The sequence below is a fragment of the Coregonus clupeaformis genome, chromosome 10 (genome assembly GCF_020615455.1).
Source record: "Coregonus clupeaformis isolate EN_2021a chromosome 10, ASM2061545v1, whole genome shotgun sequence".
Classification (NCBI taxonomy): domain Eukaryota; kingdom Metazoa; phylum Chordata; class Actinopteri; order Salmoniformes; family Salmonidae; genus Coregonus; species Coregonus clupeaformis.
The window spans coordinates 17,728,182-17,872,360 of record NC_059201.1 but is presented as its reverse complement, the minus strand read 5'-3'; the positions used below and the strand labels follow the sequence as shown (position 1 = coordinate 17,872,360).

At 43.1% G+C, this 144,179-nt stretch overlaps 3 protein-coding genes and 1 pseudogene across 5 annotated transcripts; 3 read left to right on the top strand and 1 right to left on the bottom strand.

Annotated features, from left to right (window-relative positions):
* Positions 1-9,652: 9,652 nt before the first annotated feature.
* On the top strand, positions 9,653-16,273 carry tatdn2 (TatD DNase domain containing 2). Of its 2 annotated transcripts, none has more exons than XM_041888212.2 (7): positions 9,653-9,727; positions 10,445-10,802; positions 10,987-11,421; positions 11,588-12,703; positions 12,811-12,938; positions 15,051-15,234; positions 15,382-16,273. In XM_041888212.2, exons 2-7 carry the CDS (start codon positions 10,455-10,457, stop codon positions 15,520-15,522), a joined length of 2,352 nt encoding a protein of 783 aa, XP_041744146.2. In that variant the 5' UTR covers positions 9,653-9,727; positions 10,445-10,454; the 3' UTR covers positions 15,523-16,273. The 2 variants fall into 2 exon arrangements, with proteins under 2 accessions (XP_041744146.2, XP_045079188.1); XM_045223253.1 differs by having other exon boundaries at positions 15,402-15,529.
* Positions 16,274-17,669: 1,396 nt separating this feature from the next.
* Positions 17,670-21,019, bottom strand: ghrl (ghrelin/obestatin prepropeptide). The gene is made up of 5 exons (XM_041888213.2): positions 21,000-21,019; positions 20,674-20,827; positions 20,434-20,529; positions 20,075-20,186; positions 17,670-17,797 (listed from the first exon to the last, which is right to left on the bottom strand). The coding sequence occupies exons 2-5, from the start codon at positions 20,785-20,787 to the stop codon at positions 17,793-17,795; spliced, it is 327 nt and encodes a 108-aa protein (XP_041744147.1). The 5' UTR covers positions 20,788-20,827; positions 21,000-21,019; the 3' UTR covers positions 17,670-17,792.
* Positions 21,020-21,894: 875 nt separating this feature from the next.
* LOC121575927 lies at positions 21,895-25,624 on the top strand (annotated as a pseudogene).
* A 43,290-nt stretch (positions 25,625-68,914) lies between these two features.
* LOC121575242 (FYVE, RhoGEF and PH domain-containing protein 5) lies at positions 68,915-143,457 on the top strand. 2 transcript variants are annotated; one of them, XM_045222865.1, is made up of 21 exons: positions 68,915-69,147; positions 78,183-80,943; positions 93,271-93,427; positions 93,513-93,571; positions 93,751-93,781; positions 98,766-98,917; positions 99,560-99,716; positions 106,198-106,285; positions 110,780-110,830; positions 122,821-122,879; positions 123,169-123,240; positions 123,665-123,733; positions 132,010-132,093; positions 132,361-132,440; positions 132,828-132,924; positions 133,148-133,285; positions 133,455-133,557; positions 133,726-133,865; positions 134,234-134,332; positions 142,871-143,025; positions 143,269-143,457. In XM_045222865.1, the coding sequence occupies exons 1-21, from the start codon at positions 69,093-69,095 to the stop codon at positions 143,303-143,305; spliced, it is 4,644 nt and encodes a 1,547-aa protein (XP_045078800.1). In that variant the 5' UTR covers positions 68,915-69,092; the 3' UTR covers positions 143,306-143,457. The 2 variants fall into 2 exon arrangements, with proteins under 2 accessions (XP_045078800.1, XP_041744145.2); XM_041888211.2 differs by having other exon boundaries at positions 106,195-106,285.
* The last annotated feature ends 722 nt before the right edge of the window (positions 143,458-144,179 follow it).

Genomic DNA, 144,179 nt, shown 5'->3' with positions numbered 1-144,179 from the left:
AGGGTTAGAGGCAGAGGCTTGAAATTCAGAGTGGTAGAAAGTGGCTTTGGCAGCGGAAACAGAGGAAGAGAATGTAGAGAGGAGGGAGTGAAAAGATGACATGTCCGCAGGGTGTCTAGTTTTCCTCCATTTCCGCTCGGCTGCCCGGAGCCCTATTCTGTGAGCTCACAATGAGTCGTCAAGCCACGGAGCAGGAGGGGAGGACCGAGCCGGCCGGGAGGATAGGGGACATAGAGAGTCAAAAGATGCAGAAAGGGGGGAGAGGAGGGTTGAGGAGGCAGAATCAGGAGAACGGAGGGAGAAGGATTTAGCAGAGGGAAGAGATGATAGGATGGAAGAGGAGAGAGTAGCGGGAGAGAGAGAGCAAAGGTTGCGACGGCACATTACCATCTGAGTAGGGGCAGAGTGAGTAGTGTTGGAGGAGAGCGAGAGAGAAAAGGATACAAAGTAGTGGTCGGAGACTTGGAGGGGAGTTGCAGTTAGTAGAAGAACAGCATCTAGTAAAGATGAGGTCAAGCGTATTGCCTGCCTTGTGAGTAGGGGGGGACGGTGAGAGGGTGAGGTCAAAAGAGGAAAGGAGTTGAAAGAAGGAGGCAGAGAGAAATGAGTCAAAGTCAAACGTAGGGAGGTTAAAGTCACCCAGAACTGTGAGGGGTGAGCCATCCTCAGGAAAGGAATATTTACATTAACAAACAAAACAGAAATACCTTATTTACATAAGTATTCAGACACTTTGCTATGAGACTTGAAATTGAGCACAGGTGCATCCTGTTTCCATTGATCATCCTTGAGATGTTTCTACAACTTGATTGGAGTCCACCTGTGGTAAATTCAGTGTATGTCAGAGCAAAAACCAAGCCATGATGTTTAAGAAATTGTCCGTAGAGCTCCGAGACAGGATTGTGTCAAGGCACAGATCTGGGGAAGGGTACCAAAACAATTCTGCAGCATTGAAGGTCCCCAAGAACACAGTGGCCTCCATCATTCTTAAATGGAAGAAGTTTGGAACTACCAAGACACTTCCTAGAGCTGGCCGCCCGTCGAAACTGAGCAATCGGGGGAGAAGGGCCTTGGTCAGGGAGGTGACCAAGAACTCGATGGTCACTCTGACAGAGCTCCAGAGTTCCTATGTGGAGATGGGAGATCCTTCCAGAAGAACAACCATCTCTGCAGCACTTCACCAATCAGGACTTTATGGTAGAGTGGCCAGATGGAAGCCACTTCTCAGTAAAAGGCACATGACTGCCCGTTTGGAGTTTGCCAAAAGGCACCTAAAGGACTCTCAGACCATGAGAAACAAGATTTTCTGGTCTGATGAAACCAAGATTGAACTCTTTGTCCTGAATGCCAAGCGTCACGTCTGGAGGAAACCTGGCACCATCACTACGGTGAAGCATGGTGGTGGCAGCATATAATGCTGTGGGGATGTTTTTCAGCAGCAGGGACTAGGAGACTAGTCAGGATCGAGGGAAAGATGAACGGGGCAAAGTACAGAGAGAACCTTGATGAAAACCTGCTCCAGAGCGCTCAGGACCTCAGACTGGGGCGAAGGTTCACATTCCAACAGGACAACTAGCCTAAGCACACAGCCTAGACAATGCAGGAGTGGCTTCGGGACAAGTTTCTGAATGTCCTTCAGTGGCCCAGCCAGAGCCCGGACTTGAACCCGATAGAACATCTCTAGAGAGACCTGAAAATAGCTGTGCAGTGACGCTCCCCATCCAACCTAACAGAGCTTGAGAGGATCTGCAGAGAAGAATGGGAGAAACTCCCCAAATACAGGTGTGCCAACCTTTAAAGTCATACCCAAGAAGACTCGAGGCTGTAATCGCTGCCAAAGGTGCTACAACAAAGTACTGAGTAAAGGGTCTGAATACTTATGTAATTGTGACGTTTCAGTTTAAAATTTGTATTACATTTGCAAAATATTTCAAATAAACTGTTTTTGCTTAGTCATTATGGGGTATTGTGTTTAGATTGATGAGGGAAAATAACAATTTAATCCATTTTAGAATAAGGCTGTAACATAACAAAATGTGGAAAAAGTCAAGGAGTCTGAATACTTTCCAAATGCTTTCCAAATGCACTGTGAGGGAAAAAAGTATTTGATCCCCTGCTGATTTTGTACGTTTGCCCACTAACAAAGACATGATCAGTCTATAATTTTAATGATAGGTTTATTTGAACAGTGAGAGACAGAATGACAACAAAAAAATCCAGAAAAATGCATGTCAAAAATGTTATAAATTGATTTGCATTTTAATGAGGGAAATAAGTATTTGAGCCCTCTGCAAAACATGACTTAGTACTTGGTGGCAAAACCCTTGTTGGCAATCACAGAAGTCAGACGTTTCTTGTAGTTGGCCACCAGGTTTGCACACATCTCAGGAAGGATTTTGTCCCACTCCTCTTTGCAGATCTTCTCCAAGTCATTAAGGTTTCGAGCCTGACATTTGGCAACTCGAACCTTCAGCTCCCTCCACAGATTTTCTATGGGATTAAGGTCTGGAGACTGGCTAGGCCACTCCAGGACCTTAATGTGCTTCTTCTTGAGCCACTCCTTTGTTGTCTTGGCCGTATGTTTTGGGTCATTGTCATGCTGGAATACCCATCCACGACCCATTTTCAATGCCCTGGCTGAGGGAAGGAGGTTCTCACCCAAGATTTGATGGTACATGGCCCCGTCCATCGTCCCTTTGATGCGGTGAAGTTGTACTGTCCCCTTAGCAGACAAACACCCCCAAAGCATCATGTTTCCACCTCCATGTTTGACGGTGGGGATGGTGTTCTTGGGGTCATAGGCAGCATTCGTCCTCCTCCAAACACGGCGAGTTGAGTTGATGCCAAAGAGCTCGATTTTGGTCTCATCTGACCACAACACTTTCATCCAGTTCTCCTCTGAATCATTCAGATGTTCATTGGCAAACTTCAGATGGGCCTGTATATGTGCTTTCTTGAGCAGGGGGACCTTGCGGGCACTGCAGGATTTCAGTCCTTCACGGCGTAGTGTGTTACCAATTGTTTTCTTGGTGACTATGGTCCCAGCTGCCTTGAGATCATTGACAAGATTCTCATGTGTAGTTCTGGGCTGATTCCTCACCGTTCTCATGATCATTGCAACTCCACGAGGTGAGATCTTGCATGGAGCCCCAGGCCGAGGGAGATTAACAGTTATTTTGTGTTTCTTCCATTTGCAAATAATCGCACCAACTGTTGTCACCTCACCAAGCTGCTTGGCGATGGTCTTGTAGCCCATTCCAGCCTTGTGTAGGTCTACAATCTTGTCCCTGACATCCTTGAAGAGCTCTTTGGTCTTGGCCATGGTGGAGAGTTTGGAATCTGATTGATTGCGTCTGTGGACAGGTGTCTTTTATACAGGTAACAAACTGAGATTAGGAGCACTCCCTTTAAGAGTGTGCTCCTAATCTCAGCTCGTTACCTGTATAAAAGACACCTGGGAGCCAGAAATCTTTTTGATTGAGAGGGGGTCAAATACTTATTTCCCTCATTAAAATGCAAATCAATTTATAACATTTTTGACATGCGTTTTTCTGGATGTTATTGTTGTTATTCTGTCTCTCACTGTTCAAATAAACCTATCATTAAAATTATAGACTGATCATTTCTTTGTCAGTGGGCAAATGTACAAAATCAGCAGGGGATCAAATACTTTTTTCCCTCACTGTAAGTATCAAATTCAAATTCCTTATATTAAGCAAACAAGACAAATAAAAATAAGAAATAATAATATTGTCACATGCGCCGAATACAACAGGTGTAGACCTTACTGTGAAATGCTTACTTACAAGCCCTTAAACAATGCAGTTCAAGAAATATTATTTATTATTTACTAAATTAAAAAAAGTAAAAAAATAAAATAAAGTAACACAATAAAATAACAATAACGAGGCTACAGTTGGGAAAACAAGTATTTAGTCAGCCACCAATTGTGCAAGTTCTCCCACTTAAAAAGATGAGAGAGGCCTGTAATTTTCATCATAGGTACACGTCAACTATGACAGACAAAATGAGAAAAAAAATCCAGAAAATCACATTGTAGGATTTTTAATGAATTTATTTGCAAATTATGGTGGAAAATAAGTATTTGGTCAATAACAAAAGTTTCTCAATACTTTGTTATATACCCTTTGTTGGCAATGACACAGGTCAAACGTTTTCTGTAAGTCCTCACAAGGTTTTCACACACTGTTGCTGGTATTTTGGCCCATTCCTCCATGCAGATCTGTTTTGGGGCTGTCGCTGGGCAACACAGACTTTCAACTCCCTCCAAAGATTTTCTATGGGGTTGAGATCTGGAGACTGGCTAGGCCACTCCAGGACCTTGAAATGCTTCTTACGAAGCCACTCCTTCCTTGCCCGGGCGGTGTGTTTGGGATCATTGTCATGCTGAAAGACCCAGCCACGTTTCATCTTCAATGCCCTTGCTGATGGAAGGAGGTTTCACTCAAAATCTCACGATACATGGCCCCATTCATTCTTTCCTTTACACGGATCAGTCGTCCTGGTCCCTTTGCAGAAAAACAGCCCCAAAGCATGATGTTTCCACCCCCATGCTTCACAGTAGGTATGGTGTTCTTTGGATGCAACTCAGCATTCTTTATCCTCCAAACACGACGAGTTGAGTTTTTACCAAAAAGTTATATTTTGGTTTCATCTGACCATATTACATTCTCCCAATCCTCTTCTGGATCATCCAAATGCACTCTAGCAAACTTCAGACGGGCCTGGACATGTACTGGCTTAAGCAGAGGGACACGTCTGCACTGCAGGATTTGAGTCCCTGGCGGCGTAGTGTGTTACTGATGGTAGGCTTTGTTACTTTGGTCCCAGCTTCTGCAGGTCATTCACTAGGTCCCCCCGTGTGGTTCTGGGATTTTTGCTCACCGTTCTTGTGATCATTTTGACCCCACGGGGTGAGATCTTGCGTGGAGCCCCAGATCGAGGGAGATTATCAGTGGTCTTGTATGTCTTCCATTTCCTAATAATTGCTCCCACAGTTGATTTCTTCAAACCAAGCTGCTTACCTATTGCAGATTCAGTCTTCCCAGCCTGGTGCAGGTCTACAATTTTGTTTCTGGTGTCCTTTGACAGCTCTTTGGTCTTGGCCATAGTGGAGTTTGGAGTGTGACTGTTTGAGGTTGTGGACAGGTGTCTTTTATACTGATAACAAGTTCAAACAGGTGCCATTAATACAGGTAACGAGTGGAGGACAGAGGAGCCTCTTAAAGAAGAAGTTACAGGTCTGTGAGAGCCAGAAATCTTGCTTGTTTGTAGGTGACCAAATACTTATTTTCCACCATAATTTGCAAATAAATTCATTAAAAATCCTACAATGTGATTTTCTGGATTTTTTTTCTCAATTTGTCTGTCATAGTTGACGTGTACCTATGATGAAAATTACAGGCCTCTCTCATCTTTTTAGGTGGGAGAACTTGCACAATTGGTGGCTGACTAAATACTTTTTTCCCCCACTGTATGTACAGGGGGTACCGGTACCGATTCAATGTGCGGGGGTACAGGTTAGTTGAGGTAATTTGTACATGTAGGTAGGGGTAAAGGTAGGGGTAAAGTGACTATGTTTTATTTATTTATTATTATTACTATGTATAGATAATAAACAGCGAGTAGCAGCAGTGTAAAAACAAAGGGGGGGTGTCAATGCAAATAGTCCTGGTGGCCATTTGATTAATTGTTCAGCAGTCTTATGGCTTGGGGATAGAAGCTGTTAAGGAGCCTTTTGGACCTAGACTTGGTGCTCCGGTACCGCTTTCCATGCGGTAGCAGAGAGAACATTCTATGACTTGGGTGACTGGAGTCTTCGACAATTTTTTGGGCCTTCCTCTGACACCGCCTAGTATATAGGTTTTGGATGGCAGAAAGCTTGGCCCCAGTGATGTACTGGGCCGTACGCACTATCCTCTGTGGCGCCTTACGGTCAGATGCCGAGCAGTTGCCATAACAGGCGGTGATGCAACCGGTCAGGATGCTCTCGATGGTGCAGCTGTAGAACTTTTTGAGGATCTGGGGACCCATGCCAAATCTTTTCAGTCTCCTGAGGGTGAAAAGGTGTTGTCGTGCCCTCTTCACGACTGTCTTGGTGTGTTTGGACCATGATAGTTTGTCGGTGATGTGAACACCAAGGAACTTGAAACGCTCTACCCACTCCACTACAGCCCTGTCGATGTGAATGGGGTCGTGTTCGGCCCTCCTTTTCCTGTGGTCCACCATCAGCTCCTTGGTCTTGCTCACGTTGAGGGAGAGGTTGTTGTCCTGGCACATCGTTGTCGGTGATCAGGCCTACCACTGTTGTGTTGTCAGCAAACTTAATGATGGTGTTGGAGTCGTGCTTGGCCACGCAGTCGTGGGTGAACAGGGAGTACAGGAGGGGACTAAGCACGTACCCCTGAGGGGCCCCCGTGTTGAGGATCAGCGTGGCAGATGTGTTGTTGCCTACCCTTACCACCTGGGGGCGGCCCGTCAGGAAGTCCAGGATCCAGTTGCAGAGGGAGGTGTTTAGTCCCAGGGTCCTTAGCATAGTGATGAGCTTTGTGGGCACTATGGTGTTGAACGCTGAGCTGTAGTCAATGAACAACATTCTCACATAGTTGTTCCTTTTCTCCAGGTGGGAAAGGGCAGCGTGGAGTGCGATTGAGATGGCATCATCTGTGGATCTGTTGGGGCGGTATGCGAAATGGAGTGGGTCTAGGGTTTCCGGGATGATGCTGTTGATGTGAGCCATGACCAGCCTTTCAAAGCACTTCTTGGCTACCGACGTGAGTGGTACGGGGCGGTAGTCATTTAGGCAGGTTACCTTCGCTTTCTTGGGCACAGGGACTACGGTGATCTACTTGAAACATGTAGGTATTACAGACTCGGTCAGGGAGAGGTTGAAAATGTCAGTGAAGACACTTGCCAGTTGGTCCGCGCATGCTCTGTGTACACGTCCTGGTAATCCGTCTGGCCCCGTGGCCTGTGAATGTTGGCCTGTTTAAAGGTCTTGCACACATCGGCTACGAAGAGCTTGATCACAGAGTCATCCAGAACCGCTGGTGCTCTCATGCATGCTTCAGTGTTGCTTGCCTCGAAGCGAGCATAAAAGGCATTTAGCTCGTCTGGTAGGCTCGTGTCACTGGGCAGCTCGCGGCTGGGTTTCCCTTTGTAGGCCGTAATAGTTTGCAAGCCCTGCCACATCTGACGAGCGTCAGAGCCGGTGTAGTAGGATTCAATCTTAGTGCTGTATTGACGCTTTGCCTGTTTGATGGTTTGTTTGAGGGCATAGCGAGATTTCTTATAAGCGTCCAGATTATTGTCCCACTCTAGCCTTTAGCTCAGTGCGGATGTTGCCTGTAATCCATGGCTTCTGGTTGGGATATGTACCCACGGTCACTAAGGGGACGACGTCGTCGATGCACTTATTGATGAAGCCGGTGACTGAGGTGGTATACTCCTCAATGCCATTGGATGAATCCCGGAACATATTCCAGTCTGTGCTAGCAAAACAGTCCTGTAGCATAGCATCTGCGTCATCTGACCACTTCCGTATTGAGCGAGTCACTGGTACTTCCTGCTTTAGTTTTTGCTCTTAAGCAGGAATCAGGAGGATAGAGTTATGGTCAGATTTGCCAAATGGAGGGTGAGGGAGAGCTTTGTATGCGTCTCTGTGTGTGGAGTAAAGGTGGTCTATAGTTTTTTTTCCTCTGGTTGCACATGTGACATGCTGGTAGAAATTAGGTCAAACGGATTTAAGTTTGCCTGCATTAAAGTCCCTGGCCACTAGGAGCGCCACTTCTGGATAAGCATTTTCTTGTTTGCTTATGGCCTTATACAGCTCGTTGAGTGCGGTCTTAGTGCCAGCATCGGTTTGTGGTGGTAAATAGACGGCTACGAAAAATATAGATGAAAACTGTCTTGGTAGATAGTGTGGTCCACAGCTTATCATGAGGTACTCTACCTCAGGCGAGCAATACCTCGAGACTTCCTTAATATTAGACATTGCGAACCAGCTGTTATTGATAAATAGACACACACCCCCACCCCTCGTCTTACCAGACGTAGCGGCTCTGTCCTGCCGATGCACGGAAAACCCAGCCAGCTGTATATTATCTGATTCGTCGTTCAGCCACGACTCGGTGAAACTTAAGATATTACAGTTTTTAATGCCCCGTTGGTAGGATAGTCTCCACCGGAGATCATCCAGTTTATGCTCCAGAGATTGTGTGAATTTGACCATTTTCCTGTCCTGCTAAGCATTCAAAATGTAACGTGTACTTTTGGGTGTCAGGAAAAATGTATGGAGTAAAAAGCACATATTTTCTTTAGGAATGTAGTGAAGTAAAAGTAAAAGTAGTTAAAAGTACAGATACCCCCAGAAACTACTTAAGTTGTACTTTAAAGTATTTTTACCAAAGTACTTTACACCACTGCTGTGCTCATACATTTTATTTTCTCTGTCAGTACTTTTAAATACTATTACTGACCAAGTATGAATTATGCACTCTGATGTGTGAATGAAACAGTGTTTGTAAATGAGAAATTATTAATAATATTAAAGGACTTATAAAGTAGATTCTGTTATTGTACGGTTTATTGAGTTTCCCCAGAAATCCTATTCTGAAACTGTCACTCACTATACATGACGTTGCCAAGATTGTTAACTTCCAAGTACCATTTGTTCAGGTTTCATTCCCATTTATCAACCGTTATGAGAGAGTTGAATTATACATACTCATTGTAACCAATTTATCTTGTCAATCATAAAATATAGGCAATAGCTAAGTATCTCGCCTATGGACGATCTGTTGGATATGTTTGTTCCATCAAGACATCTTGAGCTTACCTTATCTGACCTGAATATTGGCTTAATTGGCTTAATTGTATTGGGTCTCTTGTAAAATTATTGTAGAACACCACTACTGATGACTGATACAAAGTCAAAGGGGAGAGGATTGGGGGACAGTAGTAATTGCAGGAATAGAAAAACATATTTATTCTTATGCAACAGTAACTTAATCAATTATGAGAGGTTAAGAGGGTCAACATAGCTAAGCCTGTTTGTATTGATAATTGTTTTACTAGAATTCAGTCAAATGTAATATTTGAGCTGTGTGGTGGGTGGGTGGGGTCTCTAGATTGTCCAATTAACCTAGACAATTAGATGGATAGCATACATAGCTATACCTTTAACAATTGTTATACCTGGTACCAACCAGACTGACAACATAGTGGGCTAAGATATTATCATTTATTGACTCCTACAACCTACATTAGACTGTTACAACCATGCCTAATTTAATCTGTGCAAAGAATATTCATGCATTTATTCATTCATCCGAGTAGTAACAACACTGCCATCAAGTGGAGTTTTGCAAAATGGCAGGGATTGAAGATTCCATATGAACTCGTAAATTGACAGATCTAGGATCAGTTTACACTTCCTGAAAAAATTAGGAAAAGACGCAAGATCTGACCTTAGATCAGTTTGTAGGGTCAATCATCCTACTCCACATTGTGCCCTTGATTTTGGGGTTCCTTGAATAATATTTGCTTGACATTACATTTTTCTCACCACCAAAAGACCCCAACCAATGAATCAATCGCAAATGTCCCTTTGACGTCAAATCAGTCACGTGGATTTGCTCATCAGTGCGCACGTGGCTGTTTTACAGTTAGCTAGCTGCTTACTCTGTCATCGGAATTCTAATAGAAGGTAAAGTTGTTAAACTAGCTAGCTATATAGTCTCCGATTGAATTGCATTTCGAATAAATGTTTTGTTAATATTTGATCAGATGTTATATTAGGTAATGGCCCATTTTGATGATGATAAAGTGATGTGATCCAAGCTAACATATTAAGCTAGTTAGGTATCTAGGTAGGTAACATTAGCTAGCTAGCTAGGTTAGGTAGCAACTGAGTAACGCATGGTAGCCGAACCCTGCAATTTACATGTCAGACCGAGTTTACTAGCCACGGTATCCAGACCAGATAAGTGGCATTGACATGTGAGAAGGAAACCCAGGTTGATTTGTTAAGGTTAGTTAGTTAGCTAGCTAGCTAACAAACCTGGCTGCAGTCGAACACTTCACATCTTAAAACAGAACGGAAACTTTGTTATCCATCTTTTTTACCTCTGTGACTTCACTAGGGAGAAAGGATGCCTCTGTGCTCACCCACTTGGAAAGAAAAATGGAGAACAAAGTTTCAGGTCTGTTTCTACAGAAAAGAACAGGTTTCGTTTGGAAGAAACAGCTCTGCAGGTTAAAACTTAACTTTAACGCATTGTTGTCCAAATTGTGATGTGTCTATGATACATTGCGAAGATACAAATCACTGAACCTCATGCTTGTTCTGAAGACAATTTGAAGGTATTGTTTGACTTTAGTGACTAATAATGCAGACACCTCTTTTGCTTGTATTTTTGACTAGGGTGTCTGACATGGACAGCAACAACGGAAAGAAGGTGAAGTTTGACTGGCTACAGACAACACTCGGCTCGCCTACAAAGTTCCGCAAGAGCAATGGTGGCACACCCAAGCCCACCCACTGGAGTGTGTCGCCCAGTGATGTTTTGACTTCCCCTGATCTGAACGTGTCGACAGGGTCGGCTGGCCTGGGAGAGCTGGAGGACATCTGCCTAGACACACCCAAGAGAAAGGAGGTCACCTCGCCAGACGACCCCAGTGGGATCAAACCCAGCGGGAGCGACCTCTTCACAGGCAAAATCAAAGGGCTCAGGAAGCTCTCCAGAAAATGTCTGAAAGATCTCACTCCCTCCGAGTCCAAGGTAAATCATGACTGTGGACTCTGCTAAGCAGTTCAGTGCACGGACCATTTCTCTGTTCTAGTTCTCCCAAATGTCCTCTTTCTTTGCCTCCTCTCCTACATGAACGCAGATGGCCAGTGTTACATGTCATTTACTGGTGTTTGCTTCCATTGGATACATCTTTGTCAATTTTGTTTTTCCTTAGGCAGTACTCATCGACACAACATCCCAGTCAGAAAACCGTGTCTCCTTACCTACTCCTTCAGCGTGTGGTCTGAAGAGGAAAGACCGGACTCCACAGGAGGGGTCGAAGGCCATCTACCTGAAGGCTTTGACCGCCGCAATCAGGGGAGGAGGAGAGAAGCAGTCCCCGGCCAAAGTGACCGCCAAGAAAAGCCCTTCTCTCGCCAAGAAGAAGTCCACAAAAAAGAAGCAGTCTTTGGACACGGCCAATGACGACATGCTCAGATTGGAACCAGACGACTGCGCTGCTCTCGATTTGGACTGCTGCTCAGCCCAGTCAGAGAGCGAGTCAGAGGACATGGCTCCTGTCGAGGGCATAGAGTACTATTTCCGCCCAATGGTGTTTGTGGAAACAGGGACACAGGATGAGAACGCTGGTCTCAAAAAAGACACAAGGGTGAGTCACAGGAAAGAAGGTTCCAAAGATTGGTTAGCAGGAATTTACATGTTTAGTATGGATAATTGGTTGTGGGGGTTCAATTAAGATGAATATTTTGTTCCTGATCTCTATTGAATAATATAGTCTGTCTCCTATCTCCCTATTCTCTCCTTTTACATCTCAGAGTGTGGTGCTGAAAGGGGATGACTCCCCTGATTGGTCAGATGTTGAGGACCCTGTGGTGGTGGAGACCTTCTCCCAGGAGGAGTCTCCATCGCATTCCACTGCCAAGGTGGAGCCCAAGAGAGAGGTCGGCAGCAGTGACTCCTCCTTACCTGCTCTGGACTACGTTCCTAACTCTCTACCTTACTTCATGAAGCCTCAAACATACCCCTCAGACACCTGGAAACTCAACTTTCCTGCTGTGAATGCTCAGAGTGGTAGCATTACAACGCCCTCTCTCACCTCCCCCTCTACAAACGGACTGAATGGTGCTGTTCAGCCACCCAGTGAGAGCCCAGCTCAGCCCTTCCCTCAGTCATGGAGGACGGTGTTAATTTCCTCCAAGCAAATCCCCCCAGAGAAGCCAAACAGTGCACAGCTGCCTCTCCCCGGGACACCCAGGACTGGCATGGGGGGCATTGGAGCCCCGCGTGCCCCCAGCAGTGTGTCCTCCTCCCCGGACCCATTTGCTCTGTGGCAACCTGCAATACTCTCCAGCAATGCTTCGCCTGCTACACACAAAATCCACCCCCTGTTCTCCAGCCCCTATCGCCCCTGTGAACAGACCTCCCAAAGGTACTCTGACGGCGGCCCCTCCTTGCCCTTTCCCCCCTCCTCCCCCTCCAGGTGCTATGAAAACATCACCTCCACCAGGACAATGTCAGTGGGGGTGGAGCCTATCTGGACATGTAACCCCTCCCAGCGGAGGGCCAGCCAACATGGCTTCGTGGACACCCACTGCCACTTGGACATGCTGTGGGGCAAGCTGGGCTTCCGGGGCACCTTTGCCCGCTTCCGCAGCCTGCACCAGAGCAGCTTCCCGACGGATTTTCACGGCTGCATCGCCGACTTCTGCAACCCTCGGATCATGGTGCGGGAGGTGCTGTGGGAGGGGCTGCTGGCGGAGGAGCTGGTCTGGGGGGCGTTCGGGTGCCACCCCCACTTCGCCAAGGAGTACTCTGAGGTCCACGAGCGCAGCATTCTAATGGCCATGCGACACCCGAAAGCTATAGCCTTCGGAGAGATTGGCCTGGACTACTCCCACAAGAACTCCACCAACACATCCAAGCAGAAAGAGGTACGGTCAGGGCTTCATTTTCCCCCTTATTCAACTGACCCATTGAAGTAGTTAATAAGCTGCTGCTTGGTTGAGGTAGTGATGGTGTTGTTTGGCACCCCCTGTAGGTGTTTGAACGTCAGCTGAAATTGGCTGTGGCTATGAACAAGCCTCTGGTGATCCACTGCAGGGACGCAGACGATGACCTGCTGCTGATCATGAAGAAGTGTGTGCCCCGGGACTATAAAATCCACAGGTCAGTGTCTGCATGTGTGTGTGTGTCTCAGTGATACTGTTCATGGGAAATTCCACAGTAACAGAATTACAATTTGACTCAGTTTTTTCACTTTAAAATGTATGCCAAACAAAAACCATTGATTTCAAAGTTGAACAATCCATACTCTATAGACGGGTTAGCATCACGAAAACGATGCGCACGCTTCAATGGGGCAGAAGTCTGCGTGTTGTTGTGATTCTGGATGGCCAGATAGCTAGCAACAATGACAAGAAGCTGCCATGTGGGGAATTGTAGGGTGCTCGTTTCAGCTTGTTTTCTTGTTCTTGATACCATGTCTTGTTGTGACTGATGTCATGTCTATGCTAATATGGCAAAAATTCACTAGCTAGCTAACCAACAACTGTAACGATGTATTTGAGAGACAACAAGTGCTCATTGTGCAAATGTATTTATGTTTTCAATAAACATTGGAGACTAAATATAGTTTACATGTTGTCAACAATCTAAGCCAACCCCGTCTGTTTTGCCCCATAGTTGCACACGCGTCGGTTTTGTTGCTAAACAACCAACCCGTCTATGCACAAGGACTGCTTTGAACAACTTCCACAGAAAAATTTACAAAAACGAATTTAGTGGAAGAACTTTGCAAACAGAATTATGGTAAAATCTCCCTCAGGTTTGTATGCGACCACATTTTCCAAAAAATATCTGCTCCGAATTAAGATTCCAAGATGTCTGCAGAAAGAATGCGGTGTCAGCTATGACTTACTGTAATTCAAAAACAGAAGTGAAGTGGATTTACACCCAGTAACAGAATTACATAATGGGTCCCTGATCTGTACTACACAGAAAAGCATAAATATGCATATGAATGTCATTGTCCATGTTTCACAAGTTTGGACATCACAGTAGAGTGGAGTATAGTTCAGTAGAGTACATTACAATATACTGTACTCTACTTTCCTTTACTGTAATGTATTGGATTGTACTCTACTGTGCTCTCACTGTACTGTGCTATCCAAACTTGTGAAACATATCTATGATAGGTTCGGATTTGGTCCAGTCCGCTCCATCTGTGGACGTTAACATCAACGCCAGAGTGGACTGACCAAATTTCAACTACTTTTCAACGTCCATGGACGTCCGGTGTCGGTCAGTGCTCAGGGGGTGAGCTGCTGGTTACAGTAAATTGAAAAAGAGGGGGCTCATTGGTAGGTGTCGGTAAGAGCTGGGAGAGGTGACATTATCTGGAGAGTGAGAAAGGCGGGGAGATGGAGTGGTTGTCCAGACTCAGGCTGTTTTAACACTTGGTTTGACCACCAGATGAAAGAGAAAGAAAACAGTTATCAGCTGAACATAAGTGTGACAGTGGAAGGGAGGAGAGTAGCATGTGACCCAACTGTGGGTTGTGACTTATGATTTCCTGTTGTAGCCAATTCAGTTGCTGTAATTCCATTACTGATGTTTTGGTAATTCCGTTACTAATTTTGTAACAGAATGACGAGTTTTAATCACATAATAATTCATAAGAAAAATTGATATCAGTAAAATCACTATAACTAATTGGTACGTCTACCATTACTTTTATTTTCTTTTACTTTTATTATCTTCACTCCTCATGAGGGAGAGAAATTAGAAAAGATCTTAAAGGGATTCTCCAGTACTTTTGTATACTTTTTAGCCAGTAGTTCTGAAAGTAGCGCCCACGAGCCAAAGGTGGTCCCCGAAAAAAAACATGTGCACCATGTCATTGCTCTCTTTCTCGCTCTGTGTGTGATTTTTGCTAGCTGTCACTCAAATGGCGAGGGGCTGGAACTCAAATTGCTAGGGGGTTGGCCCACGTGGGTGGAAATGTAGGGGAAATGGCGCAACACAGCTTCCAGAAAACATTCGCTTTCAATCTAGGGATTTCATGGCTAATTGAGGTAAGTCAGTAATTCTGCTAATAGATTATGCATGTATGAACTACACATTGAAACATTCAGCCTAAAGCGGGAGGTTTAAAAACAAATACTTACTAGTCGCCAAACTACCGGAGTATGTCTTTAAAGATATGTGGGTTTTTGGTGACAGAATTACAAGGCACAAGGCAATGTTTCTTAAACTTACATTTGTCTTTCTTTTCCACAGACACTGTTTCACCAACAGTTACCCGGTGATCGAGCCCTTCCTGAAGGAGTTTCCCAACCTGTGTGTGGGCTTCACGGCCCTCATCACCTACCCCAGGGCACACAAGGCCCGTGACGCCATCCGCAAGATCCCCCTCGACCGCATCCTCCTGGAGACAGACGCACCCTATTTCCTGCCCCGACAGGTACACACAAACAACACACGACAACACAACACACATTTGGGAGGGTGGTTCGATGGGCACCGATTCACAAGCTAGAGGTATACAGATGAAAGTTGAAGGTTGACAGTGCATGTATGTAAATCGTTTCTGTTCTCTGTGTAACGGTAGGTTAGTAAAGATGTCTGTAGGTTTGCCCACCCAGGCATGGGTATTCACACGCTGCGTGAGATCAGCCTTCTGAAGGGAGAGAGCATCACCACGGTGCTCACCACGATCCGACGCAACACCACCCAGCTATACGGCATATGACCATGGCGACAGGGAAGGTCACCACGGAGGCCATGACTACCACCCTTGTAGCCATGGAAAGTTCAAGGTGTAGCTGTGATGGCGTAGTGACCTGACACGCACTCGGTCTCCTCAAACATAGGTAGCCTCATGGAGGAGAGAATAAGTGTTATTGAAGGTTCACATAAAATAATCAATAATAGTAATTCAAAATATATAGAATAAATCAACTGTATTTTTTCCAAGCTGGTTTTGTTCGCAGCCTGTGGCATTTAATGTCTAGAAATATATTTTTGCTTGTTAACACATTGCCGAAAAATGTATATAATAAAAAGGATATAGTTGTCAAGCTTTGTTTTAGCTGGCCCCAAGCCCCTGCATAGTTTTAGGAGTTAAGTCTGAAACCGAGGCTAGCTCAGTTTGAGCTTCACTCTGTTCTAAAAGATCCCAATGGTTTCACTATGATCTCACCCTGAACATAAGGCTACATATGCATCAACTGGAATCCAGATCTTTTTTTAATTTGATTTTTTACATATATTTTTTATTAGATTTGACGGATGCTTTAATTGGTTTCATTTTGGTGTTTGTAATCATTTGACTCTACCTTTTTGTTCTGCATTTCTTTTCCTCTTGTCTGCATGTTGTTTTGCTGACTTGTGATATGGCTTGGTTTTGATGCAGTCGATGTAGATGCCTTCCTTCCCTTCCAGGTTCCTTCCTCACTATCAAAGGATGTTATGTACTCATTAAAAAGCTTCCTTTTACTTTCTCCTGATTTTTGTGTGAATTGATACATGAGCACTTTGGTCCTTTGAATACAGCTCTTTCTCTCACGCGCCCCTCATTAAACTCTTCTCCTAAGAACATGGAGTCTGCTGCATTAGGCCAATTTACTCTCAGCTGGTAAATACCTATATATGAGGATGCTGGTGTACTCAGTGGTTGGTAATGGTAGGACAAGTATTAACCTTTTTTTTTTTAAGGTTAATACTTTACTGTTTGAAGTTCTACCTTATTTCCAGTCTGTTTTTATTTGTAGTTCGATGGGAAGGAACTGTGTATGCTTCAAGTCTGATACACAGTAAGGAAAGATGTTGAGTGTGTAAAGGGGTTGCAGGGGTTTGTATAGACTAGAGGGAAACTGAGTAGAATGTCCATATAGGGCCTTGTCTTATACAGATTTCTGTAATGTTTTGTATGGGGGGGGAACCAGGCTGAACATCTCTGGTGTTAGGGAGAAATAAGGTTGATTTATCTTCAAGATTTAATAGAGACAGGAAGTGGCTGAGTGACCGGTCCATTAGCCACTTCCTGTGAGCACGCAGAGCTGTATTAAGAGAGTTTAGCTTCAGCACTTCCATTTGAGAATGATTGACAGGAGCACCCAGTGACACATCCAGAGACACTACCATCATACCAGATCAAGGTGGAAAAGCGCCTAGGACAATGGGTTCAATGTGTGAATGGTACCTAAATGCCTCTACTGAACCCAGAGAAACCCATTACTCATGATTTGGAGTTATTCATTCCCACACACATCTCCCATGAAGCTGTTTTGTGGTGTTCTATATAGTTCCGGGTATGCGGGTACACTCTTGTAGGAAGGGCTGGCTTATATATGTGCACTTGCCGAACCCCTTCCAGGTGAACAAGCTGTGCCTGGAGTTAGAGAGAACACTTGAGAGGCGAGGCCTTCTAATACAACCCAATAAAACACAAATGTGGCCCACATGGTGCACTGCCAGAGGTGCCCTAGTTCCCCAGGTCTGAGTAGCAGCCTCTTCAGCTGACCTAAAACAACAGGATATTAAACAAGACACAAAGAGAAGAGAGTTCTTTCGTTCACTGAATACATGGTCATAATATAGCATGTTTCACAGGGTTATGTCAAGCGCCATATTCACTGCACTGTGTCTGTAATCTGACCAGAACAAATGAGTTCTACTTGCAGTAAACTCAGCTGAGGGGACTTATTTCTGGCAGATGTAGTGAGATCGATGGGCTGTTTCATATTCTCTTGGCCCTCAAATTCAGAATGTTTTGCCATGGGGAGCCGTGACCTAAAAAAGTCTGGTTACTAGAGAACTCTTTGAAGATAAGGATGAGAGATCTGTTCAAAGAAAGACCCAAAATAACCCAGGGAGTAATGAAGCAGTGTTATTTTATTCATCTTTTATAATTCAAACGATGTTCACACAGTAAATCTGGTATAAGACAAATAGAGAAAAGAAAGTTGGAGAACAGGAAATGGAAGGTTCTTCGTATTCTGTGTCTATGCCAAGTTGTGATCATTCTGAAACACAAAAACATGATTTTAAACAGTGCTGCTCTGGAACATTTAATGCACTCTGCTGTCTGTCTGGTGGTTTAGATATGACAGACGACTGTTCTTTGGCTCCAAATATGGTTCGTTCCAAATATGTGCTAATAAGTTGTTATAGCCACCGTCATGAACAGGCAGTTACTCTTTATCCAGTGGCGACCTGTCATTCAGGGCAGGTGGGGCTCTTAGCAAAAAATGTTTTTAATGTTTTATTTTTGTTGTTGCCTGTTTTGCATGTTATTTTGGCATTAATACGTGTCACATATCAGTTTGCAAACAATGTTTAAAAAATAATCATTGAGTTAATTGTTTCTTTTTTGCTTTCTTGAGTAAGGCAGCTCCAAAATGCAGGTGTTTCAGCCTAGCTCAGTGCTTTCTGTGGTGGTGATGGGGCAGCCAGCGGAAAATACGAAGGGGTTGGTAAGGTTCTCTATTTGCGCCGTGATTGTCTCAGTGTTCTGTCACTCATGGGGACACTACGTCACTGCAAAATCTACAGGGAGAGCTCGAAAATGTAAGCCCTTTGGGTCTTGCCATAGTTTTACATTAGAAGTGCCCATCCAAGAAGGCTCAAGGTCATTGGCAACAGATATAATTACATAAAATCACATATCTACTGTAGCTTTGATTGGACTGATCATGTCAACATCATACTTTCAAAATCTTAGCTAGCAAGCTATACAAGCAGTCATCATCATGAATCAAGTCGACAATCTACTGGCAAATCCTTTTCAATCCTTGTCATAGGAAGATAAATGATAGATAAAACGTATCTTTGCGCATCAGCCATAGGACATTAACATTACACAACAAGTTGGAAATAGCAAATTCAACAATGAGTGGTTTGGAAAGAATCAGTGGCTAACTGCAAGCGTTGCAAAGCAATCACTGGCCTGCTATTCAGTGGAGAGGGTGTGTGGTCCAAGTCTGGGTTTAAGGGTCTCTTTTCCAAGCTTAAAAGGATAAACATTCACATGCAACACCATGGGCCAGAAAAGGTTCAATAAATTGGCCATGCTGTCAATCCAGCATGACTTCTGCCGCGTTCAAAACAACTGGAAACTCGGAAACAGGGTTAATCTCAGACTTCAGTGAGTTCAAGACAACTGAGAACAAGCTCCTAGACTCGGAAAATACGTTTTGAACGGTCATCCAACTCTGAATTCCAAGTCGGGATTTGGGAACTCTGGCCTCTTTCTAGAGCTCCGACCTGAAGAGCACTGACGTCATGATTCAACCTTATTTTTCCCCCGAGTTCCCAGTTGTCTTGAAAGCACCATAAATCCAGAGAATGCCAGACTTTGATGACAAAGTTTGATGACTAAATTTGCCCACAAGAACGACCACCACGCCGCCTTCCTGTTCAAGTGAGCACAGCACAACAATTTGAGTCCAAAAATGTATTGTATGCTGCTGCATAAATGATGTAATATGCCAGGGAGATATGTATACTGTAGCTAAGAAGTAATATTACATGTTTGTTGTGTAGTAAGCTGTTAGTAGCCCATGTGCCTCACCCTAATAATCTGGTCCCTTTCCTCATAACTTAGCCTACTGTTCTGACTTGGTGGTGCACAGCCTATAGTCTGTTTAAGGGAAATGTCATCCTCAAATATTGTAATAGCTTTCATTGTCTGCTTATATGCACCCTTTATTTATCCTATGGTTCTGACTTGGTGTACAGGGAGAATACTGTAAGAATGGCCCATGTTCTGAATTATGTCGCTGTACATTTAGAAAGTGCTGAACAAATAGTTAGATTGACTACATCCGTTTTAGCTCGCTGATTAATGTCTTAATCGAAATTACGGATTACCTCTTATCTGCTCATCGTTCCCTTATACAATAGTATGTACATCTCAATTGTCAGTAGAAACCACATTTGTTTAAGCAAGTCAGCCAAATCAGCTGTTTTTTAAAAGGCAGTAAATGAGGCTGAATTAACTGTTTCGCTGCCAGACAATGCTCTGCTGATAGCCAGGTGTAGCAGTGGTAAGGTGTTGGGACTGCTGTTGGGACTCTGCTGTTGGGACAGCTTTATGTAGGCCCTATCAGTTTGTGGGCACTGTTTGTCACCGTTATACTGCAATTAATGTATTGTTTAGTGTTGTGTAAGGGCTTTGCTGGTATGCATGAAAAATGTTTTTGTAGTTTGCCCCACCAGGATTTACAGGCTAAAATCGCCACCGTCTCTATCCAACTCGAGTAGTAGTACTGTATGTAAGGTCAAATGTCAGAGCAGGGCACCTGCAGTGGCAGTATCTCCCAGGACGTCCTGTAGGATCTTCTGCAGCACGGCACCATACTCCTGGAACTCCTCCTCACTCATGGTGATGCCCATCTCAAAAGGAGCCTTGATCTGAGGACAGGCAGAGCTGATCAGTATCCAAATTAAACCTAGCCCTTATCCCTTGGCACGTTATGTAGTTTTGAAAGCAACAGATAGGGATAAGCAAAATGTTAATAAAGCCATTTTAGACACTGATAGGCTGAGTGGATGGTAGGGGCATTGGGTTGATTTGGAATTCAGCAGCAGTGTTGGATTTGTAGAGCTATTTTTAAGAGGTAAATCCGTGTGCATCAGCAACCTTCTTTGTGTCACTCACCGCAATGTGTTTGTCTTCCTGGCGAAGGGGACCCTCAAACAGCTTGGCAAAGCTCTCAGTGTCTCGCCGACCAACTCGAGGGGGCTTCCCTTTACCCTGCAGGGCCGTGACAGTGAGTAACACACTACCTTATTCACACATTTACTATAACATTACTCACACACGCACACACACACATTTTTCACACAATTCATTAACCTTACACACAAACACACGTCTGCTACACTTTACCTGTCTTACCTGTGGTTTCTGGGAGGGGCTGAGGAAGCTGGAGCCTGCACTGACTGACTTGGCCCACAGAGCCAGAGTACACAGCATCAGCATCATGAGACCTGTGTTTCTCTTCAGTAGCATGATGGATGGCTGTTTAAGCTTCGTAGAGAGAACTCACCAACTACAAAATAACAACATTTTTAAAGCACTGTATATTGTGATGCGTTTACCCAAAGCATTCCTATGGCACAATGTGACATACATTTAACTTGTGTATAAATTAATCGAGATACCAAACCCAAATATAATCTCCTCTGATATCTTATTTATTGAAAACGAATTGTTATACTCACCAGATATACCTTGGACATTGATATGGTTGGACTATGGTCTCTTTTCACCTTATATACCCATTCTGATGTTTACCTCTGAGACATTTGGAATCCAAACACATATTTGCTTCCATGTTTGCACATTAAAGCAAATACAGTCATAGTTGATGGAACTGGGAATAGATTGTTCAAATGAATAGATTGTTCAAATGTTTGAATAGATAAAATAACAAGAATAGCACAGTTGCAACCTGGTAACAGAAATGTTCTTGCTGATTATCACCTTTAATCATAGTATTATGATGACACCACACTGTCATGTGGGTTTTTGACCCTTTTAGAATGTGTACCCATACCTGAGCAACTGTTTGCTGGTCCATCAACAGAAACATTCTGTATATCCTGAGTCTACAATAGACGTATTCACTGTCCTATGTACTGAAATATGCCAAGAACACATTATCTCAACGTTCAGTTGTTCCATTCTTTGTCAGCTATAATTGGCAGAATGTTGTGCTTCATTATAAGCATCGAAATTGTATATTTCTGGTTATAAGATCTTTAAAAAAAATGTATATTTAACTCTGCATTGTTGGAAAAGGACCAGTGGGTAAGCATTTCACTGTTAGTCTACGCCTGTTGTTTATGAAGCATGTGACAAATAAAATTTGATTTGATACCTGAGACATAGTAAATGAACTATCTCTGTCTATACTTGCAGTCTGATATACATATACATATATAACATAACTGCATGTTCAAGAGCCTAAATCCATGATGTGATTAACCAAAAACAAATTATGACAACATTGAAAGCGTCAATAATAAATAAATAAATAAGACTGACACCGCTAGGTGGCAGTCCTGAGTCTACTTAGCTAGCTACTCCTAAATTATCACGTGATCCAAACAACATGGTTGCTTCGAAGTTGTGGATTGTTTGCCTTTCACTAGCTAGCTGACTTTGAGCTAATATATCGAAATCTAACAACCATGGATAAAAAGAAAAAGCAATTTGCTGTGACTGCTTCATCGGTGAGTTGTTTAGAATAATTCATATTGTCCAATTTTCGGTCAGCAGTGTGTGAACCATAGCTAGCTGGTTAGATAACGCCGGTAACATAGCTAGCCTAGCCAGCACGCCAACACATAGCAAGCTAGGATACTGTACGATACTCTTTTCTCTGAAGCTGGTTGAGCTCAAAGCTGAACTCTACAGAAGACAAGAGCAATTCCAACATGAAAAATTGGTGCAAGATGCTGGGACTAGTGCCAAATACCCCCAAATCAAGGTATGTATTGAACTTTGTACAGGACAGAGACATGTAATCAACCTACTTCGCCTCCAAAACGTTCATTGGGTTTTTGTCCCTTTGTAGAAATCTAATGTATGGATCAAACAGAATGGGGGTGTTTCAGCGCGGCCACAGAAAGATGTGGAACAGGTGGCAGAGGAAGAGAACAACCTTGACAAGGTAAAGTGAGTACAAAGTGATGTACTACACACTGACATCATATTTACTACACCATCACTGCCTTCTATTAGAGCTCATTGCTGTTTACCATTTCTCTCTTTGCCCACAGGCGCAAGCTAGAAGAGAAGGCTAAACTGTATGAGCAGATGACCAAAGGAGACTTTCCTGGTATAGTGTTGTCATTTGTTACACTGGTCAAGAAATGCTGTCATATGCTGTAGTTAAGGTTGACATGTGAAGGCCCTGCATATGCCTTTTGAATTTCTCGCATTGGAATTACTGTCCTCTTTTCCATTGTGTCAGATGAGGAGACAGAGGGACTTTTCCTGGTGGATTTCACCATGAAGATTATTGACAAGAGGAGAGAGAATCATGCCTGAGGATAGAGAGAGCTCTTCCCCCAACCCACCCCCTGAGAACCCAGGCGAGGAATGGTAATGTCTGCACAGCAAGAAGCCCCAAACTATTGTATATCTCATCTATAGCAGAGACAGAGTATTGGACTGTAGATGCCATTGAGTGGTCGAGGGTTAGGAATTGAAGAAGCCGTTGTCTGATTCCTCCTTAGGGTGGATTATGTGGATGCTTTGGGACAATCTCGGAAATGAATGAAGAAAGACCTACCAGTGTTCAAGAAAATGGACCAAGACTTTCAGGGAAAAGGGTATATTTAACTCTGATCAAACATGGAAGTGAATGTACGTTTGTTCGTAGATGTTAGTGACAATACTGTTCTGAGCTTTTTTTAATTTGTATGTTTGTGCTTGTGTTTGTGTACACAGACGTGACCCGGCTGAGAAGGACCTACTGTCAGAGGACATGCGTAGAGAGCTCAAGAGGTGGGAGAGGGAGGAGGAGGAGGCCATGAACAGGCCTGTGGGACTAATCCACTATGAGGACATCAGGGAGCAAGGTTGGCATGGCACTGGTTTCATAGATACAGTAAAGTACTTATCAAACTGTATTTACTGTACTTTTTTAACCAAACCCTGAGAGGTGTGTTCTCTGTGGATTGACTTGTCTCTTCTCTGATCTCTCGCTCTCTTCCTCCATCTCTCACTCTGCTACTTTTCCTCCCCGTTCTCTCTCTGTCTGTCCACGTCAGAGGCCCGTGAGCTGGGTGTGGGCTACTTTGCATTTTCTCAGGACCAGGAGCAGCGCAGGAAACGGAAAGAGACTCTGGACATGCTCAGAGACCAGGTGAGTTGCTCTCAGCCTCCGCAACCCCTGAGATTAGGACCTTCTTATATTACTTATCTATTCATTTAAATGACTGAGTTTGAAGCAGATTGTTGATGTTAATTCCAGTTTTTAATTTGATATTTTTTCTCGCTCCTTTTCTCACTCCCTCTCTTTCTCTCAGACGACAGACCAGTGCAGTAAGAGGGAGCAGCTGAAGGAGAAGAGGAAGGATCTGCTGAATGCTTGGCTGGCCAAGGTGAGGCAAAGGAAGATGAAGAAGACTAAGTTGGACAGAACAGAGGACGACCAGGGAGCTGGACACAACCAAGGTTAGAGGATCTCCCACAATAATACAGCATCAGGGACAATGATAGCTGATCAAACTATATTGTATGGCTATGACTGTATTCTTCAACAGACACATGCATACATACACGATAACATACGCACTATACACACGCGTACACATGGATTTTGTGTTGTAGATATGTGGTAGTGGAGTAGGGGCCTGAGGGCACACACTTAGTGTTTTGTGAAATCTGTTATAAATGTATTTTAATGTTTTTAAAATGTTATAACTGCCTTAATTTTGCTGGACCACAGGAAGAGTAGCTGCTGCCTTGTCAGCAGCTAATGGGGATCCATAATAAATACAAATACTGCTCTATGTATATACTTTGGACTGTAGTGAATGCTGTTGTAAGTGTTGTCTCTTATATTACTTCCCTCAGAAGAGGAGGAGGACCTGATTGGGCCCCTGCCCCCATCGGATGAAGCCCCTGTGGAGGCCCCTGCAGTGAAGAAGGTGGTGGAGATCCAAGAGAGGAGAGACACCAAGCCAGAAGTACCCCACATCAGAGAGTGGGACAGGGGCAAAGGTAAACACTACTTCTTGTTTGTGGCTGACACGATTGGCATGGGTCTTTTTAGAATGAATGGGGATCATTGATGAATCACTGCCACCACACTGGCACAACATGTATAACATGGCAAAGTAGAGCAGGAAAGATCCAGGTGTAACCAAGGACTGCTTGCTGCATTCAAGGCCTGTCAGATCATCTCTGGTCATTTCCTCCAGTGGGACACTGAAGAGTGGTATGCTTCCAGGAGGGTTAGGTCATTAACTATCTTCTTTTTCCAATATGACACTTTCCTTTCCTAGTGGACTTTTTTGGACGAGTCGGCGGCGGGATGATAGGGAGTCAGAGTTCGCTCCTCTCTCTGTGTACTTCAGCGACGATAAGAGACAGGGCTACTGGAAATGGGCCAAACGGGAGCAAGACAAACCCAAAATGGTCTTCAAGTGGTCAGAGGGGCAGGGTGGAGGGCACAAGGAGCCACCCCAGGCCAAGCCCAAAAGTAGTCCTTTACCCCCAGTCAGGTACCCCTGTACCCTCTCAACCCACACCATCCCCTGGTCAGACCCAAAAGGCACCTGCACCTCCAGCCCCTCAGTGCCCCCCTCAACCCCCACTTCAGTACCCCCCCTCCCAACAGCCCCAACCCCAATACACACCACCCCCACCAACACACCCTCAGTTTGCTTCCACATTTCACTCCCAATTTGAACCTCCACCCTTTCACCCCCAGTATCTTCCTCCACCTCAACTTCAGTATGCAGCCCCACCTCACTACCCACCCCAGTACCCCCCTCAATACCCACCTCAGTATCCCCCCAGACCCAAATTCAGCCCCAGTGCCCCCCTCAGCCTCAGACCCAGCCCCCCTCCCAGAGCCTGGATGACATGCTGTCCTTCTACAAGAACTCTGCTTGATACTCACAGACCAGAATCACACAGGTAACACATACATCTGTATTAAACTAACCCAAACACACAAACAACGTCGATGTGTATTAGACTATAGTGACATTACCATGATCTTTAAACCCCTCAGAGGGCACCAAAGAGAAGGACCCATTTTCGTAATTTCATCTTTGATATAAAACTTTACTTTGATCTGTGATTAAAGGTTAGCATTTTGATTTGACATTGTGTTGTCGTTTTTGATTGCTCTATTGTCCTTAACTAGATATGGTTGTGTAATGGATCGATGCATGACTGAATCAGTCCATAGTTAGCTTAGTTTAGACTGGTGATCTTGTTCATGTGTGGTGATTGTGTGTTTTGAGTGACCGGACAATACAGAGGATCAGCTATGATGTAATAGGTCCTCTGTAGCTCAATTGGTAGAGCATGGCGCTTGTATCGTCAGGGTAGTGGGTTCGATCCCCGGGACCACCCATACGTAAAAATGTATGCACACATGACTGTAAGTCTATTTGGATAAAAGTGTCTGCTAAATGGCATATTATTATTATTTATTTTATTTTAAAGTGTCATTGCACGCTGATGATTCATGTTTTCTTTTAAATCCACAACTTGAATCCCTCCACTGCCACATAGAGGATCTAGATACATTTTCTAACCTCTCTGGATTACAACCAAATTATGATAAATGTACTATATTACGTATTGGATCACTAAAAAATTCAATTTTTACATTACCATGTAGTTTACCAATAACATGGTCTGATGGGGATGTGGATATACTTGGAAAACATATCCCAAATGAAATAAATGATCTCACTCCAATATATTTTAATAGAAAGTTAGCAAAAATAGATAAGATCTTGCTACCATGGAAAGGTAAATACCTGTCAATTTGTGGAAAAATCACCCTGATTAACTCTTTAGTATTATCCCAGTTTACCTATTTGCGTATGGTCTTGCCTACGCCTAGCGAACAGTTGTTTAAATTATATGAGAATAAAAAATATTCCATTTTATTTGGAATGCCAAGCCAGACAAAATGAAATGGGCCTATTTATATAATGAATATGAATTCGGAGGACAGAAACGATTAATTATTAAAGCATTAGACCTATCACTAAAAGCTTCAGTCATACAAAAGTTACACTTAAATCCGAACTGATTCTCTAACAAATTAGTAAGATTCTCACCCAATGTTCAAGAATGGCCTTTTTCCCTTTATTCAGATTACAACCTCTCACTTTCAGTTATTTGAAAAGGAAATCTTCTCCCAAATATAATTATTTCTAAAACAAGCCATAGGAAGTTGGTTGCAATTTCAATTTAATCCTCCAGAAACGACAGAACAAATAATGCAACAAATATTGTGGTTAAATTCAAATATACTAATTGATAAAAAACCTTCTTTTTTTTATGTTTAAAAAAGGTATAATCTTCGTAAATTATATCATAGGTAGGACTGGTGGAGTTATGTCGCACATGCAACTAACAAAAACATATGGAAATGTATGCTCTACCCAAAATTACAACCAAATAATTGCAGATTATTACCGCAAAAATGGAAGAGGAAAGTGGAAGGGGGAAAAAGTAAGGAACTTGTCTGTCGGGCCTGCATTAAAGAACATAATTGGTTAAAGAAAATTGTGATAAATAAAAAAGTATACCAGTTTCATTTCAGGACCAAAGGATTGACAGCCGTCCCATATAGATTGCAAAATAGTTGGGAAGAGATTTTTGACGTACCAATTCCATGGCATAGTGTTTATGAACTGATACGCAAAATGACGCCGGATTCAAAACTTAGAATTTTTCAACTGAAATTATTATATAACATTCTTGCTACCAATAGAATGCTATTTATATGGGGGATACAATCTTCCCAGCTCTGCAGATTTTGCTGCGAAGAGACAGAATCATTAGATAATTTGTTTTGGTTCTGTCCATTTGTAGCTTGTTTTTGGACACAGGTCCAGGAATGGCTAAAGGATTGCAATATTTACCTGGAGCTAACCTTGCAGATAGCACTACTGGGTGATCTGAAAAGTCATAGTCAATCGATCAATAATATAAAAATAATTTTAGCAAAAATGTTTATTTTCAATTTACAATCTGTAGAAACAATGAGAATAGAAGGGTTCAGAACTTTTGTAAAACATCACAGTACAGTTGAAAAATATATGGCAAATAGAAATCCAATATGGATGGTGTTAAGAGAAAGATGGGAGGTGTTGAATGGAGGTGAACGATGGGGACTAATAACAACAACAAGATAACTAATGTAAAGCATACGGTGTCCATAATAAGTATATAGGTTATAGGTTGAGAGCTTTTGTGAAAGAGCACAGATGTGGCAAATAGAAGCAAACCGGATGAACATCATGAAAATGATCAGAGAAGGTTGAGGGTAGAGGAAGTTCAGGAGTAAAAACAAACTAAATATAATTATTATTAGTATGTATAAGCTGGAAGTAGAGGCCTAAGCATTGTTGTTCACTAGTTTACTCCAATTAGGGAAGGGGTGGTGGGGTTGGGAAACATATATATATATATATATATATATATATATATATATATATTTTTTTTTAAAGGATGTATGTATTTATATGTATGTGTGTGTGTATATATATATACACAGTTGAAGTCGGAAGTTTACATACACCTTAGCCAAATACATTTCAACTCAGTTTTTCACAATTCCTGACATTTAATCCTAGTAAAAATTCCCTGTCTTAGGTCAGTTAGGATCACCACTTTATTTTAAGAATGTGAAATGTCAGAATAATAGTAGAGAGTGATTTATTTCAGCTTTTATTTCTTTCATCACATTCCCAGTGGGTCAGTAGTTACACACTCAATTAGTATTTGGTAGCATTGCCTTTAAATTGTTTAACTTGGGTCAAACGTTTCGGGTAGCCTTCCACAAGCTTCCCACAATAATTTGGGTGAATTTTGGCCCATTCCTCCTGACAGAGCTGGTGTAACGGAGTCAGGTTTGTAGGCCTCCTTGCTCGCACATGCTTTTTCAGTTCTGTCCACACATTTTCTATAGGATTGAGGTCAGGGCTTTGTGATGGCCACTCCAATACCTTGACCTTGTTGTCCTTAAGCCATTTTGCCACAACTTTGGAAGTATGCTTGGTGTCATTGTCCATTTGGAAGACCCATTTGCGACCAAGCTTTAACTTCCTGACTGATGTCTTGAGATGTTGCTTCAATATATCCACATAATTTTCCTTCCTCATGATGTGGTAGAAATATTTGGCTAATAATTAATCAACTCAAAAATATCTCTCAAGACACCAGAGCTTGTGAATCCAAGAATTAGACTTTATTGCATAACAAAGCCGAGCTTGCTCCATGGAACAACTGTCTCTCTCTGGCTTAGAGATCTCTTATATACACACAAATGAACAAACATGCGTACATTCCTAACTTATTTTAGTTCTGCACCACCCTTCTTTTTCAACGTCCAGCTGTCACACAATGTCCACTCCAAAAGGTCATGAATGCTTTTTTCTATATGAAGCCTCTCATTCTATCATTCTATTGGCTGCGTGGCTTAGGCCCCTTCTTAAAAAAGAACTAATGTAATGCACACTGTTGAGAGCCTCTGTGAAAGAACACATGCATTCATTTAAAACACAGCATATACTACATGTCTATATTCCTTATTTAAGCATGTATCTGGATTATAAAATATCAAACATGTTTATTATATTTTACCTTTGGCATCTCCCTAAATGTACCTTAATGATACATAAAATAATAACATATAATCCCCCCTATGGGACATTCCAACAATGTCCCAACAATACAAAGATTAATTGTAAAAATGAATATAAGCATGTGCATTTCCTTATTTCTAACCTTGCCATATGTGGCTACATTTTACGTACATATATTTAAACCAATATATCTTCCTCATTACTTGACCCATCCTGATGAGGACCCATAGCCCAGTCAGGTATTGATTACAAGTCTAGAAGGTTTTCCTCTAAATTAACCTCCACATTTTCCTGTTGGGCTTTGTAACCATGGCAAGCCCATCCACCCCCAGGAACAACTCCATACAAACATTCAGAATTCCCAAATGGACAATCCATTGGTCCTCCCTTAACGTTTACAAAATGTCCCATATTCATTTACATACTGTCCTGGAGCTCCCTGAACTGGATGTATTTCTTTATAAACAATGCTCCCCACTTTTGTTTAGTTATAGCCTTTCCCATATATGTGTTAGTATCCTATCACATCAACATATGCAACTTTGTCTTAACAATAATATCTAGGACATGTTTAAGAATGGTGTCAATATCTTTAGCTTACATAACCTTTTTCACCCATATCACAAGTATTATAACAATCAAAATAATCAATATCCATATCTAATCAAGTAATTGCCATGTCAACATCACTAAGCATTAATATTAATAAGTTATTCAGATCAATCAGTCCACTTATAATTTATAATCATAATCAAATTAATTACCCAAAACAACTTTAGAATGACAATTCTTAATTAGTCACCTTTGTTCCATCATTCAAAGTTAACTCTCACCTTGGCACATATTGACACTGGCCGAATGTATATTTATATTATAATAATTCTAGCATTAACTTCCTCATAACGAGAATTACAACAGATCAGTACCTAAATGCATTGTCCAAATTACTATACATTTAGTAGTGTATAATACCTCCTTAATCAACATACTACCTCAACTAACACTCCCTTCCTCTACCGGCACTCAATCTTCTGGCGTATTCATTATGTTCTTCAGATAGCTTCATAGTTAATCTTGGATTACCCATAGCAATGTCCCAATTCCAATGTCACACCTGAACCGCCACACCTCCACCATCATCCTGTTTTGTCCATGTGCAAACCAGTATACTCAAACTAGGAAGAACGTTGCATTTGCATAGACCTCTTTCCTCACATTCTTGAAAGAAAAGGCACAAAAGAGAAGGCAATTGATTGCTTTGATTTGATGCTGGATTCAGGTCTCCTGGCAGAGGTGGGTCAGACAGGAACGTCTTCAACGCCTTTGTTGTTCCTCTTCAGCCGAGTAGAGGATTTTTGGTTTTTATTGAGGTTTACACCGTTCTGGGCCAAATGATCTCTGCAATGCATTACGACACCATCCGTAGTAACCTCAGGAAAGGACCGATCATAACAGTTCAGTTGAGTTAATTTCCAATCCAAAACATCCCTATTAACACTGTCTACATGACAAATCATTATGTTTCACATTCTCCCTTGAATTCTCCCAAATTATATAACCCAATTGTTTTATTGTAACATTCCTATATTTTTGCTCATACTCTATTTGACATTACTCTGGTGTTTCCCTTTCCTTGTTCCTATTCTAACAATTGCTTACACTTCTCTCCTCATCCTGGTTGATCATAAAATTGTTTATATTTAGGATTTCCTAAATATTACAAACATTCTGCTGGCCAATATGGTCTTTCCGAGTTCCTTATATGACAAAAGTTGTAGTTGAATCATAACACAGTCCTAGTAACTGTGAAGATGTTGAACTACTGTTAATTCTTTAAACGGAGATGTGGTGCATATTAGACTATTTTCTTTATTTAATTGTAATATAATATATTGTACTCATCTATATCAATCATTGTTTAACGGCTCCTTTAATTCCCTTTCTTCTGTATTTGGTATAGCTCTAACATATACAGGGTTTAATGCACTTTCCCAAGGAATAACTACTCCAATAACACTTCCCCCTGGAAATCTAATACCAAATACTACATCAAATTGTTTATCTAAGTCTTGGACTGTTCTCCTTATGTCTATGATTCACCTGTCTCTTTCTTTCATTATCTTAAGGTCACACTACCCCATGTGACTTCCCCATACTCTTTTTGCTGGTTTCTCACACACCAATAATATTTTAACCCTTGTATTTTAATAGTGATCCCTTCTATGTCTTTTCCTTCTGCTCTTTATTATTATCAGTACTCCATTACCCTTATTCTCAGGTAACTAGTCAAGTGTAGAGAAATCAATGATAAGGATATCTGGTGCGTCTTGGAAGTCTGGAATCTCTCGGTGGTCTGGAATCTCTCAGCGATCTGGAAGGTCCTTAAAGTCTCTTAATCATCAGTTCCCTCACTCTGGTACAATGGTTAAGATGATACCCGATACTCCCCTCTATCCGTACCATTGTTGGTATAACCTGGACAACGATGTGTATGGTCACTTCAGTTGTTAACCTTCTCCCGTCACTAGGGTCTCCGGATCAGCCAGAGTCCCTCTCAATCTATCGACATCGGTCTGTGAAAAGTGTCCTTCAATCAGCCTACCCATAGGGAAGCTCAGAGTTACTGCTGCAAAGACACAAGCACAGACACACACAAAAGACAACAATGCTACCCAATGGCTGAGGTTGGAACACTCCTATAGTGGGAAACATGAATCTTAGTATCTGTCTCCACCACTTTTACCATTATTAAGGTAGCCAACAACACCTGGTACAGGCCCCTCCACATAGGGTCTTTCCCGCTCTTTCTTCTGTAGTCTTTTGCCATCACATAGTCTCCAGGGCACAGAAAATACTCAGATTATCCTGCTCAGTTGGGCAGAGTTATCTTCACCCATGAAAAGAATATCTTAAGAACATTGTTAGGTTAGGTGAGACACAGTATGCTACTCATGTCCTCTCATCCGTCAAGAGAAGCCTTGAGATTATGAAGCACACCTGCTTCCAGCTTGTTGTAGTCCACTTATCTCATAGACAGACCACCTCTACACCATGCCTCCTATCACAAAAACAAAAATGATTTAACCTAACCCATAACACATTATTACTACTGCTCATATCCTTAATACACCTTGCATATTTCCCCACAAAACCATAATAAAACATTAAAACCTCTGTAATCCCAACTTCCCCCCTTGGACACATGCATCACATCGTGATTCATGTGTACAAAAAACTAAACAAAACAATATTGCCTATCAAACCTAAAATAATAACTAACCTTAAAATGACAACCCTTGAGCATATCTTTACTTAACTGTATTTCATAACACTATTCAAGGAATACCTCTCCTTCAGGACTAACCCTCTCACTACATCCTTGTCCTGTTTTGACTAATTTATATATAGGATTTATTCCAAATTATAAACTTCTTCACAATTATCCTTATTTTATCTAACCCCCTAATTCAGCATGCCTCTAGAATTCATAGTGCGGGTGATCAGGTCGCACTATAAAGCCAGGACAGATTTCAGAGGTCATTGAAATCATTCAATGAATTGTTTCATCCAATAGTATACTACTCCTAACAACCATCGAGACCTTTCATAAATGTTGTAAGTCCTTAGTACAGCTCTTTTCAAAATATATCACACATATTTACTTATCCCTCAGTAAATAAAACCCAAATTACATGTGTATGCCCCTTTAAGATATTTCACTTCCATCCCATCTAAAAACCCCAAATAGAAATAAAAATCCTATACAACTAACATTTCATACTAAGTAGTTTGTTTGTGGTTATTCAAACACCATATAGTAAAACAATAAACAAACAAAAATGGCCAGGCCTTATTTATTTTGGTAGCTCCCTATGACAACCTAAAAATAAAACTACTTAATTTTACTAACTAGTTCCACCCTAGCCTACAGACTTTTTTAACCTCCCAATAAAAAATCCCCATGTTCCTGGAAGAGAAAGTATACATGTCGTTAACATATAATCAACAATCCAAAGATAGTAATTACACACAAAACATCATACATATATCCCCAGTCCTATCTCATCAACAATCATTAACCCCAGCATCAAGTTAAAATTGTTTGATACGTCGTGTCCTACCTTACCCCTAACATAATATTATAGGAGACTCCCATCAACCCTTAAAAGAAACTCCCACTTAGAAGACACTAGATAATAACACGTTTTATTATGTTAACTACACCTTCCACTATAAACCTATAACCCCATTTTAGTAATTTAAACGTCGCAAACTGTTGCATTGATGTTTAAACTTATTGTTTCATAATCCAAAACCCATAAAAAGATGTCTACTTAATCCATCAAGCCAACAGCAACAACTACCTCCCAAGGTTCAACGTACTATAAACAAATTATCGTTATCTGAAGTAATAAAACATCATAACTCACTGCTGTTTAAACAAACTATATAATGTCATAATAAAATGATCAATTATCAAATATCGTTCCTTATTCAACTATCGAGACATGTTCTTCATTAGTTAATCGTCTCCACAAAGCAATACTACCTAATAACATATTCTCATTCTCCTAAGTAGAAATAATTACTTATATTAAACAATCCCATTCAACATCAAGTCAACCTGTCTCATCTCCCAATTAACTTATTTTTAAACCCTCTACAATATCTATCATACTCTACCGCTAATTTCCCTCATAATGGTACCTTAACAGATGACAAATTATTTTATATTTATAGTAAAAACCAATAAAACATCAAATTCACCAATATGCAATTTTAATTACTATGTTATCCTATCCAACATGGATTGGTAGGACAACATCTTTCCTATAATGTTATCAATGAAACCAGTAATTCCCATCAATAACATCATTGTAAAAGATTTGCTTTCTGTCCCTCACTGGATTCGAACCAGGGACCCTCTGCACCATTACCCGTCGCTCCACCAGTGCCACACAAAGCATCTACTTCCAGTTCATAGAGCAAGTGACGTCACCCAACGAAAACCGCACTAGCTCTCACCGCTAACTAGCTAGCAATTTCCTGCCGATAATATTCAACCTTCTACGACTTCCTACAAAATACGCGATCCTTGTAAACCTAACTTAACCCATAATGTCCCTTATAGCGCTCTCACGTTTCAGCAAGCCCCAATGTTTAACACCCACAGACAAAAATGGAAATTCTTCCATTTTTCCTAGCAGACCTAATAAAACACACTTTCAAACAGCGTTCTGCATTTACCTCTATCATAGGGTTTAAAAACGAACTTAACAACATTAATCATGCTAAATTTCCATAGTAACGTCATGTTTGGTTCAGTTGATCTATTACCATAAAAGACATTCACTTCTCCATGCGTCGTAAACTATATCCTATTTCTCCTGTAATCAACTAAAATCATAGCCACGCAATTAAACCATCACCCCGCCATTACAGAATGAATGAGATCTATTAATCTATCCTTTCTAAGTAAGCTACAAGTAACACCAAACACTTGCTGTAGTTTACCATCATATATTGAAATCATCCATTTATCACAATCCAATTTATTTATAGACATATTCCACCATTGTCACTCGTTTAATCTAGCAAAACCTTATTCAATGACTAAAAATTACTACCACGTACTCTCCTCTCCGTTAATATTTTAGTCATTTAGCAGATTCTCTTATTCCAAGCGACACACAATTAGTGGGCTCATACATTATTATACTTATACTAGCCCCCCTTGGGAATCGAACACCCAACCCTGGCGTTGCAAACACCGTGCTCTACCAACTGAGCTACAGAGGACCACAGATGAGCGTATAGTGCCTTTTTCTGATAATGTTATAATTGTAGCCTATTGCATTAATTTAGTTTAAAATATAAGTTTGTTTATTCAACAAATCTAGAATCCACTATAAATTGGTGCTATTCACTCAGCATAATAGCCAAAGCTCCTTGCATCCCCTAGTTCACGTAACGAAAATACATTATCATTCTACAATTCACAGACGTCATATGACCACACCGGTACACGTGACCTGTTCCTCCAACAGGTTTTATTCTACCCCTCCTGGTAACGTGAATTTTCTACACTCAGTTGGTCAATGAATATCCACGCACCATTTATTCTTCTCTTTCCTAATGTGAGATTGGGCACGCCCTTTCTCCATCAGACAGAAGCTTCAAACAACCTCAAATATATTTCCTTTCCTTACAGAAAGGCTATTTACTTGCAGGATTTCTTATTATTCTCACTCACACAGATGAGCAGCCACTTGTGCCCAAATGAATCAGACAGTTGAATGACTCACAGCCGCCCAAGCAACCCATTCAACCATACGAGATGAGCAGACCTACTCTAATTAACACTTTCTCAATATTTTGAAGCCCTTGTAGCTTTTTAACCCGTTCACCTACTCAGGATGACCGGTGTTACTCCAATTTATGGTGTCACCTACGCCGGATGACCTAACTTTTTTACCTGATCGACCCTACCTAATTTTGGCATCACCACAACACAGGATGATGCCCTACCTGCCCGTTCAGACCTCTGGAGTGCTAATTTTAGCTCTCCAAAGCGGTATCCACAGGATTTATATTTATTTAGCCCAGGTGTTACACTTCCTCTACACACCTGGACTTCTACTACGCTTTCCTAAGCGACCTGTAAATTCTGCCCTACTTTTTCTGTTACACTTCCTCAACACAGAAAAAGGAGCGGTATTACACAGGATTTCTGCCTACCTAAGCAGTCCTCAAGACGATTCACTTCCACGACACGTCTAGAGCGGTATCTGTAGGTCCCAAATTTAGCTAGCCACCTGCCCGTTCAGACCTCTGGAGTGCTAATTTTAGCTCTCCAAAGCGGTATCCACAGGATTTAACATGTTATTGTCTGATCGCTCAACCAGCTGGACAGCCGCCCGTGTCGAAATGACCCAGACAGAGCGATCAGCAAGATGAATCAAATGAATCAAATGAATCAAATGAATCAAATGAATCAAATCAATTGAACAGACGGTTCAGACAAACGACAGCGACATGTATTCTTAAATTCAAAAGTTCCTAGTTTTTAATTTTCTGGTTCTTAAATTTGGAGAGACCTACTTGGTATTTCTTTAGATGTTGCCGAGCCCCGGATCGGACCACACAAACGTTATACTATATAAGTAAGAACTTGGCTTACCTTTTAAAAGCGGCCGCTTTTGTTTGTATGGTCCGTCCAAGCCGTTTCACAACTGCAGATGTATACCGTCTCTTGTCCCTATTTTTCAACTCCTGGCAAGCTCGCCAATTATGTGGTAGAAATATTTGGCTAATAATTAATCAACTCAAAAATATCTCTCAAGACACCAGAGCTTGTGAATCCAAGAATTAGACTTTATTGCATAACAAAGCCGAGCTTGATCCATGGAACAACTGTCTCTCTCTGGCTTAGAGATCTCTTATATACACACAAATGAACAAACATGCGTACATTCCTAACTTATTTTAGTTCTGCACCACCCTTCTTTTTCTACGTCCAGCTGTCACACAATCTCCACTCCAAAAGGTCATGAATGCTTTTTTCTATATGAAGCCTCTCATTCTATCATTCTATTGGCTGCGTGGCTTAGGCCCCTTCTTAAAAAAGAACTAATGTAATGCACACTGTTGAGAGCCTCTGTGAAAGAACACATGCATTCATTTAAAACAAAGCATATACTACATGTCTATATTCCTTATTTAAGCATGTATCTGGATTATAAAATATCAAACATGTTTATTATATTTTACCTTTGGCATCTCCCTACATGTGCCTTAATGATACATAAAATAATACCATAAGGATGCCATCTATTTTGTGAAGTGCACCAGTCCCTCCTGCAGCAAAGCACCCCCACAGCATGATGCTGCCACCCCCGTGCTTCACGGTTGGGAAGGTCTTCTTCGGCTTGCAAGTACTCCCCTTTTTCCTCCAAACATAACGATTGTGATAATGGCCAAACAGTCCTATTTTTGTTTCTTCAGACCAGAGGACATTTCTCCAAAATGTACGATCTTTGTCCCCATGTGCAGTTGCAAACCGTAGTCTGACTTTTTTATGGCGGTTTTGGAGCAGTGCCTTCTTCCTTGCTGAGCGGCCTTTCAGGTTATGTCGATATGGGACTCGTTTTACTGTGGATATAGATACTTTTGTATCTGTTTCCTCCAGCATCTTCACAAGGTCCTTTGCTGTTCTGGGATTGATTTGCACTTTTCGCACCAAAGTACGTTCATCTCTAGGAGACAGAACGCGTCTCCTTCCTGAGCGGTATGACGGCTGCGTGGTCCCATGGTGTTTATACTTGCATACTATTGTTTGTACAGATGAACGTGGTACCTTCAGGCGTTTGGAAATTGCTCCCAAGGATGAACCAGACTTGTGGAGGTCTACAATTTCCTTTCTGAGGTCTTGGCTGATTTCTTTTGATTTTCCCATGATGTCAAGCAAAGAGGCACTGAGTTTGAAGGTAGGCCTTGAAATACGTCCATAGGTACACCTCCAATTTACTCAAATGATGTCAATTAGCCTATCAGAAGCTTCTAAAGCCATGACATCATTTTCTGGAATTTTCCAAGCTGTTTAAAGGCACAGTCAACTTAGTGTATGTAAACTTCTGACCCACTGGAATTGTGATACAGTGAATTATAAGTGAAATAATCTGTCTGTAAACAATTGTTGGAAAAATTACTTGTGTCATGCACAAAGTAGATGTCCTAACCGACTTGCAAAAACTATAGTTTGTTAACAAGAAATGTGTGGAGTGGTTGAAAAACGAGTTTTAATGACTCTAACCTAATTGTATGTAAACTTCAGACTTCAACTGTAAACTTGACCTACAAGGCTCTGTAAGCAAGCAAATGTTTCCATTTTGTACCACTTATACCACGTTTAAACCGTTTTGAATACACCTCTGAAGTACTGTAGATCAGGTAATATCACCACTGTTTTATAAAAAAAAGTATATCTTACCACTAAAAGGCCGTATGATATGTGCTTACTGCTTACCCGTAATTCCTTTAATTTTAGTTTGCCAATATGAATTTTGAGGACAATTATTTTTAATGTAATACAATTGTATCGATGCAAATGTATTCCATATAATTAAAGTATTCATTTAAATTATTTTGTTAAAATAAATAATCAATCACATTGCAGTATTAGGTAGGCCACTACTGACATCAAGTAACAGGACTTTCCTTCAATGATGCGTGCGTGTGTAAATTCGCTCTGCCTATCTACTCCGATTATATCGCACTCTCGTCTGAGTGTGCCAGAGCACAGAATAACTGATGAATTTACTAACGCTCAACACCCGTTGAATATGGCCAGTGTCAGTAAACGTTGGCAGAAAAGCGTAATTAAATTGGTGCCAGCAGCATAGTTACAGTCACCAACGCTCTGGATAACATGAAAACAGCCTAACCAGCTCTGCTAGGGTGAGTAAAATGGTCAGAGTGAGGTGTTCTGTTATTTGTGTCTGGAAGTAGCTAGCAAGCTGGCCAACGTTAGCCAGTTAGCTTGGGTGCTTGACTGCGGTTGAGGTCAGAACGCTCGGATCAACCCTACTCTTCCGCCAGAGCATCCGAAATGTGCGCTCTGAATTTACGAACGGACAATATGACAACGCTCTGAATTTATGAACGCCCAGAGCACACTCTGAGCGCTCTCTGGCACTCAAAAAATCAAATCAAATCAAATGTTATTTGTCACATACACGTGTTTAGCAGATGTTATAGCGGGTGTAGCGGAATGCTTGTGCTTCTAGCTCCGACAGTGCAGTAATATCTAACAATTTCACAACATATACCCAATACACACAAAAAGTAAGGCATGGGATTTAAGAATATATACATAAGGACAAGCAATGACAGAGCGGCATGGACTAAGATACAGAATAATATTATAGAATAGAATGCAGTATATACATATGAGATGAGTAGTGCAAGATATGTAAACATTATTAAAGTGACTAGTGTTCCATTTCTTAAAGTGGCCAGTGATTTCAATAGGCAGCAGCAGCCTATAATGTGCTAGTGATGGCTATTTAACAGTCTGATGGCCTTGAGATAGAAGGTGTTTTTCATTTTCTCGGTCCCAGCTTTGATGCACCTGTACTGACCTCGCCTTCTGCATGATAGCGAGGTGAACAGGCACTGGCTCGGGTGGTTGATGTCCTTGATTATCTTTTTGGCCTTCCTGTGACATCGGGTGTTGTATCTGTCTTGGAGGGCGGGTAGTTTGCCCCCGGTAATGCGTTCGGCAAATGCACCACCCTCTGGAGAGCCCTGCGGTTGTGGGCGGTGCAGTTGCCGTACCAGGCGGTGATACAACCCGACAGGATGCTCTCAATTGTGCATCTGTAAAAGTTTGTGAGGGTTTTAGGTGATAAGCCAAATTTCTTGAGCCTCCTGAGGTTGAAGAGGCTCTGTTGCGCCTTCTTCACCACACTGTCTGCGTGGGTGGACCATTTCAGTTTGTCGGTGATGTGTCAAGAAACTTGAAGCTTTCCACCTTCTCCACTGCGGTCCCGTCGATGTGAATAGGGTGCTGTTTCCTGAAGTCCACGATCATCTCCTTTGTTTTGTTGATGGTGAGTGAGAGGTTATTTTCCTGGCACCACACTCCCAGAGCCCTCACCTCCTCCCTGTAGTCGGTCTCGTCATTGTTGGTAATCAAGCCTACTACTGTTGTGTCGTCTGCAAACTTGATTGAGTTGGAGGCGTGCTTTGCCACGCAGTCATGGGTGAACAGGGAGTACAGGAGGGGGCTGAGCACGCACCCTTGTGGGGCTCCAGTGTTGAAGATCAGCGAAGTGGAGATGTTTCCTACCTTCACCACCTGGGGGTGGCCCGTCAGGAAGTCCAGGACCCAGTTGCACAGGGTGGGGATCAGACCCAGGGCCTCAAGCTTAATGATGAGCTTGGAGGGTACCATGGTGTTGAATGCTGAGCTATAGTCAATGAACAGCGTTCTTACATAGGTATTCCTCTTGTCCAGATGGGATAGGGCAGTGTGCAGTGTGATGGCAATTGCATCGTGCAGTGTGATGGCAATTGCAAATTGAAGTGGGTCTAGGGTGACAGGTAAGGTAGAGGTGATATGATCCTTAACTAGCCTCTCAAAGCACTTCATGATGACAGAGGTGAGTGCTACAGGGCGATAGTCATTTAGTTCAGTTACCTTTGCTTTCTTGGGTACAGGAACAATGGTGGCCCTCTTGAAGCATGTGGGAACAGCAGACTGGGAAAGGGAGAGATTGAATATGTCCATGAACACACCAGCCAGCTGGTCTGCGCATGCTCTGAGGACGCGGCTAGGGATGCCGTCTGGGCCAGCAGCCTTGCAGGGGTTAACATGCTTAAATGTCTTAATCACGTCGGCCATGGAGAAGGAGAGGCACACAGTTCTTGGTAGTGGGCCTCGTCAGTGGCACTGTGTTATCCTCAAAGCGGGCGAAGGTGTTTAGCTTGTCTGGAAGCGAGACGTCGGTGTCGGCGACGTGGCTGGTGTTCTTTTTGTAGTCCGTGATTGTCTGTAGACCCTGCCACATACGTCTCGTGTCTGAGCCGTTGAATTGCGACTCCACTTTGTCTCTATGCTGATGTTTTGCCAGTTTAATTGCCTTGCGGAGTGAGTAGCTACACTGTTTTTATTCTGCCATATTCCCAGTCACCTTGCCATGGTTGAATGCGGTGGTTCGCGCTTTCAGATTTGCGCGAATGCTGCCGTCTATCCACGGTTTCTGGTTAGGGTAGGTTTTAATAGTCACAGTGGGCACAACATCACCTATACACTTCCTGATAAACTCAATCACTGTTTCAGTGTATATGTCTAAATTATTTTCGGAAGCTACCCGGAACATATCCCAGTCCGCGTGATCAAAACAATCTTGAAGCGTGGATTCCGATTGGTCAGACCAACGTTGAATAGTCCTTAGCACTGGTACTTCCTGTTTGAGTTTCTGCCTATAGGAAGGGAGAAGCAAAATGGAGTCGTGGTCAGATTTGCCGAAAGGAGGGCGGGGGAGGGCCTTATAACCATCCCGGAAGTTTGAATAGCAATGGTCGAGGATTTTAGCAGCGCGAGTACAACAGTCGAACTTCGGCAGCCTAGTCCTCAAATTTGCTTTGTTAAAATCCCAGGCTACAATAAATGCAGCCTCAGGATATGTGGTTTCCAGTTTGCATAACGTCCAGTGAAGTTCTTTGAGGGCCGTCGTGGTATCAGCTTGAGGGGGGATATACACGGCCGTGACTATAACCAAATAAATTATCTTGGGAGATAATACGGTCGGCATTTGATTGTGAGATATTCTAGGTCGGGTGAACAGAAGGACTCAAGTTCCTCTATGTTACTACAATTACACCACGAGTCGTTAATCATGAAACACACACCTCCGCCCTTCTGCTTCTCGGAGAGATATTTATTCCTGTCTGCGCCATGAACTGAGAACCCATCTGGCTGGACCGATTCCGACAGAATATCCAGAGAGAGACATGTTTCCGTGAAACAGAGTATGTTACAGGCCTTGATGTCTCTCTGGAAAGAAATCATTGCCCGTAGTTCGTCGACTTTGTTAGCCAAAGATTGAACATTAGCGAGTAGAATACTTGGAAGCGGTGGGTGGTGTGCGCGCCTCCTAAGTCGGACCAGCAGGCCGCTCCGAGTGCCTCTCCTCCGCCGGCGATATTTTAGGTCAGCCGCTGGAATCAGTTCAGTTGCCCTGGGGAGAGCAAACAAAGGATCTGCTTCGGGAAAGTCGTATTCTTGGTCGTAATGCTGGTGAGTTACCGCCGCTCTGATATCCAATCGTTTTTCCCGGCTGTAGGTAATGATGCAAAACTATTTCTGAGCTAATAATGTAAAAAATAATACATAAAAAAACAAAATACTGCAAAGTTTCCTAAGAGCTAGTCGCGAGGCCGCCATTTTCGTCGGCCCCAGTTTCAGCGTTATCACTCCAGAGTGAATTTACGATGCACCCGAAGTAAATTAAGCGATGATGTCACAGTAACAACTTTTAAAATAAACAGTGGTGGAAAAAGTACCCAATTGTCATACTTGAGTAAAAGTAAAGATATTCTCTCAATAAGTGTGTGAATTGGACAATTTTCCTGTCCTACTAAGCATTTGAAATGTAACAAGTACTTTTGGGTGTCAGGGAAAATGTATGGAGTATAAAGTACATTATTTTCTTTAGGAATGTAGTGGAGTAAAGGTAAAAGTAGTCAACAATATAAATAGTAAAGTACAAATACCCCAAACAACTACTTAAGTAGTACTTTACCTCTTAAATGTAATGGCAAAATGTAGATTTCCGCCTAAATAGGCATACCCAAAAGTAACTGCTATTCATGTGTACTTACATGATTCTGACATGCAAAAACTTGGTATATTTGGAAAGAAGACATCTGGGAGATTATGAGGAAATTATCAGAAGATAGGAGTTACATAGTTCAGAATACACAAGATCAATCACACACAAAATAATGTTTATTTTTTTATTTTGAAAGTCATCTTTCATTGACAAGCTATAAGTGACTTATTGATGACTAGAGCTGGAAACACATCAGATGGCTTCCATAACATGTGAACTATATATATATATATATATATATATATATATATATATATATATATATATATATATATATATGTATATGTATATGTATATACAGTGGGGGAAAAAACACATCAGATGGCTTCCATAACATGTGAACTATATATATATATATATATATATATATATATATATATATATATATATATATATATATATATATATATAAATAATATATATAGAGTGGGGGAAAAAAGTATTTAGTCAGCCACCAATTGTGCAAGTTCTCCCACTTAAAAAGATGAGGCCTGTAATTTTCATCATAGGTACAAGTCAACTATGACAGACAAAATAAGAAAAAACATCCAGAAAATCACATTGTAGGATTTTTAATGAATTTATTTGCAAATTATGGTGGAAAATAAGTATTTGGTCAATAACAAAAGTTTCTCAATACTTTGTTATATACCCTTTGTTGGCAATGACACAGGTCAAACGTTTTCTGTAAGTCTTCACAAGGTTTTCACACACTGTTGCTGGTATTTTGGCCCATTCCTCCATGCAGATCTCCTCTAGAGCAGTGATGTTTTGGGGCTGTCGCTGGGCAACACAGACTTTCAACTCCCTCCAAAGATTTTCTATGGGGTTGAGATCTGGAGACTGGCTAGGCCACTCCAGGACCTTGAAATGCTTCTTACGAAGCCACTCCTTCGTTGCCCGGGCGGTGTGTTTGGGATCATTGTCATGCTGAAAGACCCAGCCACGTTTCATCTTCAATGCTCTTGCTGATGGAAGGAGGTTTTCACTCAAAATCTCACGATACATGGCCCCATTCATTCTTTCCTTTACACGGATCAGTCGTCCTGGTCCCTTTGCAGAAAAACAGCCCCAAAGCATGATGTTTCCACCCCCATGCTTCACAGTAGGTATGGTGTTCTTTGGATGCAACTCAGCATTCTTTGTCCTCCAAACACGACGAGTTGAGTTTTTACCAAAAAGTTCTATTTTGGTTTCATCTGACCATATGACATTCTCCCAATCCTCTTCTGGATCATCCAAATGCACTCTAGCAAACTTCAGACGGGCCTGGACATGTACTGGCTTAAGCAGGGGGACACGTCTGGCACTGCAGGATTTGCGTCCCTGGCGGCGTAGTGTGTTACTGATGGTAGGCTTTGTTACTTTGGTCCCAGCTCTCTGCAGGTCATTCACTCGGTCCCCCCGTGTGGTTCTGGGATTTTTGCTCACCGTTCTTGTGATCATTTTGACCCCACGGGGTGAGATCTTGCGTGGAGCCCCAGATCGAGGGAGATTATCAGTGGTCTTGTATGTCTTCCATTTCCTAATAATTGCTCCCACTGTTGATTTCTTCAAACCAAGCTGCTTACCTATTGCAGATTCAGTCTTCCCAGCCTGGTGCAGGTCTACAATTTTGTTTCTGGTGTCCTTTGACAGCTCTTTGGTCTTGGCCAGGGTGGAGTTTGGAGTGTGACTGTTTGAGGTTGTGGACAGGTGTCTTTTATACTGAAAACAAGATTTTTTTTCTCAATTTGTCTGTCATAGTTGACGTGTACCTATGATGAAAATTACAGGCCTCTCTCATCTTTTTAAGTGGGAGAACTTGCACAATTGGTGGCTGACTAAATACTTTTTTTCCCCACTGTATATAGAAATAAAAATGTATTACCTGCATGTGATTCTGTAAGAGGATTTGGAAAAAGTCAAGTTTTGGTGCTCCGTAAAAAAATGACATTTCCTCTTAAAACTGCTTTGGGACAGTTTGAAATGTACTGGGGTAGGAGGGTTGGTCCAAAATAGTGAATTTTACATTCACCATTTTGCAGGTTTTCCATATAGCCCAATTTCCTCATCTGCTTGCATGCGCCTCCCTATCAAGGTGTTTTGGTACTTCCCTTGTGCACTACTCTTTACCAGTCAACTGTCTTTCCATAGTGACAATAGTGGTAGGTGGATTGTTTGTCCAGACTTGCAGTAGGCTAACTAGCAATCATATCACACATAAAGTCATTCAATTCTGCACACATTTTCTATGTAAATCCACAAGATAGAGCAAATAACTGATAGGCAGCGGAGATACCAGGTGTGTCATTGCGCATGAAAGAACAGTGAAGAAACGCAGCTCAAAAATCTCCCCAATTGATTTTGTTATGGACAATAATATTATCGCAAAAGCCCTGTTATTTGAATTTCATTCCTTCTGAATCAGTTGTGTGTATACTCTCGACAGATTATAGAAACGCACAGTAGCAGGCCAGTCTGGCTGTATTTTTACTTCTGATAATGATGCGCTGTCTATTGCCGATCATCATTCTCACAAATCGTCCTATATAGTGTGGCCACATAGACCAATGCTCCCAGCATGCCCAGTTATTCAGGAAAGCTTAACACACATTCTGCCTCCTTTACGATCCGAGTGGCTATTCATTGACCTAGAACCTAACGCTTCAATATAGGCTAAATATTTGTCATTGAACTTTTTTAATGAGTTACCGTTTATGTGGGCTCCCGAGTGGCGCAGCGGTCTAAGGCACTGCATCTCAGTGCTTGAGGCGTCACTACAGACCCCCTGGTTCGATTCCAGGCTGTATCACAACCGGCCGTGATTGGGAGTCCCATAGGGCGGCGCACAATTGGCCCAGTGTCATCCGGGTTTGGCCGGTGTAGGCCGTCATTGTAAATAAGAATTTGTTCTTAACTGACTTGCTTAGTTAAATAAAGGAAGAAAAAAAATGTGTGGCATAAACACAACTAATCACAATGTTTTCATCTGAATACTGGTAGGCTACTTCAAAAGTGTCCTGCAGGCTACCTGCAGATGTTCACCCACTCCACTCTAATACAATTCCAGCATCCAAACTGCGCAATGGCCATTCGATTCATGGAAAGGGACAACTGTTACAAAACACCAAAAAGTTTAATAACATTCGAAGATTGTCAAACCTTCGATACTGAGTAGGGAGGGATGTATTTTGTGTTTGTCAAGATTGATATAACTTGATTGTGGTGTTGAAAACTCAAACTATGATGATAAGCACTCAAAGTAATCGGTATGCAGTTATGCGTTGCTTATTGGTTGTTTGTGGTGCATTGGAACAGAAACCTGGGTGGAAAAGTTGTTGCATATATTTTATATAATTATAAATATAGCATCAAAATGTTTCAAAATCTGATTTCCCCCTAGCTGATCATTGCCTGCAGCCGGCTCTGATCGTAGTGTAATGAGGCAGGCAGAGAGAGTGAGCTCGACCGTGGTGGTCAGTGAACCCTCAACCTACTGGCCCGTTACCCCTGCATTGACTGTGCCACAAAACTATGCTGAAGTGGTAGAGTCAACATCCGCATTTATTAACACAGGGTTGCTACAGTTATTGTTATTTATGGTGGTAATATTTTTTTTTGTAAATGTTAAGAGGAGGGAGGGTGTGTAACTTATTTTACGGTACAAGGAGGGTTTTTAACGTTGGGGAGAGGGATGCATTTTTTTAATGACACCTCGACTTGGACCAGCACTGCTGGTATATGTCTGTTGCTAGGCTGTTCCACCTCTGTAATGTTGTTTTCTCTTTAAGGTCTACTTATGGGCAGACAGCCCAGAGGTTTGAAGACCTGCAGCATTCCTGTGGATATACATTTTGTGTTTTGTCTGAGATTTTATATTTGTGTTTCTGATGTGCATGGCTGCCACTTTCAAATATTGACCTGAGGACACAGGCCATCAGTGGATGGTCCCTCCGAGAATGTAATGAAACATGTTGTTTTTATGTTGACTCATAACCGGCCGTTAACATTTTACATTTTAGTCATTTAGCAGACGCTCTTATCCAGAGCGACTTACAGTTAGCACATACATTATTTTATCGAACCCACAACCCTGGCATTGCAAACGCAATGCTCTACCAACTGAGCTACATCCCCTGCCGGCCATTCCCTCCCCTACCCTGGACGACGCTGGGCCAATTGTGCGCCGCCCCATGGGTCTCCCGGTCGCGGCCGGCTACGACAGAGCCTGGATTCGAACCAGGATCTCTAGTGGCACAGCTAGCACTGCAATGCAGTGCCTTAGACCACTGCGCCACTCGGAGAGACAAATCATGACTCACTGCTTAACGTGTTCTAGAACCCTTTTGATTGTTACCAATAGCCATGTATTTAGAGGGTTAGGACATTGAGGTTTCAGCATTATGATGCATTTACATGACACTTCGACAGTCTATGGCAGCCTTGTTAGCTATGGCTGGTTAGGTGGATCAGTGTCTATTATAGCTTCCTGGAGCCTGTGGGTAAGATCATGGTGCGCCGCACTGCCACCAGGCCACAGGCTCTGAAGACAGTGAAGTTCAAAAGTGAGAGTGAAACCATAGGTCTTCATTGTGGGGTGGGACTGTTGTGGATGAGTGTTTTTTTATAGGGTGATGTCAGTTATTCCTGACACCATTTGGCATTAGCCTAATTCTACATTTCCTGCCACTAGACTCTTCTAAGAACTAGTTTGTCTTTCAGGTCTGTATCTTTATGGAGGTCACAACTGGATGTGTGCTCTGCTACACCTCTGCAGATGGACTCAACCACAAGCCTGGGAGAAAAAAGGCCATCCCACTGGTCATTATCAGTGTTGCCATTTTCTATGGCTTATGGGCATTTGATGACTTCGGATGATAGGCCTATGTGGTTTCAATTCCTCATCAAACCACTGGGATTTAACAGTTTTTACAGTCATTTTCTTAATGGGTGCATGCTTATTAGTAACTGGAATAAGTAATTTCATAAATGTGTCGAGTGCAGCGTCTGGTTGCTCCTCATTACACACCACAGACCAGCAAATATTATTTACATCAACATAGGAATCACTACAAAACTTATTGTATGACCTCTTATACACTATATTAGGCCCAGCCTTTGGAACTTAGATTTTCCTACATATGGCTACTATATTGTGATCACTACACCTGATGGATTTTAAAGCAGATTTCTGCAGCATTAGTAAAGATGTGATCAATACATGTTGATGATTTCATTCATGTGCTGTTTGTAAATACCCTGGTAGGTTGACTGATAACCTGAACCAGGTTGCAGGCACTGGTTACAGTTTGAAGCTTTTTCTTGAGTGGGCAGCTTGATGAAAGCCAGTCAATAGCCAGAAAATATACCCATGTATTGCTACCACTGTATCATCAAAGGTATTAACCCAATGAGTTTCAGATATATCAAAATATAAATGTCATCTGTCACTAGCAAGTTATTGATTTCATAAACCTTGTTTCTTAGGCTACATATGTTAATGTGGGCTATTTTTAGCACTTTTCTGGGATGCTTGATTGTTTTTATTGCTTTACTGGGAAGCTTATCAGAAGTAGACATTACAATGTTATTTCTGTTTGAGCTGATAGTGCAGGGTGAGCTGCACACAGTGGACTTCATACTAGGGCACACCGCCGCAGTGCTAACAGTATAACTCTGGTTAATAGGCACATGATTACTGTATACAATAGCTGTAGGATAGACAGAGGCATTCTGGGGAGTTAAGAGACATATATTAGGTTACTTACATTGTGACTGCCAACACCCCTGGGATAATGGACATTTGCTCAGCGACACAATGGTAGGGATTATCTGAGTTGGGCTTGGGTCATTGATAAGTCATTGTCTCAACGCAGCCTTGAAATGCGTGGACAGAGTCCAGGAGCCAAGATGATTTCGATGGACTCCGGCATTCCTGTAGCGCATCTGCTATTCTAACGCATCTAATATTTTAGCCAGGTGTGTAATGCCAGTAGCCTGCAGAATCTTTCACACCCACGGCCCAACCATGGTACCGGACCTGAAATATTTGGCCACTTTTTGGAGTCTTTCAGAGCTAGAATCAGTTCTTCAAGATACATTTTCAGTAGTTCCGAGCTAGCCCTCCTAACGTCGTTTAAACCCACATGGATCACGACAGCGTCAGCTCCCGGCAGCTGTCATAGAATGGTCGGAAGCAGCCTTGTAATGTCCCGTACTCGTCCTCCAGGCTAGCACAGGGTTTTTGCCCGGTAACCAAGATGTTTCTTACCATAGAGCTGCCGATGACGACAGCTGGTGCAATGGCTGAGGGGGTCCGGCCGTGGTTTCGCATATCTGGTTTCGTTATATCTCTGTGCTTGAACAATGCAAATATCGTGTGGCTTCATCAAGGGAAATTGCAAAGGGGTTGTAAACAATTGGGTTGCGATTGAAAGAATGTTGATTTGATTTAGTTTGAAGTGAAGTTTCCTGTAGATGAATGGTACATTGATCTAGTACGTCTGTCTATCTGCAGTGACCTCTACTCCTGTGACGTCCACTATGAAGCTCTACCTGGAGGGCTGTCTGTCCCATCTCTCCTTCTCTCTCCCCTACAAAGGTAACACACTAATGGTGTTGGGACAGGATCCAGGGCCATGCATTTCTTTAAAAGACTATCACCAAACCACCGCCCACCATCACCATACAGACTCCATAACCGTTTCTACACAATGTTCTCAACTTAGCAAAGCCTGATGAAGACCATTTACAGTTGTGAATGCTACACTATTTCTGTGGAAATAGATTATTCGTCTGGTGGAAAAACATGCATTTTCCACCCAGACTAGGCTGTAGATATAGTGTAGGAATGTACCCTCTCTTCAGACAGTTTTTTCACCTCTTGCAGGTCTCTCTCTCTCTTTCCCTTGACACTGGAGGTGTGTTACGGCTGTCAACAAGCTCAGACCCATCCTAGAACAGATAAACCGAAGGTGCAGACCTCCTCTCTCCAGCTCCTGCACTACAAATCAACCTGTAAAAACAAGATACCATTTTTCCTTCCCATCTCTACCCTTTTATATCTTAACATATACTGACTTACGTATACACTTGTGTAGCCGTTGTGCTGATTTGACTATGCCCCTATAAAAAAGAGGAGAATGCCCGGCTGGAGCAGACAGGCCATGCGTGCCCCCTGGTGGCTCAACACTACCGGAACTATAAGATCTGCCAGCCGTCACAGCCGGTCCCAGCTCTGGAAACAAATACAATCATTTGTGCTTGGTTCATAGAACCGCGGTTAAGTCACTAACCTCCGGTAGCCAATGTATGCGGTTGTAATAAAAATAGTGTTTTTTGTTTCTTGTGACAAATGTGGCTCTATCTTTTGAACAGTTTAAGCTACAAAATATGATGACCTCATCACTGAAAGATAAGACTCTCGGGAACAGGTACGTCTCTTCTGTTTCCCTCTACAATGCCCACAAGCCGCACAGGTCTTATTAGAACAGAGTGGACAAGACCAGGCACTAAATCAGACGGGGAAAAGAACATCAATGATGATGTTATTTTCTACACAGAAGATCGTACAAAATTATTGCCTGATCTTCTGAATTTCCCAATACCTTTCTGATGCATTTCAGTCACTTCAAGCCATACTTCCTTCAGATTGAAATACTGTCAAACTCAAAAATACTGTCAGACTGATTTGTAATAGACTCATAGCCCCTATTAAAAAAAGTTAACATTGTCCGTTGATTACATCACTTTTTTTACATGGCCGGGTCGCAATTTTTTAAAAATATCTAAATGGGGTTGCGGGCCAAAAAAGTTGTTCACGTCCCTCACCCATGCCCGAATCGCCCAATGGTTCCCCCGCCCATTTCACTTCCTTAATTGAAAATGAATGGGCATCTGTGGTTTCATTGCCCCCCAACGTCCTATGTGGATCTCTTGCGTCTCCCAAAAACTGCACTACGGCCTGCCTGATGGAACCTTGCCTCGTCACACCTTGCCTCGTCTTGGTGGTCTACGTCACCTCCTCCCTCTGCCTCCCAGTCCAGGGCCCGCAACGTGGAGGTCATCCTGCAGAGGGTCCACTACAGGCAGGTCCATGCCTCCGCCAACCCCTTTGCCAAGGTGAGGAGCTGGGGGTGTGGAGGAGGTGTTACTTCTGTCCAAATGATACCCACATTATATGGTGCACAATAAGGGGGATAGGGTGTCTTTAGGGACATGTCTGATTATCTGTGTCTGATCATGGCTCAGACATACATTAGGAGTATGCCGGATGATTTTGCTGTTTGTTGAGTGTTAAATATTTGATGTTTATACAACGGGTGGGTCTAATCCTGAATGCTGATTGGTTAAAACCAGTCTATTCCACAAGTTACCACCGGCTAAATCTGACGTTAAAATGCCTATTTACTTTGTTTGATCTGTCTGCGCAATCCACTGTCTCATCATCCCAGCCATCCACTATAAAAAGCATCTAGACATTATCTCACATTTCTTTTAGACTAACATTTAGTTTTCAACAGCGGAGATTTGTATAAACCTTGCTATCTGTCTCTCTGACATCTGTCCCATAGTAATGACCGTGTTGGGAGTCAGGACGAGACAGACAGGCAGCAGGCAGCGTTTCTCAACCAGTCGAAATCATGAATCATCTGGCGTCATTTTTCGGGATAGATACAAAGAAGTGTCAATTGACAAAAGGTCAAACAAAACGAAGTGCAGCTAGTTTGCAATCTTTCCAGCTTCAGTTTGAAGTGATTGTGTTAGCTGTGTTGTTGGCAAGGGATAATAACATTGCCAGCCAGTATGGCAATGGAACATTTAGAACGAACAAAAAGACTGAACGACTGGGTCGCGTCTCTAGCAACTGAACCGGGTTGGGATTTGTTTTCTAATAATTGGATTGAAGTGATGAATAGCTTAGAAGGAATGCATTAATGAGGAGCATAGGTTTGAACTATACTGATATAAATTGTTTCACATAACAGGCTGTGATTCATGTGAGGAACGTTAGGGGCTAGGATGAGATAAGACTTGTATTTCTCACAGATACGAACACTGCTTCTTTGTGATCTGTGAACCGTCCTTGAACGTAGTACAGTGGAATGGTGTCTTTTGGGTGCTGACTCCACAGGTTGTTATGATAAACTTATGCCTGGCAACAGTGTGCAACAAATGGAGCGCCGAGGGATTGGGACCAACCCGTGCGCCAACGGATTGGCTGAGTAAAGTCTAAACCACACTCAGTCCTTTACTCTGATTGGCCAACAGAAGAGGTGGGAACTCTCTGTCAGAGTATTTGAGAAAGAACCTGTAAACAATGGTTTAGTTCTCTGAGTGCCCTGCGTGGTATTTCAGCGGACCCGTATATACGAACCTTCATACTTATCATACATACATTTTGCATATAATAAATTAAGCTTGGATTGAAGATCTCTTGATTCTTATTCCAATACCAGATTTGAATTACGCAATTTCTAACAACCGATAGAATGAATGACCAGCCGGCTTGTGAAGCAACCCTAGATTTGTGTAGGGACTACATCTTGTGGAAGGATGAAATAGTATGAATACATTAATATGGGGGCACAAGGAGGAACAGGGGGTTTGGAAGGAGTTGATTATGGTTGAGACAGTTTATGAGATCACTATCCTACTGATGGCTGGGTGCTATAGTTGTCCCTTAATAATTTTGACTTTTTCTCCTTTTCCTCCATGATCACTGATCTGGCAACACTTGAAAGGTGGAGGCAATATGGTGCAAACCTATTCAGTTCTCTCATGAAGGAAAGAAGACGAGGAAAATTAGTCTGTTATAGTATTGAGACACATCCTGTGTGTGTTTTGTGTATCTCCTGTATGGAGGGGCGGGGCTCTTCCTGGTTTGGTTGAGGGCCGACTCCCATGTGACCTTTTTCCCCCCTCTTTTTCCATTTGCCTCTGGTGAGACCGGCCCAACAGACTGGGAAGCACTCACTCAGACAATCACAGCTTTGTCACCATCTGTGTGTTTGTAATGTGTGTTACTGTTTATGTGTGTGCAGCAACCAACACTTGCACTTGACCCCCCCCCCCCACCCTTTCTAGCTCTGATTTTGTTGATAGTGACTTTAGTGAGGAAACGTGTACCTACTATGCCTGTGATATGTGGTTGTCCCACCTAGCTATCTTAAGATTAATGCGCTGTAAGTCTGCTAAATGACTCATGTAAAATCTAAATGTGTGTGTGTTTCTGTGTGTGCGTGCGTGCGTGCGTGCGTGTGTGACTATGACTGTCTGTGTGTGTTTGTCTGCACTCCCATTTATGAAGATGGATTTATGGTTTGCTGCCAGGGCACATTTTAGAAAGAGCGGAGGGAGGGAGGGAGGGAGGGAGGGAGGGAGGGAGGGAGGGAGGGGGATGCAGTGACAGGACCCCACAGAGTGATGGTCATGCAGGGAACTTTAATATGCACATACATGCAAATATAATGCAGTGCAGGGCAGAATGCACCCAACAATAAAGAAAAGGCCACTTAATGAAGGTTATGACTGAATAATTCAACCTAATAAGAGCAGAGAGTGACACACACAATGACTGCATTGGGCTCAGATGAAAAACAATAAGCCATCTTATTTTCTTTGATATGTAAATAAGGTGTGTTTCCGTGTTATTGTGCAGATAGATAAAGACACAGTGAAAGGACTTTCTCTGTACTATTATTTACGTTTACATTTACGTCATTTAGCAGACGCTCTTATCCAGAGCGACTTACAGTTAGTGCATACATTATAATTTTTTATTTAGATGGCCACGCAATAAGACTTTTAGTATTTTGCCTTAAAGTTGTGGTTTATAACCAAAACCACATTAAAATTAGCAAGTTCCTCTATTTGTATTTCTCTTTACCAACCTAAAACCCTTTACTGTCTTCTCTCCCTATGTGTGCAACTGGTCATGTGTCCACATATGTACGCCAGGGGAAAGTTGATTTTCAGAGACAGTGCCCACATGAAAAAATACTATAGTATACTGTTTTTACATACTTTACTGTAGTATTTACTGTAGTATACTGTAGGATTTACAGATAACTATAGTAAATACTGTAGTAAATGAAAACGGTAGTATATACTATAGTAATTCATGTAGTGTTTTTGTGGACTGTAGTATACTGTAGTATTTACTGTAGTGTTTTTATGGACTGTAGTATACTGTAGTATTTACTGTAGTGTTTTTGCGGACATTACTGTATTATTTACTAAAGTGTTTTATTTTATTATGTTTGAAATGGAAGTGGAGACTTTCTCCTTGAAGAAACCTACTGGACAAGTACTAAAAGAGCAAATGTTCCATAACCTGTAGGTAGGTAGGCAGGTAGGTATGTAGGTAGGACAGCTAGTTCAGCGCTTCTGCTCTTTTTCTACATGGAACACGGTATGGTCTATATTTGGCATGTAGGTTTCTCACTAACGGGTGGCACAGATTGGGATATGGGGAGGGGAATGGTATATGCAAATTAAATACTGTAGTATTTAGTATAGTTAAAGTGTAGTGTTTTTTTTTTACTGTACTGTTTTTCCGGACATTACTGTAGTATTTACTGCAGTGTTTTTTGTGGGTATAATACTGTAGTATTTACTATAGTATACTACAACATTATATAGTATGTACTACACATGATAGAGGGATACTACAGTGTGTAGTATAGTATTCTACAGTGTGTAGTATAGTATTCTACAGTATACTACAGTAAACTAGAGAATTCTATAGTAAGTACCTCAGTACTCTATAGTAAACTGTAGTATTTTTTAAATGTGGGTGCTTTGAATGGCTACGGCTTCAGGAAGACCAACATCCTGAAGGAGATTGCCAAAACCCATAGTGACCACGCCAAGGACAACTTCCTGCCCCACGACTACAAACTGGGGTGTCTGGCATAGAACCATATAAGACCCCATCACCTAGCTCACTGACTGGTCAAACAGCCAAGGGCCATCCCAGATTCTGCATGTGGGTTAACATGACACTTGATTCACATTAACTAGTGGCTCATGTAGAATGGAATGTCTTCACCCTTTGAGATTGCTCAGTATGATAACGGTCAGACTCCATTTGGCTCAGTCAGTGTAAGAATTTAACATGTTTTGCGATAAAATCAATACATTCACGCAGGCCAATGGACACGTGTTAACTCAAAAACACTCTCCACCTCTTAAAGCAAAGGCATTGACAGGAGTGTAAAGGATAGTGTGTATTGGCATCAGAAAGAGAGTGTATGTGTTTGAGTGTGGATGTGGATGTATCAGTGTGCTTGTTTGAGTGTTTATAGGGATTGTGCTGTGTCAGATCAATGCTGTGATGGATGAAATGGAAAACAGTAAGCGAGAGCCTCCTCTTGGCAGGCCTGTGACCAATGACTTCAAGTGGACTGTAGTGTTAGTCTGTCACTGAGCACAGCTTGACTGATCCAGGGTCTGGGAGGCCAAGTGTCCCGCTCAGAATCACCCAGCAGGACACAGTAAAGGGGATGGGCACATGGAGAACAGAGCCCTCAGGACCCGATCATCCTACTCCCACTACAAGGAAAAACCCTTCCCTGATCAGCTTCTGTCCAGGTAAAGAAACCCACACACATACACACACACACACACACACACACTTGTTTGTTTTACTATCCTATTGGGGACCAAACAATTGATTCCAAAATACTATTTTCCCTAACCCCTAAACCTAACCCTAACCTTAACCCCTAACCTTAACCCCTAACCCTAAACCTAACCCCTAACCCTAATTGTAACCCTAACCCTAAACCTAACCCCTAAGCCTAAAATAGGCTTTTTCTTTGTGGGGACTGATGAAATGTCCCCACTTGTCAGAATTTTCCTTGTTTTACTATCCTTGTGAGGACTTCTGGTCCCCACAAGGATAGTAAAACCGAACACACACACACACACACACACAAAGAGCACAGTGGTGTTGGTTGGCGCTTCTTTATTGAAGACACTCGTCACAGTTGGTCTGTTTTAACGTCTGTCCCATCCTGACCACAACAGGAGCTAATGGCGCCTTTATGAGTGGGGGATATATGGAGATGGAATGGGGGGCAGACAGTATCTGACACATCTACTCTGGTAATCCCCCTGTCTTATGTCCTCTAGCGTTGAGCAGGGACCACGATCAATGGCCACTTTATGGCGGTGCAGGGAAGATGGGGGCAGAAGGAATATGTTTCCAGTATGGCTGCCCCTCGTGAATGCCATTTCACAGGCATGAGACACAATAAAACTAGCAATATGAAAGTACATGGAGCCGAAATGGCTGAGGTGGTAGTCGTAATAAATGCTGTGAAAGCCAAAATGGCTGGTTATGACATATTGTGTTTTTCCTGAAGGAGTGTCTCCAAAGCTCTTAGGAAAGGGGGAAGAGCCCAAACCACAAGTCATCTGTAATGTGCATATAAAACATTAAATAGACTCAAAATTATATATGATGTCACCATTGCATACAACTGCCTATTCTTGTTATTGAGATAATACCCCCGACGCTCCCCTCATATTGTGGCACATCTCAGGTACTATCAATGCTACAGATTCATAAGAACATTTGGCAGGTAATGTCATAACACTACACAGGGTTGTATTCACTGAAGTGTCAAAGCACCCAGATAAGACCAGAGGGATCCTGATGTACTCAGCGACCGCTGGAGGTAGAGAGATAGAGGGATGACATCTACTGCACTGTAGGTTCTATGAAAGAGCCTGGAGCCATGTCTGATGGATTATGTCAGCATTGATCCACCTGACTTAAGCGTTTCCTTGTTTTGCCCATGGCTTTTCCAACACCATTTACAAGTCCCCAACCAGGAGCCATGTTAGCATTGATAAGGCAAGTGGAGCAGGAGCACTCTGCGTTAGTGGTGGTGTGTGTCCTCAGTGTGACCTTGTGTCTAGCTCATCATAGGTCAGTAGGGTCACACCGTAGGCCATGTTATCACAACAGGGATCACTTCCTTGATTGACTTAATTGATGTCCAGGATGGAATCCCCACATTCAATCACTATAATGCTAATGCAGGTTGATGTTGCAATGTTTTGATGGAGGGGCATGGGTGGGTCAGGGCATGGGTCATGAAGGGAGACCCATGTGTGTAACCAATTTTAGGTTTCTAGGGATGGAATGGGATCCTGTCAAAGTCTCAGAGACATAACACTGGACATGGTGTTAGTGAGGTTTCCCATTATATTTGCATGCCTTTGAAAGTTGGCTGTGTTTTAATGAACCTCAATGATCTACTCCTGTATAGTAACTCTTCAGTCATTATCTCCATGCCAGAGACAGTGGGCTATCTCTAGTTGAATCCTCTATGGGAACTGTAAGCTAAATGCTACAACAGTTTTGGAGCTAAGCTATCTAACCTATCTCCCTGTCTCATATAGGCCTATCTCATGAGGAGGGTGACCCAGAAACACTTGGAGAGTCGTCCAGGCAGAAATGACAGAGAGGCCTCAACTAGTGTGACCTAGAAAAACCTGTCCCAAACCGAGTGTGACATTTGTCAACGTCCTATGTTCCATAGGAGCCAAGAGCTTAAGTCAAGTAAGTCATGAGGTGGACAGGCATGGTTTCCTTTTGCAATGCCAACATCCATACATCTGGTTGGGGTCACACCCATTTGACATGTACCATATCTTAGAGAAGACTACAGGGCATAGGGGAGTGTTATCAACTAATGCCACGTTTTCAGATAAGCTGAAGGGTATCCTTGCTGACATTGGACATGCCCCACATCATGAGATGATAAGCAGGTGGACAATGGGGACTGATATCTCACTGAGAAAAGGAGAGATAAAGAAAGGGAGAAAGAGAGGGTGAATGCAAATCGATGCAGGGTATAAAGCAGACCTTTTCAGAGAATGCCCCCTGGGAACAGTCAGGCAGGCAGGAGGGCAGTGAGTCAACATAGTGCAAAAATGTATGCACTCACTACTGTATGTCACTCTGGATAAGAGCATCTGCTAAATGACTAAAATGTAAATGTCAATGTAAGCATGTACACATGCCTACACATGCCCTGCCAATCACACACATTGATCTGTCACACGCTTACATAAACAGTCATGGCACCATAGAACACAAACACACGGCCAGCGGCGATCAGCCTTCGACAGAGGAGAAGAATAAAAAAGCATTTTATCACTACAGATAAGACTTGCTTTATTATAATAGTGTAAGTGTTGTCACAAAAGTTTCTGTAAATGTTCATTTCAATTGTGTCCCACTGGGCACAAACTGGTTGAATCAATGTTGTTTCAACGTAATTTGTCAATGTATTGTGACGTGGAAAATATATTGGATTTGAAATAAGTAATCAACTGTTGTTTTGAGGGTGAAATTTCAAGCACAGGATTATGTCATCATGGTAACCAAATGTCAACATAGACAAACATTGTATAAAATATGTAGACATTTTACCTTTAAAACAACGTCAGCTCTTCAACATTATATTCACTATCAGAAAAAATTACTATAGGTTGGGCAGCACCTCCTACTGGAAAATGTATCTATCTACAGCTATACCCTTTGGTCTTCCACCCAGGGTTTTGTCATTGACTATTACCAATGTGCTATTGTGAGAATGATTTTTGAAAGACCTCCACTTCTCCAACTAAATAGATTCACTGTTGCTATCGAAGTCATTCCCAAGGGTCGGTTAAACAGAGCAAATTAAATGTGACCATACTTTATCACTCATATATCATAAATGATGCTATTTAGGCCTAAATAGCATTTGCAAGTCATCAACAGCTATTGTTTCAATTCAACCCAGAATTCAACAAAAAATAGACAATACAATAGGCCTAGGGTTTCAAGCACTAGTTGATTTAAAATGTAATTATATTTAGTGATAGACTAAGTCAGTGGCACAGATTGAACTATCCAAGCAGAAGATACATCTCCTTCACATGTTGATAAAAATAAATAAATAAATTCAGCAAGCCATGACACCCACCATCTCAGATTATTCGGAATTTTTTTTCTGTAGTTAGAAACAGATAAGATTGGCATTCCTGAAACATTATTTTGTTGACATTTTATTTGATCTCTGAGAAATTAAGCAAATTGATTGCACCCAAATTGGCCATCTTAATTTAAATAATGCAAGTGACTTCTATGACTGATTTATCTAAACAGGGGGGGAAAACATCACCAGATTCACAGGGAATACATTACATAGTATGGAGAAGCAATACTCCAAGCCACAGCTTCATGCTACTTGTCAAACATAGAGAACTAGGACTGTATACTGGTTGTTAGGGTTGGATTGGCATGGGGCGTGGGGGGGTCCGTGGGTGGTTTTTGACAATTATTTTTACTCATTGGTAGGAAGAAGTTTGGTCCAAATTGGATGTTGGGTACTTTATTTATTGAATATTATCTGAATCCTATAAATTAAAATGGCCAAATTGGGTGCAATCAATTAGCTTAATTTCAAATGATATATTAAATTATATATAAATAATGTTTCAGGAATGTTAATCGTATCTGTTACTAATAATATAAACAATTTCAGAACAATCTGAGATGGTGGGTGTCGAAAACCTATTTCTTATGCTTTTTGAGGTGAAACGACCCACAAGATAAGCATATATATTTATTCTTATGTAGTCATATAAAGCATCCATGTCCAAGATAGCATGCATAGGTCGTCACAGATCTGTGGAGATTTTCACAATTGATGTAATAACCTGCAAATAATCTCGAATGGCATTGATCACTTGCACCATGTAATCTAAACTGCAATCCAGGTCATTTGGTTCCGCTATTAGATGAAGCACAGTGATAAAACATTAATCATTAATCATGATCATTAATGTGCTTTTAAATATTTTTGAAAGCCCAGTGATAGACATTTGGGTGACAACTAAACCAAAAATCAGACATAGTTTTTCCATTGGAATTTTGTTGCACTTTTAGATGGTTGAAGGCATAATGATAACACATTGGAAATTCAACTAACTTTTGGCTGTCTTTTTGAGTGGGTGAATATAGGTTGCAATATCATTGATCAACGTCTCAACCAAATATTACCCAAGTATCCACGTTCAAATGGCGTGGTGTGCCCAGTACAGCCTGCAGGTCCTCTAATAGCTGGTTCAGCAGGCGGTCCAGACCTTAAAGTTCTCTCCCTCCGTCACCGCACAGAGAGTCATAATGAGTTAGCAAGCGCAACACAGGCAAATTCTGCCACTACAGCACAGAGAGTCATAATGAGTTAGCAAGCGCAACACAGGCTAATTCTGCCACTACCGCTGTGACTCTCCAGTATTGAGGCTGCCACTCCTGCTGTGTTAGTGTAAAGCCAACTAGCTCTCACAGTCTCACGTCAGAATTAGACGTTCATCCATGTTTCTCAAATGTCAAATTTTTTAATTGTTCCAAACGTCAAATTTAAAAGTGTTTAAGGTTAAGTTTAGGCATTAAGGTCCAACTTTTTATGGTTAGGGTTAAGTTTAGGCATTAACTCCGAAATCTTAAGGTTAGGTATTAACTCCAAATGGTTAAGGTAAAAATCTCAAAAAAAACTTTCTATCGCTGGATTCGAACATGCAACTTTTGGCACCAGAGGCAGATGGATTCGGAGATGCAACCTTCGGCACCAGAGGTAGATGCTTACGCGCATCCGCCATCCCGTCCACAACACCCTAGCAAAACTGAAACCTACTTGAAGGTAACATCGCTCACTGTTGCCCCTAGTGGCCAGTTTCCACGTCATCTGCCGACGTCCTCAGACATGGATGGACGTCAAATACTGACTTGTATCACGGGTGAACTGGCTGTGTAAAGCAGCCTAAAAGCAGCATATGTAATACAGGCTGGCTGACACCAGTGGGGCTGATGGCAGACCTGCAGCTGTGTCTCCCCAGTACATCCCAGTAGCAGATGGATCAGAGAGAGACAGAGAGCGAAGAGAAAAGGGGCCCTGTGGATTCATGTAGTAAATAATGCCTTCACAGTTTGATGAATATTTCCTAGTGTTTTATTTCTCCTCACTGGTTCTGTTGTTCCCTCTGTGTGGTGAGGAGGAGCAGGCTTCCCAGGCCAAGGCACTAGCGTAGGACCTTCAGTTCTTATACTGTGGCTTTGTATGTCATTTAGCCCTCTTAACCCTTTGTTGCTCATAAATGAGATCCTGACCTCGTGTCTGATACAGTAAGGATGATTCCAAGAGTAAAAACTGGTTTCAATTGAACCCCTAAGTTCCTGGAAATCTATCCAAAAGAGAGCAGTTAAGGTATTTAAACAGAGATGTATCAAAATGCAGAGAGAGCGTTTGTATACATGTGTGTTCAGCTGAAATGGGAATTCAACAGGCTGTTTGTCTCTCAGGCGGTGTATCTGTCGTCCTTCGCGGCCTGTTCCTCACTCTGGCAGATAAAGACATTAGCAGAGTGCTGAGCGCTGTGGGCACTGTACGCACGCTCGTAATGGACTCGTAAATTCTGCTGATGTAAAATAAAAAAGGAAAAGAGAAAGAGAGGAGGGGTGGAGGGAAGAAGAAAACCTGCAGCGCTCACTCTCTCTCTCTCTCTCTCTCTCGCTCTCTCTCTCGCTCTCTCTCTCTCTCTCTCTCGCTCTCTCTCTCGCTCTCTCTTTCTCTCGCTCTCTCTCTCGCTCTCTCTTTCTCTCGCTCTCTCTTTCTCTCGTTCTCTCTCGCTCTCTCTCTCGTTCTCTCTCTCTCTCTCTCTCGCTCTCTCTCTCGCTCTCTCGCTCTCTCTCTCGCTCTCTCTCTCTCGCTCTCTCTCTCTCTCTCGCTCTCTCTCTCTCTCTCTCGCTCTCGCTCTCTTGCTCTCTCTCGCTCTCTGCCAGCTGGTGTTTCTGGAAAGGCTAAGACCACGGTTGTATCTTCTCCTAATTAGCTCATGATGTGTCCAAACACAGAGGCCAAGACAAGGAGACATGAGCTGTGTTGAGATGACATGAGGGATTTGATGTTGCAACAACGTTAAAGTGTGATTAAAGAAAGTTATAGTATAAGGTTTTGGGCTCTCTGATGCCATAGAATGTGGCACCCTGAACACAGCAGCAACACTTCTGGGTTACTCTGGAGGATCTATTTTCCTTTTCACACTATAGGGCCGACCGAAACCAAACGGTGCTGGCTTGGATATTTTCTTTTTAAACAATTGTCATTTTCAGCACGGTTCCAGCAGATATGGTGGCTGCGTAACCAGGCCAGCTCAATACAGCTTGGTTTGGCTCAGCTCGGCTCAGTAGTGTGAAAAGCCCTTAAGAGGAATAGTGATAGATGAATGTTCCTTTGCACCAATGACATGAATCAAATGACTGTGAGTTTGTGTTTAATGTAGGTTTAGTGCTACAAATAAAAGTAGAGTGTAGACTAATGGTGATATCCACTGAGTATACAAAACATTAAGAACACCTACTCTTTATGACATAGACTTACAAGGTGAATCCAGGTGAAAGCTATGATCCCTTATTGATGTCACTTGTTAAATCCACTTCAATCAGTGTAGATGAAGGGGAGGAGACAGGTTAAATAATGATTTTTAAGCAACTCAATATTAGGAAAGTGTTCCTAATGTTTGGTATACTCAGTGTAGATGCCAGACAGTGGCACACGCTCATGTTGCTCCCCTCTCAGGCAGATGGATGGGAGCCCAGATATTGATCTGCTCTTTATTCCCAGCCTGCATGGCTTTATTAAGGCATTCAAACACGGTTTTCCCATGGAGAATCCCAAATGAGGTGCAGATAAGGAGGATCCGGGACTAACACTTCATGGCAGTGGTGATATGGCTCCTGCAGGCCCCAAACCAATATTGATTGTGAAGTCTGGAAGCAGTTTTACTATGGCTTGCATCTCAATGTGTCTTTCAGGAGGAGATTAATGTTGCCTCTAAGAAACAATCAACCAAATATAATGATAATGAACAGTTGCACCAACACTGACTAGGAATCCCGGCTGCTCTTCTCTCTCTATCTCCCTTTTATTGCCAAAACAACCTGAATGTCACTGACAGAACCAACCGAAAACAGTTTAAACATTTGATGGCAGGAAGTTGACATGGAAATAGTATTTTCCTTATACGAGGTTGGGTGCCATTCATGGTGAAGTAAAGTAGATAATTAATGGAAAACAGAAGATAATCTGCCAATGTACTGAGTTCTCCTCCGCTTGGCACAGAGGGCATCTCTGATTCAATTAACCCAGGAAGCACACTAGCTGACCCATACCACCATTTATCTAAATTTCTCCAGGCTTACCAATGTAGCCCACTGTCATGGCATTCTACGACTCTGGTGAGCATGGCAACGGGGTTATCTCATCCAGTGATGGAAGCCTATGAATGCATTTAAAAGTCAGTTTGATTATCTTGTCTTTATGGGAAAACAGTAGGTCTATAGGCTCCCGGTGGAACTAACCCCATGGTGTCCTCCTTTGGAGATAAAGAATTTGTATTAATTACGCTGTCAGAGGTAGAGAACTCACTCCATGAATATGCCAGGATCAATCCCACCTGTCCACTGCTTTTGGCTGCTCTTCTGTACTTAATGGCTGGGCTCTATAGTCCTTATTGAGCTGCTGGGATTCTGCTTATTGCCTGGATTGGACATCCATCACTTCAGCGTGATAACTGTCTAGCGCACTTCTCGGCCTCTCCGCATCCCACACACACACACGCACACACACTCAGATGCACGTGCATGCACACATGTATGCACGCACGCATACACACACACACGTACACGCACACACATTTGATAAAGGGTTAGCTCGGGTTAATCCACTGCGGTTTTATTGTCCGCTGCTCACAATAACATGGTCATTATGCTTATGCATTATACAATCATGCTCAAGTCAGAGGCCATATTGTGTAAATGAAGAGTTGTCACTTAAATCAATTGTGATTAATTAGTTAAAAGTGATGTCCCTTGTGAAGATCATACTAAAGGCCAGGTTATGACCCTAGTCACAAGATCCAGGGCCTTGTGTTCTAAAGCAGAACCTTTACCATAGTTTCACCTGCAAATTGTATTTTAACCAGGGATAATTGTTGTGTGTGTTGATAGTTGATGGTGCCTGTGAAGGCTCATCACTCAGCCAAGCACCACAGGCCAAGTACAACACTTATGAGATGACAGGTCCAGTACTGCCCCATACCAAGGACAAGCAACTATGGTCTATGACACACACAAACACAATTTGACCTTTCTTAGTCCATTGTTTATTGTTCAGGGGTTGAAATTGCATGCACACCATGCTGTTTTGTGGTTGCTATTTTTCCTGATGCTATTTTGCTTGCTTTCCATGATTTAGTGCAGGAATGTTTTAAATCAGCTTTTCAAATAACATTCATTAGCAATTCGAAGAACGCTCCTGACAGATGTGTATGTTTTCACCATAACCATAATTTACGAGGGTAGGCATTGTTAATAGGTCAGTAAATGATTGTCTCTGTAAGGTTTCTTGTTTCTTTAACAAAGGCCCTTCAAATCAAGTGTCATTCTTATCTGTGACATAGATTATTTAATCCTGATACCTTGTTTCCTGTGTGTCAGGGGGTCCACTGTGATTCAATAAAGTTTTATTTATTAAAAACTATTCTGAGGCAGCTGTTTTTCTCACCAGTAATCATAACATTCTTTGAAAAACATATTTGCTGAAAAATCCAGAAAGAAAGAGAGGAAAGAGAGTAAGGGAATGGCCCATGGTCATTGTACGAAGGTCAGGAAAGTCTTACAGAAGAACAAAAACAACAACCCAGCTGTGTTTTCTTCCTTAGTTAGCTGTGATGTGAGGTGAAATTATATTTAGCCCACCATGACACAACAAAAGGTTCAGTCAGCACCCCTTTACTCTCCCCATTGTAGAGCTGACAGGACAAACATCCATGCTACCATTGCTATTCCCACTGTAAAGCTGACAGGACAGACATCCATGCTACCATTGCTATTCCCACTGTAAAGCTGTCAGGACACACATCTATGCTACACTCAGCATAGCTGTGCCAGCCAAGAGCACAGTTCTAGTAGAACAAACATGTTTTCATTCAGTTTGTGTGGGTGTCTGTATTTATGTGTGAGCATGAGTGTTTGCTTACATTGTTACATAAATATTTTCTGTCTTTTTCAATACTGCGAAAGTGTGACTGTATTTTATGGTTAGTGTGGCCCGGTGGGAAAATATTTGAATAGACTCCCAGGCTCACACAATAGATATGATGACAGATAAAAGCGTATTTACAGGAAAACACTTCAACCCCTTGACACACTTTAGTCCCCTCCTGCAAAACAGTTACTGTTGAATCACGGCTGATGTAACCCACATCAGCTACTTGTCAGAGGGGTTTTAACAGAAGTAGTGGATGTGTTAACACTGTAAATGATGACTTGTTATTGTCTTACCTTTATAGCCAGCACTTCTTCGTGACACTTCAAATATTTAGAAATTAAACTGTAATATCATAGACTGAGGAACCCAATACATTACTGCTCAGGCCATAACTATCACACGTACAAAGCTGTTGGTGCAGAAGGAAATAAAAATATGTTTACAAGTTTGGAATCTGTACCCTCCCTCAATCCTTGCCTAATTTTTCTGATAGACCTGAAAACAGTCACAGGAAAGAGTTAATCAAGAGGGAGTTCTTTTTTTAAAAAACATTGTTATTATTTTCTCTCAGAGCAGGAGAAAGAAGAGGTAGACACCCTCTCCCTCTTCCCCCGATATGGCCTGATGCCCCCAGCAGGCCTCCCCAGCCACAAACCCAGCAGAAGTCTCTACCCACCAAGACTTCTATACCAGACTTTCAAGTGCTACAACAACAAGTTCAGGTTTGGCAGTAGTGTCTTAAGCCCAGTCCTGGGAATTGTACACTGATGCTGACAACTAACATTGTCATTATAACCTAGATGTTTGTAGTTTTTTTGCAGTTGTGCTTAATACTGAGATTTTGGACAGCTATCTTGGTTAAACCAGTCCACTACACTACAACCTAATTGTAAACACCACCATTTGGTATATAGTCTTTTGAAGCTATGATAATTTATTGAAATTAGACAAATGAAGAGGATGAAATAATTTATAGACCTATGTTAAATGAAAATGTCTTATGTTTCATGATATATAAATGCATTTACAAATGTTTTAGCTTAAATTTGTTACATAAACAAAAAAACATATTTGTACTCAGTATAATAAAATAAAATGTATGCACTCACTAACTGTAAGTCGCTCGGGATAAGAGCGTCTGCTAAATGACTAAAATGTAAATGTAAATGCAGACAGGAGACAGATAGCCAATGGAGTGTAGTGCTGAGGGAGAAACACACACACACACAGCAGAGGGATTCCCCCACTTTATCATATATGTCAGCTCTGGAATGCTTCAGTATCAGACCATTGTGCATAGTATGATAAAGCCAAGCCAGAACACCGCGTTGCGTGCTTATGTGCCTCTTCGATGCATGGCCTGAAATCCAACTGTGTGAAGGAGTGATTTTGCTGGCTCTTGGTTGGACTGTGCTCTCATTGTTTTTGAGTGGCTCTAAATAACACCTGTTCCTACAAGAGGGTGATTATTGTAAAATCATCCCACGTGATTGTTCTATAAGGCTGGTTCACTGTAAGTCTTTCCTGCTCCTAAAGAGAACAACTCAAAACCATCCACGTAATGTTAAAATCCCCTGGTAACATATTGTGGACAAATAAATGCTATTTGGTGAGGTCAGTAGGTCCCGTCCATTTCTACCAGGAGAACAATTCTTTGTAATAAAGGGCAGTTTTATTGATGGGTTCATGAGCCGTCCTCCCCTCTCTCTCTTCTTCTCCCCCTCTCTGTCTCTCTCTCACACACACTTTTCCTTACTCTCTCTGGTTCTAAATGCTGATTTGCAGGTGGACCTAATCACTGCATGTGGTGTAGCAGCCAGAGTGAATGGGTCCGTCCATTAATCACTCTGCTCCTCCCACCCCATCATGCTGCTCCGTAACACCACAGCTGGCTGCACACAGCACACCCCAACAACCTGCTCTGTAACAGCACAGGTGTTCCACAACACTGGCCTCAGATTAGTTTGTGGAGCTGGCATGTTGACCAGAATACCTCACATCCGTCCTGTGTGAGGTTTGTGCTCCAGCCCTGAGATCAGCAGCATCGGCTTTAGTGGCTTGTTATCCCTCTTTCAGATCCGTTTCTCTTCAGGAGGCGGGGATGGCTGTGTGTGTCTGTCTGTCTGTGTGTGTTTTTGTATTTGTGTGTAGAGGAAACCCCCCCATCTCAGAGCCCAAAACATGTTTTCATGCTCCACATCTGCAGCCCCTTGTTTATCAGGAGAGCCGTCATTATTCTCTAACGACACAGAGCAGGGCTGCTCTCTGAGCCCACCTCCCTGCCCTTCATTGACTCAATATGAAAACATACTTATTTGACCAACAAAAGGGGTCAAAGGTTACAACACTTAATGTTGTTCAATGAGCAGAACAATCTGTGCTGCTAGTAACACTATACTTAGCCTCAGTTGGGGGACTCTGTGTGCTTGGGTGGGTGGGTGTGTGTTTGTGTGTGCGCTCATGCTCTCGCAAGTCCATGTGTCACACTCTTTACCCCTGAGAGATACAGAGTGAGGTAAAGTCAGTTCAGTACACATGGATCATAATAGTTGCCATTAAAATAGATTATATATTTATGATAATGCTGAATGTGGTTTAAAGGTACTGTATATCAATTTGTACCACAATAGGAAATAGACAGCTCTCCTAAACACATTATTTCATTGTTGTAATGGAAAATAAATTCTTTTGGGTGTATCCTATCATCAGGTGACTACTTTAGGAGACAAAATATGTTACCTCATAATGTTTTTGAGTTTCAACAATACAATGGGTTAAAATGTGGCAGTTTTGTCCATCAGTTGCTAAGGAAGTGGAGCCTTGTTGTGCAGGAAACAGGGAGTGCAATTTCCTGTTATGCAGAAATGTTTTAAGGGACTGCTGTCCTCCAATCAGACTTCAGATGTATGGGCAGGAAACCATGTCCAAATGGCAGCAGTCTCTGGGATCCCACACATTCTGTTTTTAGCTGGATGTCTCTGTGCTGCCAGGATTCAGGAAATACTTGATAATTGTAAGTTAGCTTACAGTCACACTAGTCTGGCTAACACATAACTTGAAGTCCTCCTGACTTCAGAGTCTGGAAATACTATTTTGATGTTGTCTGCACGATGCGCCGATAATGAAGGGATGTGCTTTTTTACTGATTGGTTCAGATCTGTGTCTTTCTCACTCAAACACCCACATCGACAACCACACACAGCCCCCGAGCGCCGCCCACTTCCAATACAACTGTTGCATTTTCAAATCCAAATAATGTGAGGCCTTAACCCACCAGGAAATAAAAAAAAGTTTGAGAGAACCAATCAAAGCTCAGCACATTCACACACAGACACCGTGGTGAAGAAGGCACGACAGCGACTATTCAACCTCAGGATGCTGAAGAAATTCAGCCTGTCACGAGGGCCCTCACAGTGTTCTACAGGAGCACCATCGAGAGCATACTGTCGGGCTGCATCACAGCCTGGTACGGCAACTCCACCGCTGCAGACCGCAAGGTGCTACAGAGGGTGGTACACTCAGCCCAACGCACCATTGGGTGCACACTGCCTGCCCTCCAGGACAACTACAACAACAGGTGTCGCAGGAAGGCCAAGAAGATCATCAGGGACCCCAGCCACCCAAGCCATGCCCTGTTCTCCTCGCTTCAATCACTCAGATGCGGGCAGTATAGGAGCATCATGGCAAAAACCGTAAGAATGGCCAATAGCTTCTAACCCCAGACCATCAGGCTGCTGAATAGCCCCCCAAAAAAAAACCGTCCCTTTGGAATGACTTTGATAGCAACAGTGAATCTATTTAGTTTTTAAGTGGAGAACTCTCAAAAATGATTCTCATGATATCACATTGGTAATATCGTAGCTAAGCAGGGCTGGGCTTGGTTAAAACCCTGGATGGGAGACCAAAGGGTAGCTGCAGATAGATCCGTTCTCCAGTAGGAGGTGCTGCCCAACTTTTTTTCTTTCTTTTCTGAACGTGGATATACTGTTGAAGAGTTGATGTTGTTTTAAAGGTACAAATTCAACATAATTTATACAAGGTTTGTTAATTTGGTTACCATGATAAAATGTCACCCTCAAAACAACAGTTTCCATTTAAATCCAATGTATTTTCCACGTAGATTCCATGTCACAATACGTTGACAAATTACGTTGAAACAACGTTGATTCAACCAGTTTGTGCCCTTTGGGTTCCTCCTCAGGAAACACCAGGGAGCACTTCCTGCGCTCAGCTCCCAACTCCAAACCCTCCTGCATCTGTTCAGACGCGCCTCTTACCACATACAATGTGCGCGCCACCAGTCGAGGACCGCTACAGCTGGAAAGTAACTTGACGCAATAAAAATGACATAAAACTAAGGTTATTGTTTTACCTTTCTGGTCTTTGGTTAGGTTTGCCTTTCTGTGTCTCGGAATACGTGTGGTCTGGAATATATCCTACAGGATGTTGCTTTCTCACAAGGGTTGATGAATGATAAACTGTTCGGATGTTCGCTCGGATGGTTCCCGAAAATGAATACAGGTATGAGAGCACTTTGATTTGGACAAATGTAGCCTACTAATCAAATAGGCCCTAGGTCTGGACAACGTTTGGTCATTTTATAATAAAACGCTGCATCGTCTGAGTTGTTTTATCCCTACAAAAAAAGGGACTGTAAGAATGTGTCTTGCCCATAACAAAACGGGAAAGGGACTCTGTGTGAAGGGAGGGGGACAGACTTGTGCTGCCTACAATTTGTGAAAGTTGACAAGTCCTGGGATCATAATGCCACAGACGGTGATAGCCTATAGGCGTGGGTGGCTAGCAAATAGAGGGCAAATTGTTGTTTAGATATAGAATTCGTATTGCAATTCCAATCATATTATTTCAATAATTGAAATCCCAAGTGTGAGAACTGTCACTAGGTCTTTAGTCTATATCTGAGACTGAACAACTACAATGCAGTAGTAAGGCTATCTGTGATGTAGTGTTAAGGGAAAAGGACTGTTGGTGGTCTAACAATATGTCTAATATATGTAGGATAATAGATTTATCTAATATCTAAACATATGAGTGATCATGAATTTATAGACACCAGATATTATTTTGATAATGTGCATTATGGATTTATGACAAGGTTGTCAATGGCATTGTTCTGTTGTAATTATGGGGACATTATACAAGGAGTAAGCCTGTATGATGCTTGTCACATTGCTGCTTTATTGAGAATCTGATTGGTTCTTCAAGGTACAGCCAGGGGTGCTGTTTTCCTCAGGGTATGTTGAGGAGATCATATCACAGGAGGCTGGTGGCACCATAATTGGGGAGGACGGGCTCATGGTAATGGCTGGTGCGGAATAGGTGGAATGGTATCAAATACATCAAACACATGGTTTCCATGTGTTTGATGCCATTCCATTTCGCCGTTCCAGCTATTATTATGAGCTGTCCTCCCCTCAGCAGCCTCCACTGGATCATATAGCCTAGTTTCCCAAATGTAATGTCCTTATGTAATGTCCTTGTGTGTCCTGTTTGACCAGTTGTGCTGTCATGTTTTATTTTGTCTTTAGTATTTTTTGTCCCTTGATACTCACAAAAACAGCCTATGAGAGGGGCAGTGAATCGCAGATAGTGACTTGGGGAAATCCTTTAGTAAATCCTTTAGTGTTGTAACTTGTGTCCTTCTAAGCAAAGTGTCCATAGTTAATACTCTTCCCAGGTGCAGTGGTCCAGCAGGTAGGGGACATAATGATGCATTTTATGATAAAATGATCAAACTTGGTACACTAATTCTAGATACTTTAAAGAGACAATCCGCAGTTGAAACGATAACACAGGGTCCTCTCTGCCCCTGTTTCGGTAAAAAGCTGAGGGATGGGGCTGGAGAAATGTGACCACTCTCAAATTCATAGACTGAGCTATGGATGAAAGGACTGATCATCCATGAGATCAAAATTACAGTTTTAACCATGTTTGAGCCTATCCAGTGTTTGTTTACATTTACTTTGTTTACAAACATTGGAGTAAAACAAGCGTATATTTTGGGTTCTTATGGGGTACGACTGTTGAACTAAGCTCATGAGGCATTTATAAGTTATATTCTTCAAAAATGTATGTAGCAACTGCAGATTTACCCTTTAAGTAAGGAACATTTGAAAGATTGGAGGCAGTCTGGGAAGCGAAATTTACATTCGTAGGATAGCTGGAGGCAAATAATTAATATTCATGAGTTACGCTGGGTGATTGGTTGAGACTTCTTGGGTGTGTAACGTCACACAGATGCGCTGTAGAGCCGTCTGTAGATTTCTCGCAGGCATGAGCAGTAAGAACCGAACGACTTGGGAAACCTACCTTCAGCTTAATTAATTGGGAAATAAATGAAGCCTCACCAATCTATTTAAGTTTCACTGTCGGATCATTTATAAGACGAGTCCACTAATTCTTATTTTTACCTTTCCACAAACTGTCTGTTGCTTGATATGAGCATGTTATCCCAAATGTAGCAAAGAATAGGAAATCCACGATTAGTTGGATAGTAATTGCTACTGCCTGGCCAGTGAGCTATCTAGCTACATTTCAGTAATTTAACTACCCTAAATGTGGTGGTCAGTGGATAAACTAACTATGACTTGAACATATTTGTCTGAAAACGAACTAGCCAATTATTGTTTCCCATGGTGTTATCATGTCTAACCAGTTGACTATTGTAGCCTGTGTGCCCATGAGCTCCTGAGTCTAGCTAGCGTCGTTGTTTTGTGTCCACAATAAGCTAACTGTTAGCTAGCTAGTTGGCTACTGCATGGCCAGTGTGAGCCAGCATGCTACCTAGCTAGCTACATTTCAGTCAGTAGCTATCCTTCTAAATGTGGTGGTCACTGGATAAACTAGCTATAAGTTGAACATATTTGGCTGAAAACGAACTAGTAGCCAGTTATTATTGCCCATGGTGGAATCATATCTGCAGCTGGCTCCTGAAGCCTATGATGACTATGTGTCCATGAGCTCCGGTTTTGTCTAAAAGGGATACAGCTTTTGTCAAAATTGACTTTTCGTAGCAGGTTTAGGAGAACTTACGTAGCTGGTTAGGAGAATTAACATGGTAGGATAATTAGGTTAAGGTTAGGAAAAAGGTACGAGTTAGTAAAAAAGCACCAAATAAACAACACCTTTTGACGTCAATTTGACAAAAGCTGTATCCCATCTAGACATGACCATGAGCTCCCGAGTCTAGACGTAGTCTAGCTAATGTTAGCTAGCTAGCTAGCGTCACTAGCTGAACTGTTTCATAAGAAAACGGCTGAGGTGACTCAGATCCTGTAGCTAGCTAGCAAGCCCTCCTTTGCGACAATATTATTGGCGTGCGGGAATATTAGATATGTATTTTCGTTTTAAGATAACTGTCATTAAAGTTGTTGGTTACTACTGGTTTTTATTCGAGGCGAGATAAATTGTCCGCAATGTCTTATGTTTTGGTAAGGGCTCAGAGTGATGTCACGCACCCAAGAAGGCTCAGCCAATCACCTGGCAGATGGAGGTGTGGTATATGGCCAATATACCATGGGTAAGGGCTGTTCTTATGCACAACGCAATGTGGAGGGCCTGGATATAGCCCTTAGCCGTGGTATATTGGCCATATACCACAAACCCCTGAGGTGCCTTATTGATATTATAAACTGGTTACCAACGTAATTAGACCAGTGAATAGTATTTTTTTAAATCATACCCATGATATACGGTCTGATATACCACGGCTTTCAGCCAATCAGCATTCAGGGCTCGAACCACCCGGTTAATAATTAAGCAATAAGGCCTGAGGGGGTGTGGTATATGGCCAATATACCATGGCTAAGGGCTGTTCTTTAAGCACGACACAACACGGAGTGCCTGGATACAGCCCTTAGCCGTGGTATATTGGCCATATACCACAAACCCCCGTAATTAGAGCAGTAAAAATAAATGTTTTGTCATACTCGTGGTATACGGTCTGATATACCATGGATGTCAGCCATTCAGCATTCAGGGCTTGAACCACCCAGTTTATAATATGATATAAAACACAGGTAAATGTTGAACTGGAATCCAAAAATGCGCAGAAAAGTTACTGACGAGATCCATTGGCCGACATGTTTTTACTGGGCCTGGGCCAATTTTCACCTGCCCCCTTTAAGGGACGGGCCAATTTTCAGCTGCCCCTTTAAGGGGCGGACCATTACTGTAATAACGGTAGGACTCGCACATCTGTCTGTGAGAGATGAGATTCTCCGACATGCCTCTTCGCTAGCAGTTGAGCAAGCTCAAACTAACATTGAAAAACAACCTAGCGTGTGAACAAAACGATGTCAATAGTCAAGAAACACGAGGACAAAGTTACACTTTAGTAGACTTTCGGGTAAATTCAACCAACTTCTATGTCTGAGCGCTTCTAAAAAGGAATCTTGCAGCACTTCAATTACAGTCCACACAGCCCCCCAGGCACTGTTGCTGCTCGAGGTGGGATAGCTATATACGATTCGTAGTTATTTGTGTGATGATAAGCTACCAGCAATGAAACAAAACGGCAGAAATACTTTGAAAATAGCTAAGGCAGCATTTTTTTTTCAGTTCGCCCACATCTATTTTTAGCCGCATATGCGAGCAAAATGGTTGCACCGTAGAGCCCTACTATAGTGCCATCGCCGATTTTGTCCATTACCTCCTGCATGGGGCCATATTGGACACAATTCACATGGGTTTTTTATCAAAATGCATACTACCGTGCTCCGAGCACACAAATTGGAGCACGGTAGGGTGCATATTGAGAAATACCCAATGCCTTATCTCCATAAATAATGGTTACATAAATACAGCCCAATGATGGCTTAAAATGTTTCAGGGGGTCTGGAAAACACAATAAAATAGCCAAAATATGCCATATATACGTATCCTTTAAAATGTTAGTAGAAAAGTGGTGAAAACGCATGACAAATTACTGTTTTTTGTAAATGTTTTCATGGCTAGTTCCAATAGTTAGCATGTAAACACTAAGACTTTAAATGGGTTTTCCCTGAAGGCTACTGATTGCAATGATATAATATTCTGTTTTGTGTCAATTTAAAAAAATGTGACAGGAAACCTGCCCTGTACACATCACTTTAGGTAAAATCCCATTGGAAGCATTATGCCCAGCAGAGAGACAGGTAACCCATTTTAACAAAATGCTTTTATGATGAGACCTTTCAGCCTTTACACAAAGTACAAGTTTAAATAAAAGATGTCTAGCTATAGCGCCATTCACAGGAGGTTGGTGGCACCTTAATTGGGGAGGACAGGCTTGTGGTATTGACTGTAGCAGAATGAGTGGAATAGTTCAAATACATCAAACACATGGTTTCCTGTGCCAGCAGGAAAGGCAGTCAGTTGTGGCAGTCTATAGGTCTTATCCTCTGGTATTATGGTAGGCTTTTCATTCGGCCTACTATAGTTGACCTGTTTGTTGAGCTGCCACAAAGACCTCAACTTCCAGTGGGTTGCAGGGACAAGGGTTGTTCTGGTGTGGACCTCTTCTGGTAGGAGGGCTGCATTGCTTCTCGTTGCTCCTGGAGGATGGCCTTCCTGTCCCGATGGACACCACGGGCCTCATGTTTCTCCCGCTCATGGAATGGCTCTGCAACAGTCTTCTCCTGGTTATTCAGTGTTCCTCACCCTGGCTTGTCCTTTGTTGGCACCATCTTGGTTTTTGGTTTAGAGAAAAAAAGTCCTTTAACCTCTACTCAGTTCCCTCTACTGGCCATCCCACCGTTGCCGCCATATGTAAGGGATGAACAAGGAGTCAACGAGAGACAACTGTGTAGGGGTGAAAATATTAGGGGGTTTATTTTCCCAAACTTCAAGTTGTTTACAAAGTAAGAGAAATCAAAAACCATAGTGCATAAAAAAAGAGTACTTAAAGGTCTGTAAAATATAAACATAAAACTGTTCTAACGCCTCAAACAAAGCTAAATGTATAACTGAGGTCTACATAGCAGAACAGGCGCAACTCCCAAGGTTAACTGAAGCCATAAGGTCAGCACACAGAATATAAAGTGAATGGCCAGTTCCATATGTCTGAGGCAGGTAGGCTACAAAGACACACGTACATTATTAAGGATCTATTCCTAACATTTTTAGCATATACATTATTTTAAGCATAAAATCTGATCATTAACATGATTAGCTGTAAATATATCAATGTTAAATAGAAAATTAGAGTATATTTTAAACTGGGGAAATCCTTTTTCCCTATGCTGGATGCAGGTGGTATCACCCGACACACCCTTCCATGTCAGGATAATAGAACGTGCCAATTAGCAGCACGCCTCTAAATAACACACCTGGCCACCAAGCTGCAGACAAGGCACCAGAAAAGGGCTGAAATGGTCAAACATAGAAAACAAATGGTTGATAACGTTGCAAATATAAATCTATGAGAATGCACTCAACTTAGAATTAAATTAAAACAATTAAAAAATGCAACAATTCAATAAAGGTGTGTCTTTGATATTTGAAATTTAAAAAAACGTGTTGGGTCATTATTTGATTTGACACTAAATATTTGGTGCAAATTAAACTTAAAGTGCAAAGGCTAGGGATATTTAGCTCTGCGGCTACATTTGGCCCACACAGTTTCCATGTGTTTGATGCCATTCCATTCGCTCCGTTCCAGACATTATAATGAGCCATCCTCCCCTCAGCAGCCTCCTGTGCCATTGCAGATTTAACCTATTATACTCTAAAGGACCAATTTAAAAAAATTACCGGCAACCAGCTACATTGGTTCTAATTGGACAGGATTCACATTGCCATATTGCCATTAATAACTGGTACATATAGCCCAAGGATGTCTTAAAATGTTTTAAGTGGTGAGGAGAACACAATAGAATAACCCAACTATGCCATATACGGTATATCTGTCCTTTAAACTTTATGCTAAAATGTGGTAGAAATTTGCCCTCAAATACTGTTATGTAATTTGAATTGGCCATAACTTTATTAGTAAGTGTTATGTTAAGCCTAATGATGGCTTAAAATGTTCCAGGTAGTGTGGAAAATACAATCAAATGGATCATGTACATTACCAGTCAAAGTGTGGACACACCTACTCATTGAATGAGTAGGTGTGTCCAAACTTTTGACTCATTGAATGAGTAGGTGTGTCCAAACTTTTGACTGGTACTGTACATGATCCATTTGATTGTATTTTCCACACTACCTGGAACATTTTTTAAAGATGTCTTTGAAAATATGACCAAAATTGTGCCCAATATACTGTCCAAATCACAGATTGTTGTTGATATTTTGATCCCTTGATTTAGAGGATAACATTTCAGCACGCTCCTAATGATCTCAAAATATTGTGTGATATCTTTGGATTAGAATGATATATAAAGTGTACTAAAACAGTGCTTGCATAATAAGTAATCGTAGCCTTAGTATTGCGTCCCATACATCCCATTCAAAATGGTAGTGTTCTATTGGAATGGCTTCAAGTCCATGGTTCCATTTTCAACATCCTAAGTACAAGGAATTAAGTACAAGGTTTCTTGTCACATTTCTTGAAATGGACAAAATACAGAATGTCATATTATATATCATTGTAATCAGTAGACTTTAGGGAACCCCCATTTGACAGTTTTAAGTGTTTAAATGTAAAATACTGAAAATGAGGATGAAAGTATGTTCAAGAATCAGTCATTTGGGTAGCTTTTTGGGCACTTTCTCGCCACCTTTCTACAAAATCTTTAAAGAATATATTTACAGTACCAGTCAAAAGTTTGGACACACCTACTCATTCAAGGGTTTTTCTTTATTTTTTACTATTTTTTACATTGTAGAATAATAGTGAAGACATCAAAACTATGAAATAACACATATGGAATCATGTAGTAACCAAAAAAGTGTTAAACAAATCAAAATATATTTTATATTTGAGATTCTTCAAATAGCCACCCTTTACCTTGATGACAGCTTTGCATACTTCCGTTTCCCCTGAAAAATGGATGTGGGGACCCTGCTCAGGCGTCTTTTTACACCTGCTATGTTAGGTTAGTCTGCCTCCCGCTTAGCCAATGTTTGCAATGATGATGAAAAAATAACATGAAATTGCTAATTCTGACTGCATGTCTGTGTTTTGCGTGTGTTTGATATGCTGCCTAGATTGCTGCATGTAATTCACAGATTGGTTTTTTCACCAATGCAAAAAGTTACATGCCGCTATCTAGGCAGCATATCAAAAACAAGCAAAACACAGACACACAGTCTAATTAGCGATTTAATATTATTTTTTCATCATCATTGCAAACATTGTACGAACATGTTGATAATGTATTTTGTGTACAATGTAAACAGCTGCATGTAACTCCCCTCCTGAAAAAATAACATGAAATTGTGCTCATGCTTAATAGCCTACTGAGGCATGGAATGCAATAGTTGGAACATGTCGACCAAGTCCTTTGTGTACAACATGTTGTTTGACAAAGGAGTTATTCGCTGATCAAGGAGGGGGGAGTGGCAGCGGAGCACTGAGCAGCAGCTACGTAGGCAGCAGAGTGGGCAGGAGCTATGTTTGAAAAAAATCCTGCACATGCGCAGAAATCTCTGTATCTTTAGCCACGGTAAATCAGGTTTCCAGAAAGTCCAGAACAGCAGCCACTCCGTTTCTTTCAACAGGAAATCCGAATGGCAGCCATTTTATTAAAATAGCCGCCCTGGTTGACTGACAGGCTTCCCAGACTTCCTCTAATCTTCAAAACATTCCTTAAGGTATCTAGTATTAGTGTACCAAGTTTGACAATTTTATCATAAAATGCACGATCTTGGGAATATTTGGTTCTTATCTGCTGGACTGCCCAATCTGTTTGAAGGCTTGGCTATCACAGCACATAGATAGCTGGAAACAATTTATAATATGCTTTTCACAGTGGAATTAGGAATATGAGGTATGACGAATAGATAGCCTTAAAGATAGCCTACAGCGTTTCAATCTCTTCTGACTCTGGGCAATTCCATGGTAACGGAATTACATGGAGACTCAGATTTTTCCCTTTAAGATGGATACCAAACAAAAACCATTGATTTCAAAGTTTAACAAACCATACAACTCTATGCACAAGGACTTATTTTTTTTGGACCATTTCCACAAAAAGTTTGACAAAAACACATTTACAAGAACTGTGCAGATACAATGTTTGATAACAGAACAAAACTGAGAGAGATTTTACCGTAATTCTGTTACCAAACATTGCATCTACCCAGTTTTTCCAGTAAAAATAAATACATTATGTGTAAATTCTTCTAAATAGTCATTGCGCATTGAGTTGTATGGTTTGTTAAACTTTGTAATCAATGTTTTTTGTTTGGTATACATTTTAAAGTCTCAGCGTAATTCCGTTACCGTGGAATTGCTCCTCTATATGCGTTGTTTCTTGAACACCGAGTTAATTGTTTTGTGTGCAGACCACTACCCTCACCATTTTCTCCCTCTGTACGTTTGGAATAATCCGTTATCTCCTTAGGCTATATCTAGTAGTAGCTCATGATGATCTCTTTTGTTTTGTTTTCAGATTTTAAGAAGCCCCCTCTTGCTCCTAAACCAAAGCTTGTGAGTCACCTCACCTTCAAGCTGCCTTCCCCTCTCATGTCCCGGCCCTGCTCCTCAGCCAGGGGCCCCAAACCTCCCATCGCCCCCAAACCCAAAGTACCACATGGCCCTGAGGAGGGCGACTCCTCCCTGCTCTCCAACAACGCCCAGGAGGGGTACACCAACGGGGATCTGCTCTCCTCAGACGAGGACCTGGACCAGGAGAATGAGCCAGAGGACTCTCTGAGTGGAGGGAAGGGGCTAGAGGAGGAGGAACCAGTGGAACCTCAGTATGACTCATACTCTCTCAGTTCAGTGGTCAACAAACCTGAGAATGGGTATGAAGAGCAGAGGGAACAGGAGGAGGAGAGGATGCAGGAGAAAGAGGAGGACTGGAGGTTAACTGACAGTGTTCAAACAGAGGAGGTGGATTCTCTGGACACACTGGGGGTCAGTGATGCTGGATTCACAATTGACTCAGTGGACGCGGTGGAGATAATCGACATGTACATCACTGATGACATTGACGCCGAGGGCTGCTACGCAGGCGAGGCTCTGGCCGACACAGATGGCCTCTCCATCATCAGCATTGAGGAGGAGGAGGCAGCATGCTACCTCTGTGAAACTGGGCCTGGGAAGGAGAATGAGGAGGAAGAGCACCAAATACAGGAAGAAGAAGCAGAAGAAGAAGCAGCCGATACCACAGCAGATGCAGTAACAGAATCTCTCTCTGAGGAACCCATAGATCTCCTCGTCAAAGACAACATAGAGGAGGACCTTGTTACCCAAGAGCCTTCATCGTTCAAGGAGGAGGATGAGGGGGAAGTAGAGGAATCCTCACCTTACCCTGGTAGTCCTCCCAATGTCCTACAGGAGGACTTTGGATATGATGTCATTGGTCCCTCAGAGGAGAGAGCAGAAAGGTATCAACCATATTCCATAATTGATGAAGAGCCCATGACTATTCAGTACAGTATGGAAGAGGGTGAGTGCCAACATAGCCAACATAAAGCTAAACAACTTTTCAACACAGAGGAGGAAGCAGTTGACCCTAGCCTGGAACCCTACTACATCTCAACTGAGGACATCGTGGATCCAGAGCAGAGGCCCGCAGAGGACAAATGTCACGGATCGGCAGGGAGTGAGAGCACACCGGAGGAATCTTCACTGGTCACAACAGAGACCATGGAACCCAGTGAGTACGCAGCCATAGGTGACGATGACTCGCTGTGTGAGGACATGGGGCAGATTGAGTGTGTCTCTTCTGAGGACTACGTCGAGATAGGAGATGATGATGACGATGATGACGACAGCGAGAACATGACAGGTTCATGTCAGAGAAGGACGCCTGGAGTCCAGATGGTGGAGGCTTTCTTGAACCACAGTAAAAACCAGCCCCGCTTCAGGCTGGTGTCTATCTCAGTGCCAGCGGACACAGACACCTCCCAGGCCTCATCGTTCTCTGACAGCAAGCTACTCTCCCCAGATGACTCTGATGTGTTCAGGGACGAGGTGGACCTAGAGGGCCACATTATTCCCTACCTGGATGAGACCACCGACACAGAAGACAACCTTAGTGATGAGCATGTCTACGAAGAGGCAGGCCTGGACTCAGAGGGGGAGAATTTCCTGCCTTTTGACAGGAAGTCCATTGTGACCAGGTCCCGGTCGCTGTCAGGGAAAGTGCCTGGTTACGTGCCTGATACGGTTCATGAGGAGGCGGGCTCAGAGTTCCACCTTCAGAACTACTGCAAGGTGGAATTGGACCGGAGCGGACCCGCGCTGAACAGCAGCCCCATGTTAAATTCAACCCGGGCCAAGAGCTCATCCAAACCACATCGCTTTCTCCTGTACCCCCGCTCCTTCTCCATGGAGGGACGCGACCTGCCCCTGTGTGTGTACAAGGAGGGCCAGGGTTCCCCGGGGGAGAGGAGGGAAGACAGCCTCTCCCTGCCCTGTGTCATGGGCTCTTCTGGAAGCTTCTCCCAGCGAAGTCCCCTGCCCTCTAGCGGCCTGTCCACCCCTACTTCAATGGTGGACATCCCTCCTCCCTTTGAGCTGGCCTACATCACCAAGAAGCCCATCACCAAGAGCTCTCCATCCCTGTTCGTCGAGGGGGACTCCCCAGACAGGCAGAAGAAGAAGAAGTCCTCCTTCAAGCGCTTCCTGATGCTGAAGTTCAGGAGGAAGACAGAGAGCAAGCTGCTGGTGGACGTCAATGTGTCCTCCTCCAGGTCCTCCCCTGAGTCCAGCCACCACGGCCCCGCCAGGTTCCTTGATTTAGACAGGCGCAGCACAGGCAGCTCCCCGCAACTCAAGTCCCGAATGGTCAGTAAGCCCCACCGCTCTCCGGACTCCCCCTCCACCTTCCTGTTCTATAAGGATGGGAAGAGAAAAGGGGGTTCTGTGGCCTTCCTCAACCGCAGTGTGGCCCGGGTGGAGTCCTTTGAGGACCGCTCCCGCGCCCCCTACACCCCCCTCCCCCTGACCAAGCCCCGCTCCATCTCCTTTCCCAACACTGACACGTCAGACTACGAGAACATTCCTGCCCAGACCCTCTGCTCCGACTATGAGAACATCCAGATCCCCTCCCGGAGGCCTGTACGACCGGGGACCTTTGCAGAGTTCTTTGACCATACGAGTCGGGTGCTGTCCTCTGCCAATGACACTGATGGTTACGTGGATATGAGTAGCTTCCCTGGGTTTGAAAGCAAAGCTCAGTCGCCTGAGCAAGAGCCTGAAAGGTATGGGGAAATTTGAGTTGAACTATAGTTTGCACTGTTAACACACTTGTAACATTTATGTGTGTGTGTGTGCGTGTACTTTAAAAAAATGTGTGGTGTGATGTGTGTGTACTGTATGAGAGAGAACCACTGAAGTAGATAGATGCTCCCGGTTGTAATATTAGTGATCTCTGCCACCTCTTATACAGAGCATTAGTCTTTTTTATTACTGTGTCCCCGCTGTGTGTGTTTACTGCTCCCTAGGGATAGGGGATTTATAACTGTTTCTAAGGGAGGGTCCCTTGTTGCCATGATCACACAGTGGTCAGTCACACACACACACACACACACACTATTCCTATAATCATTATTAAGCATTATAGTCATCATATTGCACATGACCAGGGGGGCGCTGGACTGGTAGAGTGGAGACTGCTTGGAGGGAGCAGGGCCCAGATTCACAAAACCCTTCTCACGCAAAACTTAAGAAGCTTCTTAAGAAAAAAAAGAAGAAGTTTATAAGATAGTTCTTAAGTGCAATTCCTCAACAATATCTTAAGATTTAATGATTATCTTACGAACTAATCAAATATCTTCTTACGAATCTTCTTAAGATGTTTGATGCTAGGCATTTGTTTTAGCTAGCTATCTAGCATATTTCTTACTGAGATTACCGTTCTAAAACATTTTCTTGGGTTTAAAATAATCAATACTGAAACTTTCAGATGAAGTTTGTAAGTGAATTAAACATGTTAAATTGCTTTCTCTCACTGCCCTGAGTTTAAGACTAGGGTTTAGCTATCTTGGAACATTTCCAATAGCTTTATTTTCAAGAATCTAATTTCTTCTTAACTTTCTGCTTAAGGAGAAACATAAGAAATAGCGCAAGAAAATGTCCAATAACCTTTTTGAGGATTAGCAACATTGCTTAAGTTTCTTCTTAAGTCTATAGTTAAGGGAAAAAATGGCAGTTAAGAATACATTTCTTCTTAAGAAGGTTTTGTGAATCTGGGCCCAGGTCAGGTTGTGCTTACATGTCCAGTCACATAAGAGTTAGTTCATCATTGAGGAACGCACATATCAATTCATTTGGGCAGGTCATAGTTTTTCTGCTTTGGATGCCTACCTAAGGTATTATACAGACCTCCGTGGATGATTAATTGTCAAAACATTTTGGATTCATCCCTATTCCTTCCAACCAGCCAATCAGAAACAAGATTGGGAGATGCAATCTCAGTGTTCCGTGTGCTCTATGATGTGTTGCCCTCAGCAATGCAGTTTACTATTCTGGAGGTGTATGGGAGTTAAACACAAGGGTGTTTTGATACACAGGACTCTGGGAATCCTCTGAATTGGTGATGCTGTTGCATCACAAGCATCCAAATGATGTTCAGTTCACATTAACGCAGGGGTGTCAAACATACGATCCGGCCCGCAAGTGGGTCCAATCCGGCCTGCGGGTGGTTTGAGTAAAAAACTAACTCAATATACTCTAAAATGCCTAAACCCAATTCGAAACTGTGTAGAAATGATAATGGACCTACATTCATACAGTTCCTTGACTGTGTCCAGCTCGCTAATAATTACCGAAATGAAAGCTAGACAGTCAGGGAGCATAGAAAATTCCAGAAATTATGGATAGAAGAATATTCTTTGCAAATATGGCAAGGAAATATTTAAAAAATCAGTGCGGCCCTCCAGACCTTGTTGAAGACCGAATGCGGCCCCCGGGGAAAAATTAGTTTGACATCACAGCATTAAGGTGACATATTGGTGCACAGCAATTTTTTTATCAGAATTTTAACACCCACAGTGTTCAATTGAACACTTTATTAGTGTGTATAATTAAATTAACACTTTTCAAAGTGTTGATAAACTAACACTCCATGGGTGTTGCAAATTACGACTTAAATTAACACTTTATTAGAGCTGATGCTGTTCATAGAATTAACACCTGTGGTCTTACAGTAACTCATTTTTTGGGTGTTGTTTTAACACTGTAGGGCAGGGATCATCGACTAGATTCAGACACGAGCCGATTGATTCTTGAGCAGATGGTCGGGGAGCCAGAACATAATTACATTTTACATTTAAGTCATTCAGCAGACGCTCTTATCCAGAGCGACTTACAGTTAGTGAGTGCATACATTTTCATTCTGATCGAACCCACAACCCTGGCGTTGCAAGCGCCATGCTCTACCAACTGAGCTACGTAATTACAAATAATTTGTGTACTGCAAATTGACCGCAAGAAGCCCAAACAGATATAATGTTTGACTAAAACATAATCATTTCAAACCTTGGTTACATTTGCATACGATCACGTCGTGTCGCTTTATTATGCGTGGGAATACTTGGGAACAGATTTCTTAAATTAAAATCACTTGGAGCTGATTTCCTGGTGTATTTTACAGTTTGTTATGTCCAACAATTGTTAATACACTGCTCAAAAAAATTAAGGGAACACTAAAATAACACATCCTAGATCTGAATGAATGAAATAATCTTATTAAATACTTTTTTCTTTACATAGTTGAATGTGCTGACAACAAAATCACACAAAAATTGTCAATGGAAATCAAATTGATCAACCCATGGAGGTCTGGATTTGGAGTCACCCTCAAAATTAAAGTGGAAAACCACACTACAGGCTGATCCAACTTTGATGTAATGTCCTTAAAGTAGTGTGTGTGGCCTCCATGTGCCTGTATGACCTCCCTACAATGCCTGGGCATGCTCCTGATGAGGTGGCGGATGGTCTCCTGAGGGATCTCCTCCCAGACCTGGACTAAAGCATCCGCCAACTCCTGGACAGTCTGTGGTGCAACGTGGTGTTGGTGGATGGAGCGAGACATGATGTCCCAGATGTGCTCAATTGGATTCAGGTCTGGGGAACGGGCGGGCCAGTCCATAGCATCAATGCCTTCATCTTGCAGGAACTGCTGACACACTCCAGCCACATGAGGTCTAGCATTGTCTTGCATTAGGAGGAACCCAGGGCCAACCGCACCAGCATATGGTCTCACAAGGGGTCTGAGGATCTCATCTCGGTACCTAATGGCAGTCAGGCTACCTCTGGCGAGCACATGGAGGGCTGTGCGGCCCCCCAAAGAAATGCCACCCCACACCATGACTGACCCACCGCCAAACCGGTCATGCTGGAGGATGTTGCAGGCAGCAGAACGTTCTCCACAGCGTCTCCAGACTCTGTCACGTCTGTCACGTGCTCAGTGTGAACCTGCTTTAATCTGTGAAGAGCACAGGGCGCCAGTGGCGAATTTGCCAATCTTGGTGTTCTCTGGCAAATGCCAAACGTCCTGCACGGTGTTGGGCTGTAAGCACAACCCCCACCTGTGGATGTCGGGCCCTCATACCACCCTCATGGAGTCTGTTTCTGACCGTTTGAGCAGACACATGCACATTTGTGGCCTGCTGGAGGTCATTTTGCAGGGCTCTGGCAGTGCTCCTCCTGCTCCTCCTTGCACAAAGGCGGAGGTAGCAGTCCTGCTGCTGGGTTGTTGCCCTCCTACGGCCTCCTCCACGTCTCCTGATGTACTGGCCTGTCTCCTGGTAGCGCCTCCATGCTCTGGACACTACGCTGACAGACACAGCAAACCTTCTTGCCACAGCTCGCATTGATGTGCCATCCTGGATGAGCTGCACTACCTGAGCCACTTGTGTGGGTTGTAGACTCCGTCTCATACTACCACTAGAGTGAAAGCACCGCCAGCATTCAAAAGTGACCAAAACATCAGCCAGGAAGCATAGGAACTGAGAAGTGGTCTGTAGTTACCACCTGCAAAACCAGTCCTTTATTGGGGGTGTCTTGCTAATTGCCTATAATTTCCACCTGTTGTCTATTCCATTTGCACAACAGCATGTGAAATTTATTGTCAATCAGTGTTGCTTCCTAAGTGGACAGTTTGATTTCACAGAAGTGTGATTGACTTGGAGTTACATTGTGTTGTTTAAGTATTCCCTTAATTTTTTTGAGCAGTGTATATACAGTATCAGTCAAAAGTGGACACACCTACTCATTGAAGGGTTTTTCTTTATTTTTACTATTTTTTACATTGTAGAATAATAGTGAAGACATCAAAACTATGAAATACCACATATGGAATCTTGTAGTAACCAAAAAAGTGTTAAACAAATCTAAATATATTTTATATTTGAGATTCTTCAAATAGCCACCCTTTGCCTTGATGACAGCTTTGCACACTCTTGGTATTCTCTCAACCAGCTTCACCTGCAATGCTTTTCCAACAGTTTTGAAGGAGTTCCCACATATGCTTTGCACTTGTTGGCTGCTTTTCCTTCACTCTGCCATCCAACTCATCCCAAACCATGTCAATTGGGTTGAGGTCGGGGGATTGTGGAGGCCAAGTCATCTGATACAGCACTCCATCACTCTCCTTCTTGGTAAAATAGCCCTTACACAGCCTGGAAGTGTGTTGGGTCATTGTCCTGTTGAAAAACAAATGATAGTCCCACTAAGCCCAAACCAGATGGGATGGTGTATCGCTGCAGAATGCTGTGGTAGCCATGCTGGTTAAGTGTGCCTTGAATTCTAAATAAATCACAGACAGTGTCACCAGCAAAGCACCCCCACACCATAACACCTCCTCCTCCATGCTTTACGGTGGGAACTACACATGCGGAGATCGTCCGTTCACCCACACCGCGTCTCACAAAGACACGGTGGTTTGAACCAAAAATCTCCAATTTGGACTCCAGACCAAAGGACATATTTCCACCGGTCTAATGTCCATTGCTCGTGTTTCTTGGCCCAAGCAGGTCTCTTCTTCTTATTGGTGTCCTTTAGTAGTGGTTTCTTTGCAGCAATTCGACCATGAAGGCCTGATTCACACCCCTCTGAACAGTTGATGTTGAGATGTGTCTGTTACTTGAACTCTGTGAAGCATTTATTTGGGCTGCAATCTGAGGCTGGTAACTCTATTGAACTTATCCTCTGCAGCAGAGGTAACTCTGGGTCTTCCATTCCTGTGGTGGTCCTCATGAGAGCCAGTTTCATCATAGCGCTTGATGGTTTTTGCGACTGCTCTTGAAGAAACTTTAAAAGTTATTGAAATGTTCCGTATTGACTGACCTTCATGTCTTAAAGTAATGATGGACTGTCGTTTCTCTTTGCTTATTTGAGCTGTTCTAGCCATAATATGGACTTGGTCTTTTACCAAATAGGGCTATCTTCTGCATACCAACCCTACCTTGTCACAACACAACTGATTAGCTCAAATGCATTAAGAAGGAAAGAAATTCCACAAATTAACTTTTAATAAGGCACACCTGTTAATTTAAATGCATTCCAGGTGACTACCTCATGAAGCTGGTTGAGAGAATGCCAAGAGTGTGCAAAGCTGTCATCAAGGCAAAGGGTGGCTATTTGAAAAATCTCAAATATAAAATGTAGTTTTTTATTTGTTTAACACTTTTCTGGTTACTACATGATTCCATATGTGTTATTTAATAGTTTTGATGTCTTCACTATTACTCTACAATGTAGAAAATAGTAAAAATACAGAAAAACCCTTGAATGAGTAGGTGTGTCCAAACTTTTGACTGGTACTGTATATATATGTTTTAGTCAAACATCATATCTGTTTGGGCTTCTTGCGGTCAATTTGCAGTCTACAAATTATTTTTAATTATGTTCCGGCTCCCTGACCATCTGCTCAAGAAAAAAACAGCCTGCGGCTGAATCTAGTCGATGATCCCTGCCCTACAGTGTTAAAACAATACCCCAAAACAAGTTACTGTAAGACCACAGGTGTTAATTCCCTAACACTATGAACAGCATTAGAAAACTTGGGGGGCCAAATAAAATCACCCGCGGGCCAAATTCGCCCCGTGGGTCGCCAATTGGGGAACCCTGCTGTAGGTATTAAACCCTTATTTTCCTATTTATTTCCCAGGGTGCCTTTTGAGTGAATTTTAGAAGTACCAGTACCACCCATGACTGTGTTTGCTAGTGACAGAGACATGATTGTTACAATAGTTTGACAGCCTTATTTTACCTTAACACAGTGGTCTGAAACTCCTGGTTTGCAAGCCACATTATGTTGGCTTGCAAATTGTATAATTCCTATTGGAATCCAGCCAGAGTTAGAATATTCAACAATTGGAACTTTTAATCACTGCAGTTAGAATGACTGCCAAGGTAGGGAAGAATGATAAATGAGACTACTTAAATCATCTATACTGGTACAACCATCTCAATAACGGGTGAAATAAGTCCAAACACTTACAGATTGGATTGGATTAGTTTAGAAAAATGTTATTTATCTTTGTGTAGTATAAGATCAATTACTCAATCAATGTACATGCAGAAACATAGATATTAAAACAAGCTATTTCTAAAAAGCAACCTGCAACAAAGCCTGCTGGGAAATATGATACTGTGGCCCCTCCCATGTCTTTTTCACTCTGAGAGAGCTAGCGGAAATTAACTAAACGCAGTGGAGTAACAACAACACCTGGTTAACACTTCATTTATTCACCACTGGTGGTGTCAATTTCAATTCCACTGGTGTTAACCCCACTAGAATCAACACTCAGATATAACACTCACAACACTTTTTACCTCAACACAGAGATTTTAACACCCACACATTTGTGACCGACCGGCTCGATTTGGTCTTATGTAGCAAAATTTGAAATGGTGCTAGAAAATGGTATATCATACACTACAGTTGAGGAACAATGGGAAAGTAATTCTGCTTTGAAAGTTGATAAACTTGTAACCACACTTTTGAGAAAATGGCCTTTGAATGTTTTGGTACACCCACTCGTGAGCTCTTCTTTGTCTACACCCATTCAGCATCGTTCACACCCTCCTAAGCTATTGCCCCGCACGTAAACTCAGAGCGTTATCAGATTGTCCGTTCGTAAATTCGCACACTGGACACTCTGGCCGAGGAGTAGGGTTGATCCGAGCATCTGTCCTAACAACAGCAGTCAAGCACCCAAGCTAACGTTGGCTAGCTTGCTAGCTACTTCCAGACACAAATGAGAGAACAGCTCACTCTGACCATTTTATCCACCCTAGCAGAGCTGGTTGGGCTGTTTTTATGTTATCCAGAGCGTTGGTGACTGCAACTGTGCTGCTGGCAACAATTTAATTACACTTTTTTGCTAACATTTACTGGCACCGGCCATATTCAACGGGTGTTGAGCGTTCGTAAATGTGTCAGTTATTCTGCGCTCTGGCACACTCAGACGAGAGTGCTCTGAAATCAGAGTAGATAGCCAGAGTGAATTTACCAGCTACGTCTATCAACAGTTGTCACAGTGACATTAACATTCTATTGAAATTGTTACTTGCATAGGAGTATTTTAAGACATGTAGCTAGCTAGCTATCTAAACAATGAACCATAATCCCAACTCATGACATTACTACCCTGCATGAATCTGCAGGTTCATTAGGCTAGCTAACATTAGGCTATAACTAGCAAAGCAAATGGCTCTGAGATACGAATAATATTACTACACAGATCATACCACCTAACGTTAGCTAACTAGCTAACAGTACATTTTAACTTGAAATGAAAATGACTTACTGACAAAATTAGAAATGTGTAATATCTGAAAATGTAGCTAGCTAGACTATCTTACCCATATACATGGTTGGACGCTTCTCCCTCTCTGTCACGGATGCCATGGTTGCCTTAGTTTGAAGATGTAATCCGGAGACAGGTGTTTTCTCCATCTCCTTAGCTATCATACTCTAATTCCACTGATTTCAAAACTCGATCTCTCGGCATTTCCAGCCCACTCATGATCTCAGCCAATCATGGCTAGCGGGAAGGTTGCTGTCTTTTTCTGTGGCTAAACCAACTAGGCTCGTAATGTAACAATTTTATTCCTATTTACAGATGGTATAATTTGTTATTAAGGCACATGAAAGTTCACATGTTCCAGAAGGCATTTCTATCCAAAAACCACCAAAAGAATGTTCTACACCGGTTCGATAAAAAAAAAGTACTGATTTATATCGTTCCTTTCTGTTCGTTTTTAAAACTCTGTATTTTTTACATTTAGCTCAACATTAAATTAATTCGCATATCAGTGTGGATAGAGCAGCTTGCTGTGGAGCGGGTAAGCAATTTAATCTGTATACGAAAGTCATTAAGAGCTAATTGTATTTTGCCATAACATAAGCATGTGGTCCTCTGTAGCTCAGCTGGTAGAGCACGGCGCTTGTAACGCCAAAGGTAGTGGGTTCGATTCCCGGGACCACCCATACACAAAAAATGTGTTTATGCACGCATGACTGTAAGTCGCTTTGGATAAAAGCGTCTGCTAAATGGCATATTATTATATTATGGTTTAATCATAATGAAAGACAAACACACACATTGTGATGCTAGTCACAGTGTAGCGCGCAAGATGCAACTGACATTTTGAGGGTGCGAGAGAGGATGGAGGAAGCTTGCTTTTAAGCGCTGTGCATCTTTTTATGACATGCATTATCTGAATTAGCCCCACAGAATTATACCTATGGAGAAACTTTGAATGTTTTTGAACTTCTGAGTTGGTTTAATGTTGGACCAGAGCAAACGTTAGCTAGCTAGCTAACAAGCTTGTGTGTGCAGAGCAGCACTAGAATTAATAACACGTCTTACCTTTTTGTTTTTAATGAATCCAATGTGAAACGTGATAACTATAGGATCCTTAACGAGCATTGAAAAAGTCAATCCATTCTTCTCTAATTAAACATCTCTCCCTAATTTCCGAATTATGATTGTATTGTCGTCAGTAGGCTACGGTAACCTATGCTTCAGAGGGGAGGGGCAGGTAGCCTACACACACACCCACTGGCAAAGATTTCCAGCTGGCAGGCAGACGCTGGAATAAGTGACAGAGTGAGGGCTTTGCATAGGCGCTTTGTTGCGGGACTGGTTTTTGTGGGACTGGAAAAAACATGCCCGGAATGTAAAAGTACGTTATTAATCGGTTTCCATGCTTTTAAAAAAATGGTTCTGTTCCGGAACAGTACAGATCACATTCGTTTTCGGTTCGGGTTCTGTTTCTCAAATAATTTGTTATTATCCAGTTTTCTGTTCTGTTCCCCGAGGACTTGACATGGACCAACAACACCACCACTCTTGTCAAGAGGGTGCAACAGCGTCTCTACTTCCTAAGGTGGCTGAAGAAGGACTGCAGCATCGTCAAGTACACCACACACCCCAGCCACGAGCTGTTCACTCCCTTACCGTTGGGTTGATGATATCGGCGCATGAGGTCTGATACTAACAGGCTCAGAGACAGTTTCTATCTACAAGCCATCAGACTGCTCAACACTTGAACTGGGCTGACCACACATGTACTCACACACACACACACACACACACACACACACACACACACACACACACACAAGCACACACACACATACATATTCATGCTACATACACATCACAACTGCTGCTCCACCAGACTCTTATTATGATTTCTAAATACTGCACAATTTCAACACTTGCCCCCCAATACCCCCTTCCCCAAAACACATGTAAATAAATGTTGGACTATAAATTGTGCCTTCCTGTATTATCCTTATGCTAAAATGTTTATTCTATTCTACTGAGCCATTTACTTTATGTTCGTATTCAATTTGTAAGTCACTCTGGATAAGAGTGTCTGGTAAATGACTTAAATGTAAATGTATTCTTATCTTTTATTATTGTTGCGTTGTCGAGAAGGAACCAGCAAGTAAGCATTTCTTTGGACGGTGTATACCATGTGTATCCCGTACATACAACTAATAAAACTTGAACTTGAAACTTGAGGTTGGTCAACAGTGGTCAGGGGCTCTGTCTGTAGGCTAGGTGTTGGCTAGAGTTTTGTCAGCAGTGGTCAGGGGCCCTGCCCATAGGCAAGGTGTTGGCTACAGGAAGGCCTGGGTGTGGGGCCTGTGAGGTCATTGCCAGGTCATCCCTGGGGAGGAAGCGTCCTGCCTTTGAGCGTCCACTTCCCTGTTTACGGGAAATGCTGGAGAAGGGGTGGAGGACTTTAAAGGGCTTACAGTACATACAGGTCTTGACTTGTTTGTGGTGTTGAACCCAGAAACAGTCAGGCACCGGGTTACACCTCTTGTGATAGCATTAGCAGCACAGCACTGAACATACTGAGGCACAATTATTTGTTACCCAGTCTTCTTTACAGGTATCTTTACTAATTTAGCCACTAGAATAATTACTATCCGAGAAACCAAGTCCTTCAGTATATTTGAGGTCACTGACCAGTGGACACTCACCCTTCCACTATCAGCAGGACTCAGAAAGAGCCTGGGGAAGCGGGGAAGTATCATTTGTTATCTCCTTTTGTAATTTGCCACAGTAGATTTGGCCTTTGGCTGTAATAAAACATAGCACAGAGGCTGCAGAGACTGGGATGCTAGTGCCTTGCTTAAGGGACAAAGTTGTAACATGCTGAGATTAATAAGTGTTTTTGGTGGGAAATTATTTGGGAGCTGAAAACTGGGAACTGACTGAATCGGTTCCTTTTGGTCCAATTTAGTCGAGGACACTAGCGTTAACTGCATCCCATCCGACTGATGCTGGTCCATGGCCTGGGTATGGCTGTGTCACTGGAGGCACTCTAGATTTATTGGTCTCTCCCCACACTGAAGACCTCTTATCTCTTTTCAGAATTTCACGTTGACGCTCTACATATGTCTGATGTTCCTCCATATAACCTGCTATTATTACAGCAGTATTTTAACATGGAGACATATAAAGTCAACTCGGTTGAGTGCTATTCTTCTGCATCATATATCTCACAGATTTATGGAGAGAGGAGAGTGGGACTGCTCTGAGGTATGCTGGCCATGTTCACTCCAATGCATCCCACAGTTGTCACATTGGCTAGATGTCCTTTGGGCGGTGGACCATTCTTGATACACACAGGAAACTGTTGGGCGTGAAAAACCCAGCAGCGTTAAAATTCTTGACACATTCAAACTGGTGCGCCTGGCACCTACTACCATACCCCTTTTAAAGGCACTTAAATATTTTGTCTTGCCCATTCACACCCTGAATGGCACACATACACAATCCATGTCTCAATTGTCTCAAGGCTTAAAAATCCTTCTTTAACCTGTCTCCTCCCCTTCATCTACACTGATTGAGTGACATCAATAAGGGATCATAGCATTCACCTGGATTCACCTGGTCAGTCTATGTCATGGAAAGAGCAGGTATTCCTTATGTTTTGTACACTCAGTGTAAATGGACTTCATGTTGTGGTCTGTAGATAAAGACATTAATGATGGAAACACCATACATAGGCTACAGCACGTTGGAATGGGCAGATAGTCTTGAAACATTTCTCTAACAATGTCATTGTTCTCTTCCTGAACAAATGGTTTTGAATTTGTTTCTCTGAGAGACTTTGAGTTTTATTAGCCATTCATCATGGCAGAAGGCCTGACACCGTGACCTATGAGAGATCACTCTGGGGTTGATTAATCCTCCTTTCCATTGATCAGACATGTTCCTCTTCATTTCCTATAAAGAAGCATTACCAGCCCTCTTTGGTTGGTTTGGAAATGGACCCTAGCTGAAGACAAGCTGTGTCTCACTCTGTCTCCCACCTTCATATTAATCTCATGGATGGTTTTTATGTTTGTTATTTTTTATCTGGCTAATGATCAGAGTTTGGGATTTTATTAATTTGATCCACTGCCCATCAGATGAGTTAGGGCTTCATAACGCCTCCCTGTAAATGTCCTTTGGTTTAGTAATATCTTTGACGGGTTTATTACTACTCTCTCTCTACTCTCTCTCTCTCTCTCTCTCTCTCTCTCTCTCTCTCTCTCTCTCTCTCTCTCTCTCTCTCTCTCTCTCTCTCTCTCTCTCTCTCTCTCTCTCTCCCGCCGTCCTCTCCATCCCTCCTTCTCTGGCTCACCCTCATCATCTGCCAGATTTCAGTAAACTGCACTGACAAAACTGTCACGGTATGGCATGTTGTGTGTGTGTGTGTTTGTTGATGTACGTATGTTGATGTTTATATGTGTGTTTGTTGTGTATGTGTGAACTACACTACAGTAGGATCTTCATTTGAGACAGTTTGCTACAGCAGGAAAATAATCCTGCAGCAACAGGAAATGTGAATTATTATGTGTATTATAACTAATTAAACATTTTTCGTAAGAGAAAATCAAGTCTGACATTTCTAAGTGGGAATTACAAACTTCAGATGCCTTTTTTAACCTCAAATACACTACAGGTTTTATATTTATATTTCCTGCAAATTCTCCTGCAACAGGGTGATCAAATTAAGATCCTACATCTCTATACTGATGCTCTTATCCTGTCCTGTCATCTCAGTGCCTATACAGAAGCCTACACCGTGTGCTCCATAGCTGTTGGTTCACCTGGCGGTTCAGGAGTTGAGGCAGGGGGCGGGACAGTGGAGGAAGAGGACCAAGAACGCACCTCTGAGGAGGAGGAGGAGGGAGGAGCAGATAACACATATGACAGACGGGTAAGTCTTCAAAACCAAGATATTGCTATTTTATTATGTTTGCTATCCCATAGAGATTTGTTACTGATAATGTTGTTCTTTACAGACTGATGGTCGATCCAGAGCCTTCTACATTGCCAAAGAGCTGGTGGACACTGAGAGATTGTGAGTGACCTGAGTATCACATATAACACTAATTATCAGCGTCATTGTAACTCTTTAACTCTGTAATATTGTTGTGTCCTTTTCACTTTGTTGTTTCACCTTAATAACCTGGAAATTAATGCATTTTTATATTAATCTGCACATGTAAACCTGACAGTGCCTCAATTCTCTCGCTGCAGACATGTGAAAGCCCTCAAGCTTCTCCAGGAGGTAAGTATCAAGAAGTCTTTGAACCAGACATGTATTTCTAGATGGATTGGATTTCCTCTCACCTTCATGGAGCAAACTCTGCTCAAGGAAAGCTCTCTGTCGTTGGGCGTTTAGTGCCCCTATGAGCTGGTAGGAGAGAGAGACAGAAGATAGATTGGAGAAGCAGACAACAAGGTTTATACTAATGTTATATAAAAAGTCATTAATATTCCTTGTTTGCCATTATATCCAATGGTGGTTATTGGTTATTGGTGAGAGTGGAGATGGGCTCTATCCGAGGGCCAAGGTGGCTGGGAGGGCATCAAACACTTCCCTGAAGTATGTGTGGTGCCTCCACTCATCTCACTTTGGTCTCTCTGTGAACCACATTCCCCAATTAGAGCCCCACCAGCCACTATACTTTAATTTAATTTAGAAGGTATAACAAACTGACCACAGTGTTTAAGTGGCAGTCTTTCTCCAATGTATTTACAATGACATAACCCACAGACTTTTGGTAGCTTGGAGCTTAAAAGCCCTAAAAAGGCAAAACACCTCAAAGTACAAAGTACTTGCTTTATGTTTTTTGTGTGTTCTCTGTTAAATGTTTTCTCAGCCTACATGTTCACACATTCTATATACAGTGGGGAAAAAAAGTATTTAGTCAGCCACCAATTGTGCAAGTTCTCCCACTTAAAAAGATGAGAGAGGCCTGTAATTTTCATCATAGGTACACGTCAACTATGACAGACAAAATGAGAATTTTTTCCAGAAAATCACATTGTAGGATTTTTAATGAATTTATTTGCAAATTATGGTGGAAAATAAGTATTTGGTCAATAACAAAAGTTTCTCAATACTTTGTTATATACCCTTTGTTGGCAATGACACAGGTCAAACATTTTCTGTAAGTCTTCACAAGGTTTTCACACACTGTTGCTGGTATTTTGGCCCATTCCTCCATGCAGATCTCCTCTAGAGCAGTGATGTTTTGGGGCTGTCGCTGGGCAACACGGACTTTCAACTCCTTCCAAAGATTTTCTATGGGGTTGAGATCTGGAGACTGGCTAGGCCACTCCAGGACCTTGAAATGCTTCTTACGAAGCCACTCCTTCGTTGCCCGGGCGGTGTGTTTGGGATCATTGTCATGCTGAAAGACCCAGCCACGTTTCATCTTCAATGCCCTTGCTGATGGAAGGAGGTTTTCACTCAAAATCTCACGATACATGACCCCATTCATTCTTTCCTTTACACGGATCAGTCGTCCTGGTCCCTTTACAGAAAAACAGCCCCAAAGCATGATGTTTCCACCCCCATGCTTCACAGTAGGTATGGTGTTCTTTGGATGCAACTCAGCATTCTTTGTCCTCCAAACACGACGAGTTGAGTTTTTACCAAAAAGTTATATTTTGGTTTCATCTGACCATATGACATTCTCCCAATCCTCTTCTGGATCATCCAAATGCACTCTAGCAAACTTCAGACGGGCCTGGACATGTACTGGCTTAAGCAGGGGGACACGTCTCGTACTGCAGGATTTGAGTCCCTGGCGGAGTAGTGTGTTACTGATGGTAGGCTTTGTTACTTTGGTCCCAGCTCTCTGCACGTCATTCACTAGGTCCCCCCGTGTGGTTCTGGGATTTTTGCTCACCGTTCTTGTGATCATTTTGACCCCACAGGGTGAGATCTTGCGTGGAGCCCCAGATCGAGGGAGATTATCAGTGGTCTTGTATGTCTTCCATTTCCTAATAATTGCTCCAACAGTTGATTTCTTCAAACCAAGCTGCTTACCTATTGCAGATTCAGTCTTCCCAGCCTGGTGCAGGTCTACAATTTTGTTTCTGGTGTCCTTTGACAGCTCTTTGGTCTTGGCTATAGTGGAGTTTGGAGTGTGACTGTTTGAGGTTGTGGACAGGTGTCTTTTATACTGATAACAAGTTCAAACAGGTGCCATTAATACAGGTAACGAGTGGAGTACAGAGGAGCCTCTTAAAGAAGAAGTTACAGGTCTGTGAGAGCCAGAAATCATGCTTGTTTGTAGGTGATCAAATACTTATTTTCCACCATAATTTGCAAATAAATTCATAAAAAATCCTACAATGTGATTTTCTGGATTTTTTTCCCTCAATTTGTCTGTCATAGTTGACGTGTACATATGATGAAAATTACAGGCCTCTCTCATTTTTTTAAGTGGGAGAACTTGCACAATTGGTGGCTGACTAAATACTTTTTTCCCCCACTGTATGTAATGTATACAATAACTATGTATTCATACTATGATTCTCTCATATCCATGAGATGTCCACCGCCCTCATATGACGTCTGCTAAAATGTTTTATCTGGTTCTTCAATGATAGACGGAACATACAATGTTAACGTTGATTAAGGCCAAAAATAATCTAATTTATTACATGGAATGTGCACAGGCTACATGATGGCAAAAAAAGCATAAGGCTTTTAAACATTTAAAGAGATTGTCAGCAGATTAGGCTTTCCTGCAAGAGTTACACTTCAAAAAAGTATACATTGATTATTTCAAGAGGGGCTGGATTGGAGAGGCCTATGCTGCTACCTACTTTAGTAACAGCAGAGGTGTGGGCATCCTGATAAATAAGAAGACACCCTTTTCCCTTATATCCCAGCACACGGACCAAGAAGGCCATTTTCTCATTTAGAATGATACCGTACATGGTGAAAAATACACATTGATTTCATCGTATATGATTTGATTTGATATCCCCCCAGGGGGAAATCTGGTGTTTTTGATAGAATTCAAGCTATATTAGATCAAACCCAGACAGGAACCATTATTTTAGCAGGCGACCTAAATCACACATTTGGCAAGAGACAGACATGAAAATAAAAAGGCTAATTTAAGGAGCCTCTTAAGAAGCTGAGAAATGTCATATCTACAAATAATTTACAGTACACCTGGAGATTACTATTCCCAACTTCAAAAGACTACTACTTTTTTTCTCAAAGTAAGAAAAGTTATTCAAGAATTACCTTTTTTTTCCTTCCAAAAATGCACTCAACAATATACTGGGTTCAAAATTCCTTGACTTAGTGATATCGGATCATTCTTCTGTATCATGCTTAATTACACCAACAGAAAATACACTTAGCGACAATATGGAGAATGAACAGAGCACATCTTCAAGACCCTACATTTATTAAATACATTAATGAAAAAAATTAAGACCATTACAATTACAAATGTAGACATATAAAACAGAGAAAAGCCGACCTCCGACATAATTTGGGACGCTTTTAAGGTATACATTAGGGGAATGATAATCTCATACTCGGAAAAGCCCATAGAACATCTTTACAAGGTAAAGAAGAAAATACCATTTCTGAACTTAAGCAGGAATATTATATTTTACTTTTGAAGAGAGACAACAACTACAGCTTAAACTCAAATAAAGCATACTATTTAATGGCAAATAAACCTGGTAAACACCTCAATAACTCTGAAGCAACTATCAGCAAAATAAATAAAAAACACTACGAATAGAAATCACCAAAAAATAAATATTAGACACAGTCAAAACATTAGCACGGAGAAAGGCACCAGGTATCGATAGCTCTCCCATATAATTTATTTGACATTCTGGACCAAAGTAACACCCTTATTTACTCAAATGACAACACACGTCACTCAATTCAGTGCTTCCGAGTTCCATGTATCAAACAGTTATTTCAATTATATTAAAACCAGGCAAATCTGGAGAGTCCCTTGCAGATTACAGACACATAAATCTAATAAATTGTGACAATAAAATAATAACAAAACTCATAAGCAACAGAATGGCAAAAGTCTACCAGACTTTATACATATTAATCAAACATGGTTTAATAAAAATAGACACTTACAAACAAATACAAGAACATGTTTCAGTATAATACAATACGCTAAAAAACAAGATGTAGATTTGTCAATAATGGCTGTTGATGCCGAAAAGGCTTTCGACCATCTTGAATGGCCTTTTCTATTCAAGACTTTGGAAGCCTTCAACTTTCAAGCTGAAATAATACATTTCATAAAAATATTATATAAGCATCCGCATGTTCAGATCTTGGCAGACATATTTTTTTTTGTCTGTGGTGAAGTCAAATCGTGTGAATCACTCAGACAAGATAGAATCATTGGGATGGCTTTGAATTATGTAATTATGTAATGGAGGGTTACCTACAGACTGGAGAACATCACTGTCTGCATTAGCTGTGTGGATGCGTTTTCAGCAGCAGAGCAGCCTATCCTATTTTGGGGGAGGGTAATTGGTTCATTGCACATTTCAGAGAGAAGGCAAGGGATTTGGAATGCAACCCTTCTGGGGTCAAAGTTAATCTCAGTTCACTTCTCTCTGCATTACATCACAAGGCCCTGTCTGTAACCCCTTTCCTGAGAAACCAGGCTTGGGTTGGTGTGGCGCTTTAAAAAGTGGCTCAGCTCTTCCCTTGCGACTGATTCAACATTCCATCGTGGTTAATGGAATGACACAGCAATTTTACACTGTATTATTTCTAAAATACTGTTTGAGAACAAAATAAAATCTGGAGTGTGCAATTGTTGTGATCAATGAGACGTAATTGGAAGATGTAATGAAAATTCCATCACAGAATGTGGCAATGCCCCTCTCCCAGTCATTGACAGGGTGCTGTACTATACTGTACGGAGGGAAGTTGGTAAACATACCGTAGAAATCCTACATAGTTCACATGGCGTATGGAGATAATCTAATGTTCTGTGCTCTGTACATTATATGAGCTAACTGGCTACTTCATGCAGTCATTTACAGTCAGTCTAAAAATAGACATCATAACACAGACAGGCAGACAATGCTCACTGAATCCGAAATTATAATTTTTGTTGTGTGAATGGAGTAGTCGTGCAGCCGTAGGACTGGAAGCACATGTCAAATTCATACAATGAGTGTGTATCATGTACAAATATACAGTATAGTAATAACCCATATGATGAAATCATCTTTGTCTCTTTCAGGACTTCAGGGAGGCTGTGGGGGCTGCAGTAGGGGACGAGGGGGATCCTGTGCTGGAGGAGGAGAGGCTGAGGGAGATCCTCAACGAGCTGCCTGATGTTTACGCTCTGCACCGCAGAATCCTCACTGAGTTAGAGAATCGCATCCGACAGTGGTGAGACACTGACTGCACACCACACACACAAACACACACACACAAATGGAGGATATGCTGGCTACTTTAGTCCACCTCCACTAGAGGAGCCTCAGCTGACACATACAGAACTCAGGGACCGACAGAACACACATTAATGCAGCATAGTCATTTATCCTATGAAATGGAACATGTCTAATCAAATAAAATGTATTTGTCACATGCTTCATAAACTAACAGGGAAATGCTTACTTATGGGCCCGCCCTTCGCACAATGCAGAGACAAAAATATAGAAAAATATTAACACAAGGAATAAATACACAGTGAGTAACGATAACTTGGCTATATACACAGGATACCAGTACAGACTCGATGTGCAGGGGTACGAGGTAATTGAGGTAGATATGTACATTGTATATGTAGGTAGGGGTAAAGTGACTAGGCAACAGGATAGATAATAGACAGTAGCAGCCGCATATGTGATGAGTCAAAAAAGTTAGGGCTAAGAGGGTCAATGCAGATAGTCCAGGTAGCTATTTGGTTAACAATGTATTACCTATTTAGTAATGTGTAATGCGGCATACTGAGCCCAGTGTCTAGTGTGCACTCCATCATTTCATTCCCTGTTTTCTTTCTTCATCCCGTTCTTTCTCTTCCTTCAGGGAGGAGAGCCAGAGGATAGCGGATGTCATCCTATCCAGGAAGTCAGAGTTTGTGGTCTTTACGACCTACATTGGTCACTATGACCGCAGCATGAGCCTGCTGGACGAAAGCTGCAGGACCTCGCCCGCCTTCTCAGCCATCGTCCGCCAGTATGAGGTCAGATGTCAAAATCAAGTCAGGACTGTTCATAGCAGATAGACTGTGTTGAATAAGATCATAGGTGACAGAGTGGGTTTCTCCGAGTCCGGCTGTATGTTCAGTGGGGTTCGAAATGATTGACACCCTTGATAAAGATGAGCAATAATTACTGTATAAAATAAATAATTCAAATTCAAGATCATACCCCCAAGACATGCTAACCTCTCAACATTACCAATAACAAGGGAGGGTAGCATGTCTTGGGGGTATGATCTTTGACCCTCTGTAACTTTCAACTTTCACTAATCATGGTAGCATCCACATTAATGTAGACGTGTTTAGAAACATATTTTATTCTTATTTACAATAAAGGTGACTGCAAAATGACACAATACATTATGTACCATTTATTTTTGAGAAAAAAAGTATTACTTGTTAAACAAAATCTCTTTCTCTGAGCAATTGTATTAGTATAATATAATTTCCCCATTTTATTAGCACACAATATAGCTCAGTATTTGAATTATTTATTTTATACAGTCGTTATTGGGTGTCAATCATTTCAGACCCAACTGTATGTATGCAGGCCCTGAAGCCACTGTGAACTATTTGTTAGCCAGTATTAGTTTTCTGTGCACAGTGTTAGATGAGTGTGAGAATGTCATGCTACTGTATGCCACTTTAACTACATCCTGTGGCAGAGGACTGTAGGCCAACATTTTGTCTCAACAGTGGATAGAATATCATTATTACTTTTAATCAGGTGTATGTTGATTAAATTATTTAATTTCCCTCTATTATTCAATGCACCCATACCCATGGTACAGCCGTCTATAATGAAAAACAACCCAGTCTTAGACATAGCCTAGTGTTTACATAATTTACTTGTTTTATTCAAAAGAGCACTCAATACAATAAAAGCCATATTAGCAGTATGTTTTGAGAAAGTTGATGACACCCACATAACTTGGGTTAAAAAGGACACATATCATTAAGTAATCTAGAAGTACAAAACTAAAGATAGATAAAAACGTGGAATACCATATTATACAACACATATAAACATCACATTTAAAACACCGCTTTTCCCCCTTAAATCTAAAGAAGCATAAAAAACTACTAAATATGCAACATTTTAAAGCTATCCATATTTTTGTAAAATTATTCCTTCTTAAATTGTATCATAATGTTCTTATTGTGTGAATATGTCATAATGAGTATGAAATGATGTACTGGCACGTACAGTGCCTTCAGAAAGTATTCATACCCCTTGACTTATTTCACATTTTGTTGTGTGACAGCCTGAATTTAAAATGGATTACATTTATTTTTTTCTCACCTGTCTACACATAATACCCCATAATGACAAAGTGAACACAAGTTTTTAGTATTTTTTGCAAATCTATTGAAAATTAAATATCTCATTTACATACAGTGCCTTAAAAAGGTATTCACACCCGTTCACCTTTTCCACATTTTGTTGTGTTACAGCCTGAATTGTGTCACTGGCCTACACACAATACCCCATAATGTCAAAGTGGAATTATGTTTTTAGACATTTTTACAAATTAATTAAAAGTGAAAAGTGGAAATGTCAATATGTATTCAACCCCTTTGTTATGGCAAGCCTAAATAAGTTCAGGAGTAAAAATGTGCTTAACAAGTCTCATAATAAGTTGCATGGACTCTGTACCCCACACATGCAATTATCTGTAAGGTCCCTCAGTCAAGCAGTGAACCACAAAGACCAGGGAGGTTTTCCAATGCCTCTCAAAGAAGGGCACCTTTTGGTACAGTAGGTAAAATACATTTTAAAAAAGCAGACCTTGAATATCCCTTTGAGCATGGTGAAGTTACTATTTACACTTTGCATGGTGTATCAATACACCCAGTCACTACAAAGATACAGGCGTCCTTCCTAACTCAGTTGCCAGAGAGGAAGGAAACTGCTCAGGGATTTCCCCATGAGGCCAATGGTGACATTAAAACAGTTACAGAGTTTAATGGCTGTGATAGAAAACTGAGGATGGATCAACAACATTGTAGTTACTCCACAACACTAACCTAAAGGACAGAGTAAAAAGAAGGAAACCTGTATAGAATAAAAATATAAGGCACTAAAGTGAAACTGCAAAAAAAGTGTTAAAGAAATGAATACAAAGTGTTATGTTTGGGGCAAATCCAACACATCACTGAGTACCACTCTTCATATTTTCAAGCATGGTGGTGGCTGCATCATATTATGGGTATGCTTGTCATTGGCAAGGACTAGGGAGGTTTTTTTAGGATAAAAAACCCAGAAATAGAGCTAAGCAAAATCCAAGAGGAAAACCTGGTTCAGTCTGCTTTCCAACAGACACACAAATTCACCTTTCAGCAGGACAATAACCTTAAACACAAGGTCAAATATACACTGGAGTTGCTTAGCAAGATGAAATTGAATGTTCCTGAGTGGCCTAGTTACAGTTTTGACTTAAATCGGCTTGAAAATCTATGGCAAGACTTGAAAAGCTTAAGAATTGTAAAAAGTGTAATTAATAACTTTTTTTAACCATCTACCAATAGGTGCCCTTCTTTGTGAGGCATTTGAAAACCCCCCTGGTGTTTGTTGTTGAATCTGTGTTTGAAATGTACTGCTTGACTGAGGGACCTTACAGATAATTGTATGTGTGGGTTACAGAGGTGAGGTAGTCATTCAAAAATCATGTTAAACACTATTATTGCACACAGAGTGAGTCCATGCAACTAATTTTGTGACTTGTTAAGCACATTATTACTCCTGAACTTATTTAGGCTTGCCATAACAAAGGGGTTGAATACTTATGGACTCAAGACAGATTTTCGTTTTTGATTAATTAGTAAAACATTCTAAAAACATAATTCCACTTTTACATTATGGGGTATTGTGTGTAGGCCAGTGACACAACATCTCAAGTTAATCCATTTTAAATTCAGGCTGTAACACAACGAAATGTGGAAAAAGGCACTGTACCTTCGGTTAATGTTGGTGGTTGGAGTTTGGTAGCTGGGGTTCTTTTGGTCAAGTTGTTGTCGTTTTTTTGGTTGTTGTGGGTGGTAGTTTGGTGGTTGTTATTGGTATGGGTTGGTCAATTCCTGTGAGAAGAGATTATTTATGATTTTACCCAGCACTTATACAGAGGCACTGTTACAGTAAGTAGGAGTGCACTTTCTAGATGCAATATATTTTAATGCCATACAAACATATACACTTTGTGATACGTGTTTATGAAGACACTGTGGTTGTTATTGTAGGCTACATACATTGCTACTGTCTGTATGTATGCATTGTTTTGTAATCATAATGTCCTGACTCTCATGAGGAGTTTGTATAAAATGTATTCTCCTAATTGAGATGACTACAATGGAATGTTGAAATGATGGTAGATCAGAATCAATAATAAGAATAAGAGTCCTATTAATTAATACCGCCTTCATTGTCTATTGGTGTGACTGGGTATCCAAGGTTACTCATCACACGATGGTTCACTGAACCACCTCTGCTACATTTGCACTGATATGTAGACCTGAATATGACGGAGTGCAGTTAGAGAGTGTTGGACTGAGTTGGTACACATTGAGATAGAGAGCGAGACAGACAGACACAGACAGACAGACATAGTATATTGCTTGACACCTCTTCTCTCTGTCTATATGATGCCCATCTGTTGTGTATTTGTGCAAGTCACTGATGACAGAGAAATGGAATGCCATGAAATACATCTGAATACCATAAGCAACCTACCATAAGGTTCCATTTCTTCTCCTTTTTCCATTTCTCCTCCTTTTTCTATTTCTCCTTTTCTTACAACTTACAGTATACCATCATACTCTTCTCAGTATCATTTTAACCTCAAATACAGTTGAATTAATTAATATTTTGATTTTGATATGAGACTTAATTTGATACGCCAGTTTTATAGATGATGAGTGTTGAATTAACCTTGGAAGAGAGAAACAGCCCTTCTTTCCCCCACTCTCTCTGCCCATTCCCTCTTACGTATCTCCCATCAGAAGTGTGTGTATGATGAACAGTGGCAATGATGAAGCTCTTGCATGAGATGAAACAGATGATGCTGATATGGTCTATGTTACTGTACAGTAGGCTATGACTGTGTCTGTGTGTATATTTGTCTTTGGTTGCATTGCTGTTGGCTAGCTGCTGGTGAAGAAGCTGACAAAAGCTAATTAGCAGACGGGCAGTCTTTACAACTCCCCTATCAAATCAACACATTGGTCTGCCAGGACTTTGGCATTGATTTTTGACTTATGCTGTAAGTGTGGGGAAGTGTGTGTGTGTGTGTACATGTGCACTTGTGTGTGCGCTTGCATGCATGTGAGTGTGTGCGTGTGTGTTTGTGTACATGCTTGTTTGTGTGTGTAAGAGAACACATGTATAGGGACGTTTCTGGAAGGCACTGTAGGGACTATAAGTGCTGACCAGCACTCTGTTGAGTTATTGGCCCTGGCTCGCCACATAAGTGACTTTAATTCTTCTGAAACTCTTAGAATTAGTGGTGACTCGAGGAACCCTGGAGATCCTCAAGGAATCCCTGGAGTTCCTCAAGGAACCATTGCTAGTTGCTTCAATGAAGGTAACAGATACGTATGAGTTCTTCAAGAGCCTATTCAAATCCCAAATTTGGAATAGCTACCACATGATTACTGTATGTACATAGCAATGTTAATATTTATTAATATTATATTAGAATGTGTAATATGCATAAATATTCAAGGAACATTTTAATTTGCAGTGTACAAACTTAACATGATAAACAGGAATGACCAAAAATAACTATCTGAAAGCAACGCCTCCAATCAGCCACACCTCCAGTCTGATAGGCTGCCACCTCTACAATAAATAAAGGTCATGAATAGTAATTTTGATTCCCATGTAAATAGCCTTTTGAGTGACTAAAATATTACTCATTATATGTTTGGGAGCTAGAAATGCTAAAATGCTAAAAATGTGTGAGAAATTAATTTTTCTCTCAGAAGTTTGAAAAGACAGGCTTAATGGGCGTGGAGCTTATATTCATGAGCTCACCATGACTCACAGCTCTTTGAAATGCCTATGTCAAGAAACTTGGATGCAGTGAGCAGTGTTGCAGTAAAATCACCTCAAGCAAATTTGGCAATACACAAAGCAACTCAAACAACATTGAAATTGCAGCAATTTTTATATATCTCCCGTTTGGCATGTGTCTTGTGATGTGGTTCACAGCAGCACTGACGGACGTGTTGACATGACAACTGCGTCAGAGTTTTGAACCACCCTTCCCCCCCTGTTGTTCCATGCTGGCTGAAGAACTAGCTAGCCAGTAACTAGCTAACACCAGACACAGATGAAAGGGGAAAAATATATGTATCTTTGCCATAAATGAATAGGGTAAACTTTTAATTATATTTGCTGACACCCTACAGAATTTTTTTGGCACCAGTAGAGTAACAATCTAGCTATATAAACCCGCCCCTCTACAAACACTCCTTCTCCGATGTTGGTTACAAGGCGGTACTTATTTAAATTAGGTAAGAGAATATCATGTTACCATTGGTGTATTAAAATTGTATAGTTAGGGTTATGTCACCCTATCCCCTTAACAATCCCGCCTCCTGAATCCATGTGTTTGACATGTGGGAGGGGACCAGTAACTTTATGTAGAAGCAACAGTCATTTTTCATACTTTGGTCATCATACTCTCCTGAGTGGCGCAGTGGTCTAAGGCACTGCATCGCAGTGCTAGCTGTGCCACTAGAGATCCTGGTTCGAATCCAGGCTCTGTCGTAGCAGGCTGTGACCGGGAGACCCATGGGGCGGCGCGCAATTGGCCCAGCGTCGTCCAGGGTAGGGGAGGGAATGGCCGGCAGGGATGTAGCTCAGTTGATAGAGCATGGCGTTTGCAACGCCAGGGTTGTGGGTTCGATTCCCACAGGGGGTATGAAAAAATAATAATAATGTAAGTCGCTCTGGATAAGAGCGTCTGCTAAATGACGTAAATGTAAATGTAAATCATACTTTGATCTGGTTTCGTCCAAATATCATCACATTTCATGAAAAACATGATTTTGACTGTTCAAAATTGAACACCTCCCATCACAAAAAGGTTCTGGTTCGAACCTTTACACAGGGGTTCCTCGAGGACCCTTTTCAGAGGGGTGCCTCAAGGAACCTTTTGAAAATGGAAAGGTTCCGCCGGTATGGCAACCCAAAAGGATCTTCCAGGCATCTTGACTTCTAAGAGTGTGGAGTGCAATTTACACAGCTCTGTCCTCCTCCCACCCGCTCCTTTTCTCCCTTTCTCTTTATTTTCTCTGTCTCTCTACTCATCTGTCAGTGCAAAAGCTCATCATTTGTTCAATCTTTCTCTTACTGTAGCAGTGTAGACTTTTCGGAATGGTATAGACATAGGAAATAGCTTTGTGTTATGTGTAGGCTATCAGTAATATGTCTGTCTGTTTGTCTGTCTTTCTTTCCCAGCAGCAGAGTCTGGCTGGGGACAATGTCTCTCTCAAACACCAGCTTCTGCAGGTCATCATACGGGTGGCTCAATACTGCATGCTCCTCACCGGTAAGTAAGTAAGAGTGTGTGTGTGTGTGTGAATCATATTTGATTACGTACAGTGGGGAAAAAAAGTATTTAGTCAGCCACCAATTGTGCAAGTTCTTCCACTTAAAAAGATGAGAGAGGCCTGTAATTTTCATCATAGGTACATGTCAACTATGACAGACAAAATTAGATTTTTTTTTACAGAAAATCACATTGTAGGATTTTTAATGAATTTATTTGCAAATTATGGTGGAAAATAAGTATTTGGTCAATAACAAAAGTTTCTCAATACTTTGTTATATACAGTGGGGCAAAAAAGTATTTAGTCAGCCACCAATTGCGCAAGTTCTCCCACTTAAAAAGATGAGAGAGGCCTGTAATTTTCATCATAGGTACACGTCAACTATGACAGACAAATTGAGAAAAAAAAATCCAGAAAATCCCATTGTAGGATTTTTTATGAATTTATTTGCAAATTATGGTGGAAAATAAGTATTTGGTCACCTACAAACAAGCAAGATTTCTGGCTCTCACAGACCTGTAACTTCTTCTTTAAGAGGCTCCTCTGTCCTCCACTCGTTACCTGTATTAATGGCACCTGTTTGAACTTGTTATCAGTATAAAAGACACCTGTCCACAACCTCAAACAGTCACACTCCAAACTTCACAATGGCCAAGACCAAAGAGCTGTCAAAGGACACCAAAAACAAAATTGTAGACCTGCACCAGGCTGGGAAGACTGAATCTGCAACAGGTAAGCAGCTTGGTTTGAAGAAATCAACTGTGGGAGCAATTATTAGGAAATGGAAGACATACAAGACCACTGATAATCTCCCTCGATCTGGGGCTCCATGCAAGATCTCACCCCGTGGGGTCAAAATGATCACAAGAACGGTGAGCAAAAATCCCAGAACCACACGGGGGGACCTAGTGAATGACCTGCTGAGAGCTGGGACCAAAGTAACAAAGCCAACCATCAGTAACACACTACGCCGCCAGGGACTCAAATCCTGCAGTGCGAGACGTGTCCCCCTGCTTAAGCCAGTACATGTCCAGGCCCGTCTGAAGTGCATTTGGATGATCCAGAAGAGGATTGGGAGAATGTCATATGTTCAGATGAAACCAAAATATAACTTTTTGGTAAAAACTCAACTCGTCATGTTTGGAGGACAAAGAATGCTGAGTTGCATCCAAAGAACACCATACCTACTGTGAAGCATGGGGTTGGAAACATCATGCTTTGGGGCTGTTTTTCTGCAAAGGGACCAGGACGACTGATCCGTGTAAAGGAAAGAATGAATGGGGCCATGTATCGTGAGATTTTGAGTGAAACCCTCCTTCCATCAGCAAGGGCATTGAAGATGAAACGTGGCTGGGTCTTTCAGCATGACAATGATCCCAAACACACCGCCCGGGCAACGAAGGAGTGGCTTCGTAGAAGCATTTCAAGGTCCTGGAGTGGCCTAGCCAGTCTCCAGATCTCAACCCCATAGAAAATATTTGGAGGGAGTTGAAAGTCTGTGTTGCCCAGCGACAGCCCCAAAACATCACTGCTCTAGAGGAGATCTGCATGGAGGAATGGGCCAAAATACCAGCAACAGTGTGTGAAAACCTTGTGAAGACTTACAGAAAACGTTTGACCTGTGTCATTGCCAACAAAGGGTATATAACAAAGTATTGAGAAACTTTTGTTATTGACCAAATACTTATTTTCCACCATCATATGCCAATAAATTCATTAAAAATCCTACAATGTGATTTTCTGGATTTTTTCTTCTATTTTTGTCTGTCATAGTTGACGTGTACCTATGATGAAAATTACAGGCCTCTCTCATCTTTTTAAGTGGGAGAACTTGCACAATTGGTGGCTGACTAAATACTTTTTTTCCCCACTGTACCCTTTGTTGGCAATGACACAGATCAAACGTTTTCTGTAAGTCTTCACAAGGTTTTCACACACTGTTGCTGGTATTTTGGCCCTTTCCTCCATGCAGATCTCCTCTAGAGCAGTGATGTTTTGGGGCTGTTGCTGGGCAACACGGACTTTCAACTCCTTCCAAAAATGTTCTATGGGGTTGAGATCTGGAGACTGGCTATGCCACTCCAGGACCTTGAAATGCTTCTTACGAAGCCACTCCTTCGTTGCCCGGGCGGTGTGTTTGGGATCATTGTCATGCTGAAAGACCCAGCCACGTTTCATCTTCAATGCCCTTGCTGATGGAAGGAGGTTTTCACTCAAAATCTCACGATACATGGCCCCATTCATTCTTTCCTTTACACGGATCAGTCGTCCTGGTCCCTTTGCAGAAAAACAGCCCCAAAGCATGATGTTTCCACCCCCATGCTTCACAGTAGGTATGGTGTTCTTTGGATGCAACTCAGCATTCTTTGTCCTCCAAACACGACGAGTTGAGTTTTTACCAAAAAGTTATATTTTGGTTTCATCTGACCAGATGACATTGTCCCAATCCTCTTCTGGATCATCCAAATGCACTCTAGCAAACTTCAGACGGGCCTGGACATGTACTGGCTTAAGCAGGGGGACACGTCTGGCACTGCAGGATTTGAGTCCCTGGCGGCGTAGTGTGTTACTGATGGTAGGCTTTGTTACTTTGGTCCCAGCTCTCTGCAGGTCATTCACTAGGTCCCCCTGTGTGGTTCTGGGATTTTTGCTCACCGTTCTTGTGATCATTTTGACGCCACGGGGTGAGATCTTGCGTGGAGCCCCAGATCGAGGGAGATTATCAGTGGTCTTGTATGTCTTCCATTTCCTAATAATTGCTCCCACAGTCCCGTGGTCCTCTGTAGCTCAGCTGGTAGAGCACGGTGCTTGTAACGCCAAGGTAGTGGGTTCGATCCCCGGGACCACCCATACACAAAAAATGGCTAAATGGCATATTATTATTATTATTATTATATTGATTTCTTCAAACCAAGCTGCTTACCTATTGCAGATTCAGTCTTCCCAGCCTGGTGCAGGTCTACAATTTTGTTTCTGGTGTCCTTTGACAGCTCTTTGGTCTTGGCCATAGTGGAGTTTGGAGTGTGACTGTTTGAGGTTGTGGACAGGTGTCTTTTATACTGATAACAAGTTCAAACAGGTGCCATTAATACAGGTAACGAGTGGAGGACAGAGGAGCCTCTTAAAGAAGAAGTTACAGGTCTGTGAGAGCCAGAAATCTTGCTTGTTTGTAGGTGACCAAATACTTATTTTCCACCATAATTTGCAAATAAATTCATTAAAAATCCTACAATGTGATTTTCTGGATTTTTTTTCCTAAATTTGTCTGTCATAGTTGACGTGTACCTATGATGAAAATTACAGGCCTCTCTCATCTTTTTAGGTGGGAGAACTTGCACAATTGGTGGCTGACTAAATACTTTTTTCCCCCACTGTATATCGAAACATTTATACATAAAAAATTTACACTACCGGTCATACGTTTTAGAACACCTACTCATTCAAGGGTTTTCTTTATATTTACTATTTTCTACATTGTAGAATAATAGTGAAGACATCAAAACTATGAAATAACACATATGGAATCATGTAATAACCAAAAAAATGTTAAACAAATCAAAATATATTTTATATTTGAGATTCTTCAAATAGCCACCCTTTGCCTTGATGACAGCTTTGCACACTCTTAGCATTCTCTCAACCAGCTTCATGAGGTAGTCACCTGGAATGCATTTCAATTAACAGGTGTGCCTTCTTTAAAGTTAATTTGTGTAATCAGTTGTGTTGTGACAAGGTAGGGGGGGTATACAGAAGATAGCCCTATTTGGTAAAAGATCAAGTCCAAATTATGGCAAGAACAGCTCAAATAAGCAAAGCGAAATGACAGTCTATCATTACTTTAAGACATGAAAGTCAGTCAATACGGAACATTTCAAGAACTTTGAACATTTCTTCAAGTGCAGTTGCAAAAACCATCAAGCGCTATAATGAAACTGGCTCTCATGAGGACCGCCACAGGAATGGAAGACCCAGAGTTACCTCTGCTGCAGAGGATAAGTTCATTGGTTACCAGCCTCAGAAATTGCAGCCCAAATAAATGCATATCTCAACATCAACTGTTCAGAGAAGACTGTGTGAATCAGGCCTTCATGGTCGAATTGCAGCAAAGAAACCACTACTAAAGGACACCAATAAGAAGAGACTTGCTTGGTCCAAGAAACACGAGCAATGGACATTAGACTGGTTGAGACAATGCCAAGATTGTGCTAAGCTGTCATCAACGCAAAGGGTGAAGAATCTCAAATATAAAATATATTTTGATTTGTTTAACACTTTTTTGGTTACTACATGATTCCATATGTTATTTCATAGTTTTTACAATGTAGAAAATAGTAAAAATAAAGGAAAAACCCTTCAATGAGTAGGTGTTCTAAAACTTTTGACCGGTAGGGTATATGATGAAAATGATCTCATAATATCTCATCTTACTGTGGTTCAATCAATGGCCATGTGTCTTTTCTCAATTGCTGCTGTTTGTTTTCCTCCTCCTCCAGATTACCTGAACAACCTCTCCCCAGACTCTAAAGAATACGAAGATACACAAGGTACAGTAGACCTCTGCTATAAGCACTAGCTATGGTATAGTTAAGCAATAATGCCTGAGGAGGTGTGGTATATGGCCAATACAATATACCATGGCTAAGGGCTGTTCTTATGCACAACGTAACGCGGAGTACCTGGATACAGCCCTTTCCCTGAGGTGCCTTATTGCTATTATAAACTGGTTACAAAAGTAATTAGAGCAGTAAAAATACATGTTTTGTCATACCCGTGGTATACGGTCTGATATACCACGGCTGTCAGCCAATCAGCATCCAGGGCTTGAACCACCCAGCTTATAATACCTCCTCTGTCTGTATTGCATTATTCACAAGAGGGCCATGTCGGCTCTGTTTGTATGTGTTTATAAGGGATTTATTTGGGCTCATTTGGCCTTTTTTAGTAACTCACAAGGGAGCCGTTTTGGCCCTATGTTTTTCTTTGTGTGTGGCTAAATCACTAGGGAGACATTTTGGCTGTCTTGTCTCTGTGTACTGTTTGTGCAATTCATGAGTGGGTAGCTACTGTGCTATCTCTGGCCCGTGTTTGACTGTGCACAGCAAATTCTCCAGTGTTAAATCAACACTGGAGTCCACAATTTTGAGTTATCGTGGAAATTCTTACACAGGGACACTGAAAGTCAATCTTAAATGAATCATTGTTTATAATCAGCGCGCTGGAGAGGTTCCAACCAACTCAATGCATGTTGATCAGGAGCTCTACCCAGGGCAGTCCTGTTACATTTACATTTTAGTCATTTAGCAGACGCTCTTATCCAGAGCGACTTACAGTTAGTGAATACATATTTTTTTTTATACTGGCCCCCCGTGGGAATCGAACCCACAACCCTGGCGTTGCAAACGCCATGCTCTAACTGAGCTACATCCCTGCCGGCCATTCCCTCCCCTACCCTGGACGACGCTGGGCCAATTGTGCGCCGCCCATGAGTCTCCCGGTCGCGGCCGGCTGCGACAGAGCCTGGATTCGAACCAGGATCTCTAGTGGCACAGTTAGCACTGCGATGCAGTGCCTTAGACCACTGCGCCACTCAGGAGTACTGTTAGATCCTTATATACTGGTTACAGACACGTTACATACAATTGAAGTCGGAAGTTTACATACACCTTAGCCAAATACATTTAAACTCAGTTTTTCACAATCCCTGACATTTAATCCCAGTAAACATTCCCTGTTTTAGGTCAGTTAGGATCACCACTTTATTTTAAGAATGTGAAATGTCAGAATAATAGTGGAGAGAATGATTTATTTCAGCTTTGATTTCTTTCATCACATTCCCAGTGGGTCAGAAGTTTACATCACTCAATTAGTATTTGGTAGCATTGCCTTTAAATTGTTTAACTTGGGTCAAATGTTTCGGGTAGCCACAACTTTGGAAGTATGCTTGGGGTCATTGTCCATTTGGAAGACCCATTTGCGACCAAGCTTTAACTTCCTGACTGATGTCTTGAAATGTTGCTTCAATATATCCACATAATTTTCCTTCCTCATGATGCCATCTATTTTGTGAAGTGCACCAGTCCCTCCTGCAGCAAAGCACCCCCACAGCATGATGCTGCCACCCCAGTGCTTCACGGTTGGGATGGTGTTATTCGGCTTGCAAGTTTCCCCCCTTTTTCCTCCAAACATAACGATGGTCATTATGGCCAAACAGTTCTATTTTTGTTACATCAGACCAGAGGACATTTCTCCAAAAAATTCCATCTTTGTCCCCATGTGCAGTTGCAAACCGTAGTCTGGCTTTTATATGGCGGTTTTGGAGCAGTGGCTTCTTCCTTGCTGAGCGGCCTTTCAGGTTATGTTGATATGGGACTCGTTTTACTGTGGATATAGATACTTTTGTACCTGTTTCCTCCAGCATCTTCACAAGGTCCTTTGCTGTTGTTCTGGGATTTATTTGCACTTTTCGCACCAAGGTACGTTCATCTCTAGGAGACAGAACGCGTCTCCTTCCTGAGCGGTATGACGGCTGCATGGTCCCATGGTGTTTATACTTGCGTACTATTGTTTGTACAGATGAATGTGGTACCGTCAGGCGTTTGGAAATTGCTCCCAAGGATGAAGCAGACTTGTGGAGGTCTACACATTTTTTTCTAAGGTCTTGGCTGATTTCTTTTGATTTTCCCACGATGTCAAGCAAAGAGGCACTGAGTTTGAAGGTAGGCCTTGAAATACATCCACAGGTACACCTCCAATTGACTTAAATTATGTCAATTAGCCTATCAGAAGCTTCTAAAGCCATGACATCATTTTCTGGAATTTTCCAAGCTGTTTAAAGGCACAGTCAACTTAGTGTACAGTGGGGAAAAAAAGTATTTAGTCAGCCACCAATTGTGCAAGTTCTCCCACTTAAAAAGATGAGAGAGGCCTGTAATTTTCATCATAGGTACACGTCAACTATGACAGACAAATTGAGAATTATTTTCTCCAGAAAATCACATTGTAGGATTTTTAATGAATTTATTTGCAAATTATGGTGGAAAATAAGTATTTGGTCACCTACAAACAAGCAAGATTTCTGGCTCTCACAGACCTGTAACTTCTTCTTTAAGAGGCTCCTCTGTCCTCCACTCGTTACCTGTATTAATGGCACCTGTTAGAATTGTTATCAGTATAAAAGACACCTGTCCACAACCTCAAACAGTCACACTCCAAACTCCACTATGGCCAAGACCAAAGAGCTGTCAAAGGACACCAGAAACAAAATTGTAGACCTGCACCAGGCTGGGAAGACTGAATCTGCAATAGGTAAGCAGCTTGGTTTGAAGAAATCAACTGTGGGAGCAATTATTAGGAAATGGAAGACATACAAGACCACTGATAATCTCCCTCGATCTGGGGCTCCACGCAAGATCTCACCCTGTGGTGTCAAAATGATCACAAGAACGGTGAGCAAAAATCCCAGAACCACACGGGGGGACCTAGTGAATGACCTGCAGAGAGCTGGGACCAAAGTAACAAAGCCTACCATCAGTAACACACTACGCCGCCAGGGACTCAAATCCTGCAGTGCCAGATGTGTCCCCCCTGCTTAAGCCAGTACATGTCCAGGCCCGTCTGAAGTTTGCTAGAGTGCATTTGGATGATCCAGAAGAGGATTGGGAGAATGTCATATGGTCAGATGAAACCAAAATAGAACTTTTTGGTAAAAACTCAACTCGTCGTGTTTGGAGGACAAAGAATGCTGAGTTGCATCCAAAGAACACCATACCTACTGTGAAGCATGGGGGTGGAAACATCATGCTTTGGGGCTGTTTTTCTGCAAAGGGACCAGGACGACTGATCCGTGTATAGGAAAGACTGAATGGAGCCATGTATCGTGAGATTTTGAGTGAAAACCTCCTTCCATCAGCAAGGGCATTGAAGATGAAACGTGGCTGGGTCTTTCAGCATGACAATGATCCCAAACACACCGCCCGGGCAACGAATTAGTGGCTTCGTAAGAAGCATTTCAAGGTCCTGGAGTGGCCTAGCCAGTCTCCAGATCTCAACCCCATAGAAAATCTTTGGAAGGAGTTGAAAGTCTGTGTTGCCCAGCAACAGCCCCATAACATCACTGCTCTAGAGGAGATCTGCATGGAGGAATGGGCCAAAATACCATCAACAGTGTGTGAAAACCTTGTGAAGACTTACAGAAAACGTTTGACCTGTGTCATTGCCAACAAAGGGTATATAACAAAGTATTGAGAAACTTTTGTTATTGACCAAATACTTATTTTCCACCATAATAGCAAATAAATTCATTAAAAATCCTACAATGTGATTTTCTGGATTTTTTTTCCTCATTTTGTCTGTCATAGTTGACGTGTACCTATGATGAAAATTACAGACCTCTCTCACCTTTTTAAGTGGGAGAACTTGCACAATTGGTGGCTGACTAAATACTTTTTTTCCCCACTGTATGTAAACTTCTGACCCACTGGAATTCTGATACAGTGAATTATAAGTGAAATAAGTTGTCTGTATACAATTGTTGGAAAAATTACTTGTGTCATGCACAAAGTAGATGTCCTAACCGAATTGCCAAAACTATAGTTTGTTAACAACGAGTTTTAATGACTCCAACCTAAGTGTATGTAAACTTCAGACTTCAACTGTAGGCATAGTTCATAGGGTTGGTTCCGGCATGTGTCTGGCACCATCTCCTATCTTAATTTATAGAACATATTCTGGGCGTTCTGCCAGATGGTCCTAAGGATGGGGTCATGGTTGTTGAATTCATGAATTTTCAGTTCTGTGGACTTCACCAAGTGCGTTCCTACTGTAGGTGAATGTTATCATTAAAATTAAACTGTTTATGACAATATAGATATCAGGTGTTTTTTTGTAGGTTTTTTCTTTTACCAGTATTTCCAGCATTATCCACTTGATTTGCTGTAGACAAAACATCATAGGAAATGCTCTTTAATTGACACACGTTGTCTCCAATCAATCATTCAATTTCTGGTTGTGCGTGAGTATTTGGTGGGGGGATCGCCTAAGCCAAGGGAGGCGTAGCTCTATGAATCTTAATTGCACAAAGCCTATTATTTGGCAGGGAATACTATTTGTAGATCAGTGATTTTACACCTCACTTTTCTCAAGCTGATCCTCTCCAACAGACTCAATCCCTGATCATCGGAGGTTATACAAATGGGGCAATTAGGACAGTTAAAGGGGAGAGACTATGAATCCAACCAGAACATTAAAAAAAAATAGAAATCAGAATATCGCTTTAAAAAAGAGTGTGCCAATACCCCGCTGGGAAGTTCTTTGCAGATGACAACAATATATTCTGCAAAACCTGCAATTTAGCATTAGATTATAAACGGAAAGACAGTTTAGACAGCCATCTGAAATAATAACAAATTACAATACATTGTCTCAGAAGAAAGCTTCTACACAAGACAATTTAGATAGGCAGCAGGTCGTGGAGGATATAGTGAAACAGTCTCATCCTTACATAACAAGACAACGTCAATCAACAAAAATATTTCACAACGTATTTGTTGTCTGTTCTTAACATATGGGTATGATAAGCATTTTTATATCAGAAAATGTAGAGGGGGAAATGTGGACTATTTTCTGAACATAAATGGGTAGCGTATTTTCATTCGCTATAGAAATAACAACTCAACAACCTCTCCAATTCTGTTAAGCGCAGGTACTCTGAATGATATGCCGAATAGGCAAAATTGCCACAGAGGATATTGTAATGACCTGACTAGATCATAAAAGAACAACTGTCCAGACAGAGGCTTGAGTTTATGAATGGACGGTTTATTAAACCAACTTTACACAGGCTACTGTTTGGCCATAGCCCACGCCAAATAAATGAAAGATAACCCACAAGCCAATCGTGACCTTCTCTTGTGAGGCCCAGACGTAAAAAGAGAGAGAACAAAGGCTAAACCTGGTCTTAACTTCCAATGCTCCATCCCCCTGCCCAACCCCCCTCCACGCCACTCCGCCAACCGCCAGGATGCCCGGCATCAGAACATTCCAGGCATTCCCGTGATTGGCAGATAGCAGGTTGATTGACATGTCGGACCCCGCGAACACTGGGTACTGGTAGGTACAACACAACCATCTACTAGCCTAACACATAACACACAGCTGTCTGTGCGGGTCGCTACACAGCCCCCCACCACAAAGTCCCTCGTCCCCGAGGGAACAAACAAAGTCTCTGAAGCGACCCGGAGGTCTCCTTTGCCTGCGTGGCTGTGATGGCCGCAGAGTGCCCCTCTGGGAACCAGGGGATGAAGGCAAGGACATGGGGGACAAGGAAGCGGGAACGGGTAATACAGTCCGTGGCTCTGGGGAACCACGCGGTGACACAGGGGGAGTGGGCTGTCTGGAGCCTTGTCTGCGGCACCTGGGGGTGGGTGCCTGGAGAATGTCATTGCCAGAGAGGGGAATTGTGGGGGGTTCCTGGGGTTTGGGGAGAAGAGGCCCCTCTATATGGGGCTAACCTGTCCCGGTGCAGTGTCACCTTTCTCCCCCTGGGAGAAAGCTGCACCCGGTAAACAACCTCCCCTACCCTCTCCAGGACACTGCAGGGTCCCACCCAGTGACTGTCCAACTTGGGGCATCTGCCTTTTTTCCTTAGCGGGCTGTAGACCCAGACCAGCTCCCCAGCCACAAAGTGCCTTCCCCGGGTGTGCACGTCATAGTTCCTCTTCTGCCTCACACCTGCATTCAGCAGCTGCTCTCTGGCGAAGGTGTGGGCTGTCTCCAGGCGGTCCTGGAGTCTCCGGGCATACTCCGGCCCCGGGGAAACATGAGGGCTATCCAGGGGCCGACCAAACGCCATCTCCGCAGGGGGTACGGATCTCTCTCCCCAGCATGAGGAGGGCAGGCGTGCAGGAGGTGGAGTCTTGGACAGCGGAGCGGCATGCCATGAGGACCATAGGCAGGTGCTTGTCCCAGTCACGCTGGTGTTTGGAAGAGACGATGGCCAGCTGCTGTCCAAGCGTTTTGTTGAAGCGCTCCACAAGGCCATCACTTTGAGGATGGAGAGGAGTAGTGCGGGTCTTGTGCATACCCAGCCTCTCACACATGGTGGCGAACACACGGGACTCAAAGTTTCTGCCTTGGTCGCTGTGGATGGACTCTGCAGCTCCAAACCTGCTGAACATCCCCGCTGTCAGGCGCCGACGATGGTCTCTGCCTCCTGGTCAGGCAGAGCATAGGCCTCGGGCCACTTTGTGAAATAGTCCATGGCCGTGAGCACCCAGCGGTTTCCACTGTCTGTGGTGAGGAACGGCCCAACTACATCCACTCCCACCCTCTCCATGGGAGCCCCCACTGGGAACTGTTGGAGCTGAGCATGAGAGCAGCCTGGGGGCCCTTTCTCGCTGTGCAGTTGTCACAGCGGCGGCAAAAGTCTTCCACATCCCTCTTGTGCTGCCCCCCAGTAAAAGCCCTGACGGAGGCGGCGCAGTGTTTTTGTGACCCCAAAGTGTCCAGTCCCCACCCCCCCATGAGTACTCTGGAGCACAGCCTCCCCGCAATGCTTTTGGGACCACCACCTGCCACCTCTCCTCCCCGTAGCTGACTCCTTCCATGCCCGCTGTAACACGCCATCAGCCAGCCGCAGTCGCTCAAACTTTGACCACAACCCTTTGGTCGCGAGTGAGAGCGCTGTCACCTCTTCCCATGGTGGCCTCACCTGCGCCTCTACCCACTGTAGCACTGGCTGTAGGTCTGTGTCCCGTCCCCTGCTGCTGCCCCCCATTCAGCCACGTCGACAGTCTGCAGCTCACAGCAGACAGGCCCGCTCGCCCGACACACTGTGGCACAGACCCCCCTCCTCTGCACACAGCTCTCTCTCCCGTCCCTCTCTCCGTTCACAGTGGCGGCAGCCGTCTGCAGTACAGGGCCGACGGGACATGGCGTCGGCGTTGGAGTGGCGTGCCCCTGCCCAGTGCACCACCGTGAAGTCATACGGCTGAAGCTCCTCCAACCAGCGTGCCACCTGCCCCTCTGGCTCTCTGAAAGACATGAGCCACTGGAGAGCAGAGTGGTCAGTCCTTACAGTAAAGGGCAGACCACCCAGGTAGTACTTGAAGTGTTTGACGGAAGCCACAACAGCCAAGAGCTCCCGCCGGGTGACACAGTAGCGGCGCTCATGTTTGTCAAATGTTTTGCTGAAGTACGCCACCGCTTTCTCCCCCTCTGGCCCCACCTGGGCCAGCACCCCACCCATGCCCACATTGCTCGCGTCTGTGTCCAGGATAAAGGGCAATGTGAAGTCAGGGGGGGCGAGCACGGGGGCCTCGATCAGTGCACGTTTGAGGGTGTTGAACGCCTCCTCACACTCCACTGTCCAAGTGAAAGCCTTGTCCTTCGGCAGCAGGCGGTTCAGTGGAGCAGCAACGCTTGAGAAGCCCCGTACAATCCTCCTGTAGTACGAGGCCAGGCCCAGGAAGCTCTTCAGCTGACGCTGGTCGGTGGGGGTGGGCCAGTCTCTGACAGCCGCTACCTTGTCCTCCATGGTGCTGATCCCCTCCTTCCCCACTCGGTGGCCCAAGAAGGACACCTCTCTCCTCATGAAGTGGCACTTCTCGGGGTGGAGCTTCAGACCTGCGGCAGCCACACTCTCCAGCACACACCGTAGCGCCCCCAGGGCTGACTGGAAGGAGCTGCCAGGGGCCAGGATGTCATCGAGGTATACCAGACACTGCTGTCGGGGGATGCCATCCAGCACCCTGTCCATCAAACGCTCAAAAGTAACTGGAGCGTTGCACAGGCCAAAGCACAGGACCTTGAACTGCCAGTGTCCTCTGTTAGTGGAGAACGCAGTTTTGGCTCTGGCCTCTGGGGAGAGGGGCACCTGCCAGTAGCCACTGCGGAGGTCTAGTGAGGAGAACCAGGAGGACCCCCTAACCAGGTCCAGCGACTCATCGATACGTGGTATGGGGTATGAGTCCTTCCTGGTTACCTCATTCAGCCGCCTGTAGTCCGCACAGAACCTCAGCTTGCCCCCCTTCTTCGGAACCATGACGACTGGCGCCGCCCAGGGGCTGTCTAAGGGCTCAATGAAGTCTGCCCGCTGCATCTCCAACACAGCCTTGTCTGCCGCCTCCTGGCGTGCCAGCGGGATACGGCGGGGGACGCATCTTGATAGGTCAAAGCATCACCTGTGTCGATCTCATGCTGCACCAGATGAGTCTGACCCACCTCTTCCTCACTCAGCGCAAAGCTGTCTCTGAATTCAAACAGCAACTGCCTCAACCGTTCCTGCTGCTCGGGGTCAAGACCAACACAGTTCCTCCCCCATATCTCCCTCACTGCAGACAGTGTCCTCTCCCCTCCCATCTGGGGTAGCTGGGCTGGGGGGGGCGCGGCCCGGGCTCACAGAGGACTGTGTCGTGGAGGTAGCTGGGGGAATGTAACGCAACGCCGTAGGTGACAGGGGGGCTGGGGAAAAGTCACACCCAGATGTGGGGGAGGGGGGGCAGCCATGAGTCTCTGCTGCTTTAACTGTTGGAGTAAAGGGTTTGTTGGGTTGAGTGAATGTGACATTAGGGGCCATGGTGACCTCTGGCCCTCCCTGGAAGCTCAGTGTGCCCCTATTTAGGTCTAACTGGCAGCCTGTGCTCCTAAGAAAGTCCAACCCCAGGATACAAGTGTCCTGCACAGCCGCCACTCACACAGGATGACGCACAGTCCTGCCCCCTACTGTCAGAGTCATTATTCCCTTCCCTTTCATGGGTGCCAGCTCACCTGTGACTGTGCGGAGCTGCACAGTTGTAGGCTCACACTGAGTCCAACCTGGCACAATATCTGGCCTCACCAGGGTTACTGTGGACCCAGTGTCCACCAGGGCGGAGCAGGGCACCCCCTCCACAGTGACAGGGACATGACAAAAGTCCCCAACACAGGTCCGGCCCACCACAACAACAGGCTCCATCCGCTTGCCCTCGTCTGCTTCTGGGGGAAGTGGTGCCTTGCTTCTCCGTCTGTGCCGGTGGGCTCCCCCTGAAGAAGATGGTGGTTGGGATAGAAAGCCAGGGGTCCGCACTACCCGGTCTATGCGGACCCCGAGCCGTTTCCCTGAGCTCTGGGGGACATGGGGCAATCTTGGCGCAGATGGCCTGGCTGGCCACAACCCCAGCAGACCCTGGGACCAGGGCGTGTGTTTCGTGCCGCCTGTAGCGACACAGCACAAATGAGTTCTGTCATTTCAGCCACCCATGCAGGCTTTTCCGGCTCCGGGCTGCTCTGCCCCCCAGCTCGCACAGAGGGTCTGTCTCCCTGCACCCCCACCAAAGCCCCAGCTGAAGCCCCAGCCCACACCAGCTCCCTCTCCAAAGCCATCTCCAAGGCTACCTGCAATGACTCAGGATGAGCCAGCTGGGTCTGTATGCGCAGCTCCGTAGGAGAGAGCGCCTGTATGAACTGGTCCCGTGCTAGCTCGCTCTGCACGGAGGGGGCATGTGAGCATATGCCCGCCGAGAGAGGCTCTCAATGTCATTAGCTAGCACCCGTAGAGGCTCTCCAGGCTGCCTGCGTCTATTACTCAGTTCGGAGCGCAGTAGCCCGGGCTGTACACACTGTCCATAGCGCCTCCTCAGTGCTCCCACTAAAGCACCATAATCACGTCTGTCCTCGGGGCTAATCAATATCAAACAGGCCAGAGCTTCATCTGTGAGGCATAAAGCCAACTGCAGTGCCCTATCTTCATCCGACCACCCCCTAAAATGAGCTAACAGTTCAAACTGAGCATGAAAAGCTTCCCAATCCGCCTTACCGAATACTTCGGGGTCTTAACGGATACGGACGCAGCCGGGAACTGGGCGCCGCCATGTTTGTTTACATCCTGAGCCCCAGATTCCTCGTCCCGCCGCGTCGACGTCACCCCCTTCGGTCCGCCCACCAGAATCCGCGCAAACACAGTCGACGAAGCACTCATGCCCGCTTCAGCCGCCATCACTCTAACGTCCTCCCTCAAGCGGCCTCTGGGCTCCGATGCCCTGGCGATCTCCTCAGGCAGAACCCCCGACGTCCATGCACACGCACCTCCTTGGCCATAATCGTCCCCTACCTCCACCTTCACTTTCGGATTCCCTCGAAGCATCTTCAACCCCCGTTCTCACCTACGGTAGCTAGCCACAGAAGTCAGCTAGCTAGCTGGCTAACTTTTATCAACGTTTTTACTTCTGACACCAATGTAATGACCTGACTAGATCATAAAAGAACAACTGTCCAGACAGAGGATTGAGTTTACGAATGGACGGTTTATTAAACCAACTTTACACAGGCTACTATTTGGCCGTAGCCCACGCCAAATAAATGAAAGATAACCCACAAGCCAATCGTGACCTTCTCTTGTGAGGCCCAGACGTAAAAAGAGAGAGAACAAAGGCTAAACCTGGTCTTAACTTCCAATGCTCCATCCCCCTGCCGAACCCCCCTCCACGCCACTCCGCCAACCGCCAGGATGCCCGGCATCAGAACATTCCAGGCATTCCCGTGATTGGCAGATAGCAGGTTGATTGACATGTCGGACCCCGCGAACACTGGGTACTGGTAGGTACAACACAACCATCTACTAGCCTAACACATAACACACAGCTGTCTGTGCGGGTCGCTACAATATATTCAGAACAGGTCGATTCATCCCCCTCAATAATTTCTTAAAAAATATGGGCCCCCCCAGATAGCAAATGAACACATCGTAAGCAATGGCAAAATGTGTAGAATAGCAGGCACAAAAAACAGTCCAACTTATCCTCTTTCTTAATTTTCAAACAAAAATGGGGTGTGCCTTTGGTGGTTCATCGACGTGTCATTCTGGTCATACGCGCCACAACCGACGTAGCTAGTTCGTTGGCTAAGATAGCCACTTGTAGCTAGCCAGTAACTCCTCCAGCATGTGTTGACGTCATTTCACAGGATTTGTTTTTGGACGGAAGCTGTAGAGATCGGTAAGAAATTGCATTTCTGTAGCCAAATATCTTGTTCATCCATTTTTTAAAGCATGAAATGACCTGGTATGATGGTGCATTGATCAGTTATACAGTTTAAAGCCTGTTATTTTTGCGGTTTTGCCCAAAGTTGATCTTTAAAGTAAGTGTCCAGTGTTTACAGATTTCTATTATATATGACCTATAATTAATTACTACCCCGGCCAAACCCAGACGACGCTGGGCCAATTGTGCGCCGCCCTATGGGACTGCCAATCACGGCCAGATTGTGATACAGCCTGGAATCAAACCAGGGTCTGTAGTGACGCCTCTAGCACTGAGATGCAGTGCTTAGACCGCTGCGGTAGACCGCTGATTGGCCAGCTCATCCTCCTCAGGAGGATGGCATCATCCTCTATGAGGAAATATCAAGCATTTTTTAAATGGTCTGTTTGATATACAAGTTTGAGGTGGGGGTTTTTAACAGTTTTTTCTCCAATTTATGCTTTGGCCACACAAATTGGTTCTCTGTACGTTTAGATGTTTGTTTTATCACCTCTTTACTTTCACTGTCTCCTCTCTCTCAGCTGCACTGGTGATAGTTTCAAACGTTGCGGATCAAGCCAATGACAGTTTGAAACATGGGGTGAGTTTCAAGTGCGAAGACGAGTGTTTGTGACAGTTCTTCCAACATGGTGTGTGTACAGTATGTGTGTGCGTGAATGCTTGCGTACATTCCTGCCTGTCTATCTATCCGCCTATTTGCCTGCCTGTCTGCTTGTGTGTGTGTTAGCGTGTACACTCAGTGTTGTGGGATGCACAACGTTTTATCTTTTAGTTGTTGCCATAACCTCTCATGCAAGCGGTCTCTCTCCCTTTCTCTCTCTCCACCCCCCCTCTCCCTCTCTCCCTCCCACTGTCTCTCTCTCTCTCAGGAGAACCTGCTACGTCTGGTCAACATAGAGTACAGTGTTCGAGGCCAGAGGGATCTGCTCCAGCCTGGCAGGGTGAGCTCCATCCTGCCTGCCTGATAACACCATTGTTTCTGCCCAGGGCTCCGGGCACCCTCCACCTCTCCATCCCGCCCGTGTCGCCCTTTATATAACCAGTCAGCTGGGAATCCCCTGGCCCTCTCTCTGTGTCTGGGTGGGGTGGAGTAGAGCGGGCACACACACTTTTAAAGGACCCTTTAAAAGCCCTCTCTCCAACTCTCTTGACTCAATGTTAAAACTGCAGAATGCTTCTCATACGTGGAACACTGCCTGCCCCCAATTACTATTTAATCTACTTCATGTCTGACTAGGGTTACAAAATGTTCAATAAATTCCCTGGTTTTCCAGAAATCCTGGTTGGAGGATTCAATTTTTCCTGCTTATTCCCTCCGAATTCCGGGACTCTGTCTGACCCTGTGTGTGTGTGTGTTGTTCTCAGGTGTTTGTGAAGGAGGGCACTCTGATGAAGGTCAGCAGGAAGTGCAGACAGCCACGCCACCTGTTTCTGGTAAATGTCACTTCCTGTTTGGAGGGAGGGTAGGACACTCACCAGCACAAACCTATAGATATACAACTGACAGAACAAGCAATGGGGTTTTTAGGCTAAAAATACCATTGTTTAACAGAATTTTCAATCGCAGTTTGCTCTAATTTTAACATGGTCACTGCACTTGTCATTATGACTACACAACTATGCACCATCTTGCTGCCATGTAAATGTAATGTGAAAAGGAGAAGCAGCAGTTCTGTTCTGTTTGCTCTATATCTATGGCCTGGTCCTCCCATGCCCAGACCCTGCTATTGAGAGCAGAGTTTCCTGGCAGGATGTTTCTGAATGGCTGCTTCCTTAGCTTCTCTTTACTGACGGGACGGGGAAGGTCAGCAACACTCCTCATACACCCACACACACACACTAGACCAGGTACTCGTTCTGTTGAACAATGCTGATACAGCCATACACACTAAACCTGGTCGTTTTTCTGTTGAACAATGCTGATACAGTCATACACACTAAACCTGGTCGTTTTTCTGTTGAACAATGCTGATACAGTCACACACACTAGACCTGGGGAAAACTCTATTTAAACCTCTTTATGTTAGTTCGTCCAATCATAACTGTCTTTAAGAAATAGAGCGAGATAGAAAGGTGTAATATTTAGTATGTAGATCAGTAGATGTTCACATGGATGTCGTACTATTGTTTTACCATATTAATCTAAAATTTTATCATTACTCATTACCGCAACCACCCAGATGCTGTAATCTTTCTAAAAAAGAACACACGCGTCCTAAGCACCCCTACATCTACACTCATGATATGGTAGTATGGGTCACATAACTGGGGTAGGAGAGGAGGAAGAGGAGGAGGGACAGGAGGAGGAGGATAGGGAGGGTGTCATTTATAAAGATATAACTCTAAATAGAGTAGCGGATTCAGACAGGCCATTCTTTAGCAGCCTGGCAGTGCAAGCCCCCTCTGTAACCATGCCAACAGAACACTCTGACTGTGCCATCTCAAAGTGAGAGAGAGGAATGTGGGCAAAAGAGAGAGAGAGCATAAAACAAGGAATGGTTTACTATGACAGAAAATTACAGAATTAAAGGGGATTTCCATCTTTTTTCAAATGTCCAGCCCTCTCAGTGGCAGTAAACAAAGATAGAGAATAGAGTTACAGAGTTAAAGGGGCAATCTGCAGTTGTTACATCCATTTTGGACATATAAATTAGTGTTATATACCCATTGAGTCTTGAAGAATATATCACTTATAAATAAATGCCTCATAAGCTTAGTTCAACTGTCGTACCCCATCAGAACCCCAAATATAAGGTTGTTTAACTCCAATGTTTGTAAACAAAGTAAATGTAAACAAACACTGTATCCTCAAAACATAGCCTCAAAACTATAATTTTGATATCATGAATGGTCAGTCAGTCCATAGCTCTGTCTATGAATTTGAGAGTGGTTACATTTCCCCAGGCCCATCCCTCAGCCTTTTACCAAAACAGAGACGGGGCGGCCGCTTTGTTATTGTTTCAACTGCGGATTCTAGCTTTAAAGAAATATATAATCTGAAAATGTAAAACTAATCCCAAATTATGCCTATCCTCGAATGACCAATGACCTTTGTTTACATCTACTTATACCCCAGTATTAGTCAACTTTTATATTTTATAAGTCACTGTTGTCCAACTAGAGGGATTAGCACTAAGACGATTCATTCAATCATATTTTGGAAATATCATCCAACAGGATAAAATTTATAGGAAAAGCTGTAGGAACTGCTTGTGGGAAATCCCTTTAACATGTAAGAATAAAACACTGAGGCTATATGCTGTCAATCCACTCATGATCACACACACAACTATAAATTGTCCATTTTGTATTTTTCTGCAACATAGTACTCTCGACTTTGTCCAGGAAGTGGAGTTATGGTGTGCTCAGGGCCCTAGTAGAATGATGATAGGGGCCATGTCATGCGATCAGAAAATCATACAGTTATGAATATAACTACAGTTCCCTGAAGAAGGGAACGAGGTATAACATACTATGGGGAGTCAACCACCAATCATATTCACCTGAAGGTCCCAGGTCGGTGCCACTGGTCTGAGCCGACTCATGCCTTTCAGGAACTGCACCACCAGATGATGACACCTCGGGGTAGAGCCGTCCATCCCTACATGAAACCCCCCCCTTTTGCCCTCAGAACAGCCTCAATTCGTCGGGACATGGACTACAAGGTGTCGAAAACATTCCACAGGGATGCTGGCCCATGTTGAATCCAATGCTTCCCACAGTTGTGTCAAGTTGGCTGGATGTCCTTTGGGTGGTGGACCATTCTTGATACACACAGGAAACTGTAGAGCGTGAAAAACCCAGCAGCGTTGCAGTTCTTGACACAAACTGGTGTACCTGGCACCTACTACCATACCCTGTTCAAAGGCACTTACATTTTTGGTCTTGCCCATTCACCCTCTGGATGTCACACATACACAATCCATGTCTCAATTGTCTCAAAGCTTAAGAATCCTTATTTAACCTGTCTCCTCCCCTTCATCTACACTGATTGAAGTGGATTTAACAAGTGACAACAATAAGGGATCATAGCTTTCACCTGTATTCACCTGGTCAGTCTATGTCATGGAAAGAGAAGGTGTTCTTAATGTTTTGTATACCCTCTTGTAGAGGGTGCACACGACGACTGTATAGTTGTATTCACGTTCTAGGGTAAATTCCTAGCTGTCAAATTCAACCTTTCAGGGGCCAGACCCACAGATCCCATATCTACGGTCGTGTGTGCCAAACTCTCCCGTGCGCCTGGGACAATAGATCCCGATGACAGGTGTATGATCTCTGGGAACCAGGGAACCAACGGGGAGCCACCAGAATCAACAACAGACCCTCCTAAAGGATCCTCTCCACGGTAGCCTGAATCAGGTTCACTGGAGGAAATTCATAGAGCAGGGTCCAAGACCACTGAAACGGGTCCGAGGCCACCAAAGCATCCGTTCCCAACGGAGCGCCCAGATCCCTCATTGAGAAGAACAGACGACAATGCGCATTTTCTCGTGATGCGTAAAGATCTACGTCGGCCCTGCCGAACTGGTCCCATATCTGGGCAACCACTGAGGGGTGTAGTCTCCACTCCATAGAGATAGGACCCCCCCCGGAAAGTAGAACCGCACCCACTTTGAGAAATCCGGGAAGATACATCTCCCTGCGCGCACGACAGGAACTGCGCACTGCTCCATATGAGCAGATAATGGGCCAGGTTTAGGAAAGAAAGAGACCGCGTCCCCACCTGCCTGTTGATGTACGCCACCGCCGTCCTGTTGCCGGACCTTACCAATACATGCTGGCCCTCCAACATCGGAAGGAAACGCCTCAGCGCTAGCAAACCAGTCAGTAGCTTTAGGTAATTGATATGCAGTGTCCTTTGTGCTGTTGTCCAAATCCCTCTTTCCTGAGGAACCTACACACAGTGCTCCCCATGCCAGTAAGGATGCGTCTGTCGTGATCACCCTTCGGGACACTACCCGGCCAATAAGAACTCCCTGCAACAGCAGTCACGGGTCCGTCCAAGGAGTCAACATCCTTAGGCACGAGGGGATATCTTGAGCAACCGATGGCAGTGGCGAGATGCGTCCAGATGTGTAGCAATCACCCAGTGCTGAAACAGACAAATCAACATAAGTCCCAGAGGCACCACAGCTATCATAGGGGCCATCAGACCCAATAACCACAGGCACAAGCGAAAAGGCACTGAGTTCCCCAGCTGAAACCGTGCCAGACTGAGCCGGAATGCGACCCTCCTCTGTTGGGACAAAAATGCATGATTCAGAACCGAGTCCACAACAAGACCCAGAAACTGAATGCGCTGAGCCAGAGTCAAACTCATTTTCTTGTGGCTCATTATGAACCCCAGAGACTGAAATGGGAAACCAGCGTGGCAGTGTGGAGCTCCACCTGTTCCCTCGACTCCGCTACAACCAGCCAATCGTCCAGATAGGCCAATACTCTGATCCACTGGCACCGCGCCGGTGCCAAAGTCGTCTCCACCACCATAGAAAAGGTTTGGGGCGATAGAGAGAGCCCGAAAGGCAGGACCAGAAACTCATATGCCACACCCTCGAAATGAAACCTCCGAAACTTTCTGTGGGGAGGATGCCACATGAAAATACGCATTCTTCAGATCTATGGACATGAACCAATCACTTGGATGCACCGACTGCAATAGCCAGTGAAGTGTGAACATTTTGAACTTGCAAACCTTGAGGTCCAGGATGGGACGGACCATTCCATCGCTCTTGGGAACTAAGAAGTACCGGCTGTACCAAGCGCTCTGTACTTCTGACACAGGAATAGCCTGCTTTTGAAGGAGAGAGGAAATCTCTTCTCTCAAGATAGGCACAAGGACCTCAAGGACAATTGACATGATGATGCCATGAAAAGGAGGAGGACACACAGTGAACTGCAGACCGTACCCCCTCGTCACCGTCCTAATCACCCATGGCGAAATTGTGCCCCTGGATGGAGCACGCTGCCAGTCTCCCATACATTATCTCCTGAAGGGGGATCCACCACCCTTGACAACCGTGTGTCTGAATGTGGGGAAGAAACTGTTTATTATGCCCACACCTGAACTATACCGCACTCTCAATACACCTGAACACAGAGGAACCTTGGGTAGAAACAATGTGCTTTCGTGGTACCGTCGTTCTGATACCCAGCCCACACCGGGATCGGGGACTTCGGCAACCAGTAACTTTTCCCAATAGCCAGGACAGTACAGTGGGACAGATGCAGCACAAAATCAACCGTAGCACGGATTTTGTCGAGATGCTCTTATACCGGCTTCGCCACTTCCACAGTCCTATTCAGCTGCTGCAGCAAATTGATATGATACATCTGCAGCATTGTGACCACATTCAACGACCTGGCCGCCACACCCTCAGCCTGGTACACTTGTCCAGCTGATCCGCCAGAGCACCATTCTAGGATTGGCCCCCTTGTTAGTCTCTGGAGCTAAGTAACTCGCCAGCTTTCCATCCATCGGCGGTGTACAAACAAGCCCCGCCTCCTCCATACCTTCTCCATTCATGAACTCGCCATAACCTGGCAGCACCAGCCTGGCTGAATGAGGGGAATCCCAGGACGCCTTTAGCTCATCGGCAAAATCTTTAAACAGGGGTCAGCAATGCTTCACCGCTGCAGGGACAGGAGGTAAATACCTTACTCTAAACCTGGAGGAACTCCACTGCGGGGGAGAAGGCGGCCCCCAGGTGATCTTCCGTCCTACAACACAGCTCCATCAAAGGCACATTAACCACCAATGGTTCACTCTCCCCCGCCAAATCCAAAGCCTGGGCTTTAGGCTGCCCAGGACTGATGTCATCCAATTCACACTCTGAAAACCCTCCAGAGCCAATCAGGGATAGTATATCATCCCCGGAATCCGGATCCTGAACACTGCCAGAGAAAGCGGAATGAGCCTCACTCGGCTGGGATGACACCCCTATCAACTCTGACCACCGCTGTTGCTCTCTCCCAGCCTCAGACAACCCCATTCCCGAGGTCGCTTCACTGGAAGACCCTTCGCCAGCAGCCCCAATCTTTCTCACAAAGTCAGCCCGACGCCCAATGGAAGTTGAACCCAGCCGGAGACAATAGTCACACAAACTGCTCTGAGCCAAAGCCTCCTGAATATGTTTCCACCCCAGGCAAAAAGGACAGCACTCATGAGTATCTTTAATTTTAATTGTGAAACCAAATGCCCTAGGGCACAGTTGGAGGTTCAAACTAAGCTGGTTAGCCTTTCTGAACTTACTCTTACCACTGGCCATCCTACCCAAGCAAGGAAGCATTAGCTACACAAGCAGAGCAGAAAGTAGTTAGCTTTTAGCAAACACAAAAACTGATAACAAGACCCAAAACTCGCAACATCTAGGGCTCTCAAACTCAACTCTGGACCTCAAAGCCATTTCCACTGCGTTTTCCCGTTGTTCCCCTCTAATCAGGGACTGATTTAGACCTGGGACACCAGGCAAGTGCAATTAATTATCAGGTAGAACAGAAAACCAGCAGGCTCCGGACCTCGTAATAGTTGAATAACCCTGATCTAGGGGGACAAGTACTCTCTCCCCACTAACTGACACCTAAGTCAGAGCCGAATCTTTGTAGTCTTTGTGTGCTTGAGAAGTTTGTAAATTGATTAAATGAATGTGAGCCCCGGTATTATAGCCAGGAAGGCGGGGCTTCCGAGGGCGGGCTCGGCATCCATTGGCCCGTTGGGCGTGATTTCAGTTTTCTTCAGGTGAATATGATTGGTCGTTGACTCCCCATAGTATTTTATACCAAGTGACCGACTGAAAGGGAACAGGGAGACATCTTGAGTTGTGACATTGGGCGCGTTTGAGTGATAAGCCCAAAGTAGTCAGGGGAGGTACATATGCACCGACAGTAAGTCGGACAACTTCTGCTGTTTCTACGAAACGCGACAATTCGCTTTTGTTATTGCCTATGAAGTGGATGTTATCGAAATTCCACTTTTCCTACACAAAGCTCAACATGGTCCAAGGAATGAATATCCTGATGATAAGGAAATTAGATATCAGCCCAAGCTCTTTCTAACATTCACAGGACTTGTTTTCTATTTTTATGATGGTTTTGTCAAAATATAACCAGGTAGTGAGTGCATAAGCTACTACAATGAGAACATACAGGTGTTTTTGCAGCATATGGGATATGCTCTGTTGTTGCCGTTACTTCATGCCCTTGTACCTTCCTCATTATTATTTGTGATTGTGCAACATGGAATTGTAACAGATGTGATTAAATGGAGTCCACCAAGATTCTTACTGTATGGTAATTGTTTGCATGTCAGCATCACTACAGCCTGCAGTGTATTTCTTTAATTCTCAAACTGTATGTTGCTTTTGTCATTAAGCATGTAAAGAACAGAATTTGATTCAATCACATGAAGGACAAAACACTCACTGTAGATAAAAAGGATAATACTATACATGTACACCAGTTCACATCAGTTACTGGGTAAACAATATGAAAAGGATTAGACTACATGTACATCAGTTCACATCAGTTACTGGGTAAACAATATGAAAAGGATTAGACTACATGTACATCAGTTCACATCAGTTACTGGGTAAACAATATGCCAAGCAATAAGCCAAGCAGTCAAATGCACTTGGTATTGACCCCATGACTGGTGTCTGGGGTACTTGTTCATTCATATTTCATTTATTTATGTTTGAAATTTGGATCACATGTAGGCAGGCCTATGTACGTAGATTGTAAGGATAAAGATGTATTAAGCTCTAAATAGTCATCCACCCAAAACAGTAAACATGCATTGTTAATAACCAATGACAGGTTGCGACATCAACCATTTATGAGCATGTAGTGCCTTTTGCTGCCAAGAAAACAGAAGGTTGTCTCCCACAATGCTTTGGTTCCGACCTCAAGTTGCAGTTGGTGAGTAGCAACTGCAGAAATGTCCAGTTGACTGCAGTCTAAAGTTCATGACTTTTGATCACATGGTTGTTGTAAAGGTCATGCAGTCGACATGAAGTCGCAAGTGGGACAATTTTTATACCCTTAATGCAACACACTTTGAAAGGCATAGACCAACATTGGTCAATGTCTTGATAAAAGTGATCCGCTCGAACGCGCCCATTGAGACACATAAAACTGTAAAATCTGATGAAATTATGATCACTAAAACGGCCCAATTCCTCCTTAAGGAATTGATAGTTTCCTCTTAGTTTAGAACGCCATCATGTGGTCAGTTAGCATGCAGGCATAATGTCAAAAGGATTTTAATAGCCTGCTATTTGGAAGGAAAGGAAAAAATAAGGGGGATACCTAGTCAGTTGTACAACTGAATGCATTCAACTGAAATGTGTCTTCCACATTTAACCCAACCGCTCTGAATCAGAGAGTTGCGGAGGGCTGCCTTAATCGATATCCACACCTTCGGCGCCCGGGGGTTAACTGCTTTGGGCAGAACGACAGATTTTGTACCTTGTCAGCTCTGGGATTCGATCCAGCAACCTTTCGGTTACTGGCCCAACGCTCCTACCCGCCAGGCTACCTGTGTGCATTTCACATTGTTTAATTTCTCCATGCACTTGTTCTATCCAACAGCTGAATCAGTGGAACGTTTGTATACAGTATAATCTTGTTCATTGGCTTTGAGGATAAAGAATGAAAGTATGTCTGATTCTGACGCTTGTCAGTGAATAATGAGTGTGTTTGTGTGTTAACAGATGAATGATGTGCTGTTGTACACCTACCCTCAGCAGGACGGGAAATACAGACTGAAGAACAGCCTCCCACTGACTGGGATGAAGGTCGGAGTTCCCCCCCCCCTCCCTGTCACTCATTCCCCTCTCTCACATTTTTTCCCCTCTCTCTCGAACTTTGTCTCTGTCATTTTCACTCCATCACTTCTTTTTTGTACCTCCCTACCATCTCACTTTGCCACTCGCCATCTCCTCTCTCCCTCTCTCTCTCCATCCTCTCATTCTCTCTCTCTTCCCTTTTCAAACCTATCTGTCCTCTCTCTCAGTGATTCGTCATGAGTCTATGTAATGTGCTATTGATGATTGATGTTCCAGGTCAGTAAACCCATCATAGAGAATGTGCAGAATGCTCTGAGGATCGAGGTAGCAGACATCTCCATCACCTTGGCAGCCAGGTGGGTCACACTAATTCATAAACCTTGGTCGGTGTAATGATTGTGGTTCACAGTTCTCGTGGTCACCAATTGTACTGTCTCAACAGTGAATTAAGTATAGTGAGGCCTCTTGTGCCAGGCTTCTAGGCTCTTTTATAAGTACTGTCAGTGTTTTTTCCTGACCACGTATCTAGACCACTCCGGGCCATTTATTCCTCTAAAAGTAATGTAGTCAAACACCCCACTGGGCACACACTGGTTGAATCAACATAATTTCAATGACATTATGTTGAACCAAAGTAGAATAGACGTTGAATTGACGTCTGTGCCCAGTGGGACATTACTGGTATATGAGACTACGTACAGTAAGAGGGCTTAATGACCTGTGCTCTGTGTGTCCCTGTGCAGCTCCTGTAGTGAGAGAGAGGACTGGTTCCACACTCTGAGTCGGACAGTGTCTGACCATGCCAGAGGACCTGGAACTTTCAGCAGCTGCTCTGGAGAGGTGAGGAGGACTTTGACTGGAAGACAGAGCCTACATAAAAGTCATGTTACCAATTTTAGCAATAACATAGTTATGCTCCCCACTCAATGACAATAGCGAACCAATACTCATACATTTACTAAGGTTACATAGCATTGCAGGTGTCTGTAGGCTACATTGCAGCCTGTCTCCTCAGTGTGACTGTGAAGTCTGGTGAAGCTATATTGTCCTTTCTCTCTCCCAGGCCAGAGAGCGTCTGTGTCTGTCCCTGGGGGAGAAGGCTCCTACTCTGGTGCCTGTATCCCATGTGATGATGTGTATGAACTGCACCTCAGACTTCAGCCTCACACTGCGCAGACACCACTGCCATGCCTGCGGGAGGGTGAGTCTCTCTCACACACGGAATTACTTTCTTTTTAAAGGCATGGCTATGTTACCTAAAAGCCTAGTTTTGTGCAGGATGACGTGGCTGGAGTGTATGGTAGTATATGGTCTGACCTCTGTGTGTTTAGTGTTCTGACGTGTTCTGATTTTCGTCCTGCTGTACTCAGATTGTGTGTCGGAGCTGCTCCAGGAACAGATACCCTCTGAAGTACCTGAAGGACCGCATGGCCAAAGTGTGTGACCACTGTTACAGCGAGCTCAAGAAGAGAGGTACACTACGCCTCCTGCCTTTTACTGTATTGTACTAAACTGTACTGTACTATATTGTACTATACCATACTGTACTGTACTATACTGTACTGTATATGCCCCCCCTTGACTACTGGAGCACATTGAATGTGTGTGAGTCCAGTATTAAGGTGTTCTCTGTCTCCATAGGAGGAGATGTGTCTGGGGCGAGTTGTACTGACAGTCCTCGTTCTAAACACCGCTCCAGCCGCCCACTCTCTGCCGTCTTCCAGAACATTCACCCTCCCAGCCTGTGGAGACACCGCAAGGGCACCGCATCTCTGAGCCAAGTAACCACACACACACACCACTACTATTCTACCAAATGAACAGGGAATTGGTTGAGGTTGACATTGTGAAAGCCATTGTCCACATCCTTCTGTAGCTACATTACTCAGTCCTGTACTGTTATCTATCTGAAAAGTGCTGCTTTATTATTGGACTCAAATTATGATGTTAGAATTATAAGATAATTATAAGATTCTATCAGTATAAGAAAATTATTATAGAAAATTCTGCAAATTATAAGTGGCTGAAAATATCAATAATTTTGGTCTTCAATTCATGCACCTTGGTTGTACTGAGTTAGTGGCAGTATACTTTTCCCTTTGCACTGTTATGTATCTAACTAATATCTCTGTTCCTGTGTTGTCTCTAGGTAAGCTTGTCAGAGGAGGGCTCTATGAGTGGGACTCTACAGCGCAGTAAGAGGAGCAAGAGGAACTGGAAGAGGCTGTGGTTCCAACTCAAAGACAAGGTGCTTTACACCTACCAGGCCCGCGAGGTGAGGGGGAACACACGCTCCCCTTAAACCTGAACCCTCACACACACCTCACCCCTTCAACACCTCTCCCTGTAAATCTGTAATGTACACATACCCAACTCAGATGGAGCAAGAGCATAGAGTTTCTCTAGTATAGGTTTACTTTTTTAGTTTGTGAATGCCCACAAAACTAGGAGAGTAACGGGACAGGTGTTTAACCATACACATATTCGTACCGAACCGTTCGGTATGGGGACATCTGTTCAGTGGGCACTGTGAACATGAATGAATACATAAAACAATATAGGCTATTCCTAAACTGTGTGTAAATCTGATCATAAAAAATAACTTGAGCCTATGCGTACTTTGTAATCAAAATTTGAATATTAATTGGCGCATTTCAAACTCATTTTGTGAGGCACAGCCGGGAACTAGTTCTGTACGATGGCGAGTGGTGGGGTTGATAAACCAGGAGGATCCTCTATCATCCTTTAAATCTCCAGTTTGGGAACATTTTGTCTTCCCAGTAGATTACAACGGCGATGAACAGAGAGATTATGTCGCCACTGCTCAACGAGAATAGCCTATGCAGCTGAAACATGTTGACACATTTATGCCGACATCATCCCAGTATTCCTACCACCGGATCCAGATTGAAACGCAAAAAAACATCAACACAACTTCCTCTCCACTCTGCATTCAAGCAGCCCTTCGCAATTGATTCTGACCGGGCCATTCTCGGTGGTTGAGAACAGGGGTTTTCAGCACCACTGGTGTACCGGATACCCGCAGCCCCCACAAGGCGGGGGGGCCCAGGAGCTCTGGGGGCCCATGCGCCTGTCATCGGTCATAATGCTTCTTAGGTAGTTCTTTATTAGTTTTAGTTCTGCAACATCTTTAATTGAGCCTCTCATTCTACTTAATTGCCGGCGTCAACACGTTACAGAAAAAGATTAACTGAATATGAATCTCTGAGGAGAGGTCGTCTGGATACTGGACAGACAATAAATTGGCAGATGCAAACAGGTTATCAGCTTTAGCGGACAACAGTTCTTCAGGGCTTAAACAAAAAAAGCGGTTTGCTATTTCGTTCATACTGGTGAACCGGCGTTTGAGTTGTGTGGTTGCAATATCAGCAGTCCCTTATCTCTGGTATATCTTGGCATGCATCATTCAAGACTAAGTTTAAATTGTGTGCAGCGCAATGGACATATAATGCACAATGTCTCAGGAAAGACTGTCTGGGTTGTCAATACTTAGTATAGAAAACAGTTGGGCCGCAACCTATGCCTACATGCAGTGGTGAAAACATTTGCGCACAAACATTCAAGGCCATACTGTAGCTACTAAAGCCCTCTACGTAGAATCAAAACAGAGAGCGAGAAGAGCACAGACACAGAGAAACTTTTTTCTAAGAGAAAAAGAGACACAGACACAGAGAGAGAGGCAGCAAGGAATACTTCAGGAGAATTGTTAGGCTATTTGTAATTTTTATAAAAAGTTTATAAATAGCAGCTAAATAGCAGCTTAATACTGTATATAGCTATAGGTTACACTGCATAATGAAACAATCCCTAGTAAACTCGTTTTTTGCGGGTGGATTGACTGTATAATTTGGGATTAATAGACTGGTGTTACGCACAACAACTTTCTATCCAAGCTGGGAGAGAGCACGAGGACGACCGATGTCATGCAGGGTCAGGTAGCCTATATAGGACAGTTGTGTGTGTATATATATGAACAAATTAATTGGTAGCTGATTAGTATGCTGTTGCATCGAAAATAAATGTTACAATGTGCATTGTTTGATTTTCCAACTTTAATTACTGAACAAGTAATTACATTGTTGCCACCAGCCAACAGTCTAAATGTCAGCATTGCAAGACTGTGTATAGCTTCGTGAAATTTACATTTACATTTAAGTCATTTAGCAGACGCTCTTATCCAGAGCGACTTACAAATTGGTGCATTCACCCTATAGCCACCCTATTTTTTTTTGGGGGGGGGGGGGGCTAGAAGGATTACTTCATCCTATCCCAGGTATTCCTTAAAGAGGTGGGGTTTCAAATGTCTCCGGAAGGTGGTGAGTGACTCCGCTGTCCTGGCGTCGTGAGGGAGCTTGTTCCACCATTGGGGTGCCAGAGCAGCGAACAGTTTTGACTGGGCTGAGCGGGACCAATGCTTCCGCAGAGGAAGGGGAGCCAGCAGGCCAGAGGTGGATGAACGCAATGCCCTCGTTTGGGTGTAGGAACTGATCAGAGCCTGAAGGTACGGAGGTGCCGTTCCCCTCACTGCTCCATAGGCAAGCACCATGGTCTTGTAACGGATGCAGTAATCCAGACGGGAGATGACAAGTGCCTGGATTAGGACCTGTGCCGCTTCCTGTGTAAGGCAGGGTCGTACTCTCCGAATGTTGTAGAGCATGAACCTGCAGGATCGGGTCACCGCCTTGATGTTAGCGGAGAACGACAGGGTGTTGTCCAGGGTCACGCCAAGGCTCTTCGCACTCTGGGAGGAGGACACAACGGAGTTGTCAACCGTGATGGCGAGATCATGGAACGGGCAGTCCTTCCCCGGGAGGAAGAGCAGCTCCGTCTTGCCAGGGTTCAGCTTGAGGTGGTGATCCGTCATCCATACTGATATGTCGGCCAGACACATGCAGAAATGTTAGGCTTAACATGAGAAAATTATTACCAAATAGGCCTACCAATCAACATTTTTCCATTAGCTAAAGCAAAGCTATAGGCTATATGCCCTGGCACCACAGAAAGCCTATCATCGATTCGATAGGCAGCTGCATAGACATGTCGCAATTTCAGCACCATGGGACAGCGATCGGTAGTCAATACTTTGTGAGAGGCTGTCTGGCTGACACATTCGATTTTGTATTTTAGGAAAGGGGGGCTCTGAACTTGCGGTAGATTCCTGAGAAATTGCGTTACACCAATGTTCAGCACCTCATGAAAGTCCTCGAGCGATTTCAGCAAACAGATAGTACCCGCTCTATATAAGCAAGCTAAAGCCGAAGTTGTCAATGAATTGGCCATTGCACCCTGTGTTGCGCTTACTACAGATGGATGGACCTCCAGGGCTACAGAGAGCTACTTAACAGTGATAGCCCATCACATTAACCCGGAGTGGGAAATGAGAATTACCGTGCCACAGACACGCCCCCTTTATGAGAAGTCACACAAGTGCCAATCTTTTTCTCTTTGTAAGAAAACATTATAGCATAGGCCTATACAATGTCTGAGCCATGTTTACATATTGATTTCACATGCATATTGCACTTTATCTTAGTGTTGTTGATGAGTAATCTTGTGTTTGGACACACCTACTCATTCCAGGGTTGTTCTTTATTTTTACTATTTACTACATTGTAGAATAATAGTGAAGAAATCAAAACTATGAAATAATATATATGGAATCATAAAGTTGTTAAACAAATCAAAATATATTTTATATTTGAGATTCTTCAAAGTAGCCACCCTTTGCCTTGATGACAGCTTTGCACACTCTTGGCATTCTCTCAACCAGCTTCACGAGGTAGTCACCTGGAATGCATTTCAATTAACAGGTGTGCCTTCTTAAAAGGTAATTTGTGGAATTTATTTGAGCCTATCAGTTATGTTGAAACAAGGTAGGGTTAGTATACAGAAGATAGCCCTATTTGGTAAAAGACCAAGTCCATATTATGGCAAGAACAGCTCAAATAAGCAAAGAGAAACAACAGTCCATCATTACTTTAAGACATGAAGGTCCGTCAATACGGAACATTTCAAGAACTTTGAAAGTTTCTTCAAGTGCAGTCGCAAAAACAATCAAGCGCTATGATGAAACTGGATCTCATGAGGACTGCAACAGGAAAGGAAGACCCAGAGTTACCTCTGCTGCAGAGGATAAGTTCATTAGAGTTAACTGCACCTCAGTTTGCAGCCCAAATAAATGCTTCACAGAGTTCAAGTAACAGACACATCTCAACATCAACTGTTCAGAGGAGACTGCATGAATCAGGCCTTCACGGTCGAATTGCTGCAAAGAAACCACTACTAAAGGACACCAATAATAAGAAGAGACTTGCTTGGGCCAAGAAACACGAGCAATGGACATTAGACCGGTGGAAATATGTCCTTTGGTCTGATGAATCCAAATTTGAGATTTTTCATTCCAACCGCCATGTCTTTGTGAGATGCAGAGTAGGTGAAGGGATGATCTCTGCATGTGTGGTTCCCACCGTGAAGCATGGAGGAGGAGGTGTGAGGGTGTGGGGGTGCTTTGCTGGTGACACTGTCAGTGATTTCTTTAGAATTCAAGGCACACTTAACCAGCATGGCTACCACAGCATTCTGCAGCAATACGCCATCCCATCTGGTTTGGGCTTAGTGGGACTATCATTTGTTTTTCAACAGGACAATGACCCAACACACGTCCAGGCTGTGTAAGGGCTATTTTACCAAGGCAAAGAGTGGTGGAGTGCTGCATCAGATGACCTGGACTCCACAATCACCCGACCTCAACCCAATAGAGATGGTTTGTGATGAGTTGGACCGCAGAGTGACGGAAAAGCAGCCAACAAATGCTCAGCATATGTGGGAACTCCTTCAAGACTGTTGGAAAAGCATTCCTCATGAAGCTGGTTGAGAGAATGCCAAGAGTGTGCAAAGCTGTCATCAAGGCAAAGGTTGGCTACTTTGAAGAATCTCAAATAAAAAATATATTTTGATTTGTTTAACACTTTTTGGGTTACTACATGATTCCATATGTGTTATTTCATAGTTTTGATGTCTTTTCTATAACACCCGGAAATCTGCCCCCTTTATTCTATGTACCCAACGCACTAGAAGACCAGTTCTTAAAGGCTTTAGCCGTATCCTTATTCTAGTCCTCCTCTGTTCCTCTGGTGATGTAGAGGCTAACCCAGGCCCTGTAGCCCCCAGTATCACTCCTACTCCCCAGGAGCTATCATTTGTTGACTTCTGTAATCGCAAAAGTCTTGGTTTCTTGCACATAAATATCAGAAGTCTACTTCCTAAGTTTGAGTTATTCACTGCGTTAGCACACTCTGCCAACCCTGATGTTCTAGCAGTGTCTGAATCCTGGCTCAGGAAGGCCACCAAAAATTCTGAAATTTCCATCCCCAACTATAACATTTTCCGTCTAGATAGAACTGCCAAAGGGGGTGGAGTTGCAATCTACTGTAGAGATAGACTGCAGAGCTCTATCATACTATCCAGGTCTGTGCCCAAACAGTTTGAGCTTCTACTTCAAAAAAATCCACCTTTCCAGAAATAAGTCTCTCACTGTTGCCGCTTGCTACAGACCCCCTCAGCCCCCAGCTGTGCCCTGGACACCATATGTGAATTGATTGCCCCCCATTTATCCTCAGAGTTTGTACTGCTTGGTGACCTAAATTGGGATATGCTTAATACCCCAGCCATCCTACAATCCAAGCTAGATGCCCTCAACCTCACGCAAATTATCAATCGAACCTACCAGGTACAACCCTAAATCCTTAAACATGGGTACCCTCATAGATATCATCCTGACTAACATACCCTCTAAATACACCTCAGCTGTCTTCAACCAGGATCTCAGCGATCACTGCCTTATTGCCTGTGTCCGTAACGGGTCCGCGGTCAAACGACCACCCTCATCACTGTCAAACGCTCCCTAAAACACTTTAGCGAGGAGGCCTTCCTAATTGACCTGGCCCAGGTATCCTGGATGGATATAGATCTCATTCCGTCAGTAGAGGATGCCTGGTTGTTCCTTAAAAGTAATTTCCTCTCAATCTTAAATAAACATGCCCCATTCAAAAAATACAGAACTAAGAACCGATATAGCCCCTGGTTCTCCTCAGACTTGACTGCCCTTGACCAGCACAAAAACATCCTGTGGCGTACAGCATTAGCATCAAATAGCCCCGCGATATGCAACTTTTCATGGAAGTTAGGAACCAATATACACAAGCAGTCAGGAAAGCAAAGGCTAACTTTTTCAAACAGAAATTTGCATCCTGTAGCACTAACTCCAAAAAGTTTTGGGACACTGTAAAGTCCATGGAGAATAAGAGCACTTCCTCCCAGCTGCCCACTGCACTGAGGCTAGGAAACACTATCACCACCGAAAAATCTACAATAATCGAGAATTTCAACAAGCATTTTGCTACAGCTGGCCATGCTTTCCATCTGGCTACCACTAACCTGGCCACCAACTCTGCACCCTCTGCTGCAACTTGCCCATGCCCCCCCCGCTTCTCCTTCACACAAATTCAGACAGCTGATGTTTTGAAAGCGCTGCAAAATCTGGACCCCTACAAATCAGCTGGGCTAGACAATCTGGACCCTTTCTTTCTAAAACTAGCCGCCGAAATTGTCGCAACCCCTATTACTAGTCTGTTCAACCTCTCTTCATAACGTCTGAGATCCCCAGAGATTGGAAAGCTGCCGCGGTCATCCCCCTCTTCAAAGGGGGTGACACTCTAGATCCAAACTGCTACAGACCTATATCCATCCTGCCCTGCCTTTCGAAAGTATTCGAAAGCCAAGTTAACAAACAGATCATCGACCATTTCCAATACCACCGTACCTTCTCCGCTATGCAATCCGGTTTCCGAGCTGGTCACGGGTGCACTTCAGCCACGCTCAAGGTCCTAAACGATATTATAACCGCGATTGATAATAGACAGTACTGTGCAGCCGTCTTCATCGACCTGGCCAAGGCTTTCGACTCTGTCAACCACCGCATTCTTATTGGCAGACTAAATAGCCTTGGTTTCTCAAATGACTGCCTCGCCTGGTTCACCAACTACTTCTCAGATAGAGTTCAGTGTGTCAAATCGGAGGGCCTGTTGTCTGGACCTATGGCAGTCTCTATGGGGGTGCCACAGGGTTCAATTCTTGGGCCGACACTTTTCTCCGTGTATATCAATGATGTCGCTCTTGCTGCTGGTGACTCTCAGATCCACCTCTACGCAGACGACACCATTTTGTATACATCTGGCCCTTCATTGGACACTTTGTTAACAAACCTCCAAACGAGCTTCAATGCCATACAACAATCCTTCAGTAGCCTTCAACTGCTCTTAAACACTAGTAAAACTAAATGCATGCTTTTCAATCGAACGCTGCTAGCACCCGCCCACCCGACTAGAATCACCACTCTCGACGGGTCTGACCTAGAGTATGTGGACAACTACAAATATCTAGGTGTCTGGTTAGACTGTAAACTCAACTTCCAGACTCACATAAAGAATCTCCAATCCAAAGTTAAATCTAGAATCGGCTTCCTATTTCGCAACAAAGCCTCCTTCACTCATGCTGCCAAACATGCCCTCGTAAAACTGACTATCCTACCGATCCTTGACTTCGCGATGTCATTTACAAAATAGCCTCCAACACTCTACTCAGCAAATTGGATGTAGTCTATCACAGTGCCATCCGTTTTGTCTCCAAAGCCCCATACACTACCCACCACTGTGACCTGTACGCTCTTGTTGGCTGGTCCTCACTACATGTTCGTCGTCAAACCCACTGGCTCCAGGCCATCTATAAATCACTGCTAGGCAAATCCCGCCTTATCTTAGCTCATTGGTCACCATAGCAGCACCCACCCGTAGTCTGCGCTCCAGCAGGTATATCTCACTGGTCATTCCCAAAGCCAACACCTCCTTTGGCCGCCATTCCTTCCAGTTCTCTGCTGCCAATGACTGGAACGAATTGCAAAAATCTCTGAAGCTGGAGACTCTTATCTCCCTCAATAACTTTAAGCATCAGTTGTCAGAGCACCTTACCGATCACTGCATCTGTACACAGCCCATCTGAAATTAGCCCACCCAACTACCTCATCCCTATATTGTTATTTATTTTGCTCTTTTGCACCCCAGTATCTCTATTTGCACATAATCTCTTGCACATCTAGCATTCCAGTGTTAATACTATTGTAATTATTCTGCACTATAGCCTATTTATTGCCTTACCTCCATAACATGCTACATTTGCACACACTGTATATATATTTTCTGTTGTATTTCTGACTTTATGTTTTTTTTACCTCATATGTAACTCTGTGTTGTTTTTATTGCACTACTTTGCTTTATCTTGGCCAGGTCGCAGTTGTAAATGAGAACCTGTTCTCAACTGGCTTACCTGGTTAAATTAAGGTGAAATAAAAATAAAAAAATCACTATTATTCTACAATGTAGAAAATAGTAAAAATAAAGAAAAACCCTGGAATGAGTAGGTGTGTCCAAACTTTTGACTGGTACTGTATATAGAATCAGGAATACCAACACTTTGTATTTGATAAAATAAACAAAAATTAACTACAGTAACTGTTGGCATTTCATTTTCTCGCTGTACCGAAACCGAACTGTGACCGCAATACGTACCGAACCATTGGTTTGGTGAACCGTTACACCCCTACACAAAACCCAGACAATCTACACCCTGAAGACTATGTCGGTCTCGTTCTGTCTATATTACTCTCTCTCTCTCTCTCTCTCTCTCTCTCTCTCTCTCTCTCTCTCTCTAGGAGAAGGTGGCATCTGAGAGTTTGCCTTTGTTGGGCTTCACAGTGAAGCTGCCTGACAGGCCAGGTGGAGAGGAGACTACTAACGTCTTTGAGCTGTACCACAAGAAGACCCTGTACTACACCTTTAAGGCCGAGGACAACCACACTGCTAAGAGGTGAGCCCTGCGCTGCACCTTTTTAGGTTTATTTTATGACCACATTATCTGACCAGGAGAAACTATGGGCCCAAGTTATAGCCTTTAGTCTTTTTACATGGTGAGGTAAAACTCCTGGCCCCACCCACTTACAGGCCTCATTCAGTAACCTCATAGGCGTGACTCACATTGACAACAGCATCAACACAACAATCAGATTGTTATTACAATGTTATTACAGTGAGCACTTTTTTCTCTATCCAGATGGGTGAACGCCATGGAGGAAGCCACAGTTTTATAGCAGTGGCCATCTTGGGTGGTTGTTGAGACTGTGGTCGCGTTCCCCTGCTCAGACTTTGCATGTATCAACCAATGATTGCGTGCCACGTCATCGACTGTGTCATCGACTGTGTCATCGACTGACAGATTGCTATAACATATGATGTGGTTAGCTGATACGTAAAATACCTATCCAGGCATTATAAGATCTGGCAGGCGTCAGCAACGCCTGGGCAGAGGAACGTGCCCTATATCTGGATGTGCATCACTCACCATTCAGACTTACCCTGGAGTCCTCGCTGCCACTCTCCTACTATACATAGCCGTCCCTCAGAATGCCTGAATGTAAAACAAAAAGGGAAGAGGAGGAGGAAGTTAATTTTGCCTTTAGCTGTGACGGTTGTGTCTTACTGTGTGTATCGAGAGAGGAGAATACAAGACATGGTGTTCTTAAAGGAGGGGACACGCTCACCTACTTTGTCATCTTCCAACGTCCCCATCCCGCTGCTACAGCAGGTGTGATGCCCAGAGCCAAGAGAGAAGCTGGCCCAGATATGTACCCTTCTGGAAAATTCCACCAAGGCTACCTATGACTCTCCTTCCAGTTTTTCATGGCATTAACCACTCTGGATTACTTATACAAGTGGAAAGAAAATTACATTCACATTTTGGGGGATATTTGTTTTATTTTAAGAACACTGAAAAAAAATAGAGTTGTTTCAAGTAATTATTATTAAATAACAGACTTTTTGGTCTGAGTGTTACCTGAACCAAAAATGTTTTGGGCCCAAACTTGATTACATTTTGCATGTTCATTTATACAGTAATTCATATTCAACATGTTCTCACCTGGGATTTGAACTCACAACCTCTTAGTGCATGCTAAGCCACCATGT

What these genes read in the sequence shown, in the direction of transcription:
- tatdn2 (XM_041888212.2), top strand. Translation starts at nt 10,455, where the DNA reads ATGGACAGCAACAACGGAAAGAAGGTGAAGTTTGACTGGCTACAGACA. An exon ending in TCACTCCCTCCGAGTCCAAG is followed by an intron (nt 10,803 to 10,986) that starts GTAAATCATGAC and finishes GTTTTTCCTTAG; the next exon opens with GCAGTACTCATCGACACAAC. An exon ending in ACACATCCAAGCAGAAAGAG is followed by an intron (nt 12,704 to 12,810) that starts GTACGGTCAGGG and finishes CACCCCCTGTAG; the next exon opens with GTGTTTGAACGTCAGCTGAA.
- LOC121575242 (XM_041888211.2), top strand. Translation starts at nt 69,093, where the DNA reads ATGAATGATAAACTGTTCGGATGTTCGCTCGGATGGTTCCCGAAAATG. An exon ending in CCCTCAAGCTTCTCCAGGAG is followed by an intron (nt 93,782 to 98,765) that starts GTAAGTATCAAG and finishes TGTCTCTTTCAG; the next exon opens with GACTTCAGGGAGGCTGTGGG. An exon ending in AGCCACGCCACCTGTTTCTG is followed by an intron (nt 123,734 to 132,009) that starts GTAAATGTCACT and finishes GTGTGTTAACAG; the next exon opens with ATGAATGATGTGCTGTTGTA.
- ghrl (XM_041888213.2), bottom strand. Translation starts at nt 20,787, where the DNA reads ATGCTACTGAAGAGAAACACAGGTCTCATGATGCTGATGCTGTGTACT. An exon ending in GCCCCTCCCAGAAACCACAG is followed by an intron (nt 20,530 to 20,673) that starts GTAAGACAGGTA and finishes ACGGCCCTGCAG; the next exon opens with GGTAAAGGGAAGCCCCCTCG. An exon ending in AGGAAGACAAACACATTGCG is followed by an intron (nt 20,187 to 20,433) that starts GTGAGTGACACA and finishes GCCTGTCCTCAG; the next exon opens with ATCAAGGCTCCTTTTGAGAT.